The sequence below is a fragment of the Pogona vitticeps genome, chromosome 1 (genome assembly GCF_051106095.1).
Source record: "Pogona vitticeps strain Pit_001003342236 chromosome 1, PviZW2.1, whole genome shotgun sequence".
NCBI classification, from domain to species: Eukaryota; Metazoa; Chordata; class Lepidosauria; order Squamata; family Agamidae; genus Pogona; species Pogona vitticeps.
Window position 1 is genome coordinate 88,694,964 of NC_135783.1, and position 124,290 is coordinate 88,819,253.

The 124,290-nt window shown below is 40.7% G+C and overlaps 3 protein-coding genes across 4 annotated transcripts; 1 reads left to right on the top strand and 2 right to left on the bottom strand.

Moving 5' to 3' along the window:
- Positions 1–3,291: 3,291 nt before the first annotated feature.
- FABP7 (fatty acid binding protein 7) lies at positions 3,292–13,586 on the bottom strand. Its single transcript, XM_020794081.3, has 4 exons — positions 7,249–13,586; positions 6,072–6,244; positions 4,659–4,760; positions 3,292–3,517 (listed from the first exon to the last, which is right to left on the bottom strand). Exons 1-4 carry the CDS (start codon positions 7,319–7,321, stop codon positions 3,467–3,469), a joined length of 399 nt encoding a protein of 132 aa, XP_020649740.1. The 5' UTR covers positions 7,322–13,586; the 3' UTR covers positions 3,292–3,466.
- A 6,950-nt stretch (positions 13,587–20,536) lies between these two features.
- Positions 20,537–99,830, bottom strand: PKIB (cAMP-dependent protein kinase inhibitor beta). 2 transcript variants are annotated; one of them, XM_020794104.3, is made up of 3 exons: positions 95,795–99,830; positions 24,079–24,256; positions 20,537–22,567 (listed from the first exon to the last, which is right to left on the bottom strand). In XM_020794104.3, exons 2-3 carry the CDS (start codon positions 24,224–24,226, stop codon positions 22,482–22,484), a joined length of 234 nt encoding a protein of 77 aa, XP_020649763.1. In that variant the 5' UTR covers positions 24,227–24,256; positions 95,795–99,830; the 3' UTR covers positions 20,537–22,481. The 2 variants fall into 2 exon arrangements, with proteins under 2 accessions (XP_020649763.1, XP_020649762.1); XM_020794103.3 differs by lacking the exon at positions 95,795–99,830 and adding an exon at positions 81,691–82,107.
- Positions 99,831–101,273: 1,443 nt separating this feature from the next.
- SERINC1 (serine incorporator 1) lies at positions 101,274–119,876 on the top strand. The gene is made up of 10 exons (XM_020794082.3): positions 101,274–101,479; positions 104,632–104,793; positions 105,769–105,929; positions 108,067–108,146; positions 113,911–114,048; positions 114,605–114,774; positions 114,872–114,962; positions 115,981–116,122; positions 116,206–116,436; positions 116,736–119,876. The coding sequence occupies exons 1-10, from the start codon at positions 101,441–101,443 to the stop codon at positions 116,872–116,874; spliced, it is 1,353 nt and encodes a 450-aa protein (XP_020649741.3). The 5' UTR covers positions 101,274–101,440; the 3' UTR covers positions 116,875–119,876.
- The last annotated feature ends 4,414 nt before the right edge of the window (positions 119,877–124,290 follow it).

Sequence of the window (124,290 nt, forward strand, 5' to 3'; positions counted from 1 at the left end):
AAACGGAACCTTTTATTCAGGAGAATTCTTGGGTACATTCCAACAGTAGGCAGGTCAAAATGCAAAATACCCCAAAATACAGCCACTTCATAGTTTAAGGCAATTGCTGCCTATAACTACAACTTTAGAATTTTGATGGAAGGCACAAGGCTGTATAAAATCTAATAAATAATCTGAAGTTGATGTCATGGGGAATGTAGCAGGATTATCTGGGGAGGAAATAGAGGGCAGTACAAGGTTAGTTTCTGATAATTGTCCTGAGATGTTCAGATTTGTTTAAATCTATTTAAATGCAGGTTTATTTAGGTAGTGACAAGGGTTTTATTGTACTTATTGCATATTGTAATCATGTAGTGTTTAATTGTAATTATATATTGTTTACTTGTAAGAATGACTTGATGTGTTGTAAGCTACCCAGAGAGTGTTTACACTAATGAGGTAGTTTAGAAGTTGAATGAATGAATCAATGAAAAGAGGGGCTAGAATACATAACAAGGGAAATTTCCCCCTGCTTTCTTGCATCTTCTGCTTCCTGTAGAGTCATGCATTGCAATCACATGAAATTTATCTCGTTATAGTGGTTCATACTTTTTTTTTAATCCATTCCACATTTTTAGGTAAATTATATGTGGAACGTTTGTCTACACCCCTGCAGCAGGACAAACCCATTCCTCTTTTTGTGTGCTTCTCTGCCCATTCTCCCCTCCCTTTAAAAAAATGTGTAAGTACATCAATGTGTCAGCAAAATGCCCTTGCGGCCACGTACTGATCTGGGCCATTATCTCCTGTTTCCACAGTGTGTTACCATCAATGGTGGGGAGTGTGGGGAGCACATGCAGTGGGTGACATGCTAGGAACCCCCTACCTTGAGTACTAAACCAGTCTTTGACTGACATTCCAATACACTGACACTACAATTTGAAAAAATAAAATAAAATAATAAAGGGACTTTAATGACAGTGAGGGGGGATGTTGACCGCACACCAGTTTTAATGAGAAACAATCAGTTTAGTAGTTCAGTATTGGATACTAGGAGTATAGGAATTGTCCTTCGTCCTCTTTAACTGGTGCAAATGAAAATCTATTACATAAAAAATTAATCTCATTAATACTAGTAGTAGCTAGAATGGATATTGTGCAATAAGCTGAAATACAAACACTGCCAATATGTTACTGTAGTAATCAATGAAGTGAAACAAGAGTGAAGCAGGTCTATGCTGGCAACTTGTAATTTGTTCTTCCTTCCCCACAAGTCTTTAATCTCATTGTAATTTATTGTAGCTCCTTAATTGCTGCATTGATACTTATGATTTTTTTTAAAGAATCTGATTTAGGAGTAGCAATATGTCTGATATCTGGCATATTCATACAAACATGTTATACAAAATGGGAGAAGAGAGACAACTTGTTTCTGATCCCCGCCACACACACACTTTAAAGGTTTTCCTGGCACTTCTGAATTTCAATTAAATCTTCCAAGACATTTCTTTTTAAACTGCAGATATTACCTTTTTTAAAAAAGAAAGCCTTCAAATTTAAAGGCACTTAGCACAGCATCAATAGAATTTATTTGTCCGAATTTTATAGTCTATTTTTCCAAGATAATCAGTGAGGAGATAAAATAGAGCTTTGGATTTTCCCAAAGTGAGGTTTTGCTTTGGAATAAAGGTGGTATCTGTTGTTGTTGAAGTTATCTGAACTGAACTGATCCTTGCCTGGAACATTAAAACTGACTAATATGAAATTACTTTCAGGTGTCACAAGTTTTGAGATCCTGTCAGTTTCCAGAATACTTAACATTTCTTACAGCTTATAATAGCCAACACAGCTATTATTCGTTTTGCAGTTGTGTATGTGGTGGAATACCGCATGATGGAAAAGCTAATCTGAACCAGGCTGCAGACAAACAGGTATCTTTATTATCAGAGTTGCACTCATTAGTGGGCACAATCACAGAGACCAGCAGTTCACTCTAGCCTTTGTACAAGTTGGGTAGATGTATACAACTCCATATGGAATAATTTTGCAATAGTAACTTCTGGGAAATCACTGTTTGTTTGTCATGGATAATTTTAACCTTGTGTCTCTATATATGAGAGATCCATCATGTTTATTAGAGACATAATTTATAAATAAAAATGAGCATCATCCAAAAAAGTTCAATACGGATTGAACAAAAATAATTTAAAGTGTTAGGTGGTCTGAGGGTTTTGCCACCTTTTCAGGGGGGGGCATATTTTCTGATGAAGGAATTAGACAAACTTGAAAGCTTCCACACATTTTGGGCCTTTTTAGTTTGCCTCATGAAGTTAGCACCACAATAAAGAATTAATTTCTCTCTCTCTCTCTCTCTCTCTCTAGCATCATGGCTACAACTGCCATTGATGCTAAGAGTAGAGACTACATACCATTACAAAAATCAGCAAGGGATCAAAATAATCCCTCGAGTTCTACTCAGATCACTGTGCATGAGAGCTGTGCTTATAATTTTTGGTCATGCAACCTTAGCCACAAGACACATTAGTTATGGGCCTTACAAAATGAGACATTGTCTTAAAGAATGTGAAACTTTGGGCCAAGAACTTTTTTGCTAAGTCTTGAGTGACTGGGCAAATAGTGTCCATTTACCAAAGATACCCTGGGGATGGCTTACTCATGTCCTCCTATTACTATCAAGCTAGAAGATTAATCTCCTTGTCATAAGAAGTCAAGCAGTGTGACACAGTCTTCACAGGTCTTCCCACCCAGTAGCTCACTGGAGACATCATGTAGGAAGACTTTGAGGATGCCGTAGACATCATCACCATGGCTGCCGCCAACAACTAAAAAGAGGAACAATGCTGCAGAAGACAAATGGAAACACATAGAGGAATAATAATCTATGAAGAAGTATGGGGAACTAGGCTAGAAGCACTAATTTATGCACACATGTAAGAGAAAGAATGTTGGTGGGTAACAAAAATGTGTGAGAGAGATGGAGCGGAATCTTTTATGTGCATGAAACATAATTTATAGTATTGTTTTCCAGCATTGAAAATGTCAGTAGAACTAACCTACTGAAATTATTTTCATTGAATCACTACACCATTGGTATAGTGCAGTGGTTCCCAACCTTGGGTCCTCAGATGTTCTTGGACTAAAATTTTCCAAATCCTTCACCACCAGCTGTGCTGGCCAGGCTTTTTTGGCCCAAGAACATCTGAGGACCTAAGGTTGGGAATCACTGGTATAGTGTGAACAAGAAAATAACTTGATTTGTATGTAATAAAATATCCAATATTAATGCACACAGGAGTTTCAAAGTTTTATTGAAAAGTTTTACTTGCAGCAATTCACAGTTTACTAAATTGGAGACATACAGTTAAAAAACAAACTAGCACTTAGTTTTCCTTCCATGTCATGTTCAATTATCAGTTTAGCGACAAAACAGTTCTTCATTTCATCCAGAAGTATTCATCAACATAGATTATGCCTTTTCGTACTGGCGAACAGAAACAATATCACCAAAGGTGAGGGTCTGTAAAGGCAGTTAGAAGTGGAACAATTAGAATATGTACTTATTGGACACAATGCAAAGGGCCTATGAAGTCTGAGATTCTTCAAGAAGTCACTATTACAGAATTTTATATTTGTAGAAAATTTTCACAATGTCTAGAAAATGTCTTCAGTATCATGTCAGTAGGTAACAACTAGCTATAGAAGAAACATTGCCAGCTGACACTTGCCCATCATCTACTGTGTTATGTTCTCCTCTGCAATATTGAGCATCTGTTGCACACAACAAAATGGCATTTTCACATCCTGCATGATAACTTTATAAAGCAGTAACTGGAGGAGAATCTGCCAAAGCAGATTTTAAAGAAATTCTTGCAAAATGCTCTGAGAACTGGGAGAGGTGTGTTCTTAGTGTTACTGGTGCTTGCTCTCCATATGTAGTTTTGGCTCTATTTAAGCAATACTGAAAAACAGCACATTTTTTCCTCATTTTGTCCCAGGTCAAAATAGTAAGTGTTTCTACTAAATGCATTGTGCTGGTATGTCATTATTCATCACCCTTACAGAGATGTGGCACTTAGATTCTTCAGGAATATGCTAAAAAAACACATTCATTTGATTTCCAGGGAAGAAAGAAGAGTAATTTCATTCTCTGAGCATGATTTTTTTTTTTTGCCCATATGAGATTACTTGAATTGGAATTGCATTTGAGTATTAAGATGGCTATATATCAGAGACTGTATTTTAACAAAATTTAAACACACAATCACCAAAATCCTGTTGCTCAACTCTGCCTGCACAACAGGAATTATGTTATCAGCAGTGGGAGAATTCTGCTGATTAAAACTTCCATTTTCCATTGCAGGGTGCCCATGGTTCACACACAAAACTACCCAATAAATCATAGTAATAAATATTTAATTGGTGGTAATTTGCCACTGATACTGCTATCATTCCAATTGTGCAGGTAAACATGCCCAACAGGCTTTTGGCTGAAATCATTACCACAGTGTGTTATCATTATGAATCAACCACAGACGACTGTGTTGCTAAACATGCTTCAAAAATTGTAATTGCTCAATACAAAATAAAAAGCCTACCAAAATGTTTGAGATGTAATAAACTGAAGATATGGGATCTCAAGAAACTTTTTTTTTACTTACCATTATCATTTTACCGTCTTTAATTTCTCTAACAAAGCTTGTTTCTTTGCCGTCCCATTTCTGTACATGAACTAATTTATCTCCATCCATGGTCACCACAGACTATAGGCATAAAAACACACCAGAGTTTTTACATAAAATTGCAATATACATTACAAGTAATTACACAAATAATTTCTAGCACAATGTAGACATAGTGGTTGAAATCATGTTCCTTAGTCTAGTAAGTTGCACTAGAATAGGCCCATTGAATCAGTGTGGATTTGGTGAGTCAACTTTTGAATAAGAATTCTGCCCTATTCTAGTTGCAATTAGAGTAGACCCATTTCAATCAACTGAACTTACAGAGGAGTTGACTCACCAAATCCTTATTGATTCAATGGGCCTGCTCTAGTGCAACTTACTACATTAAGGAACAGGATTTCAACCAGTGAAGCAATTTCAAAATACCTTGGTTATTAATAGGACAGTTAGAAGCATATTTAAATCTCTGAAACAGATGCTAGTTGATCATTAATTTGAAAATAATGAACTTTTAATATCACCTTTCAAAATAGGGTCCCTTCCAGCTCTGCAGTTCTAATGTTGTTGCTGTTGTTGTTATACCATATTTTAAACAACTAAAGTAAATAAATTTGTTCTTGTTCGTGTTCCTAGATAAAACAGCATGCATTTTATATCATGCATACTCGGACAAGAATGTCTACCTGATCTGGTTAAGGTTCCACATTTCCAGTGAATTGGATTCCATGTTTATTATGGAATCTTAGATAATACAGTGCACGAATTAAACATTCTTCAGGGTGAAATTCTTCATGCCAAAGTGTGTTGCAAAACGTTATGGCAGAGTTCTCCACCTAACAAGGAGATAAGCCAGAAGCATGGCTGATGGTCAGGGAACAAGGAATATCTCTGGAACAGAACCAAGGCCCACTCTTATCAAGAAAATTCCTGGATAGCAATTTGATTGTGGTCCAGAAATAGCAATGGAGTATGGCATAATAAGGCCAATGATTTTTTTAAAGAATCACCACACCCTCCTCTTCTTCCCAGAAGCATCTGATATATAGAGAAGATGATGTTGGGGCCTCTCCTAGAAGCCAGTCTTAACTGCCTTGAATAAATATTCAGAGTATAAGTATGTTCAGCATCCTAACTTAAACAGCAAAACAATTCTGTTTAAAAATCTATTTTCCTTCTCAGAACATGCTGATTAATAAGATGAATTTCAAACGTCACTTCTTTCTTGAAGAAGTTCTTATGATTCCCATAAAAATATACAGACCTCCCCTGCAACTCCCCCAAAAACAAAAAACAAAAACCCTCATATTTTCATCTGGACAATGATGAGAAAAGCAACCTAACATAATATTTAAAAGTTTGCTGTAGCAGCATGACATGCTTCTTGCTTACTTTGCAGTTCCTGTCATCTGCTGTAGTTTCATCAAATTCTTCTCCCAGCTTGAAGCTGATTTCAGTGTTCTTGAAGGTACTCTGGGTCTTGATCATCACCTTCTCTCCCTCCTGGCTGATGATCACAGTTGGTTTGGTAACATTCCCCACTTGGCGAGTTGCATAGCCAACTCCTAAGATTTTTTAAAAAAATAAAATTAATAAATGAAAAAGATGTGTGACTGAACTATTTTGTATGTTGTATTCAGACATTTAGAGATAGCGAAAAGAATTCAGTCACATATTTTACTCAAAAAAAACCCTCATATTTCTTCTGCTTCTTTTTTTTATCAGCATCCTACCATTTTTTAATTTACAGATTACTTTTTTTTAGTCTGGATTTGTATCTGCCTTTGTTAATGCAATGTATATCAGAAACACACATAGTTATTTACAGATCTGAGCAATGCATTTTGTCTCAGACACTCTTAAAACTCTCACACAAAACAGTCCCCATGCATGCAAACAATACCTATTATATTAGAAAAGACTTTGCTTTCCACTTCAGTTAGGATGTTTAAACAAAGTGGCATTTCAGACATTCTTTTATTTTATTTTTAAAGGACAGTTTAAACACAACTTTAAAGTAAGTGAGTTTAGGATCATACTGTACTGTGAATTGTTCTGCTAAAGGAAAATGTAATTTTTGCTTCAACCAGTGGAGACCCATTGAAATGAATGGGGCTTGTGTCAGTGTTCACTAATCTGCCATTAACTTCAATATGCCACCCCTAAGTGGGACAAAATTGAATTTAGCCCTCTGAGTCCTGAGAACATTGATTTGTAAGGATGATCTATTCAATTAATACTACAAATGTGGCCCTATGTCTATATCCTGATTCAAAATATTCTTACTCTGAAGCAAGTGCACATGGGTTTAATGAAACTCACAAGTATGCATGCATTAGATTTTACACTTAATTCTAAGTCAATCATGTAAGGTTTAATGAAACCAACTTTTGGGTGTAACTGGATTGTGAATTATTTCAGACAGATCTAGATTTTGTGTTAGAGACATGTACCAATGTCTCTGCAAGAATGCAGGTTCTAAACTTTCTGGTGGTTATAATTATGCTAAAAATAAAGGTTCAGAATCTGACCACAGAGATGATGATTTTAGGCATCTCCTTGTACTTACCCAGTGCCTTCATATACTCATCAAAGTTCTGGCTGTCAATCAGCTTCCAAGTAGCACAAAATGCCTCGACCATCTTCAGCAGTTGGATATGTTGAGTAACTGGACTGAAATTGCTCTGTGAGTAGCTGTGTTGATTCCTGGTACTATGTTAAATCCCTGTGCCTTCGCTCCTGCTCAACCCCTTCTTTACTGGGAGAAGAAGCATGCAAACCTGAAAGTACCAAAGACTGCAGACTCCTCCCAAGCTTTCCCCCTGCTCTTTTGAGGAAGGAGGGGGAGAGCTGGGAGGGGGGAGACTTTCAGTCTGATTGGATCAGGCCACCATGTCAACAGTGCTGGTTGGACTAGACCCCCCAGTTCAACCCCGCAAATTTAGGGAGGGGAGAAGAACAGGCTTTTCTCTGAGGAGAGGGATGTGAAAATGTGTGAGGGTCTTTTCAAGTTGTGTTTGAAAACTTGGCAAAGGGACATTGCAGCCTCAAAAGGGTAGCCGCACAATATGACATTCAGTTTTGTTTCCGCTGAAACTCTGTGCTGGTGACACTGGACCCTTATCCGCCTAAGTAAGGAACGTCTTAACCCTTTAGCCCTGAAAAATGTGTGACTATAAAAGGGGGGGAAGCATTCACAAATATCCCTCCATCACCATCCTGCAAAACAAAGTAGGAGGTATCAATGGGGGGCTGTACAAATTCAGCCTTTGTATTGAGACGCTGTTTCTCCAGGGAAAACAGGAGCTGATTGAGAAGAAAATGAGATATTTTATTAAATAAAAAGCTGTACTAAAATGTAGGTACAAGATTACTGATTAATGCACCTTGCACAGTATAGTTCTTCTCGATGCTGTGAAAAGAAACTGCCCCTTCATTTTGGGCTTTCTTAATCCTGACTGTCTTTTGATCTTAAATACAAAGGAACAAGTGAGATAACAATATAGCAGAATATATTTGATGGTTCTCTCTGCATCCCAGATACATAGATAGACAGACAGACAGACAGACAGACAGACAGATAGATAGGTGCTGCATCTGCTGTAGTATTCAGTGATAGTAACTCTATTAGCTGCTTTCTTTAATAGTTAAAGGGAAACAGAGGAGTATTCTCACCATCTACTAGCACTTGCCCCACTGTTGTGGTAGTACTGAAATGAACCCATGGTGTGATATAAATGTGTTCTAGTACCCTGTGGCAGTGCTTTCTGTAAGGGTAGTAGAAAAAAATTTTCCCCTCACATTTACATGCTCTATCTTCGTTTGATGTTTGCCTGATTCTTAAATCAGAATATTGACGTCTCCCCCACCTCTTAATTCTGTATCAGCTTTTTCCCAGCTACTTCAAGCCAGTTATATGGAAGAGCCACCACTAGACTATGAAGGTCACTCCACTTCTGTGGCATTAGCTGTCACATGTCACCATCTGGTCACTGTAACACAGTACAATTGTCTACTCATGTAAGGAGGGCATCCATCAAATTGTCCAATGGTAAGGGCATGACGACATCAGAACCCAAGATACATTTCTTCCCGTATACAATTACTTTGAACAGTGCCAAGAGTAACCCACCACAGTCTTCTCAGAGTCATCTCTTTTTTAAACTACAACTCCCATAATGGGAAGTTTAAAAGAAAGTTCTGCAACTGTGATAATGTTGATTGTTGAGCTATTTCACTTGGTGAAATTGCATTGACTCTAAAGTCTAGGCAGAAACTTCATCTCGGTTATTATTTTGTCTGTAAAATAATGGAGGGGGAAGTATATCCCTCCCCCATAAATCATCATGTTGTTCACAAAGAGAAAGAAGCCAAATGCAAGAATGTTGTGATTGTTGTGATCTTGATCATGCAATTGGTATGTGTGAGTGTGCAGCCCCCCCCCCCACAGATTCCTCATATGCATTGTTTAAATTAAATGGGCAAAAGGCAGACCAGAAATGGCTTGGATACAGGGAACAGATGGCACATACAATATAAGCATATTTCAGTTTTGCTGTAGACCGAATTTCTGGGCTGCAAAATCTAAATGTGCCTTCCCAAGGCAGCAGGTCTGAATGAAACCCCTGAAGGCAGGTCAGGTTTCTTTTCTAGGAAGTTCTCTGTGCAACACAATGGTACTTGCTTTTTGCAGGTGCCCTATTCAACACAATGAGAATTAAATGCACTACTGAATAAAGTAGTGCATTTAATTAATAATGCACTACTTCTCTCTAGGCTCCAGAAATACTAGAGAGAAGAATTACATTTAAAAAACACACTTCTTCCAACAGTCTATAGGTGTGGAAAAACTGTGAGGACCACACTGAAGCACATCCTTGACCAAAATGACCTCCTGTTTCCTAAACAAAGAACAGATTCTGACCATAAAGATAAGCTGTCTGCTCATGGAAAACTCCAGTGAAATTTGGGTTATAGATAGGCTGCTGAGTGTCTTAGCTGTTAAAAAGAGCAAGACCATAATTTGAAGGGTGGGGGGAGAGTCTAAATTATGTTCTATTTTACTTCACAGGTAGTTGAAATACTCACTGGTAGAGCTGCTAGGCTTTCTGCAAATCATGAGTTGAACTAAAATAAATGGAAATTACAGTAGTCACATTTGAATGGGGTACCTCACAGGGAGATAGATAAATAATCCATTTAGCTGAGTGGTTTCCCAGGATCTCTGCCAGTGAGAGATCCTGGAAAACCTTTCCAAAGTTCCAGCTCTGCTTTCTGAGAAGACATGCCTGATCTGCCACCAGAGTTAGACCTCAGTGCATAATAAATTCTCAGACACTGAAAGGTCTATGGGTTGGAGCAGTGGTTCTTAACCTTTGTTACTCGGATGCTTTTGAACTGCAACTCCCAGAAACCCCAGTCAGGACAGCTGGTGGTGAAGGCTTCTGGGAGTTGCAGTCCAAAACTCCTGAGTAACCTAAGGTTAAGAACCAGTGGGTTAGAGGAGTGATAACTCACCTAACCGGGGGGGAGATCACAACTGAAGGAGAAGAGAGGAAAGAACCTACTCTATAGACATGGCCACACATAACAGGTTGCTCTACCAAGATCAGGCCTATAACAGCGATACCATCTAGTTGGTTAGTTATGTGCCATGCAGTTGGAATTGACTTATTGTGAATCTAATAGGACTGTCAAGCAATTGAGGTATTTAAGGAGCGGTTTTACTAGTTCCACTCCCACAGTGACTTCCCACAGTGACTTCCCATGGCCAAGTGGGGATTCAAATCTTGGTCTTCATAGCCGTAGTTTGTCACTCCAACCACACTACACCACACGTCTCACAAATACTAAAGAGAGGAACTCTGGTTATGACTGCAGTCCTGTGGTCGCTGGGAGAGAATCCTAGGCCATAGGGATGGAGCAGATCTGCCTGCTCACTGTTGGGACAGGTCTCTAGGCAGCAGGGAAGAACTGTCTGTAGAAGCTTTCTTCTTACCGGTGTGGAAATGTTGGCTGATCTTGAGGGGTCCTCTTGTTTGCCTGACTTACTGCTGAACCAACAGGGGAAATGAAAATAGTGCAGGCACTGGCATACTTGCTTTCACTCTAGCCACCCGCTCTACTTTTTTGCTATACCTGGCAGGATTTTGGATTTGGTGGTAACAGCAGCAGAATACTTCTCATTCTCTCACCATCCCTGGATAGGCAGAAACATGCAGCTAACTCCATACTAGCATAGTTACTCCCCCTCTAACCACATAACATAAACCACAGCTTGCCTAACACATGAACAAGTCCTATAGTTTTCAATAGATTATTTTCCAAGCTTAAAAAAAACCCTACCACATCTTATTCTTTCAGCATTTAAAGGAATATTTGTAGTTCTATATGGTTGACATATGGCACATCAGCCCCCATCCCCTTTGTCATATTGTGGCTCTACAGAATTTATAGTACTCTATTTGTAAGAAAAGATACCTTACTATAAAATTCTTATCTGCCAGTTCAGTGGCTTCAAGGATTTGTCTTTTCTTTTAGGAATGCAAGGAGTAAACATAGCTCAAAGGAGTCCAGCTGTGTTGAGCAATGTAATGATCTATCATAAGTACCCAAAGGGCTATAAACCTTCAGTGCTCTTTAGACAATGCTTTTTTGCCCCTGAAATCGACCTTCCCCCAGCCACCTCACAATTATGCCAGAAACTGGGCTTCTAATCTTGTGAGCTACCTGCTATTGTGTCAGAGGGTATGCCAAAGTCCAATGGAATTGTATCAAGGGTGTGCCTCAGAAATGCAGAATAAGTCACATGACTTTTGAATTATAAAAAAGAGACCATTAGAATCTCAAGGAGAAACCGCATATAGAAGAAACCAAGCACACAGTTACAAGATGGATGATACCTGGCTCAGCAATACTGTGAGTGAGAAGGATCTTGGAATCCTCATATATCACAGGCTGAATATGAGCCACCAGTGCAATGTGGCTACAAAAAAGGCAAAAGCTATTTTAGGCTGTTGTGAGGCTGGGATTACCTCCAGAGGCAATCCTCAGAGTGTACTGCCCATCTCCTCAATCAAGGACACAGAGGGACACATGTCCACCCTGGTAGAAGACTTACAGGGACTATGTTTGGAGGAGCAGGGGCCAAAGGGAAAAGAGGAGAAGGATTCACTAAAGCATGCTATTTCAGCAGGAAAGGAGGAAGATATAAAAGGAGAGGTGAAAGGGGAAGAAGGCGGTTGGGAATAGAAGAGGGTGCAGGAAGAGGAGAAAGATGACAGAAAGAAAGACTGGGTGGAAATAATACAGGAGGATCCCTGGACAGGGGAGTGGACCAAGTATATGATCCCCAGAGAATACACGCACAAAAAAGAATTTTAAAAAATGGTACAGACAGGTCTATAGAAAGCCACCCTATTGGAGTGAAACAGAGGAGAGGGAAACAAGAAAGAAGTTCAGAACATGGCAGCAGTGGGAGACCCAGAGATGAGAACACAAAACATATACAGACAATCCTGGGAAACCCCGTGGAATCGGTTATTCCACAGAAGTGGTATTGTGGAGATTTAAGTTCATCACCGCTACTGGTAAAAGAGGATTTGCTATGGTTCAAGAAGAAGAGATGTGATGGCCTCTCCCTAAAGCGAGAGACGGGATCAGTTGTTAACAGTGAATTTGACAAGTTGTTAAAAAATAAAGGTATTTTGTTAGAAGTTCCTGGTGTCCCTGAGTTATCCTTATACTGAGACATGTCAGATGGAGAAAAGGGACCTGCACAGAATCACAGCTGCATTACACAAAGTCTCCAAATCCTGTGAGATCCTAGTCCCCCTCTATTCAGCACTGGTTTGGTCTCATCTTGAGGAATGTGTTCAGTTCTGGGCACCAGACTTCAGGAAGGATACTGACAAGTTGGAACAAGTTCAGAGCAGGGCAACAAGGATAATCAGGGGGCTGGAAACCAAGCCCTATGAAGAAAGGCTGAAAGAACTGGCCATGTGTGGTCTTCAGAAAAGAAGACTGAGAGGAGATATGGAAGAACTTTTCAAAAAATTGAAAGGTAGTCATACAGAGGAGTGGCAGAATCTATTCTCGATCATTCCTAAGTGCAGGACATGCAATAATGGGGTCAAGTTACAGGAAACTGAATACAGTGGTGCCTCGCTAGACAGTTACCCTGCATGACAGTTTTTTTGTTAGACATTGACTTTTTGCGATCGCTATAGCGATTCGCAAAACAGTGAATCCTATGGTGGAATTTCATTGGACAATGTTTGGTCCCTGCTTCGCAAACTGATTTTCGCTATACGATGATTTGCTTTTCGCTAGACAATGATTTCGCTAAACAGCGATTTCAGTGGAATGGATTATCATCGTCTAGCGAGGCACCACTGTATCAGGAAAAACTTCCTAACTGTTAGAGCAGTACTACAGTGGAACCAATTATCTTGAGAGGTAATGAGTGCTCCAACATTGGAGGCATTTAAGATAAATTTAGAAAACCACCTGGCAAATAACCTTTGATCTGGATTCCTGCACTGAGCAGGGGGTTGGACTCAATGGCCTTATGCATCCCTTCCAACTTCATAATTCTATGATTTATGAGAGAGTATAAAACAAGAGAAGCTCATGTGTTGAGGGAATAAAAACTAGAAATACGTATTTTAACAACTGTGAAATTAAGAGTTGTTTCCTCACACACAGTAACTTTTATGCCATGTGACAAACCATCTTGCCTTGTCTTCAGTGAAAGCATCTTAACTGAATGTCAGAAACATTTCCTGATGCCCCAGCCTTTGTTTATATAGAAACATTGCTTTAATGCATTGACCTACTAAAAATAAAACACGTGGGCCAGGAGTACTATAATCCTGGGAAGCTAAAAGCCACTATGAACTGAAAAAGAAAGTTGAACATGTCCAATTATCAAAAAAGTTAATTAAATCTTTTAGTAAATTTCTTTTTTACGAATGTGAAATATTGCTTCTGTGGCTCATTATTCAAAATGCTACCATTCACTGTAGCAAAACAAAATGGAAAGTCGGAAGGGACATGGGCTGTTTTGTACCCAGTAGGAGATGTAGTCTGGCAGCTAACATCTCTAAAATAAAATAAAATAATCATACAACAATTTAAAATTCTTAAAAGCACATCAATAGAAGGAAGAAAATCACCAACCTAGTGAAGAGCCCTTTCTTAGCAACCCAACTCAATTTCAAAGAGCCTGCTTTATCTCATCATAAGAATGCAGGAAGCTGGCTTATAGTGAGTCAGATAATTGGTTCATCCAGCGCAGTGTTGTCAACACTGTGTGCTGTCAGGTTTATTCTGACTGATGGAGACCCTTTTAAGGATTTTCCAGGTAGAGAATAAACAGAAGTGGTTTACCATTCCCTTCTTCTGAGGGCATCCTGGGACTGTGCAGCTTGCCCAAGGCCACACAGGCTGGCTCTACTCCCAGGAGGCACAGTAGGGAATTGAACTCCCATCATCTGGTTCCGCAGCCAGATACTTAAAACACTGAGTTGTGTACTTGTTTTGAGTGTGTACTTGTTGGACAAATCATCATTTAATCTATTTTATAGTCTTCTCACTTGCATGTGAAAAATTTCATCGCCGTTACCACATTAACTAACCCATTCAGGAAGCAAAGAAGATATACATTTAAGGTTGGCCACTAGATAAAAGTGAGATTTGAGTCAAAAGAGTGACAATGAGATCTATAGACTGGTAGGACTGCAACCAAAAGAGGGAGGAGGAGGACATTCGTAAAGTAGGAAAGTCCAGCAAGAGCTCGGCTAAAATGGGTAAATTTCAAGGAAAGGAAGCAGAAATAATTTGTGTTGGTTGTTTTTAATGTGTATACTGCTCAGAGAATTTTTGCTATGGGGCAGCTAAAAAAAATGGAAGGAAAGAGTAAACAAATGGTTATAGTTCTTGGAAGTCTCCAGGAGGATTTTAGATACATTTCAGAGCCTGCCCACACTGGCATATAGTTATGATATATGGTTCCTGGATAGCACTGTTTGGAATGGAGGGGGGAAAGACCTCATTTGCTTGTGTTTATACATAAAATGATACATCTTTTCCCTTTAAGAGCTGGCCTGTATCTTTCTGGCAGTAAGGGACTGAGTCTTTGGGAGATGATTGTTTGAGATGCAAAACAGCTCTTCACGGAGGGGTGCTTGAGTTGAAATAGATTGCTTTGAAGAAAATGACACTTTAAGCACCAGCTGGATCACACCAAATTTCACAGTGTGGACAGGTCCTCACTCTCTACAGTTGTCTCATGAGCTTTTCAGAAGACAGAATATTCTCAAAGAGTCCCTAACAGTTGGCTCTCACTGATGTAGACCAAGAGTCTAGGTTATTTTAGGGAATGTCCACACTATGACATTTGGTGCGATTTGGCTGGTGCTTAAAGATCCTTATATTCAGGTTATTCTATTTTAACTTAAGTACCACGTGATTTCTTGGGAAGACCGAACAAAGAGCTATTTTGCATCTCAATTAATCATCCCCAAAAGGTTGCATGCCCTAGCCCTGTGCCAGAAAGAAATGGCCAGCTCTTAAAGGGGAATGGTGGATTGTTTTAAGTAGAAAAATAAGCAGACAAGCTCTCTTTTTGCTTCTGTGCCAAACAGTGCTATCAGGGAACCATACTGTATATCCTAAGCATATGCCAGTGTGGACAGGCCCTCAAATACAACAGCCCTGCAGCTTGGTGAAAGAGTCAGTAATTATGAATTAATTGATAAAAACATATAATTATGGGGTGAGAGAATGAACAAATGGATAATTAATGAATATATACAACATCAGCGGGCTGCTTAACCATCCTTTTTGCTTTCTCTTGTCCCTTCGCTGTTTTGGAACTCCCTCTTTCCGGATTGCCTCACTCTCTTTTGGGAAAAGAAGCCTTTGGCACCATGGGGTGCATGGAGGCTCATCGTTTCCCAAGGTTGACAAAATACGAGTCCTTCCTGTGACAAAACTTAATTTGTGAAGCATCGATCCTGCTGTTAAAAAAGCAACCCATGGAAATCTTTCCTTGTTACAGGAATGGCATCCAGCAGGTACATTCCATTGACAGAACATGTTTGCCAATGGAAGTGGAGTAAAGTTTGGATGTATGGATAGCAGCTGCAAGGGGGAAGGGAAAAGCATATCCTGCAAGGCTAATAGTGGTCTATTATTTTGATGAATTTAGGCCAAAACCATGATTATATCACATTACTGTCTACTGGTTTCTCAATGACATTCTTTTAATTTCTGGACATCTCAAAACAGATGCCATTAACCCCTCTTAATATTATTCTGATTAGCACATCAGCCTTACTGTACATTTTATTTCATTCTTGCTGTATGCAGGAAATTCCAATTCATCACTGATAAAACCAATAAAACAAATAACCAGAACTTATGGCCATCATTGGGCCAACTCAAAGGGCATAAAAATAGGTGCAGATTTTCTAGCTACCCAGCATAAAGGTTTTGTTCCTCAAGTTCCTCACCTGCTGTGAGTTCTGTTTGCTGGACCTGAAGTCTTAGGAAGAATCAGTCAGGAAAAGAGCAAACAATGACATATTTGTGCCAATGTGCATCAAATGGGGTCAGAGTGCCACCTTCTGCCCACAAGGGGTAATAACAAGTATACTATCTTTTTCATACAACAGCAATACAGTACATTATGGAAACAAGAAATAAGTAGAGTTGCCACATTCCAGTTCGCCAGATCTGGTCAACAAAATGTGCATATTATGCAAATTAGGTTGTCTAACTTTTATATTATACGAAGTTGAATACTAAGAAAATTAAGCACACTACTTGCTGTGGTGTTTTTCTTCCATTATGTTACAACCTAGGCTTCATTTTGATCAGGGGTATCCGACCTTTCACCTTCCCTGGGCCACGTTAGAAGATGAAAATTTGGTTTGGGCCACACATACATTTGGTTTGGGCCGCATGGGGGGGCAGCCCTAGCCGTCCTCCGCAGCCCCGCTCCAAGTGCGCTTACCGGCAGCTGCGATCTCAGAGAGCAGAGGCTGCCAGCTTCGACTCTGGCGGCTTTATGGGGCCGGGAGGGAGTCCACCTATTGACGGGGATGGCGCAATGCAGTCACGCAGCCCCCCTCTCCCCTCCCCTCCCACTCCTTCCTTCCTTCCCTCTCTCCCCCTCTACTGTTGTGACATGACCCGGCCACATTCCGGCCGTAAGCGCCAGCAGTGTAACTTGAATCTTTGGAATTTCTTTAAAAATAAAAAATTGCACTGGGCCGCATTACGAGCTGGCCTGGGCCACATGCAGCCCTGGGGCCGCGGGTTGGACAAGTAGTAACCAGTGATCTAGACAGTGGATAGTAACCAGTGATCTAGACAGCCAGTACAGTGTGAGGCTTAGAGTAGTTACTTGGGATTCATGTTTAGTCACAAAGGTTATGTGGTGCCCATGGTCTATTCAGTACCTCTGAGCTAAACCCGTCTAATGGGTTGTTGTTGTTTTTTTGTGGGGGGAGTGAATCAAGGAAAAGGGAATAATGCAAAGCAGCCATGTACATTGCTGGTGCATGCAAATACTGTATGTAGTGACATTTTTCTCACACACACATAGCGGCTTCTGGTGCTATGCTTATAAGAGAACAGTCATTTTTTTGTCATCCATTTTCACTGTTAGCAACACAAACACACACCACACAATCCTTAAGAATACCCTGAGGAATCCACCATGAGCGACATGCTGTCATCTGATTTGCAAGGAAAAGTGAAGGGGAAAATCAGGACAGAAAGGAGGGTTAAAAATAAGGTGTGGTTTCCTCCAGAGAGACAGATTGAGTATTTTATTACACCCAGAAAATGGAAAGCTTTTGCATATTTGACTTTTCATCACAACAGCCAGAATCCAACTGTAGTCGTATACAGTAATAGAAATTGGAAATTGTATAACCAGTGTGTGTGGTTGTTCTGACTGCTTGTTAGATGCTCACCTAGCTCATGCACTCAAGTTGTGTACTTGGCTGCATGGCTAGATGTGTGACAGATGGCCAGAAAACTGTGAAATCCACTTGAATGATTCCCATGTATACGTATATGTGTCTCTATCTATATCTATACTGTATATCCATATGCCTCAAAGTAAGTGCCAATAAATTATCTTGCTTTCTGGGATATATTATAGTAGGGAATGAGATCATATCACTGACCATGTTGACTAAAGGATTCTGGGACATATTGATAAGGAAACAACTTTTGTTAATATCAGCATCTTAATAAATAAAAATATATTAATCTCCTATGTATGTTTGCTAACATTTACCACCTATTTAACTTAGTAGGACATATATCTGAGGAAACAACTTGAATAGCCATCCTATCTCCCAAAACAAATGCACATACAATTTGTTCAGATAATCTGACCATCATTTATAACTCCTTTCCACACATTTAAGATAGCCATAAACTGAGGGCTCAATGACATGTCGTAATACAGTACTCCTTTTGTGTGTGTGCTAGGTTTACTATTGATTTTAAAATATCTAACTACACAATGTACAGCTAAGTGTGCATTGGGGGGGCAGAAGACAAGTTGGGTTGTCTATTTTAAATTGATTCTTACCATGCTTTTTTTAAAAAAAGATGTTTTGGCATGCACAAACACCTGTGTCAGAGCAAATAGTGGGATTCTGTGGAATTTGCCAAAACAACCCAAGATGAGTTTGGTGGGAGAGGTTAGTGGCAATTGTCATGGACTGTAGATGTATTGATTTCAGAGTGACAAAGGAGAGGAAGTCCCACCACTTAATGTGGTAGGATGGCCATCTGGATGGGTTGCCAGGGATTTGCAGGATGGTGGCTATTTCAGGTGGGAACAATGTGGAGGGGTGATGCATGAGGTGAAGGGTAGGAAGATCGTGATAGCAAAGGGAGCTCTGGGTCTGCATTAGGGGGTTGGGGATCTGGCAGAGATAGTGATGATGATGATTGTAGGTGATCACGGAACAAAAGGAAAACTAATGATATGGGCGATCACAGACAATAGAAAAGCAATTAGCCTTTAGAGAAGTTGCAAAGAAGTTGACAAGCAGATATCCCAACCAGCAGAGCCTAAAGGCAATGCCTTGAGAACTCTTTTATTAACTTAGCCTCTAAGGGAAAAGGCAGAAGGAGAGGTTACCCTACCTGTCAGGAGCCCTTGCTCTCTGCCAGGAGTTTGCTGTCACTGAAATAGGAATGTAGCTAAAGACCTTGAGCAGGGTTTTCCCACAGATGATGATGGGACAGATTGAGAAGGAGAGAAAACCAGAGTCGCATAGTCACCTTGCAGCTTGGTGATCACCCTGATAATCAGAGGAATGGGTGAGGAGGTGTAGAGGAGCAGACCTTGCCAGATGTAGAGAAATGTATTCCTCAGAAAGCCTTAAGGAGTAGTGGTGAGAGATTGAATGGGACTGAAGGTGCTGAAGAGATAGAGAGTCCTGAGACCTAAGCAGATGTGACTCATCTCAAGCCCAAAACATGATGAAGGATATTATAAGTTCCCTTTTGGAGTAGGAGCTGGGAATCTGGGCATTGGTAAGGTATTGGCATTGAGGGTCCTTGCGAGAGGAGGTGGTGGAGGCAAGGCAGAAGGTTGAGCTGGTATCTTGCCTAGTGCTGATTGCAGGACTATGGTGGATTGTAATGGAGACTTTGACGTTGCTTGCTTCTCCCTTTCCTGCTTTTTTGTGGATTAGCAAATGAGATTGGGGGTGCTTGTGCCCAGTGCAAGTAGATGGCATTGGTTCCGATATTGCCAGCAGGTATAAGACAATTGAGGTGGACAGCTGTGGTGCCAGGAAGTGGGTGCATATCTAAACCATTGACAGATGGGTGTTCGGAATCCGCAGGAGACTGTGGCATCTGGTGCTGTGCAGCCTGCTCTGAAGCTGGTAGGATTATTTCCCAAGAGGAACACCAGAAGCATAACTGCTGGTTTTGAAAGGTTCTGTCAGTGGCGGCATTTCTCCACAATGCAGCATTCACCTAGGCAGAATACACATTTGGAGCGCCTGTTGGTATGGGAGACCTTTCTTGAAGAAGGCCTTTGCTGCAGTGTCAAGACATGAAGAGGTGCAGTGTCAAGACATGAAGCTGAGGTTCTTAAGAGGCAAGAGAAATGTAGAATGAAGCACAGTACAGTCAAGGAACAATCCAAAAACAAAGTCTTGAAGGAGGCCAAAATCACAGAAGTAAAAGTTGGAAAGGAAAATTGCAGTACGGGAAGAACCATTCTGAAGATGCTCACCATGCAGTGGATGGAGAGGAGCTGAGGATGAAGTGGAAGCCCATGTATTTAACCTTCCAAGTGGGAGGACAAGGCATTTTTCCTTTAGTTCTGGAAGATTCTGAGATGTCTGTGCATGTGCAGGACTAACCCATGTGTAACGCACGGGGACCATGATGAAGAAAATACACTACCAATGTAACAAGGAATGTCTTCCAGCTGCTTTTGAAGATAACTTTAAAATTACTCTTATCCAAAGGCTTTTTTTCAAGAAAGTAATGAGAAAGCAACAAGAAGTTTAAAGAGCTGCAAACAAGAAGTTTTTTTTTCAACACTGCAACAGTAACAGCAATAAACTACTTTAAAAATACTAAAAAGAACAACAGGAACAAAATACTTCTAAAATGTAACTTTCCAAGCCTTGGTTCCACGTAATAAACAAACTTCCTTTAGGACATTTGACACAGAGTAATGGCTAACTTAATTCCCGTGGCCTTCAACAGGCTTTACTTCAGTCTGGATTCAGCTGACTGTGCTTTATGCAAGGGCTTCTACAGTAGGACCACAGAACTGTTGTAGAAATAGAGTCAGTATATTTTAAATAATACATTCTTTATTATAAAACATGGATCAGTCCTTTGGTACAGGCAAAATATGTCAGAAAGAAAATGCTTTAACAATAATGATTTAAACAAGATCAGTTATGAGGCAATAACCCCATACTCTAAGTCAAATGAAAACCATGTGTCCCTGGCCTTCTGAAAACACAAGTGAATACAGACAAAAAAAACCCCAAAGAGATTATAACTAACGCCATTTTTTCATGCTGAACTAAAGCATTTTAAATCATAAACAAACGCCAGGAGTTTACTTTGGAAACTTGTAGATACAAGACTGCTGAGATTAGTGAAAAAGTCAGATTTGAGAGAGGAGAGTACAGAATAAACTCAAAAGGGATCCTAAAACTGAGGCAATCTGAAATCATCATGATATTCTGAATGAGCAAGGAAAGTGCATTTTTTTTCATTTCCTTCTTCATACTAGTGCCTCTCTAGGTAGAGTCCAAGCTTCAGTCAGGGCATGATGACGTTATGGACAGATGACATTCCATTTCTTTTAATGGTCAAACATGATTCTGAGCTGTATTCACCACCAATTCTAGAGAATTTGAAATTTGATGTCCAAGGGATGGGGAGCAGAAAACAGAACTTTAAAATCAATAAAGGAAAGCCTCTCCAGATAATCACATAATACAACTGTGAATCCAGAGAACTCCGTTGTAGGATGCCACATATTCCCAACATTCAGTCTTCAATATTCCCTTGCTGGAAAAATGCATGACTCCCACCAGTCTGTTGTTGTTGTGATCACTGTGTGGAATGTGAGGTTAAAGGAAGATCATGGCAACCTACTCAACTGTGCCCATGATGTCCTAATATTCTCAAGCCTGAAACTTTTTATGAAGATATTGTAGGACTTGTTCATTAAAGACCCATAACTGAGCCCCCAAGACAATATCGGGTCAGATGGGCAAATATTTTGCTTTAGTTAAAGGCAGCTATCTATCTGTGATGCTGTTCAAACTGAGTGCCTCTGCTTACTGTCCTCCAGAAGTGGTGTATGGAGTTCTCACTGACTTCTTGACTGAGGGCCTTCTCAAGACCTTCTGCTGCCTGAGAAGAAAGATAACATGACACTCCCTGCATTACAAATAATGTAATTCAATTGGCCAGTGAATCTCACTTCAGCACTGAGGATGGGGCTGGTTTATCCTTCCCACCTGAGGGGAGCAGGCTAGTTTATGTAGACCACATATCAGTTCTCCGACAGAAGGGAATGTGAGGGATTGTCTGATGGTGCCCACTCCACACCAAGCATCTATCAGGCATCTGTTTTACTATGCCTGATGGTAGGGCTGATCGTAGTCTTAGCAAAAGAAGTGATGAATATGAGCAAGGCTGTCTTTTGATCTCTTCTGCATCAACGTCCTCCTATGTTGTAACCTATCCCCTGACAAATACATACGTCTTTTCAGGTCATTGTGCTCACACATCCTTTTTCTCCTGTATGTTTCCCTATAACCACAATGAAATTACCTGACTACAGCAAGCTGAATCCTGCATACCTTATGTAACTTTAATTGCACCACTGGTTCTGAATAAGAGCTAACAATGTTGTGGAAGAGGGGGAGAAAGCCCTCAGGGTTTTTTACAATTATAACCTCAAAAGGCCCCAAGAGGTAATCAAACAACTGGATTCTTATTGTATTTGATTATTTACATTGTCCAGAAAGATACAGTGAAGCTGATTTTTTTTTTACAAGATGGGGGGGACCCTTTACATGCATCCAACAAATGTTGGCTGCAACTTCAACATAGATAGCAGGTTGTTTGATAGACTAGGCAGCATCATTAAAACCCTTCAGTAGCCCCTTAGTCATGACACTCAGCGACAAGAATTCTGAGTTTTAGAATCTTGCAGACCAGACACTGGGAGTGAAATCTGTTGGTGATCACCACAAAGCAAAAAATTCACAGATATTAGGATTCCACACTCTTTCCGTCTGTTTCTTGATTTTCCATTGTGGCATCAGAAGTTGATGCTTCCCCACCTTCAGCTCCTTCACCTGTAGAAGAGTATACATGAGAAACATCTCATTACATTTGAACTTAATAACTGGATCACAAAATACATAGTTTTAGGGGTTTGATAAACATTTTGAATTATCTTTGGTTGTATTAATTTGGAGCTGCACAGACTTCACAGAATTTGAGAGGTTTTATAGTAGCCTCTTGGGAAGGAAGGGTGTGCATTAATTATACTACAGAAGGAAGGAAGGAAGGAAGGAAGGAAGGAAGGAAGGAAGGAATTTCAAACAGGCTCCAATGAAGTGGTTTCATTGACAGAATTGCTTCCAGCAGCTGAAGGAGGAGAGGGGAGTAATCAGGACTGGCTAATAATGCAACCCCAACCCCATGTTTGGTGAGTTAGAAGGCAGAACAGCTCATAGTGGCAGGAGCAACAAGTAGAGGCAGGGATGAAAGTGAGCATTCATAACACAGGCAAAGAAGTATTCTGTCTCACACATATACATACATAGACATGGGAGAGGGAGAGATGGCTAGGAAGGCATTTGCTTATTCAGACCCTGTCTCAGCCTCCCCAATCCTATTCATTCACACCGCAACACAGTAGAGTAAAATTACCCACTATAAGCACTTCCACATCCTATTGTTTTCATCCTATCGCTGGTCAACTGACATATTCATTTGCATTCATTCTTTCATTTCTCTCTCCCCCCCCCGCCCCCAAATAATTCCAATAATATACAGTTCAACAGGAAGAGAACATTTGGAGGGTGCCCTTGCCCTTTAGTATTGGGGCCAGCAGGAGTGGGCTAGCTGGGAAGGCATGAGCCTATGGCAGGATAGTGCCCCATTTGCCCTAAGGGGCAGCCACCTCTGGGTGCAAACATTCTTTTCTACCATGCAGTCTCAAAACATGCTGCACGAAGCTCTTTGGAACAGATTTCTGGGCAGCAAAGAGGGCTGCGTTGAGGAGGAGAAGAAAATGTAGGAGACAAGTGCTAACGTGCTGTTTGGTTTAAGCCTGTGCAGAAGTTACACAGACTGAAATTCAGCAGCATAACCTACAGTATAGCTGATGTGTTTTTAAAATTTTTAAAAATAAAAAATTTCTGACCCCCTCCTTCCCAAAATTTTCAAGTTCCCTTAGTATTCCCTTGTGAGGAAGTGTTGGGCAACAAGGGAAGTCTTTAATTTCTCAAAATTGTCATTGCTGGTAAAATCATTCCGTTTTTTGTAATTGGACTTTACCCTTCTGTCCTGCAGTCCCAACAACTGGGTCCCAACCACAGGCTAGTTGGGACCTTGCAAGGAGGGGGGAAATATATAAAATATAAATAATATTTTATATAAATATATATAAAATATATAAAATTAGCAAAAGATCATCATATATATCCATCATATATATGGATAATTAAGACGTGTGTGTGTGTGTGTGTGTGTGTGTGTGTGTGTGTGTAATAAAATTTCCCAGTATGGCCCAACAGGGAAAGTTTTTAGATGTCAACCAAGGATAACTTCTAGTTCTTAATCATTGGTGGTTATTAACCTTCTGACATGGAGAGCTCAGCTAACTTGTGTGGCAGATCCGACGTTCCAGCTCCAGCAGAAGAACCCAGAATGTCTGGTAAGGCATTTCGGCGGCCTGCCCTTCCCGATGCTGCAAAATCTGTGATTACGGGCTCCACATCAGTCATCTCTGACCTCTTTCCTCATAGCAACATCAACTATAAAACAAAGAGATTAAAAAGAAGATCCTCAGCTTCTACAATCCAGTGATGTCAGAACATGAAGCAATCCTGTTATTTAACACAAGGTAGCATTATTTCTTTTGAAAATCAAAATGTCAGCTGGCTGATCTAAGTATTGAGCCAGTTGTTCCTCAGTAAATGTCAGAGGTTTCAACACACCAATGCTGAAACTTCATCCCAACAATTTACTTTACTTTTTTTCATCTGCACTTATCAATACTGACTAGGCAGAAAAGAGAATCTTCAACATTCATGAATAGGACAAAAGCAGCACCCATAGTTTCTTGTGAACTGACATCTTTCAGTGAACTGTTTCCTTCTGTGTATTTTGTGAGTAGTTTTACCAGTCAATTGGAAGAACACTATCCTATCCTATTGTTCTGTTTCAGAAGAACCTTTTGTGCCCTGTTTTTAGGCAGAAACAAAACCCTCCCACAGTTTTAAAGAGCTACAGAAAGAAAGCTTTGTTTCAAATGTATGTCGAGAGATAAAGCCGCAGCTAGTCTAGGCACTTGAGGAAAGAAAACAGGCATAACATACAGTGAGATGAAGGGGTTGAGATCTGATGGAAAACATTAAAAAATATCAACCTCAAACTACATATTATATTTATAATCCAGGAAGCAGCTTTTTGACATTTCCGAGAAAGCGGGAAAAGAGGACTACCTTGAAGATGGTATTCCCAGTTGTTTGCTTGAATGGTCAAGGGACTGGGATAACCCCATAGAGAAAAGTTACAACAGGTAGGGCTGTTTCATTTAAGAAAAAGAAGGATAAGAGGAGACATGGTGGAGGGGTACAAACTGAGGCATGCTCTGAACCAAATGCATATAGACCATTCCTATCTCACAGCACATTAAGGTCAGAAAGGGAAACATACACTGGCTAGCCTATACTTGAAACAAATGCTCAGCCATGTTTAGGAAATGCAAATTTTAAAAGGGAGGGGTTAAAATGTTGTTTCAAATTCTGACTAACACAAGCTTTTATAGCGGAATCCTATGAGTGTTTTATTCACAGTCAAGTCCCACTCAGCTCAGTGAGGTTGCATGTGCGTGTGCACGCGCATGCGTTCGGTGTCATCCAGTTGGAACTGACTTAGAGTGACCCTAATAGGGTTTTTAAGGCAAGAAAGATATTTAAGGAGTGATTTTACCAGTTCCACTCCCCCAGTGAGTCTCCATGGACGAGTGGGGATTTAAACTCTATTCTCCAGAGTCCCAGTCTATCACTCTGTTCACTACACTACACTGGGAATCAATCGGTGTGGTTATTCCCACTTAAACGTGTGCAGCATTTTAGCTTAAGCTGTAACCCTATGTAATCCCTACAGGAGACAGTGGGAAAGACTTCCAAATAAATATGCACAGGATGGTGCTGCATGAACAGCAGTGGAGAAGTGTGGTGCAATAGATATAGGGTTGAATCCAGTTCCTGTGAAAAGGGACACCACCCACAAGATACTTCTGATGGAGAAAGAGGCAAGTTTCACTGATTCCTTCTTCCCCATGAAAATCTGCTTCATAGGATTGGGGGGGGGGGGCTGAAGACAACTGTGCCACATGGCCCAGAGGCTGGCAGAGAGAAGAGAATGGGAGAAAACTACCTTTTCCACTAGATTTCATTGTTTTCCATGAATGGAGAGGGATCTGTTTATGGGAGCGCTCAATGCTGGGTCTAGACTTATAAGAGCCCTTGCACAATGTACCTGCTATGGGACCCACTAGCCACGATTGCCATTGCTATAGCTTCTGCTACTTCTGCTCCTCCTCACAGCTATTTCTTTGATAGGCTGAGAGCATGGAAGAGAGCAGGAAACGGCATGTATTGACTCTTCTGACCACCACCGTGGCCTGAACTAGAATGAGAGGCAGTTGAAAAAGGAGTCTGTGGTGGTGAGGAGGAGACACAACACCAGGGAGCTCTTGACATTGGGCCTGAGGTGGTATGAGTCCTTGGAGCTGAACCACGCCTACCTTTGATACTCAGGAAGACAGACTTTGGATCCAACCCATGTTTTCAGATGAAAAACAACAGCAACCCACATTCTGTTAAAATACATTTCTCCCTTCAACAGTGCTGGGGTATTGTAGTTCAAAATCTCTGTACAAATCTTATGCCCCCCCCCAAAATGAAGCTACAAAGCATAAACAATTGATTAACACACAGGCAGCTAAAGGATAGAAAAAGCCTGTATCAGATGGTGGGGAAACAGAAGTGTGGTATCTCCTCCCTCCCCCTCCCCCCCTGCAATGGAGCAGCATGTCACTGTGACCTCCCCTGGCCTGTGTCAGCCTCCTGGCATGCCCCAGTACCCTGCCATGCCAAGGGTGGACTGGCCGGGATGATACCATCAGACCAGGGATCCGCCCCACTGCCAACAACTTGGCAAATCTGAAACCATCTTTCTCAACTTGGACATGAATAGCAGCAAAATACTTATTATGTATTTATTTTTAAAAAATCTGTGCACAATTAAAATTGTACTGCTCAGACCTGTGCAATTCAAGGGGGAAATGTACTAGCCAATCTTTGATGAGGGCTGGATTGTGTTGCTATAATGATCGGCCTCTTAGGTACAGATCAAGCAAAGGCAACATTGTCTTTGCTTCATTTTAAAGGTCAACAGGTTTACAGTATTGTAATGTAACATTTGCAGACTACAGCCCAGTTCAATAGATGCATGAAGTATGATGGTCAGTCAACAGATTTACATGTTCCTGAACAAAGTACTATAAAGCATGGGGCCAAAAAGGTACAGGAAAAAAAAAAATTTGTGGCATTTCTGTGAAAAGCAGAAAGTAGTCTGAAAACTGACATTTCACAAGTAGATGGAATTTATACCACAATAAAGTCCAATAAACACGATTTTGTCTTTTATGTGGTGATCACTAATGTGATGTTAAAACCACAGCATTTCTTTTGGAAGGATATTCAAGATTAAATGCCATTGACCATAACTGTCTATGTCCATCACTTGAACAATAGGTCTAATACATTGGACCCTCACACAACATGACAATGTAGCCTGCCTCCTAAAAAAGACTCTTCTTGTTTAGCATTTGGGCACCCATCCCCTCTAATCAGGGTATCCTTTCCCACACACTCTCACTGTGTTCTGCTGGTCTTTGTTCACTGGATTTTTATTTTTTTATTTTCGCCTCCTAAGTATTTGCTTTGCTTCCCCCTTATATGAATAAAGCAACCTCTTCTCATGGCCTTCTTCTCTCCTTATCAAAAGGTCAAAAAAGTTACTGGGGGTGGGGTTCAACTCCGAGAATCCCTGAACCACCGTGATTAGATGGGAGACTTGGAAAGTTGCGGTTCTTCAAAATGATTCTTCTACACTCATCTCTGCATCTAAGGCCCATCTACTGAATCACTCACTACTATATGGGAAAGATGTGTGTTAATGCACATGAATAGCATGAATATTTACCTGCTTGTTTCCTGATGTCTGTTGTGGTTTTACTGATTCCATGAGGGCTGGTATAACTTGGACATTAAGAGAAGTAAATGATTTTCCTTGTTAGAATTAGATTAATATTTAAAATGTGTTTCTGTTTATGTGTGCATGTCTGCATCATTATTGTACTAGGTAACGCTGACACTGTGTTTTGTATAAATGTCATTCTTGTTTATAATGCATATACATATATTTCCCCATTATGACAAAATATATTTAAAAAGAATAGGAAAGGCCATTCTATTGTGATAGTATTGCTGGTCAAATAAAAGAAAGATTTATTATAATTGTATATTTTTTGTTGTTAGCCGCTCAGAGTGGTATAAATATACCAGTTGGGCGGGATAGAAATCAAATCAAATCAAATCAAATCAAATCAAATCAAATCAAATCAAATAAATAAATAAATAAATAAATAAATAAATAAATAAATAAATAAACACACACACACACACACACACACACACACACACACACACACATACATACATACATACATACATACATACATACATACATACATACATACATACATACATACATACATACATACATACATACATACATACATACATACATAAACTCTTTGTGATTCCATCCAGGAACAAATACCAATGTATTTTATCCTTCAAATGTCATTCATCCCTTGGATCATCGTTTATTAAAGCAGCTTAACTCAGTTCTGTTCTCTAGTCACCTCTGAAAAAAGACAAACCCTTAACCCCGCCACCAGTTCTTTGTACTTCTGTTTCCAGCCCAGAGGTACTGAGTTCAACCAATTACTGCAGTTGCTTATAAGGATTTCTGAGGTCAAACTGAAAATGTTGGCCTTTCAAGTTTTTTGAGGCAAGTTATTCTTGGTTACTCTGATGCTTGTTCAGTTTGTGCAAAACATTCACACTGAAATTATCTATCAGGTTTTAGGTAACCATTCCTTTTGAAAAGCTGCAGTGATGTTAACTCTCTCTTTCTTTCTCCCTCTCTTTCGCTCACACACAAGTGCAGCTCTGTGTTCAGCATAAGTCTTATGTCATATAGGATTTCCTTGCCCTATACAACAAGGAAGCTAGCCTGATTCAGGGTATCATACAGCTCCAGTAGCACTGGCTTATATCCCTAAGAAAGCAGTTTACAATTCCTTTTCTTGTTTATTAGCATAAAGAAAACTCAAGGAAAGCAATATCACTCTAAATGTAACAAAGGCTCAACTTTTCTTGTTACATAAAATCAAGTCACATCCAATTTACGGTGATCCTATGAATGAGCAATCTCCAACATGTCCTATCCTCAATAACCCTGATCAGCTCTTGCAAACTCAAGCCCATGACTTCCTTTAGAGAGCCAGACCACTTGATATTTGGTCTTTCCCTTTTCCTGATGCCTTCAACTTTTCCCAGTATTACTGGCTTTTCAGAGAATCCTGCCTTCTCATGATATGTCCGAAGTAGGACATCCTCAGTTTCAGCATTTTTTGCTCCAAAGATGGTTCTGGCTTGGTTTCATCTAGGACCCATTTGTTCGTCTTTTGGGCAATCCAGGGCATCCACAAAGCTCTCCCCCAGTACCACATTTCAAACAAATCATTCTTTCCCTGTCAGCTTTCTTTCCTGTCCGGCTTTCACATCCATACACAGTGACTGAAAATATAAGAATGTGAATGACCTTGATAATCATTTCTAATTATTTCATTGCTGCCATTCCAAGTCTCAGTCTTCTTCTGATTTCTTGGCTGCAGTCTCCATTTGGATTGCTGGTTGAATCAAGATATACAAAATATTACACTATTTCAATTTTTTCACTGCTGACATTAAAGTTGTGTAGTTCTTCTGTAGTCACAATTTTTTTCTTAATATTAAGCTACAGTCCTCCTTTGGCACTTTCTTCTTCAGTTCTCAGTTCAGTTTTCAGTTCATGCCCAGTGGGGGAGGGGGGACCTGTTTGCTCATGTCACAATGCCATGGCTGTCATTGTGCCGCTGCACTGTGGCTTCCCTTCCAGGAGCCTGGGCATTGCTTCTGTGCATGCACCCAATCTCCAACTGATAACCTTGATCAGCTGGTCAGTGGGCACATGCACAGATGCAGCAGTCCAGGCTGCTGGAACGGAAGCTGGTTCTCTGCTCTGACTATGGTGACAGCAGCGGATGTAGCAGTGGAGGCAGGAGGACCAGGTAGGGAGGCAATGGGAGTAGTAGGAAGAGGTGCATGGGCATCTGTTTTACCAAAGCAAAATGAAGCACCAGGGGGAAAAAAGTTCAGTGTATTGCTTTGCTTTGGCAACAGAGGATCCCTGAACTGGGTCATGAACTGAATCATGAACCAGCATGATTCATCAGTTTTTTTTTGGTTCACAGTTCAGTTTGTGCCGATCTCTAATCAGGACAATCAAGTGCTGAGGCAGACCCTTTTATTTCAGAAGAACCTATAGTTTCTCATGATCCACACAGTCAGTCTTTGCTGTAGACCAGTGGTGTCGAACTGTGGCCCTCCAGATGTTCTTGGACTTCAACTCCCAGAAGCCTTCACCACCACCTCTGCTGGCCAGGATTTCTGGGAGTTGAAGGCCAAGAACATCTGGAGGGCCACAGTTCGACACCACTGCTGTAGACTATAAAACATAGACCGATCTTCTGAAATTATTTGGGGCACTGTAGTATGGTAACTAGTGGATGTTTGTAATACGATCTGAAGTGCCTTTCCTTTTTTGGAATCAGTCTTGAACATCAAGCATTTCTTGCTACATATGGTTGTGAAAACTGGACAGTTAAGAAGGCTGATAGGGAAAAAGATACTGGTTTTAAATGTGGCGCTGAAGGAAAGCTTTGTGGATATCCTGGACTGCCAAAAAATCAAACAAATAGGTCCTAGATCAAACCAAGCCAGAACCATTTCTGAAGGCAAAAATGTTGAAAACTACCTTTGGGCATATCACAAGAAGACAAGATTCTCTGGAAAAGACAATAATGTTGGGAAAGGTTGAAGGCAGCCTGAAAAGAGGAAGACCCAATGTGAGATGGATTGATTCCCTAAAAGAAGTTAGAAGCTTGAGTTTACAAGAGCAGAGCACAAGACATTTTGAAGACAAGACATTTTGGAGATCACTCATTCATAGAGTCACCACAAACTGTGGACAACTTAATCACTCATAACAACAACAAACCGGCTGATCAAGAGAAGATGGTTCCAGCCTCAGGGGGAAAAATCCATTGGACCATGGAAAAGTTGGAGATTCTGTGAATTTTAGTCAGAAAAGAAAACATTTTTGTGCTCTGGAAACTGTGTGTGTGCATAAGCCACTAAGGAACCTTTAAAGAGGAGTTGAAAAAATAATTTCTCTAGTTCTCCTAATCTCAAAAAACTTTATCCATATTGTGCCTTTTATAACTTTAAGCGCTAAAGTGATGTTTTCCAAATAGTTTAGTTTTGGTTTAAATTATGGAAAGGAGACAACAGATCCTTGCACACTGATCCTAAACATTTCCATGAAACTTCAGATTTTAGTGTTCTTGTGTAGCACATGTCCTAATTATGTCCTATAGCAGAACAATAAAACCTGAAGCATCATGTAAACTTACTGGTGATGAGCTAGCAGTTGTTCAGGTATACCAGATTTAGCCACTAGCTCATAGTGTGATACAGTGGTTTGAATGCTGAGCTAGAATCTAAGACATAGGGCTTGTAGTGTCCACTGAGCCATGAATCTTTGGGTGGTCTGTCTCTCTCTCAGCATGGCTTACATCACAAGACTGTTGCTAGGATAAAGTGGGGTAAAAGAACACCCTAACTGGTGAAAATGTGAGATATAAATGTAACAAAAATTGTGATAAACATTTATACAAGTGGGACAGTTTTAATATTCACAAGGACTTTCACACCTGGATTCTTATTAGGATTTTTCCATTCATTTCAATGTTAAGAAAAAAACTGAAACAAAGCTTTGCACTGAAAGAAATGGGAAATGATTGAATGTGATAGCCTGGTTTGAACTAACCAGCCTAGTTTCTGTGGGCTGTTTAGTTGTCTTTTATGAAATTGGCCTGCAAAGTACCAGTCTCAGTTTCTCTACCCTTTCCCATGTCAATCTAATGAATCTGCAAATAAGATGATGAATTTAACCATTGCAAAATGGTACAAATTTGCAAGGCTGCATCAGAAAGTACAAACATTTCTTCTGGGCTTCAGCCATCGTACACTTGCAAGGTAGTATTTATAAGAAATTCTACAAACTAACTAGGTCCTGCATTCTAATGTATGCTCCTGAAGCTCAAGGAATATGAACTGCAAAAAGGTGAGGGGCACAAAATTCAGGCAAGAAGGATATCAATTTGAAAAAGGATGCTGGAGTAAGACAAAAAGCATCAGAGGACAAAAAGCAGAGGAAGAGGGGCTGAGCAACAAGACTACACATCACTAAGGAATTGTGCTGCAGCTGAGTGTCCTATGTATGGAAGAGGGACTGATATATAGAGAGAACCACTGGAAGAAACAACTGATGGTCCACAGAGGCCACTCATGCAGTCCAGCTATCTAATCAGTGGTGAATCTGAATGCAGTTTAATGGTTGCTCTTCTTATTTGGTTCTGCTATCTATGTAATGCACAGAAACATTTTATGCATGTACATAAATGCTTGTTCATCCTTTGCATCCCTGTCCTTTAACCTTATCTCCTTCCTGATTTCCACCCACTACAGTACATAACCAGCCAATTGTCCTTGTGCAGACATAAGCTGCAACACCTGCAGTGTTTAGATATTCAGTTAATGGTTTTCCCAGTGACAGGCTTTCACATACTTCCTGTCCAATCCATTTTATAGGGTTACAAATTGATTTCTCATATTACTAATGGGTATATCTGTTGAGATGGACTGGATTTCAGTACATTACATTGTATTAAATAAATAAAATAAATACAAGAAGGACAAGTGAGGAGAGTGATTGCATATGCAGTAAATCCTTTTGTAATCCAGCACTTTTCTTCTCTTATGCAGACTGGATCTGTGCAATGGGCATCAAGTGAATTTATTTATTTATTTATTTATTTATTTATTTATTTATTTATTTATTTATTTATTATGCCACCTTGTTAGTGCTGGAGCTCTATTCTGGGCTATATAAAAGCAGTTAAAGCTAAAGTCAACAAATGATAACACTAAATTACAACACAGATAACAATAACAGCATAAAAACTAGCATAAAGGTTAACTTCATTTGCAAGACATCTGCTGAAAAAAAAATCAACTTTTTTTTGCTAAGAACATTTTCCTAAGAATGTTTTGCCTTATAGACACATCCTTCTGAAAGATACAGAAGAATAATTTTAAGTTTATATGTATACAGCAGAGTTTTTGGACTACAAGTTGTTGAACTCCCTAGCAAATGTGTTCAATGGCTGTGCTTAGCCGGTGGATGCCAACCTCCGGTTTAGAGATGCTCGTTTGTGATGGCTTAGGAAGAGCCACCTGGCTGCTCATAACTCTCTAGCCACGTGGCTAAGAAATTTTTTGCAAGTAAGAAGTGTTGCTCCTTCTCTAATACAGGTACGTATTGGCCAGCAAACTTGAAAAACATATACATTGGGCTAGTAACACATGTGAGCTACTTTCTAAGTTAAAGCATCATGCTGTTGGCCATTGGGGAACTTCAGATATAATAACAAGCAATGTTTTGTTGTGATTTCTGAATCAATGTTGTCCCCTAAACCAGTGGTCCCCAACCTTGGGCCTCCATATGTTCTTGGACTACACCTCCCAGAAGCCTTCACCACCACCTCTGCTGACCAGGATTTCTGGAAGTTGAAGTCCAAGAACATCTGGAGGCCCAAGGTTGGGGACCACTGCCCTAAACCACAATTGGGCTAAACAGAGTACTGTATAGTTCTGGCATTAGACCTGGACTTATAGGAAATGGTTTTCAATGTTGCCCTCACAAGGCACTCTTTGGAATAGCACTCAGAAATCCTTATGGAAGTCCAGAAAATAGCATTACATTTGAAATCTAACCTAGGGTTACTACATGCTTGTATCTAAACTAACCGGTAGATCTGGGCAGATCTGCAGGAGTCAGGTTTTAGTCATCTCTTTACCTTTAAAGAATCAGTAGTTCAGAAAGCCACGAGGAGGAAGTTGGGTGAATATTTGGGAACAGAAATCAAGAACAGTGATATGAATAACTTCTCTGAAATTCTGCTTTCAGTTGCCCCACAAAATTATATATAAACTAGGAAAGAGATGTGGGTTTTACAATCCCATTTCCTCCTGACTGTTTTCTTAAGAAGACCACATATTTGTTTTCTTTAATTGCTTACATTTCCATTCTTCTATAAACCCTACATTATTAAAATGAAGGACTAAACTTTTTTTAAAAATAGTTCTAGGGACACAGTTGGGCCCAACTAGGGTTAGAAACAGTGCCATCCCTACTTGCTGTTTTTGACCACTGATTGTTATCTACTACGAATTGCAGCCCACACATGGATTCTGATTTTGCACAAACGTGTGTTGCATGGATATTCCTTTCTCACCTTTAGGAGAGGGAAAAAAAGGAAAAACACAAAATAAAGGACAACACAAATAGGCTAGGTCTCTGCATCTAGATGTTGTAAAATTATACTTAAAACCAGCATTCTGATAGCATATCTTATAAACATGCTAGGGTGAAAATTCATTTTCTTGGTTAAATTTATTATGGACTAGTCACAGATAGAATTATAATAGTTTGGATCCAACATAGGTATTCTGTAACATGTAAGAGGCAGCAATTAGTCCAGTGGAACATTTCTGATGGTTAAAGAATAGAGGAAGCAATCTTCACAAATTTTGTGTGTGCTATAAACACTTCCTTTGCAAGTTTGGGGAATCTCCCGAACACTGAAGGATGTGGTACTAAAGGCTGCAGAGGGACGTGGGAGAGACTGGCAAACTCAGTCCCTTCCCACCCTTTCCTCCCGTTAGTGGGACTATTCAGAGCTACACTTTGCTTAGGAGTGTATCCAACGGTGGCATAAAGTTATCCAATGTTGGTAAAGAACAGAGCTTCCAAATCCTCAAATATATGGATAAAAAGGGAACATGACAGCAGCAACACTTTCTCTCCTCAACATGCCAAGCATGTTATGTCCCAAATCCAATTGCTACTACGAACTAGGGTAAAAATATTTTAAATAAATAAATAACAAACACATTGGATCAATGGGATTTATATAGCTGCTGACTTTTTTCAATTGGTGGAACCTGAGACTCCTGTGAAACATGAAGTAGATCCTGTCAGTCAGCACCTAGCGTCTACTCATCCTGGAAGAGCAAAGATTCATAAGACTAAAATTACCTAACTGCACTAGTATTGACTTTGCTCAAAGAAAATTTTGGCTCAGAGCTTTGCTTAATGACGAAATTTAAGCTAGAACCAGTAACTTACTTTTCATGTTATTAACAATAATTACAGTGGTGCCTCGCTTAACAAATGCCCCCGTTAACGACGAAATCGCATAGCGATTTGGTTTTTGCGATTGCAAAAGCGATCGCATTGCGATGTTTTAAATGGGAAAAAATTGCTTTGCAATGATCGGTAAGCTGTTTTGCTTACCGATTTTTGCATAGCGATGTTTTCCCAACAGCTGATCAGCGGTTCCAAAATGGCCACCAGGTAAAAAACATGGCTGCCCGCTGTGTTTCGGGACGGATTCCTCGCATACCGGGCAGCGAAAATGGCCACCATATGGAGGATTTTTGCTTAAAGGTAAGTTTTTTGCCCATAGGAACGCATTGAAGGGGTTTCAATGCATTCCTATGGGCTTTTAAAAATCACTTAGCGATGTTTTCGGTTAGCAGTGATTTTTGCTGCACCGATTAACATCGCTAAGTGAGGCACCACTGTACTGTAATACTGCAACGCGCTATATGTGTGGCAGCCTTTGAAGACAGTCCGGCAACTGCAACTGGCACAGAACCAGGCTGTGCGGCTGGTAAGTGGTGCCGTCTAACGGACTCATATCACACTGGTTCTGAAAAATTTATACTGGCTGCCGGTTGCTGCTTGGGCTCAATTCAAAGTGCTTACTTTGACATATAAAGCCCTTAAACGGCTTAGGACCTAGTTACCTAAAGCCTAGGTTCTTAACCTTTGTTACTCTGATGTTTTTGAACTGCAACTCCCAGAAACCCCAGCCAGCACAGTTGGTGGTGAAGGCTTCTGGGAGTTGCAGTCCAAAACTCCTAAGTAACCCAAGGTTAAGAACCAGTGACCTAAAGGACCGCCTTTTTCCATATGAGCCTGCCCATCCTCTAAGATCAGGCCAGGAGACCCTTCTGAATGTGCCATTCCTGAAAAGAGGTGAGGGGGATGGCATGCTGAAATAGGGCCTTCTCGGCTGTTGCCCTCCAACTTTGGAACCCTCTCTATAGAGATCTGCCTGGCTCCAACACTTTTGGCTTTTCGGCACCACGCAAAGACCTTTCTGTTTAGCCAGCATTTTAATTAAATAGTATTCTTTATCTGGCCATATGAGCAGCAGGATTTATTAATATTAATGTTTTAATGATTGTTTTTAATATAGGATATTATTATAATATTGCCTATTTTTAATGGTTTTAATGTCTTAATATTGTTGTACGCCACTCAGAGACCACTGGTAATGGTCTCTGTGAATAAATAAGAATAAATATTATCATCCTCATCCTCATTATTAAAGATATGTAGTTGTCCCATTGGACCCCAAATCAATAAATAACCACAAACAAAAAACCCTACCAAAAAACAACAAAAAACCAGGATAATATCTTTTAAAAAAGAGCTTTTCAAAAATTTACTCTAAAAAGTCAATGTCCCAACTCCCAACATTGAAGATCACATTGGTATCTTAAAGAGCACATGAAAAAATGAAATGACTGCCCATGGAAAGTTCATGAAGCATGGAGCAACAACCCTGACTTCCTCTGTACGTCCTGAATGAACTTAGCTCATAGCATGGTTTGTGAGGGGTAGGGGTAGGAAATGACACTCATAGCTATCAGCTGCTATCCCTGGAGAAATGCAGTTATTTATTTTGCATATATTGTATACTTGGTTCATATTGAGACAATCATAAGAACACTATAAAATAACAATTAAAAGTAGACCAAGTATTGAGTAGTCTAGTAAAATCCAGCAATCATTAAAAACGTAACCGTTCTAGTGGTTTTTGCAAGGCAAATACTCTCTGGTCATAAACATTCTTTGCTCACTTTATGAAGATATGAAACATATTAATAAATGCTAAAATAGCAGATATAAATGGATAGAATTACTTCCCCCCCCAACACTCAGCATCTACAAATTCATGAAGATGTTTGTCAAATGTTGTCTTACTGCCCATTTGAAAAGCAACTTCATTTCCTTTCATAAATCAGTATACTCTTGAACACATTTTGCTGCAGATGTTGCCTTTCTTAGATCCAATTAGGAGACTGTCTTCATTTATTTTTCATGCATACTTAAGAAGCTAAGTGGATAAAGAATTAAGAAAACCAACTTGTGCAGGAAGAGAAAGAGAAGGATTTCTGTAGCGATGGAAACCTTGGAATATTATATTCCATTACAGCAAAGTTAGAAGCCTTGAAGGCAATGAGTTGGTTGACTCATCTGAACAGTATTTGGAATTCCTCTCTCAACCCCATCATCTTTTAGTTGCTTGGCAGTCAGTCAATCCTAGTTATCAGGATCACAGTGACAACAGAAAGTGATAAAATATAGAAATTCTATTCCAGTGTTACTTATCTGGTTGCCTCTAGCACTCAAGAAGGGAAGTGTAAATCCCTCTCCTCTCGGGGGCTGCCTACACAGAGATGTTGTTACGGGTTGAATAACAGTTTTCTACAGCATGCCCTTGGCAACTTCTGCTGCTGAAATCATTGTTGTTCACATTGGGAAGGATGTTGCAAGAGACCACACCACACCTGAAATTGCTGTAATTTTCAGGAGCACACCCTCCCCTTCATCCATTCTTCTTCCCTTTTTTACTTTTTGACAGGTGATATAGTGCTGACTGTGTCAAGCTTGCACAGAGTAGAGAGACCAGAAGGCAGACTGCTAGAGACAGGGCTGAGCGAGGAGGATGGCAAAAGCAAGCCTTGCAAGTCAATGGACAAAAGGCAAGTGCTCTGTTAAGAAAATAACATTGAGAAGGTACGGGGAGTGAGGTGGTGGTGGTCATTTTTCAACACCAAAAGCTTGGCAAAGTCCTTTTCCAGCTCAATCATGTTTCAGGGAAAAGAGACAAAAAACAGGAGGAGGAAGAGTGGTGGTGGGGAGAACAAACTCAACAACCCATGCTCCAAACTCTTTGGTACTCCAACTTTGGTATCCCATAAGAGCAAAGAGGAAGAGTGATGGCAACTAAAGGACTGTTGACTGAAAAAAAAAAAAGAGAGAGAGAGAGAATGAGAATGGAATGGAAAAAGAAGAGAGGGAAGGAGGAGGAAAAGAAATCCAAAGCAGTTGGGGAAAGATCATTTGTCACTAATGGGTGGTGTGATGAGTGGCTTCCTTCAATCTATTTAATGCTGAATGGACTGTAAATAGAGGCAGTAGGATGCAAGGGGTTGAGATCACTGGAGTGAGATAGGCAATTATACATTATACAGCAGAAGCAAAGCAATGCGGGCACAAAATACTAACAGCCTTATCGACTAATCAGAATACATCACATTTCCATAGAAAACACTTTGATTTTAACCATGATATTAAGTACTATATGTTGTTTTTATAGTGTAGTTGAGCCCTTAGTTGTTGCTTCCTCCACGTCAAAAGCACATTGTTTGCAGCTTGTATGGTGGCTCCCCAAATGAGGAGCAACAACCTTGAAAGGCAGGTTATTGCTCATGTGAGGAGTTGACAAGTAAGCAGGAACCTTTATCCTGCAGTCCTGGAACTCCTCCTTAGTGCAGTTCTGAATGCAGTCCTGTTAGTCTAGATCACTGGTTGTTAACCTTGGGTTACTCAGGAGTTTTGGACTGCAACTCCCAGAAGCTTTCACCACCTGCTGTGCTGACTGGGGTTTCTGGGAGTTGCAGTTCAAAAGCATCTGAGTAACAAAGGTTAAGAACCAATGGTCTAGATTATAGGTGGACAAACAACAGCCCTCCAGATATTGCTGGATTGCAATTTCAAGCATGTCTCATTATTAGTTGTTCTGGAAAAGGTGATGAGAACTGCTGCCAAAGTACATCTGGAGCATCACATTCTGCTGACCCCTAGTAAAGATGGCATGAACTATGGTCCAGCAGTTCAGCCCGCTTCAACGTAGCACTTGCACAGATGTTTTACAGGCACCATGTCCTTTGCTCCCACTCACTGACAAGAGTCACTTCCCTCCTTTGTCTCCTTAGGCTATCCTCCACACACGAGCAGCAGTGTGGGTTTCCCTGCCCCACTTCCTCATCTGAGTGGGTGACCAGCCAAAGAGGCAGAGTGGGTGATCTCTGTGTAGGCACCGTGCTGAGCCAGGCCAAACTGCCAGTCCAGTCGTGCCCATCTTGAACTCCTAGTCTAGGCTTAGATTTTTCAAAACCCTTTAGCTGTTTCATTCTCACAGTCCCTAGCCTTCCTTTGCATGGCCACTTCCTTCAAGGTTGCTCAAGAACCTCCTCTTGTTCTAACCAGCCATTCAATTATGAGGCTGTGCCCGAATTGTGATTTCTTCTTGACTCCTTCTCAAAGCTTGGAAAAGGATCGTGCTTGTACCACATCTGGATCCCAGCCGAACCTTGTTTTTGCAACCAGACTCCCTTGAACTTCTGTTTCCCTTCACCCTTCTATTGTTCAGCTGTTTCCAACCTTGATAGTATTTCTTGCCAAATCTTCTTGATTCAGTTTCCTCTTTCCATTTTTTGCTGGGCAGTTTGGAAAGCTTCAGCTAAATCCACCTGTTAGTCCCAGCCAGAGTAGACCAACTGAATCAATGGGGCTTCAATTTCTGTGGACTGAATAAGCCTTTCTTCATGCACTGGGTCTACTGGAGGTCACAATTGGATTTCAAACTCTGCATTTTGTGTTGTTCACATCAGCCAAGCAAGTGTCAAAGGTTATACTTATCACAAGCATAATACAAAAGACAGATTGCTATTTCAGGATGAAAGACTTAAATCAAATTGAGTTAGGAAAGGCTGCATTATGAAAAAGCTGCTCTGATGTTTTAGGTCAAATGAGGAATTTGCTTGCTCTCAAAAATGTATTATGCACGAACTTTATACCAGTGTGGTTTCCATTAAAATTTAGCTGAAGGAAAGATTTCCTCACCTCTTAGTGCAGCTTCCAAAAAATGTGACTCACTCAGGGCATCTCTACAATTTAACCATTTATTTTGTGTGCCTGTGCCAGTCAGATGAACTGGTGTAATAGTTTCCTCACAATGTAGTAATCTTATAAAAAAAATCCCCATTACAGACCAAATCCCCAAAAATAAATTCCTAAATATAATCCTGATTTTATTAACTTTGAGAATTATCTTTGCTGATGTCAATCTGACAGATTAATCTTCCTCCCTCCCCCCCACACCTCTAAAAAACAGTGTTTCTGATGCTTATATTTGCTTATATTTCTTACTGCAGGACTAAATGATTCTAGATGCTAACACTGGGAGAGTTAAGCAGCCATCTGCTGAATGCTTCTTCCCTTTCCTCCTTCAAGCCAGGGCCAGATTACAACTCGCTGAATCCCCATGCCAGGTCTGGCCAGGGCTGATTTGATACATTTGGGAGATAGGGCAATAGGATTTACTCTGGTTATCATGGGGAACCTATTGCCCTCAACAGGTTTATGCAGTCCAGATTCACCAGCACTACTAGCTAGTCTGACCCATAGTGTGGCACTCTGGAAACTGTAAATGAGCAGAGCTCCAGTTTTCCAACCTTGAACTACATCACACCAATCCCAGACAAACATCTGGAATCAACAACTAAAAGCACAATATCTATACTTTAAATGTGAACAAATTGCTAGATGATTTAAGCAAGTAACGAAAGAAATATTATCCCTAGCAGTAACCACACTGCAGACATGAAAAACTATTTGAGCCTCCATGTAACACCTATATGGCAGAAATCATTAACTCCCCCCGCCCCGCAACTCTTTGCTTTGTTAGTTTATAATTGACTTTTGTACTTGTCACAAGGAATGATGAGTGAGGTGATGTACTGCAGTTATAAAAGGTCCCAGGTATAGAGATATATTATACTGTAAACCTGGCTATAAAATCCGTGGACTTGTTATTCAGAACAAGTTATATTCTTCCCAGTTTCTTCCCTAATTACAACAGATGCAGCAAATCTGCTCTAAAATCTGCCTTTTATTCTTTTTTCTTTTTACTTACTTTCTGGGTCTCAGTATTTGTTATTCACTTGGCAGTCTTACAAAGCAACCATTTATCTTCTGTCTGACTAATTTGCCTTTTACAGTTCAAGTGACACTCCTGAAACACTCTTAACAACATTCCATGCAATTTTAATCTCTTCCTCGCAGGTACTTTCTAGCTGGGTCTTTAACTAGGTCTTAAACAAACTCGAAATCAACAAACTGGCTTTTACTGAGAAGCTTGCCCTGAAGAAGATCACAGAAATATGTTGCCAGTTGATTAGCTGGCATGGTTTAATTTTGGGGGCAACAAAAAGAAAGGATGAATATCCAGATTCTTATACCTTCTGTTCCTGTTACCTTCTGAATTCTCCTAGAGCTACTGCTGGCCACCTCTGGTTACTAAAAATGACCCTTTCTGATCTGAAATAGATTCAGGGCTCCCTGGATTACATTTAAATGCCATACTGTCTACCCCAAGGATTCTGTAGGTTTTCTATGCCATTTAGAAGTTTGAATTTTTACGGCAAGGCAAAGGGTATCCTTGGGGGCAATAGTGGCCCTTCAGGGATGCATGCAGCCCAGTTTGTTCTTGGAGCTGATGTGGCCCCTTCTCTTCATCTATTAGATTAAAAAAAGAAGAAGTGGTGATTACTTATTTGATCACTCCCTCGATTCTAGGTGTTGCAGAATCAGAAATCCACAATTAGACACAGAAGCTCTTAAGTTGTTCCCCATGTACAGACTGGCACGAAGCTGGTTCAGTGCAATTTGTTTCCCAGCCGAACAGCTGATCTCTGCTTTGGCACCCTGGCTCCTCCAGCGGGTGCCCATTCAGCAGCAACAGCCCATTCTGCCTCCTCTGAGACCTGCTGTGAAATGGGCATCTGCTGGAGGGGGCAGGGCACCAAACCACAGACCAGCTGCTCAGCCAAAAAAACAAACTGTGCCGAACTGCCAAATCAGCAGTTTTTGCCCATCCCTATTTCATGTAAGAGGTGAGTTTGATTTCTTCTAATCACAGGCTCCCTGCATTACATTACATTACATACCATTTTCAATCCTCAAAATTGTTTTAGAGAACTGCAAAGGGAAAGTGGAAGTAGACAAGCTCTGTTCTGTGAACACAAACAGGGAAGGCAACAAACATTCCCAGTCACCCATTAGTTCTTTGAGGCTGCAGGGAGTCTGTTTTAGGTGAAACTCATCCACCCGCAATAATCACAAACCACCCGTGGTCCATTTTATAAGGCATCTCCTTCCACCCACCCTTAGGGTCAGGCCTAGTTGCTTACAGTTATGCTGAATTAACACCCGACACACCAGATAATCCAGTGTCAAGCAACAGTACGGCACAAAGCCATCATAAAAACCGCCCAGGAGAACCTGCTCCCCCACCAATCTCCTTTGGGTAACTGGAGTTAGAAACATAATTTAAGCCTTCAAAAAAACAAAAACAAAAAAACAAAAACAAAGCATAATTACTTCTAAAATGGAAGGCTGGGGAATATAAAGTACTTGTTTACGTGCAGGTTATTATCCTGGATTTGGATGCTTTTCCAGTACAAAGATGCTTCTGTCATCCTGTTCAAGAGAGAAGTTGCCATAGCAACTCTTAAATTACCTTGCTTTTAACACCTGATACCAACCAGATTTCAAAAAATAAAATAAAATAAAACAAAGATTTAGAGACAAAGAAGGGGAATGAAAGCACACACATTTATCCTTAGGAGATACAGTGAGTTCTTTCATAACCTGCTGTAGTTCTGAAGTGAGAATTCTACATTTTCTTCTTTTGTGTGGTAAAAAGGATATAGCAAGCAGTGCCTAGATGCAAACAACCTGTTTCATTATTTACTTTCTCTTTCTAAACAGTTTTTGTCTATTTCCTTTCTCTTTTTCTTTTCTCCTTTTCTTCCTCTCCACCTTTCCCCCTTTTTCTTTGGAGGCCCTCAAATGACAGACCTCTGAAAAACAGATCTGGAATGGATACAACAGATTACTTCTAAATCAATACAATGGATGGGAATTTCAGTTATAAATTAACAAGAGCCATGCTTGAGAACTCTTTAATTCACACATAGGAGATGTGAAAAGGAAGAATCAGATGAAAACGCAATGTTCCCACAGAGTTTAGCTCTTCTCACTGATTTTCTCTGCCTTCTTCAAAGGAACAAAATGACCGAAAGAGCCATCATTCTGTTGGATGTATTGCACCCTCATATAAAGCCTTAAGAGGTTTCAGATGAAAAGGACTTTTCTGGACTGGGGTTGCTATCAGGCAAGTCAGTAGTGGCAAATTGTTTCCCTCTATACCTCAGAGGTCTTTTTTTCCTAATTTTTTTCCAGTCAGGTTTCTGTTCAGTTGGAGTCTGTCAGAAGCGAACAGTGACAAGAAATGTTTTGTCAGCAATGTAACCAATCAGTTAGTTAATAATGAAGTAAATTAAGCAGTTAAACCCAGTCATATAACAACATTTACACAAAATATGTTCTTTGTTTTATATTAAGAAGAACTGTGAGTGAGCAAACGTTTTATTCTTATTCATATCACAGTTTATGAGTAAATGTATTGAAACATAAGTGCTAGTTGAGATAAACTAACAAATAAGGTATGGTCTACTAAGGAAGAATGTAGTTTGAATGCTCAAACCAAATATCCGAGCACATTTCTCAACTGTAAAAAAAAAATAAAAAATGAAACTCATGTGGAGACTAATTTCTTGGTGACAGCCTCCAGAATTCTGACTGGGATAATTCCTGAATAATTTTGCGGTCTAAAGTCCAAGAAATACAAAAGTCCTATTGCTATCTGTAGATAAAGCAATGCAAGGTGTAATGCCTGTAGTGCCTAATCTTTCATTAAAACATACATTTGATTTCCTATCTCCCATTGTTTAGCCAGAGAGGATGATCACAGCTTTTTACATCAGGATTATTCTTCCCAATTGATCTAATTCATTTTAGTTATTTTAAATTGGCCTGTAACCTACAGTAGTATCTTCAGACACTAGGAGACAGACCTCCCGAATCACCAAAGAGGAAATATCATTTGCCCTAGCTAGGTACATCTGCAGTTTTGGCCCATAACTTCCACAATTCCTTATGGCCATGTTGTCTGGGGCATTTTGATAACTGTAATCCAAAACCACAAAAATGCACAGCTCTAATATTTACTTCAAAGGGCCTCCAGGCAGATCTACATGGGCAGGTATACTGTAGAGCAGTGGTCCCCAACCTTGGGTCTCCAGATGTTCTTGGACTACAATTCCCAGAAACCTTCACCACCACCTCTGCTGACCAGGATTTCTGGGACTTGAAGTCCAAGAACATCTGGAGGCCGAAGGTTGGCTACCATTGCTGTAGAGCACTGGTTGGGCTCTACACTGGGCACTTGGGCAACACCCATATGTTCTTGTACTGCAGTCCCACAAACCCTGCCCAGGACAGCTGGTAATGAAGACTTCTGGGAATTTCAGTCCAAGAACACCTGCATTAAAGAAGGTTGGGAACCACTGCTTTAGAACAAATAGCATGCTGGCTGAAATTTCTGCTTCCTTCTGCAGGGTCCTGAGAAAGGTTAGAGGGTTGTAAATGAGGGAGAACAATCCTGTTCACTGGTAAATGGGGTGAACAATCATTAAAAGGAAATACTGAATGAGCAGAGGCGTGAAGGGACAAAATGATCATCAAGAAAGGAGAGGAGTGGAGAGCAAGAGCAAAGAGGAACAGCAAAAGAAAGAGGAAGAGTGCTTGGCTCTGTAGGGCAGAAAAGGCACTGGGTTGGTAGTTGGGTCAGGGGACAGAAAAACTTGTCTAGGTTGGTGGTGGCAGAGCAATAGTACCTGGTGTTGTGCAGAGTGAGGGGTTTCTAAGTCATGTGAAGGTGGATAATGCCTACTAGTTAATAATAATGAGAAAAACGGGGATTACAAAACTAAGACTTAATGAAGCCAGCATGTCTCCTTCTGGCAAGTGCCAATGTGTCCCAGTTTCATTGAGGGATCTGAGGTGTCCCTCTCTGACACACACATCCCCAAAGCATCTTTATCGGTTTCAATGAGCATTAATACACCAATCCAAGCTTTTCTCACTCTCTTTCTTTAGAACCACTTTAGGGATATGATTCACTATGTCTACCGCTCAGCACATGCTGGCAGAACCAAATAATATGTCAGCAATTTTGCTAGCAATTGGGGATGCTCTCACCGTTAGAAGCTCATACCCCACAAATAGGCTTTCCTTTGAAGGAGTCCCTTGTCTTTGAAATTAATACTTCTGCAAATAACTGCACCTGCACAGCTAATTTGCTCAGCATTCCACGATGTTTCTGAACTGCCTTGTTTAGCACTTCTAGCCCCCTGTGAATTTATGGATAATAAATCATTTCCCATCCTAACACCTAGCCTGTTGTGTCATTATAGTGAGGGTGAAATTAAATTTGGGCATATCTGGTATGAAGTCCATCTTGGAGACAAACACCAACACCTGCTTCCATATTAATGTTACCAATTTATTATACTACAGAAAACTGCAAGGTCAATCCTACTGAAACTACACAGCCAAGTATCACTATAGACCAAAGAGATGGAAGCCTATCTTCTAGGTCCATCAGGTTTCTAACAATGAGTAACTTCTATAAATGAGAATTTGGCAATTATATCATTTATCCTCTCCTTCAAAAAAAAAAAAAAAAGAATAAAAGCTCCATTCACTATACACCATGCATATTTTCATCAGAAGCTGAGCAGAGGTATTTATATCCTCATTCTCCAAGAAGCTTAAAGCAGCATACATGACTTAGTTTATCCTCACATATATCCCTGTGTCACAGATTAGCTTGCAACCTAGTAAATGGCCCAGGGTCACACAGTTCTTAGCCAAGAGTCCCTCATTAAAATCCAATAGTAGTTCCTGCACTGTGCTGGGTCTAATAGCAAGATGGAACAGGCTCCTTTTAACTAGATACTGACAAGCATATTAGCCTATCACTTAATCCAGTTTCTCCAAAATCTATTCAACCCTAAACCTATGTTAAAAATGGCAGAATGTGAATAGACATGGATGTAGACTATGCATTAGCACATATGCACTCCTGTGAAGAATGCAGATCTTTCATTGTTTCCCTCATTTTACGATCTATTGGAACAATATTCCCTTTCACTAACAAATACCCCAACGGCACAAATCTCTTGCCAGAATCAATACTTTCTAAACCATAACTTCCTATCAAAATAACAGGCAACGTGTCATTGACTGTAATTGACAATGTGCCAACTCTCATTATCTACTAAATAATGCTTGAACCTGAAGAAATAAGCTAAAGTCCATAATAGCTTATACCAAACAAAACTTCTTAGTCTTGTAAATAATTGTGATATATTGTCAAGTCAGTTCTGACTTACTATTACCCTTTTCAGGGTTTTCTTTTTATAAGTTGTTTACCATTCCTTTCTTCTGGAGGTAGTTCTAGGACTGTGCAGCTTGCCTTAGACCACACAGGCTGGTTTTATTCACAGGAGACACAACGAGGAATCAAATTCCCAACATCTGGCTCTGTAGCCAGATATGTCTTATGGTACCACAAAAGACACACACACTCTCTCTTTAAGAAACCAAATTGAGACCAATGGTCAAAATGAGTAAATCACTGCAACATGGATCAACAAGGGCATATCTGGCTACTTGTTTTAACTGTCAATACGCCACAAGAATAAATATCTGGAAGTTCTTTCACCATTTATTTGCAGTGGCAGACAACTAGAGGCTTGCAAACTTTTCATGCAAGGTAATGAAAGAGGGAAAGGTATGTATTTTAAAATAGGTATACCCCACATCTCCATTTGAAAGACATCCCCCATGGCTAACAATAATAATTTCAAAGTGGGGACAACATGAAGATATTTAAAAAAAACAATAAAAAGAAAACTAGCAGCAGCAATACATATAAGATAGCACCACATAAAGGTGAGCTTGAACTTCTGTTTTACTTCTTTTAATTATTCAGTGTATTTTAGTCAGTTTTATAGTTTAATTGTTTTTAATGTCTATCATACTGCATTTTCAATTCTATCCTTTTTAATACTGTGAGCCAGAGTCCCCTAATTGGGAGAAAGGCAGCCTATAAATAAGACAAATAAAAAAAAAAAACTATACAATACCAATAACTCATTCTTGCCCCTTGAAACAATTATGTTCTTATTCAAAAGGCAGGCACTGTTTATTGTAACCACTTTACTGATGAAGTCATTAGCAATGAAATGAAAAAGGTGACTTTTTTCCAAACAGTTTAGCCACTTCACTGTAGCCCTTCATCTGCTCCAAGTGACTGCGGGAACTATTTAATCTTGCTTTAGAAAAGAAGTTGGCATCAAGTATAACTGGAAGGTTTGGCAGAGTCACTTGAGCTATTTTGGCTCCTTGTGATCTTGATTCTATAGAAACAATTAATCTTTATTACCCCAACTAACAATTTCCCCCTCCTGCTTGTTGTCACAAGGTTTTGCTGACTTTCTTTCCTAGCTCTCAAGATGTTCCCATTTTATTTTAAGAAGAGGAAATGTTTATTTTTGTCCAAAAGATCCTTGTAAGGTTGAGGAGAGTTATTTATGTACATGTAGCCTTTAGAGAGCTGGCCCCAAATGTTTTGCAGCCGCCTGACTCTGCCTAATGAGAGGGCCAATCCTGAATCCTTGTGACAAGATATTCTGAATAAATTTATTTATTTATTTTATTTTATTTTATTTATTTATATCCCGCCTATCTGGTCAAGCGAGGACCACTCTAGGCGGCTAACAACCTTAAAAATAATATAGTAAACAATGTAAATAGTTCTAAATCATAAAAACAATACATTACGATGCCAAAACACAAAACAAGAACAGTAAAGAAGGAAAGAAAGAGGTCATGAGTTATGTGATAGAAAGGCCTGCCGAAACATCCAAGTTTTTAATTGCTTCTTAAAAGTACCCAGCGAGGGAGCCCCGCGAATCTCAGGAGGTAAGTTGTTCCAGAGGCGAGGAGCCACCGCCAAGAAGGCCCGGTTTCTTGTCTTTTCCTTCCGGGCCTCCCTCGGCGTTAGGCTCCTCAGCCTCACCTCCTGGCTCGCACGAGTGACACGGGTAGATCTTGGTGGGAGTAGGCGTTCCGCCAGGTATCGAGGCCCTAAACCGTTTAGGGCTTTATAGGTAAGCATCAACACTTTGAAGTTGATGCGGAATCGGATGGGCAGCCAGTGCAATGCGGCCAGAGTGGGTGAAATATGTTGGTGTTTTTTCACACCACTAAGTAATCTGGCCACCGCATTCTGCACCACCTGTAATTTCCGCAGCAGCCTCAAAGGTAGCCCCACGTAGAGCGCATTGCAGTGGTCTAATCTCGAGATTACGAGCGCATGCACCAAGGTAGTGAGCGCCCCCACATCAAGGTAGGACCACAGCTGGGCTATCCGCCTGAGGTGGAAAAAGGTGGTGCGGACCACCGACGCCACCTGGGATTCCATGGTGAGCGCCGGGTCCAGATGGATCCCCAAGCTGCGGACCCCATCCCTGGCGGGAAGAGTCACCCCCCCCAAGTGAGGGAGTTTCCCAAACCCCCAACTGTGGGGGCGCCCACCCTCAGCACCTCCGTCTTGTCCGGGTTCAGCCTCAGCCCGTTCTCCTGCATCCATTGCAGTACAGTCCCCAGGCAGCGCTGAAGGGACAGGATGGCATCTCCTGCGGTAGGTGGAAAAGAGATGTAGAGCTGAGTGTCATCAGCATACTGGTGACACCGGGCTCCACACCTCCTGATGACCCCACCCAGCGGCCTCATGTAGATGTTAAACAGCATTGGGGAGATAATCAACCCCTGTGGAACCCCACAATTGAGACTCCACGGGGCCGAGACACTCTCCCCAAGCTGCACTCTCTGGGGGCGGTCCTCCAAGAAGGAATAGAGCCAGGCCAATGCCAAGCTACCTATTCCCAACTCGGAGAGCCTCCCCAGGAGGATACCGTAGTCAATGGTATCGAAGGCCGCTGAGATATCGAGCAGGACCAGCAGAGACACTTTGCCCCTGTCGGCCTCCCTCAGTAGGTCATCACACAGGGCGACAAATGCCGTCTCTGTCCTGTCGCGCGCCTATTGCAGTAAACCCAGTAGAAAGAAATACTTTCTCTCAAAAGGTCCTTATGGATGACAGGCTACAAAATGTCCAGACTTTCAAAAGCATAGTGGAAGCACAGTTCACTTGTTCACTTTGATGAGTAAGCAACTGACACAGATTGAACACTTGCTATAGGTTAAGTGCAATAACTCATCTAATTATGGTATGGATGTACAGTATGCCCATTGACATGTGGGAGTCATTTGAAAAACAAAGAAATTATTTTTATCTATTGAGAGCACCAAGGATACCACAGAAAATGCATTATTTAGTGATGATTTAAACAGATTGTGGTTGATAAGCGATTCAGTAAAATTAATTTCAGCTGCAACTCTGCACATACTTTCCAGTAACAAGTACTCTGAAATCAACTGGGCTTCCCACTACATAGAAATATGTGTGGTTGCATTTTCAATAGAAAGTATGATTCTCATTGCACATAATATTTGGTGCATGTACATGTACAATATATAATATTTTATATACTATTTCTCCTAAGTATAATTGTAGTGAAATTGAGAGTAATGGTAACAGATTATAAATGAAATTACAGGCAAGCACATATTATCATTGATAACTGCAATATGGTAAGAGTCAACCATTACTGCAACTGATTATGCAAGTTTGGAAAAAATATAGGATACATTAGGCATCCTTCAGTCTCAAAAGACTATGGCAACGTGCTCTGTATGGAGGACTTGGAACAGCGTCTAGTGTGGCTGAGGAGGCCAATTCGAGAGTGACAATCCCTTCCACACTGAAGACAAATCCAATCTGTCCCCTGTCCAGCTCCCTGATTTTGCTGCTTTTGTGACTTCCTCTTTGCCTCGGCCTGCTGGACAAGGGTCTCTTCAAATTGGGAGAGGCCGTGATGCAACGCCTGCCTCCAGGCTGAATGCTCAGATGTCAAGGTTTCCCATCTGTTGAGGTCCATTCCTAAGACCTTCAGATCCTGCTTGCAGATGTCCTTGTATCGCAGCTGTGGTCTCCCTCTGGGGCGATTTCCCTGCACTAATTCTCCATACAGGAGATCCTTTGGAATCCAACCGTCAGCCAAGCCAGCATAGACGTCACTGTTTCAGTAATGTATATATGCTAAAAATTCCAGCTCGTTCTGGGACTACTCTATTTGGAACTTTGTCCTGCCAGGTGATACCAAAAATCCGTTGGAGGCAACGCATATGGAACGTGTTCAGCTTCCTCTCCTGCTGTGCACAAAGGGTCCAGGACTCACTGCAGTACAGGAGTGTGCTGAGGACGCAGGCTCTATAGACCTGGATCTTGGTATATGTCGTCAGCTTCTTATTGAGCCATACTCTCTTTGTGAGTCTAGAGAACATGGTAGCTGAAAACCAGTCAATGCGTTCCAATGGGGGAAATACCTCATCGTCCAGCGAAGATTGCCCATACAGAATTGCCAATCAGCTGTTCAAAATCACTGTAATGTGAAGATTCCCTCCGGAAAGCAGCCATTTTGAGAAGGGAGGGAAGCCATTTTGCGGAGAGAAGCCATTTTGCGGAACTGGAAAAATCATTGTATAGCGAACAAACGGTTCGAGAAGCAGGCTCCTAATCAACGTAATGCGGATTTCCTCCATAGGAACCATCATTTTGCGATCGCAATAGTGATTGCAAAAATGTCATCGTAAAGCGATTTCGACGTCATGTGGGGTAAGCGTATAGCGGGGCACCACTGTATTTTAAAAAGTCCACCCCTGCTAACCAAATCAAAGGCCTTTGTGAGATTTATGAAGGCCACAAAGAATGGCTGTTGTTGTTCCCTGCATTTCTGCTGCAACTGACGGAGAATACCATGTCAGTGGTGGATCTATTAGCTCGAAATCCACACTGATTCTGGATAGACTATCTGCAAGCACCTGGAGCCTCTTCAGCACAACACGGGCAAGCAGCTTCCCTACAACGCTAAGAAGAGAGATGCCACGGTAGTTATTGCAGTCACCCCTGCATACCTTCTGATACATACTTTCTGACATATAGAATAACTCTTTAGATGGTGGACTGCAATTCTGGCATTCTCACACAGGCTATGCTAGCAAGGATTGAGAGGATTTGCAGTCAGACACTATCCAGAAGGCCACACTTTGCCCACTCCTGGTGTAGAAATAAGGTATCATCCATATTTGGGGTAAGGAAAAGAAATAGTGATCCATATAATGCTCCTATCTGTTACATACAGCACTGATGTTACCTGTCTGTCATGGGTTTGGAGGGAAAGTTCCATCCTATGGGGAGTGGAAGGCGGGACATCAGGAGGAGGGGCTGTACTGTATATATATGTGATGCGTGTGTGGAGAAGAGGAGATGCTGGGAAGCAGACGAAGCAGCAGCTGGGAAGAAGAAGCTGGTGTGGGAGTCTGTGTGTCAGACAGGGTACTACTGTGTGTCAGAGTACCAACCTGATAGGTTCAGGTGTCTGTTGGTTAGCCAGAACTGATAGGTTCAGGGTCTGTGCTTCAAGTTAAGGGTTCTGTGTGAACCAAACTGTATGCATGTATGAATGAGACTAAGCCACGTTACTATATCTTATTCACCTGATCGTTTTATTTTCCCTGTGTGTGATTTAAATAAACCTTGTTCTTTTATTTGTTTAAAAATCCATCCCTGGTCTGTGTGACTTCTTATAGGGAATGGTTGGTGGCAGCTTAGTTAACGTGTGGCAGATCCCAGTAGGTCTGGGTTTGTCACATTGATTGGTGTCCAGCGTGTGGGATACGACTGGTCCAGTTGTCCAGTGGTACAGCAAAGCCTTGGCAAGTGTGCCCAGAGCAAGGGGGGTCTAGTCAGGGACAATCTGAGAGTGCGTAGGTAATCTTCTAGGTGTGCCTCACGGGGGGGTGCACTAGTAGAAGAACGTGTAACCTCAGATTGGGGGCTAGATTAGGGAGCTCTGAGGCAGCCTGTTTTTGGCGGGAAAAAAGCTGAGGCAAAACTGTGAAATAGCAGTGAGCTAGCTTGTCTGCTGAGAGGCCCAGCAGAGGGGGGTAGACTCTAGCTCGCAACTGTTGCAAGTAGTGCTGAAGGACAGCAGCAATCTATAGAGAAAGCTGGTTCTGAGGCAAAAGAAAAAAAAAGTGGTCGTTTTATTTTGAGGCTTGACTTTTGAAAGCAGCCTGTTCTGAGGGGGGATTATGCCCTTGACTCGAAGCCAGATGGCAGAAATGGGTGAAGTGAAAGACCCCCAGGTAGACCAAGGTTCTGAGGATGAATTTGGCTCAGTGCAAGGTGACAGCACGGGAGAACAGAACCCAGAACTCAGAAAATTGCTCATAGCCCAACAGCATGAACTGAGGATGAGGCAATTTGAAATGGAGGAAAGATTAGAGAGAGAAAAAATGGAGGAAAGGGAAAGAGAGAAACAACGGCAATTTGAATTAGAGAGAGAGAGAGAGAGAATGGAGAGGGAAGAAAGAATGGAGAGAGAGAAAATTGCTCTGGAAAAAGAAAGGATGGCGTTTGAATTAAGGAAATTGGAAATGATGAACCAGAACAATAATAACAATAGGGATTCTGAGGGAGGCCAATTGTCTAAAGCTGACCTGAAGAAATTCCCTGTGTACCACAAGGGAGATTGTCCTGAGGTGTTCTTTTCCTTAGTGGAAAGAGCGTTTGTGGACTTCTCAGTGAGGGAAACTGAGAAGATGACCATCATGCGATCTTTAATCAGTGGTAGCCTGGCCGAAGTCTATTCAGAGATGCCAGAGGGACTGATGAAAGATTTTGCAGAGTTTAAAAAACTGGTGTTTGCAAGACATGGGATAAATGCGGAACAGCTGAGGCAAAGATTCAGGTCCCTCACAAAGAAACCAGAGCAGACTTTTACCCAAGTGGGGGCTCAATTGGTGAGGCTGCTAGAGAAATGGCTATCTCAGGAGGGGACAGAGACCTTTCAGCAGCTCAAAGACTTGATAGCGCTGGAACAGTTCTATTCAGTCCTGCATGGGGAACTGAAATTCCAGGTGAGGAAAAGGAAACCAAAATCTGTGGCAGAAGCAGCCGAGATTGCAGATTTTATTTACCAGATAAGAAAGCCCTTAGGTGAGGAGAAATCTGTAGGAAAACCCAAAGAAACCTACAGCAAGTACTCTCAGGGACCAGGGAAAAGCCAGCAAGGGGGAGGGGCCCATGGTGAAGGGAAGCCCTCAGACATGAAACCAAGACCTCAGATTTTGGAGGGAAAACCAAAACAAGATGAGAGAGAATCAAAATACACCAGAAAATGTTATTTCTGTCAGGGAAAGGGTCATCTAATCTCAGAGTGTGAGAAATTAAAGCAGCTAAAAGGAATTGTGCCTCAGGATTCGAGTGGAACCAAGCCAAAAGCTGTGTTCTGTGTCCAGAAAGAGCAAGGCTCATTGTCACTGAGGGAGCCTGTTGCCATGGCTACTCAATCTGGAACAGCTACATCTGCTGATCAGGCTGAGGAAAATGGTCCTCTTGAAGAGGTCAGGCGCTGCCTGCTGGTGAGAACAGATTCTCAGTTGTTTGAGACAGCAGGGGTGGACGTAGGAATACTTGACCGTCAGTATCGGGGGCTGCGGGACACTTGTTCCCAGGTGACCCTGTGCCATCCAGATATTATTCCTAGGGAATATGTAATCCCAAATGGGAGCATGAAGGTGGCAGGGATTGAGGGGCAGGTGATCTCTCTGCCAGTCGCGGAGGTACCTGTCAACTTTCAAGGCTGGAGGGGAGTTTGGCGGCTAGCAATTTCATCGACTCTGCCAGCAGCCGTGCTCGTGGGAAATGACCTGGCTGAACATGTGAAACGGGTGCTAGTGATTACACGCTCACAAGCCACCACGGGGACAGTTCAGGGGGGTAATGATGAGCCAGAGACGGAAGCAGAGGGGAGTTCAGAAGCTGTGGTGGAAACCTTAGCCACAGACAGCAGGTTTGGACAAGAGCAAAAGGCAGACGCCACTCTCCAAAAGTGTTTTGAACAGGTGACTGACGCCCAGCTAACACCTGAAACCCCAGTGAGATTTCTAGAGGAAAAGGGGATTTTGTATAGAGAGACCCTGAGGAATATCTCAAAAGGGGGAGATGGGATCAGAAGTCAGCTAGTGGTGCCTGAAAAGTATCGCCCCATGATCTTACAAAGGGGGCACTCTGACATGTTTGCTGCGCACTTAGGGGTGAACAAAACACAGCAGAGAATCACACAGAATTTTTACTGGCCTGACATAGGGAAGCAGATCAGGGAGTTCTGTAAACAATGTGATGTGTGTCAAAGGCAGGGGAATAGCCGCGACAGGACCAAAGCAAAGTTGTGCCCTTTGCCTGTGATTGACACTCCGTTCAAATGCATAGGGGTGGATATTGTGGGACCTTTGCCCAAGGCCACAAAGAGGGGGAACAGGTTCATTCTCACCATTGTGGACCATGCCACAAGGTACCCTGAAGCCATACCCTTGACTAACATTGAAACTAACACAGTGGCAGATGCCTTGGTGGGGTATATGTCCAGGATGGGATTTGCCTCAGAAATAATCACAGATTTGGGCGCATCGTTCACATCAAAGCTCATGAAACGCTTATGGCAAATCTGTGGAATTAAGCACAAGGAAACCACTGCCTATCATCCTGAAAGTAATGGGTTAACTGAGAAGTTCAATGGGACTCTAATGCGCATGATTAGGGCTTACTTGGCAGAGAATCCAAACAATTGGGACCAGAAGCTGCAATCCCTTTTGTTTGCTTATCGATCAGTGCCACAAGCCAGTACCGGGTTCAGTCCATTTGAACTTTTATTTGGGAGAAGGGTGAAAGGGCCCCTTGATTTGATCAAACAAAATTGGGAGCAGATCACCCGGGATGACCCACAAGACGTTGTGACATATATAGACTCTTTAAGGAAGGACCTAAAGAGAAACCTAGAGCTAGCAGCAGAGACCCTGCAAGCTCAAAAGGTCAGAAAGAAAGCTTGGGATGACCAGAACGCCAGGGAGAGGCACTTTGACCCAGGGGAGGGAGTGCTTTGGCCCAGGCCCTGCAAAGAGAACAAACTGCAGCTGGGTAGCCCAGAAATAAAAGACTTGGGTCACATGGTAGGGGGAGGAGTGATAAAACCCCTGGAGGCCAAAATAGAAGCTGTTCGTGATTGGCCTAGACCCAACACCAAGAAAAAAGTCAAATCATTTCTTGGGTTGGTGGGCTACTACAGAAAGTTCATCCCGAGGTTTAGCGAGATTGCGGCTCCGCTGACCGATCTGACGAGGAAGAAGGCTGATGACCGCATCCCGTGGACCAGCGACTGTGAGGAGGCGTTCCAGAGGTTGAAGCAGGCGCTCATCAACTATCCAGTGCTGCGGGCTCCAGACTTCGACCGGGAGTTCATCATCTACACCGATGCGTCTAACAGCGGGGTAGGAGCGGTTCTTTGCCAGGAGGATGAGAATGGTGACCAGCATCCAGTGTCCTACCTGAGTAGGAAACTTCAAAAAGGTGAGAGACATTTGGCAACCGTGGAGAAGGAGTGTCTGGCAATAGTCTACGCGATCCAGAAGGCCAAGCCTTACATCTGGGGAAGACATTTTGTTCTGTGCACTGACCATTCACCACTGCAATGGTTAAAGACAATGAAAACCCACAATAGTAAACTTATGAGGTGGGCTTTAAACCTACAGGACTATGACTTTGAAGTGAAGGTGGTCAGAGGGTCAGTGAACTGTGTTGCTGACGCCTTGTCAAGAAGACCTGAAGAATGAAGACGGCGAAAGAAACATGGACTATGTATATATGTTGGTGACCAAAGGTTAAATGTACCTGGTTTTTTTGAATTTGGTTTGTATGAATAAAGGTAACTTGATGTAATGTATATGGTAAATGTTTAAATGCCTAATTGAAATGTTTGACATAGAGTGTAAATATAAGTAAGTATGATATTGTATATATAACTGGTTTTGTGTGTTTTATCCAGGTTGTTTTTTGGTGAAAAGCACCTTAGCTTTCCCCCTACAAAACAACTTATAAAGAGGGGAGGTGTTACATACAGCACTGATGTTACCTGTCTGTCATGGGTTTGGAGGGAAAGTTCCATCCTATGGGGAGTGGAAGGCGGGACATCAGGAGGAGGGGCTGTACTGTATATATATGTGATGCGTGTGTGGAGAAGAGGAGACGCTGGGAAGCAGACGAAGCAGCAGCTGGGAAGAAGAAGCTGGTGTGGGAGTCTGTGTGTCAGACAGGGTACTACTGTGTGTCAGAGTACCAACCTGATAGGTTCAGGTGTCTGTTGGTTAGCCAGAACTGATAGGTTCAGGGTCTGTGCTTCAAGTTAAGGGTTCTGTGTGAACCAAACTGTATGCATGTATGAATGAGACTAAGCCACGTTACTATATCTTATTCACCTGATCGTTTTATTTTCCCTGTGTGTGATTTAAATAAACCTTGTTCTTTTATTTGTTTAAAAATCCATCCCTGGTCTGTGTGACTTCTTATAGGGAATGGTTGGTGGCAGCTTAGTTAACGTGTGGCAGATCCCAGTAGGTCTGGGTTTGTCACACTATCTAATTTGCATTTCATTCTATAGAGGATATTACAAATATATAGAGCATACACCTGTATCGCTTTAACCAGGTAAAACATAACTTGCACCAGCCAGAGTACTTTGTGTTTATAGCAAATACATCAAATGCCTAATAAAGAGAGAAGCTGAAAAAGGCTAAGTAGGCAGCAAACAAGAAGTTATTGATTTCCCAGAGTTTCAGACAATTTGATGGAATGCTTGCTCTAGGAGAAACATATTTATAAGGCTGTAACGTTGGCAAGCTCATTAGGAAAGATAAGAAATATATCAAGAGAAATGACTATACTTTGCCTTATATCAAATAAGTGGGGGGAAGGCACAGTGTGACAGTATGTTTCTTTTCTAGATAATATATTATTAATACAGTCCCAAAGCTTTCATGTATTTGTGATATGTTTAGCAACACAAATCTGGAGCAACTGAATTTAGGCCACTTCATTCCTTCAGGTACACCTGCATCTCAGAACTTTTTTTTTTTTTTAAAAAAAGAACCTTCCTCCATTTGCAACAAAGAATTGTAGGCATGATGGAGGTGCATGTTAACTAGGCAGCATGGACTGACCCATAGTTCTTTGGTAGTTTTACCACCACCACCTTCTTTAGAGTTGCTGACCAAAGACTCCTTCTCCAAAACGGAGCTAAAACATGGGAAGAGTTGGAAAAATTTTTTGCCCTAATTCACAATTCTCTTCTGTTCTGCACCTCATCTCCACATGTTTGAAATGTTTCTCTGTATTTAGAGCAGATATATTAAAACTGTAGAGTTCAAACACTATTTAGAGTGAATACATATGAGCTATGAGAACAAAGCTATTACTTTAATGAAGCATAACTGTTCATAACAAATACGGCACACACAGGCCATAACAACCATAGTTCTAAACAACTTTGCAAATAGCTACACGAATAATCTATGTCTGACTAAAACATAGGCTACCTAATTGACAGCTAAGGCACTAACTCTCCTAAATTAAGGTATTATTCAATAAGGAAATACATTGTGAAAGGATTGCTATTATTATTATTATTATTATTATTATTATTATTATTATTATTATTATTATTATTATTATTATTATTATTATTATTATTATTATTATTATTATTATTATTATTATTATTATTATTATTATTATTGGTGAAGCACAATCAGAGAGACAAACAAACAACTAGGTTTGAATTAGAGGTGTGTCAAAGACATGGTTTTTTTCCCATCCTCATCTGGGGATGATTCTGGGTTTCTTCATGTGTTCCAGCATTAGCAAAGAAAACATAAGATGCTAGTTTATAATATTTAAAACAATGTCTATGTACGTCTGGGAGCTAAAATTATCACAGGTTCCTCCTCCAGGGTTGAGGAAACTGCATTTGCCATTAAGAAGGGGTAGGCTGCCCATGACTACATATGGTACCATTTATTTGGCATAAGTTATTATGGATACTCAAGAGATAATTTCAAAGCAAAAGTGACATGATTCAAGGTGTTGTATTTGGGATATATCCTAAGAAGACAGCTCACTAGAAAGGACAATACGGTATTTTTCCCTCCATAAGACACACCTCTCCATGAGAGACACCTCAATTTTAGGGGAGGAAAACAGGAAAAAAATATTCTGGCAATTTCGGCCTGCTGGGCCCACAGGGGTGCAGGTGGGGGGAGCCTCAATTTTATTTTATTTTTTAAAATTTATATATATATATATATATATGGCAACTCAAGTCCTATGCAAGAAACAGTCCGATATATATTGGAAAGCCTCAGAAGGATCCTGAAAGCTGGCAATTTCACCCCTACTGGACCCGCGGGGGGTGGGGGGAGCCTCCAAAGGGTCCTGGAAGGCACTCTCCGACCCTTCTGAGGCTCTCCCCACCATCCCCCCGCTGGGCCCCGGTGGAGCACTTTTACAGTATTCACTCCATAAGACGCACAGACTTTCCCTCCCACTTTTTGGGGTCAAAAAGGTGCATATTATAGAGCAAAAAAATACGGTAATACTGAGTAAAGAGGAAAGCAACAGAAAAAGAGGGAGCCCAAATAAGAGATGGATTAACTCAGTAAACAAAACCATGGTTTCAACTTTGCAAGAGCTGAACAGGGCTGTTAATTATAAGACCTCTTAGATGTCACTAAGCCTGAAGATGGAAGCAAGTTGATGTTACATAATAACCATCTATAAACCTGATTTATAAACAAGATCAGGGCCGTATACAGAACTGTATCAAACCAGCTCAGAAGTCCCTAAATTATGCAAACTTTCAAGATCTCCAAATCTCTCGATCAGGCAATATGTCAAAAAAAAGTGTGGTAAGAGGAAGAAAAGGATAGGAAGACCAAGTGTACTACATTGCTTCTTTTTAATGGTGTATACCACATTATAGAAATAAATGGGCCAGATCCAAGGATATGTCCTATGCTCTTCATAAAATGACTGCAGAAGAGTAGCAATTCTTCAGAATCATAAGAGCGTAGCAGGTTGCAAGTTAAGATGTAGTTTTTAACAAGAAAGCACCTTTTCATTGCAAAGAAAAAGAACTGAGGAGAGACTGTAAAAAGGAACTAAGACAGTATAAAGAGGATACTTCAAAGAGGTGATGAGGTGAAAATGAAAGTGACCTGATGGCTGCTATGTTATCTTTGATTCCATTTTACAAAACTATTGAAACCAGACTTTTTACTGAGTTTCTTTTAAAAACCTTGCTAAAATAACTCCACTGACCACAGGTTCTTCTGCAGACATTTCAATTAGGTGTACAGTTAGGCCAAACCAGTCTGGTGCACACACATTGCTTATTTTTAATATTTTCAACAAGAGCACAAACAACATAATTTGTAGCCTGACATTATCACAGGAGCCCTCTGCTTAAAGTCTGGAAGCTGCATTGTACAATTTTTCCATGACAACATGTGCAGCATGGTGCTGACAAATCTAATCTATAGCACATGCATCAAGGAAATGCTTTCAACATCCCTTTTAGCATGACCTTTTGTTTCAGGTTTCCTCCATTATATAAGCAGCCCACTGTCAAATCTTTCTCCTTACAGATAGAGACAACATGAACATGCGCATATAAAAGTTGTCTTCATATCCTTCACAAACCTTATTGAGATTTCACTATACACTGCCATCACATGGTACAATAAACGACATTTTTGGCTTTTCATGAATGAGCTGGCATGTTACCCTAGTGCACACTGCTTGATTACAGACAACTGGCTCCTCCTGCAAGTGGCAGGAACTCAATAAACATCAGACATTCCATCTGTGGTTTGTTTATTTTAATTCTAGCATACCTGGTAAGGAGACAAACCAGTATTCCTAGCTTGCACATCTAAATGAACAAGCTATGATGGAAAGCATGTGGTTTGTTTTGTCACTTCCACCAACAAAGAGAGTGACTGGGTACTGTACGACAGCTGGAATGAATGTGGCACTATGCCAACACAGTTCACCGTACGCTTTGTAAACATAATGTACATACCCTGCAAAAGCACAGAAACAAAACCTAACCTACAGGAAAGCAGCATGCAACAATAAGGTGTCAATTATTTCTTTACCTGTGACTTTACAGACATATGCACATACCTTCTCATGCGTGTGGTCCTCAATAAAATATGAATTGACCTCCCATCCCTATTCTTCTCCAGAAGTAAATTAAAGTGTTAATTATTTGACACTAATCTTTTATTTTGAAAACCTTATCAGGTCAATCACTTCAAAGGAATGGTCTATCTCTGTTACTCCCAAGTTAGTTTTCATAGTTGAGCAGTGATTTGAACCCAGATCCCCTAAGAGTCAGTCAAACACTATCTACTAGATCACACTGGCTCTCAAAAAGAGGATACAAATAATCTAAAGAAGCAACAAGAACAAAAGTAATAAAGAAGAGTCTTGGTTATCTCTTACTGTATGGCTTTGGCTCACTACAATTAAAATATATTTTCCCTCTGTCAGCTAATGCACTGTAATGTCTTACACTTTAAAACTTCTACCTTTTCAAGGGCCCTTGAAAAGTGATGTTATCTGCTACGTGACGGCCCTTCCCTTGACATATAATTAACAATGCTGATCTCTGTCACGGTGCTGCTTACATATTCCATCTGTAAATGCTGAGTGTAATTCATGGGATGTGGCTAATCCAGAAGAAACCATAAAACTCCACATGAGATCAGTTGGTTGTAATGTTCAGGATTGTGAGAACATTTATCCCTGTATTTTTTTCTCCAATCGTCCTCTGAATTTGTTTTATTTTTATATATATATATGAGATTAGCACTAGATCACCTAATCACTAGTACTAGTTCTGGATTAGCCACATCCCAAACTAGTACCATACTAGTTTAGTGCTAGATTACCTTCAGATGACATTGCAAACAAGAAACAACTGAGCAGACTCAATCCTCATGAAATTGTTTCCCCGCACCAAGGGTGAGGATGTCCCTTTACTCCTTTTTTTTTTTTTAAGGCAGAAGCGTTTCATACTTCTGTAAACCTCACAGTCTGCTATGCCAGGCTGATAAACACAACAATGCCACACGTTTAGTTTTTCTGTAAATACTTTTTGAGTCCATAGATGGTTATTTTTCCTCACAAAGACTGTGGGACACCAAAACATTTCAGACCAATAAGAATTAGGCTGCAGATAAAATAGGAGCTATACATAGCAGAAAGGCTATAGAGGAGTGGGACGTGGTGGCGCTGCGGGCTAAACTGCAGAAGCCTCTGTGCTGCAGTGTCAGAAAACCAGCAGTTGTAATATCAAATCCACGTGATGGAGTGAGCTCCCGTCGCTTGTCCCAGTTCCTGCCAACCTAGCAGTTTGAAAGCATGTAAATGCAAATAGATAAATAGGTACCACCTCAGTGGGAAGGTAACAGTGTTCCGTGTCTAGTCGCGCTGGCTACGTGACCATGGAAACTGTCTTCGGACAAACGCTAGCTCTGTGGCTTGGAAACAGGGATGAGTACCGCACCCTAGAGTCGGACATGACTGGACTAAATGTCAAGGGGAACCTTTACCTTTACCTTACTCATCAGTCACTATGCTCAGGGAACATGTCTTAACATTTATCTAGGTAACCACATATCTCACTCAAAACAGAGAATGAAGGTGGTGAAGAATGAAATGTTGACAAAAACCAGTTAGGGACTGAAGGGGTCATTTGCTATAAATGGAAGAGATAGTCCAGTCTAATGAGCTATTGAGCTGAAGACTTAACAAGATCATGAGGGTTGTGATCAGCTGGATTTTTAAATGTTTGCTAGCAGTTTTGGGAAGTGGCACTAAGCCTTTTCCTACATTATTTCCCCTATTAATTCTGTCTACTTCCTATAGGTATTAGACCCATTGGTCAAAACACAAAAATACCATAACTACCTACCTTTATAACATACCCTGCAGTGAAAATAAGTGTAAAAGTGTGTCTATGTGTGACAGAGGGAGAGGGAGAGAGGTTTTCTTTGAAGAGGAAAATGAAATAGTGGTTAGTGTCATATTTCAACTCTCTAGTTGACACCTCTAGTGTCATATTTCAACCCTGATTTGGAAGATCTCAATAAACACTTTTAAGACAGCATGCATGGATTAAACAGTCAAACAAATCACACATTTCTCAATGTCACTTACAGTTGTGTCCACATATGGAAGCAGAACTGATGGCCAACATGTAATGTTTGAGTTAGGAATGTTTATGAAACCAGTATTTGATCCAACCCAGAAGCCACAGTGAACAGCAGAATGCCCATCAAGAATACTGAACAATGCTGTCACATAGTTTCACAGAGTGAGTACACCACCAATCAGTAATGAAACTTCTTGCTTATTATATGATGATCCTTCTTTATTTTGTTATGCTAAATCTGTCCTACAGTTTTCTTAAAACTTGTACAATGTTTTATTCTGCACCATAAGTGTTTTTGCCCGTAGGTTTTAGATGTGGCAAGGTAAAGATAAATTGAAAAAAGCATCTTGGTCAAAGGTTCAGCTCAACGACCAAGGAAGTTGCTCCACCCTAACAGTACTCACAGCCCGTGTTTACACATCACAGTAAGAGACAAATCTGTGCAAACTCTGGCTTTTCGAGGGCAGGCAGCATGTTGAGACATACAAACCTTGCAGACTGATTAGCCAGCATGTAGTAGCATGCAAACTTGGCCTTGGTTAGCAGGCATTCTCTTGGCATTGGAACACAGTGTGAGGCAACTTCTGAAGCCAGACGATGTTTTCTAACAGTGTGATTTGACCTGTTACTTCAGCTTTACCCAGTTTGTGCTTCAGTTAGGATAGGGATATTAGGATATTCCCATACCCCTTTGCAATCTACAACAGCATATAATTCTGCTCTGTTGACTTTTAGGGAGGAAAAAGTGAATGACAGCGATGAGAATTTTTTCTCTTGTTTTCTAACAGGTAAGCTAGAGCTTGGAGAAGTTAGCCTTCATCCTACTAAAGTCAAACGCATAAGTAGGCAATCCCTTTATTAGGATCAACTTTAAATTAGCAAAACATGCAAGCTTTCAATTTCTCCACAACTTTTTCTCAGGCTAAAAAAATTAAACAAGTTTTTGGTTTAAAATTTTCTCTCTTTTTTTAAATGACAACTTCTAGAAACTTCTAGCCAGCAGGTCACTGGCCTTTGACTTCTCTTGACCAGTCCTTTAATCAACCATAAATTCAGTGAATGATGCCTTCCTCATAGAACTACTTTGGCAGAATAGGTTTAAACTATATTTTCTTGACACATCTACTTCAGTTAACTGAGTTTAAAATGTATACGCAGAGATCAGAAAGATTGCTTTTATAACTGCACACCCATAGCCATGCAGGCTGGGTGATAAGGCAGCGGTCATAAAAAAAAAACCCTGACCTTTCCAAACACTGTTTAAAATACAAACTTGTGCCAATTGTTTACAATCCTGACAAGAAATATTGTGGGTGGGGGAGGGGAGATGAAGACTATGAAGTTTTTTTCTCCATTCTTACTATTGTTGACATTTTCTTCTTATCTCAATCACTTTTGAAAACCTGAAGATCCCTCCTCTTCATGGGAATGTTTCTTTCCTCTCAAGTGTTTATTATGTCTAATTTAAAGTGAGCTCAATGATTTTGCTACCTAATTTGTAAGGATGCTTGACATTTATAGATATGGTTAAAGAAAAATGACTTACACAAGGAGAAGAGTCACTAAAGGCTGCCACTGAGAGGTAATTTTGCCAGTCTCACGACAGTGTAAATTCTTCATTACATATTCTTCTTTCACCATTTACTATTAAAGCTGTTAAGGTTATAAAAGCTTCACAATCATTTATTCATCAGCTACCATCAAGATACATGATGGACAAAATAATCAACTGACTCAGCCATTGCATTGCAATTTCAAGTGTTCTGAGAATATCAAATGCTTTTTTTTTCTTGATTCCTAAATGTAGAACAGCTACATATGAAACGGTGGTTAAACTTCAGTACTGCACTCAAGACTCAAGATGGGCACGAACTTGAAAAATGTTTCGTGACTAGCCCTGAACTGTGACCCACCACAAACCAACCAGAAAACCAACTGATTAACAGTTTAGTTTTTGGTTTGTGCCCAGGGCCAGGTGACATGCTCCTGTTCTGCTACCGCCAGGAGCCAGCTGCTGCCTCTGCACATGCACTGCCTATCAGCTGGACAGTGGGTGCATGCACAGAGCCAACAGGCCTGGCTTCCCTGCCAGGAGCTGGCTGCTATCTCTGAGCATGGTGGCAGCTAAGCAGGAGGCAGCAGCAGGCAGAGAGGTCACAGGGACAGTGGCAGGCAGGCATCCTATTTTGCTGAAGCCAAATGAAGTTCATTCAGAGGGGGGAAAACTTCAGCAAACCAAATTACAAACCAGCCAGGTTCATCCATTTTTTCTGGTTCAGTTCTGTTTATGCCCATCTCTAGTCAAGACTCTGCTCACAGCCTGAGTTTGAAGGTTTCAGACAAAGTAGAGCTCACCATATTTTCAAGTAACCAATTCCACTGCCAAGCAGCTTTTTCTGCAAAGAGGAGAAGAAACACGTCTGCTTCCACGCGAAAGCTCTTCAGAGAGCTGAAGATGGCTATCACATCCTTTCACAGTCTTCTTCTCTTCAAACCAAACCAAACTCCCACAACAGTTCCTTATAGGATTCCAAAAGGCTTTCAGATCTTTTATCATTTTTGTCACCTTCCTCTGGATACTTTACAGCTTGTTGATACCCATCTTAAACTGTCCTACAGGTGAAGTCTGTCCAGAGCAGACCTCACTGGATCTCAACACTGAACCTATGTCAAAGAGAAAAGAAAGTTCGCAGTAGTCTACACACAACATATGGTTGGGGGTGGGGTGGGTGGGATACCTCACCCCATCATTTTTTGCCAACTCCCATCTGACCCAAACTACAGTCCAGCCCTGTACTTCTTGGTGAGGGGGGGGGCTTTTCCTTTTGGAACTGGTGCAACTTCTTTAGCAGACACTTACAAGAAACTAATGTCTTGGCCCAATTGTGTATGCCCATGCTCTGATGCTTTGAGCACATTAGGGGCTGTCCCATTTGGTATGGCATGAAGGAAGTGACAGTGGCATCATCACCTGATACAGAAGAAAAAGCCAATGAAAACCAATGAATCGAACAAGAACCTCTCACGTATTAGGAACAAGCAATATACTATTAATTGTGTGTGTGATGTACTGTCAAGTCTCTTCCAACAAATGGTAATCCTAATTAGGGACGCAACTATTTCAATCCCAGTGATTTTTGACATTTTGCCTAGGCAGGGAATCCCTCCAGAACCCACGCAGAGATTTTCAGCAACAGCAGTTATGAGAAATGCTGACTGCTTTCTTTTTACTTTTCTTTTTTAAAACCCCAATTTTCTGCACAACATTAAGTTTGACAGTCTTGTGGTGCCTATGCCTTAAGTATTATCGTCATCAGGACTTTTGTATCTCTTTGTTCTTGTCAATTTCTGGATAGTATGCCAGTCATTTTCAGATGTTTGGGTTAGTCAGACCCCCATGGCATGTACTGACAAGAGCAATAAAGAGATAACAAAAATCCTGCAGAGGATAATACTTCAGTGCAGGATTCTCAAACCTAATCTTGCACTGGATCCCAAAGTGGAAGGTAAAAATACTTCAGTTTTGAAGCCAGGAGAGCAGGGCAGAAAGTGACATAATTATACATTCAAAATTTGATGTGATATACTCTAACAGAATGACCCCCATCTCATCTTTTTACTGGAAACCACTAATCTGATCACAGATCAGTAAATCGGGTAAAGCTCCTGGTCCTAATAACATCCTGCCTGAGATGATCAAATTTAATTTAGACCAGTAGGTGCCTGTGTTGGCAGCACTTTTTTATGCATATTGACCAATCAAGTTGCATTCCTGGAAACTGAGGACGTGTGATATACAATACACAAAGGACAATAAACTCGTGATATGCAGTATATAGTATACAAAATAGATCAGCTCCAGAAAATTATAGATCTATTACTGTACTTTCCTAAACATTATCATATATTACTTTCCATACATATTACTTTCCTAATACAGACATTAAAAAATACAGACTTTCACATCTCTGTTCCGATTATTACAGCCCAACTCTCTCCTGCTCCTCTTATAATTTTCTACCTCTTAAATGTATTGTATTCCTTGTGTTTTCTTCTGTCTTTTTTGCAAGGATCTTGAAAGTCATTAATGTGTATTGAAAATAGAGTTTGCATCAATCTTTTATTGCAAGATGAGATGCAAATGTAATTTTAAAGATGGAAAAAAGTGGGGGAAGACCATCTGTTTCTCATTAAAGATAAACTATTCAAAACCATGGTAGATTCTGTTGCAAATACTCCTTAGTGCTTTGTATCAATGCCTTGTTTAGATAAGAGTAATAACCCCAAGCTAACATGCAGAATAAAGTGAATAGATCAGAAGGTCTTGAGGGTTCTTTAAAAATAAATAATTCACTTATGTTTTACCAAGACAAAGCAAAGAAAATCATTATTTGTTCAAAATGCATATACACATACAAAGCTTACCTTCAACTCCTTTTAACCTTTAAAACTCCAAAGAAAATAGCTAAGAGCAAAAGGTTTCCAGCCAATGAGAGGGAAATATACCCACTTCTTTAAAATGTTGACTTTCTACATACGTCTTAAAGAACAACACATGTTCATCTGAACAACACAAAAGCTCTTAGCTACAACTTTTTTTATTACACCACAGAGAAGAGCATTCCATCTTTTTACATAAGGGTGGCTAGATCATTAACAGACACAATCCATGGCAGCCTTAAATAAATCCTAATAGCAGATTAGTGGAGAGCTTCTATCTTCTCTGGAGACTTCATTAGCATGAGCTTTTCTTGCACTCTCTCACTCCTGAAAAGCCATTTAAAGTTAAGAGCAAAGAACAAAAATGCTGCTGCTGAATTTTTTATATTTGCTCTTCTAAAAACACACACAAAACAGCTGGCTGGTGTTTTTAAAGAATACTTAATCTCATAACAGAAAGCTCTTTTCAAAATATAAAGACAAGACATAATGACACTGCCTGCTTATACTATTAAAGTCAAAATGATTTGTTTTGTGTGCCTCCACATGAAAGGGTCAATATATGGCTTTCTCCACAGAAGTAAATAAAATACAGGTGGGGGAGGACGGGAGGAATCTCTTCACATTATTTCTTTCACTTATGAGGAATCCTTAACACCAACATCAATAAGATCATGAAAACTAGAGAATGGTAGTTACAGTGAAACTATAAATAATGTTAGTTCACTTTAATACAGAAACAGAAGTTAAATAAGAACTTTGAGACCTGCTGCTTCTGTCTTGCTTTATTTTTAATAAAAATAAGGTTGTGACCCCCTTTTTTTTTTAAAGTAACATTGTTTGTGTCCAGAGGACAAAAATTATAAGAGCAGGGCTTGGAAAGGTTGCCTTTTTGAAGAACAATTTCCAGATTTCCCTAACCAGCAAACTTTTAAAAAAAACCTCATTATATCTAAACCACTTCATGATCCAAGAAGCAGATTTACTAATTTTAAACTGCTTGCACCATTAGAACTATTTTGGGAACAGACTCAAACTGGCAGGAATGTATTTGCCACACTCTGTGACATTCGGGCAACTGCTTCCTGGGATACACTGTTTGAACTAGAAAGACAAACAGTGATGTGCAAACCTCAAAGGAAATTACAGGATGGAACAAATGCAAAATGAATCTCTTTTAGGCAGTGCACACATTTTTTACATTGTGTATGCATGTTATGAAAATTTATTTATTGATGAAAGACTGCAACATGGCAATCTAGCTGAACAATAATAGTCTCTAATATATGCTGTGACCAGTTTTTTTCCATTCGAACCATTGTTACTCAGGAATATATGTTTTACTTCTAATTACATACATTTGGATAATTATATACATACATTTTGGATAATCGCTTTATGTCAAAATGGCATAACTGTAAAATGTGAAAGAAAAAAAAAGACTTCTCTCAGGACCCAGCTGCACCTTGCAATCAATGCACCTCTGTGTGTATGTGCATGCATGCACACATATAGAGAGATTTTTGTCTGCTGCATGCATCTTCTGTGCTACAGAGAGAAGAGACAGAGAGAGCAACACTTTTTCTCAGAACAACTTGAGTCATAACATAATGATTGCCAGGGTTCATCATACTTGAAAAACATGCAAAAGAAACTGCTCGCATTAAAAAAGATTTGAGAAAAGAAAGCCACTTTTCTATGTAATGCTGTATATGGCACACCACAGGACTTCTACCTGGTAATCTTGCCTATGTACGTTATCTCTGAGTAACAGAACTGCAAGACTTGCTGTGCAATTCTATGTAACATCATCCAGTGATAAGTTCTACAGTGTTCAGTGGGGCTTATTCCCAGACACATTATGCATAAGACTTCAAGCAACCATGCTTGCCCACTTACCTGGGAGTGAGCCCCACTGAGCACAGTGGGAGATAGCTCTGAATAAATGTTTTGTGCACTTAGGCACATTGGAACACAGTGGCCAAAATCCTGTTGCTTAGTGTAGTAAATCACACTAGAGTGGCCCCACTGAATCATTGTGGTAGGTCAACTCCTCCATAAGTATAATTGATTCAAATGGGCTACTCTAGATGTGAGTTAGTAGGTTAAATTAGTCACAACTAGAGTAGGCCTGTTTGAATCTATGGAATTTACAGAAGACTCACCAAATCCCCACTGATTTAATTGTTCCGTGAGATTTATCTAAGCAATAAGAGTTTGTCTATCAAGACTAAATTTCCAGTAGGCATAGGAAGCTGCCTGACACATTGTCAAATTATCAACCCATCTCAGTGGGCATTGTCATCCAGATTGCCAGCAGCGGTTCAGATTCCTGGCAGGACTCCTTCCCAATCCTGGTATCAATGTGTTCATCATGATGTGGTGCAAGTACAGATGCTGTCCATTCCAAGTACAATCAGCAAAAAAAAAAAAGTGACTTTTTTTCCCAAACAGCAACCACTGCCACCATCTTCACTATCAGTTACTTCCGTCCTACAATCAGAATGTCAAAATCTAGGTTGTACCTTTCCAGGTTACATGTATTAAAGAAAATAAAAGAGTCAAAAGAATTCCACAGTAGTGGTGATGGTAGTAACAACAGTATGTTGTCAAGTCAGTTCTACTTATGGGGACCCTTACCAGGGTTTTCTAAATATAACATACAACTGTTACATGCTCTGTGTGGGGCTGCCTAGGGAAAGTGTCAGGAAACTTAACTTTTGGGTCCAGAACCCAGCAGCCAGATTTCTGACTGAGGCTGGTTACAGGGATCACATAACCTCCATTACAGCAGCTCCACTGGACACCAGTTACAATTCAAAGTGCTGGTTCTAACTTATGAAGCCGTAAATGGCTTGGGCCCAAGCAATCTCAAGGGCTACATCTCCCTTTATGAGCCCGCTTGAGTGTTAAGATCACCAGGAGGGGCCTTTCTCTTGGTCCTGCTACCTTCACTGATGCATTTGGTGGATACTCAGCAGAGGGCCTTCTCTGTTGTTGCTCCCAGGCTTCGGAATTCCCTCCCACAGGAGGCTAGGCTGCCCCATCTTTACTGTCCTTCTGCAAGCAGACAATGGCAATGCTCAAAGCACTTTCTGGGTGGTTTACATTTTATTTATGCAGGCTACACACTGCCCCACTCCCAGCGGGAGGATGGGAGGTCAAAGTAACACCACTGAAAGTTCACTGTGAATTTTTCTCAGTTTTTCATGTCCCATGAAGAAAACACAGCTCTTACAAGCTGAGGTTGAATAGCATATGGTGCTAACAACTTAGCAGTTCATATAAAGCTCTGAACCTTCTCAGAATTTCACAACATATAAACTTAAAGTCGGCATACTTTTAATTTTGTAGGTATGAACATTGGAAAGCACTTTAGTGAACAGGCAGAAATAAGAGCCTTAAAAATATTGTTCTTTAGTTATTTCTTAATGACTCAGTTAGCTAGCCACTTAAAAGTATTAGTTTCTTGTCCAGGTTAAACCATGCAGAAGAATGGAAACTTGGCTTGCTTTGTGCCATCCTCTCCAACATTAGAACAGGTTATCATCAGTTCAATAACCAGGAAATCTCTCACTTCTAGTCTGAGGGCTCACAGGAAACAGGTTCCAAGTCCAAAGTCAAAGGTTTAAATTTTATTCTTTTACAGTGGTGCCTCAGCTTGCAACCTTAATCTGTTCCAGAATAATGGTAATAACTTTAAAAGGGTCATAAGTCGAAGCACTATTTCCCACTGGAATGCAATTGATCCGTTCCAGCTGGGGGAAAAAATTATCAAAAAAACCCAATAAAAAACACTGCAAGCTCCATCAGAATGTGCCAGGGATGGGAAAAAATATCACCAAAACCCCCAAAAAAACAAACAAAAAAACCCAGGCCCCATCGGAACGCGCTGGGGCTGGGGAAAAAAATCACAAAAAACAACACAGCAAACCCCATCGGAAGGCACTGGGCCCAAAAAACAAACAAACCACCAAACACACCAAAAAACATCATAGCACTGAAACATAAACCCCCCAGCCCAAACCCACTCTGCAAAACCCTGCAAAGGTACTTACTCATAATCAGAAAGCAGCACCAGGCAGTCCCAAGCCTCCTCCAACGCACACACTCTAACTGTTGGAGCGAAAGAGCTACAAAGAAGCAGAAGCAGCCTCTTCACCAACCAACAGTACATTTGAATTATCCGCCTTTTCCCCACCTTTTCTCCTGTCGTAACTCGTAATTCCGGTCACAAGTCGAAGCAAAATTTTGCGGCCGGAGCTGGTCGTAACTCAAAATGGCTGTAAGTTGGGATGGTTGTAAGTAGAGGCACCACAATATTTTGGAATTTTATGTGCTTTCCCACTTCCATTAATTAGTCCATCTTGCTCCCAACAGTGTGCCAGTGCAAAGCTCAGTACCGCACAAAACTATAAATTCAAAAACAGAATATGATTCATCAAGCAATTTCCTTTACTCACATTCAGCGCCTCTCAGTTTTTACAGTGTTTACAGGTAATTATTGCTGCTTAATGGTCGGAGCCATAAACCAGCACTGGTAGCTTAACAACTCTATAAATGTAATGGACAACTGGAATCTATCCAGCAGCCTTCTTCTTATTACTATTATTATTTATTGTATTTATACCCCGCCTATCTAGTCATTTCGACCACTCTTCATTAATGCAAAGCAATGGACTGACAAGGGTAGACAGCAAGGGATTCTTGCTCTGCTCAGTTTCATCCTGCCTGGTGGTGAAAGAAGTACATGTTTTTGAAAGGCAGGACATTACATTCCAAGAGGAAAAACAACTTTGTGCTTTCCCTCAGGCTAGTATATTGAGTGTAACTCAATTTGGAGTCAAATATGGAATGGGCTGAGCAACTATGGATCTCCAGACATTGTTGAAATGCCCAAATTTTATCAACCTCAGATAGCACTACTAATGTCAGAGGTGATAAGAATTGTAATCCCATGACTTCAGTAAAGTTATTTTCCTTACACCCTCATCTTATGTCAGTAAGTCAGTATCCATTAACTGCTGGATAGCTCAGTGGCTTAAGTCTTTGGCTGCAGAGCCAGAGGTTGGGAGATTCCTTGCTGTGCCTCCTTGATAGGAGCTGGACTTGATGAACCATTGGGTTCTCTTTCCAGCTCTGCAGTTCTGAGATGATGGTGATGATGATGATTATAACCCAAAAGAATTTATGTTTGAATAATACAAAGATGAAAAATAGGAAGCTGCCAGAAATATGACAAAAGCTTCTCTGGCACAGGTTTTTACCACAGAAATCAATTTCCCAAAATGGATTTCACTTTTAAGTGAGGGAATTGATGCCTGGTATCAGAGCCTGATGAGGAAAAAAGTGTTTGTGGAAGAGTTGGAAGGGCTGCTTAGGGGAAATTTAAAAAAAAAAAAAAACAACACTCCAGCCTATCTGAATATTCTCTTGTGTTCTGAAATGTCAGTCCGATCCATTACATCTATACACAATACGCTTTCATGCTTTCGGATTGCCACTCTCTACGAACCATAGCATTTTTGGAGGTGTACTATAGAACCTAATGAACACTAAGATGGCAAGCAACTTCCTTTTTTTCAACAACTTAACAGGAAACAAAGGTCCAAGAAGCCAATGATGCTGAAGTAGTTAACTCAAAACCCTTTGGGGGGTTTAAACCTACAGGTGTTCAGATTTGAGTTTGTGGCCAGAAATTTCCAGAATTCATAGAGAATTCTGGAAATTGCAGTTCAGTCCAAAAACATGAGAGAGCATACCCCTATACCTAGTGGATGGCTGAAAATACTTAACATGCATTTGATATAAGTAGCCTGTGTTTGAGGACTATTTAGCAAAATGGTATGTACTTCTATTGCACCATTCAGCTTGCCATAGTGAAAATATTCAGCTTTTACTTGCTGGGGAAAACCAGAAGCAGGACTAACATCAAAATGGTGTCAAAAAGTGGAGAGTGATTGCGCCGGGGGAGGGGTGAAGAGATTAGAGAAAAGTTTTTAAAAGGCACATGAATCTAACAACAACAATAAAAAACACAATAGGACAGTTTTAACAAATGTAACATGCCATGAACATGCCACAGTCTTGTCTTAAACCCCGAGAACCAGCAAATAGCTGAGAGATTTTAAAATCTTCTAGATAAGCAAACTCTTCAGAAGACAGATTTGACTACACACATTTGACACATTCCTCTCAGACATTAGTGTGAAATAGGGAAATGGCAGACATATACAGTATGTTATTTTATTTTACTTCAGCTAAGCTTTGGATTCAGTGCCTTATAAAAATCATTCTGTAAATCCAATTCTAATCAGCTTGGCGACAGTTATTGTCATGTGGATTGTGACCCAGCTCACAGACCATAAACAAAGGGTTGTGATCAAAAGGCAAAGTTTCAACAGTGAGGAGACATAAATCTCTCTTAAGGTTGAGCCTTGTTTCTCTTCCTTCTTCGTTCACCAAAATTAGTCAGGAAAGGAAACTGGCAAAATGGCACTGAACTATGACAAGGCAGGATGGTGCTCTAAGTGGTCAGAATTAAACATTCTGAAGAGTTTTGCTGTTGAGAACAATGCACATCCTGACGTAACCCCCCACCCACCCACACACATACAAAAGCAGACACTGAAAAGGAAATGGAGTGTACTTTAGACTCATTGGCCATGTTAAGAAGTTATCACTTACCTAATCGACTGAGTTATAACATTCCATATCAAAGTCACTGAGGTGTATAGAGACATAGAGCAGGAAATATGGCTAGTACTAATTTTCTTTTATTTATCAGTAGCTTCAGCAAACTTTTTCTCAGTCAGACATTTCCAGTATTTGAAAGATACACAGTGAATGAATATTCCCTCTTAGTTCTGGTCAGAGGATGGAATGAATTGCTACAGCAAAGGAGCAGAAGTGAGAACTCTGGATCTTTATCTTAGATCTTTGTAAACTGGTGAATTATTACTCCTGAGGCAAGAAATGAAACGCTCCTGACAAAAGAGATGCAGTATTATAAAGATATTATAAAGTTACAGTTTTCTGTATAGCTCCCTTTGTGTTTTTTTTCCTCCCATGTATCTTATATTTTCTAAACCACAAATAATTAAATAAAAACAAAGTTAACATATCTCTTCTACAGGTAGGAATCAAAATTTTAAGCAAGTGTAACTTTAATGCCATATAAAGGAAAACTCAGATAGAAATACTGAAATAAAAGCAATTGTTCATTTGCCATGCTTCATAGTTTTGGAAGGATATAAATGTCACCAGCACTATGTAATTAATAATCATGTTCTCATTAGCTGCAATTAATCATATTTTGAGGTTTGGGGAGTATTTTTATTTTCCTGCCCAGAGAGGCAGTAGTTATTAAAATAATGTCTGATAATTATGGAGAATATTGACAATGAATATGTATATTTATATTCTACACCAAAAGATTTGTGACTACAAGCATAGTATCAAAAGTGTAAATGCCAGGTCTTTCTATTAAAAACAATCCTCTCTGATAGCTAAATGGTGACAATTTTGATTTATTATATGCTGCTGAAAATTCAAGCCTTAGACTTCCATGAACTTCCTTTCCCTATGCAAAATCTGAAAAACATGATGAGACACATCTAATATGCATCTGTACAAGCAAGGTTATTCATATTTTGCACAATCGATTCCGCTCCATTTTTCATGATGTTCCCACAAATCATTTCAATGTGTTCCAGATCTCTTCCCATCTTTCTGAATCTCCTGGGGTCCAAACTGAGCAAAATGTGTGAAATCTAACTTGTTAGGTAGTTGTGATGATACAATAAGGAACAAGATAAGGGACAATATATGCTACCATTGCTAACTGATGGAAAAGCAGGCAAGTTATAAATGTGAAAAGCATATAAATAAAAACAACTGCCTCAAATGACCAGTATCAACAGCACAAATTTCATTTTATGCCTGCTCCCGGCAAAAAATTGCACAAGAAATTGTAGAGAACTAGGATACGACTAGGACATTTGAAAGCCCAACTCCTGCACATAAAATTCTCCCTATAATTTGATTTGTCCAGTGGAAGCTGTGCTTTCTATCTTTCCATGCCAAAAAGGCTAGAAAAGTGGGAACACATGGCTGGGCTTTTTCTATAGCAGTACCTTCATTATAAAACACAGGCCTGAAGAAAATGAGACTGTCAGCCAGCCAAAACTGAATCATTACAGAAGGACCTTGGCTTTTAAAATGTTTTTAAACTCCATTTTTAAAAGAATATTGGCTTGAATGCTATGATATATTTACAGTATTGCCATTACTCCATAGGGTGTAAATTTTGAGGGACCAACTGCAACAAAGTAAGAAACCAGTGTAGGAAACCAGTAAGAAACCAGCTCATCCACACTGAATCATGCCTATTGGTGTGTGAAAAGTTCACATTGATATTTTAATTTGTCGTAATTTGGTGCTGAAATTTACAGCAACAGAGTTATTTTTGCAGACATAACTAACAGGCATCTGACCATCTTGTTTCTGTTCTGATTTTATATATTGTTACTTAATGGTATATTACTCTGGGAGCTTCAGTGGATAGCTCAGTGATTTAGGTATCTGCTAGAGGTTGGAAGTTCTATTCCCCTCTGTGCGTCTTAGGAAAACCAGCCTGTGTAAGCCATGAGCAAGCTTCACAGTTCCAAAGCACCCCCCAGAAGAAAGGAATAGTAAACAACTTCTGAGTATCCTCTAGCTAGAAAATCCTGGAAAGGACTGCCATAAATCAGAATTGACTTGAAGGAATGTGGCTATTATTATAATAAAATAAATACAGGGAAGAATGTCATCCTCCCCAGAGGAGTGCTACAGAATAATAGATTCAATGCCGCACTACTTCAAAACAGTGTCTTTGATCCAGAAGTGAGAAAGCAGAAATGTCTGTGGATCTCCACTCCTGCTTCCCTCCAAATACTCGTGATCAGCACAGTACACTCTAAAAAAGAAATCAGGAAATCTCGTGGAGGAAAGGTGTATGAAGACTCAGCTCTATAAGTCTTCTAGGTTCAGCAATACAATGCCCTACCACTGAATAGCACATTGTGTCATTTTTATTGATATTTATTTCTGAAATGGCATCTATTCTGATACTGTTTTATCTGGTGCTCTTCTAAGCCTTCATTCTGTTTTGAGTTGGGATATTCTAATTTTGTGACACTATTGTTGTCTTTTTAAGTTAGTAGCCATCTTAGACTTGTTACAGAGTACTTTAAATCTGGAGTGGACAACTATCACCCTCCTGTTGTTTTTAGACTGCATTGTTCACACTAGTTACCACTAGTTATACTGGCAAGAATTGTTGGGAGTTGGAGGACAGAAGCATTGACAGGACCACAGTAGTGTGTCCTTTTTTATAAACAAATAAATAAATGAGCATTGGATATCTACTGTGAGAGCAATGATAGGTGAGACCTACTGATGTAATGCCCTGCTTAAGGTGTTCAGCTTCAGTTTTGTCCACTGTTATGAAACAGGATACTGCACTAAACTGACTTCATCACATGCCGGACAGATTAGGTTCACACAAGGCAACAGTGGGAAAAAGGCAGCTCCTCAAGCAGCCAACCTACAACGCACTTGTGGCAAGAGATAGAACATCAGTACAAAGTGCAGGGGGTACTTCAATGTCCTCACTGGACCATGCATGATTATTTTCTCCTATTCTGTACATTCAGCTACATGCATCATAAAACAGGATTCCTTAAAGCTCCTTCATCTTTATACTACTGTATAAATACATACATACAGTATATTTTGCATAGCTTGTAGGTTTGCAGCCTCTTGAACAAGATTAAACTAGCGTGCCATATTAAAATGAACAAACCTTAAAACCTAGTACTTGTTTTTTGTTACTTTAAAAGCCACTTGTTTCTACACTACATTAAGAAATATATTTGATTGGGTGATGGAGTTCTTTACGTAAGTCTGTATCTATTTGTCTCTGTTACAATTTGTCAAAACAGAGAGAGACTCAAGTGACTCATACAGCCATCTCGAAAGAAATATTAGCAGAACTTAGTCAGGGGACCTAGACATCTCTGTTGAATAGGGCACACATCCTGTACACAATCCTAGCTTGTAACAAACTCTCAGGACACTGCACAAACTGTAACATCTACTGGATATGAGATTAATCAATTATTATACATAATTATGGAATCTTCATACTAAGACAGCTCATTATTGTTTTAAATTTGCTCTATAAATCGTCAGGGGCAATGATTACGTATGAAAAGAAAACCTAGTATGCTTTACTAAAGCTACAGTATGAAACAACCATACTGTATAGCACACCTAAAAGGAAATTATAACTTTTTGATTCATATGAGCATCTTGACCAAATTATTCTTTACATTTTTTTGTGTAGTTCAGAATGAGACAAACTTTTCCTGAGTAACTTGCACCTAAATTGCAAAGGGAAAAAAAAGATATTTACACTTCTTTCCGCTGCACAGGTAATCAAAAAGATACACCATTTCCTCCAGGCCAAAAGAAAAAAAAAGGCCCCTCCTGAATTTGTACTTGTTCATTCAGCAATTATAATTAGAACATCAAACATAATAATCATATGAATCTATTTATTAAACTGGAAGGGAAAGATAATTTTCAGATCTACAAGGAGTGCAGATGGGCAGATTGTTTTGTTTCAGGAGACGAGAGTTCTGAGTTGCAACAAAAAAAAAGGAGAAATACATTGGGTTGGTCCCAATCCCAGCTGGTACCAGATCTTTACAGTAAATGATCCTTGATGTCTCCCTTATTTATCAGTGTGCATGCAGTCACTGGGACAGTCCTTCACAGAAGAAACCTTGTGTACACCTCCCTTGCTGCTTCTCTTTCTCCTGCTCAGTTATGGAACATGAAATCTAAACCTCCTACTCAATGTAAATTTTTGCATCTCAGCTGGGGGAAGAAAGAGAATTCTGTTATGCCCTACAGCAGCTTTCCCTATCCTGATATTTCTCCAAATGTTAGACTACAATTTCACAGACCACCTAGCAGCCAACAGCTGTGCTTGTTTGGGGCTGATGAGAGTTATTAGTCTACAACAGTTGAAGAGCTCCAAGTTGGAAAAGGCAATCCTATATGGATTCACAAAAGGTATACATCAATGCTTCAACCCACTGACAAACCCATTGTATTACTTTACTGCTGTATTTCAAACAAAGCACAGGAAAATATGTACTTCCTCTGCCTTTTACTTGATCACAGAACAGCACAATACAGTATGACTTGCAGGTAAATAAGAGATCACGTTATGATTTCATCAGCATTTTTACAAGGGAAGAAACTGATTGTGAACTGATTGCTGATTAAACAACTTCCTTTCCTCCCAAGTTTGGAAGATATCTGAACATGCATGTAATATGCATTTTACCCACTAGGCAAGGAAGCCTTGCTTGCAGAATCAGGCTTATTTCCTTGTGCATGCATATCAGGATGGTTCGGCTCTGAAGCTTTAAATCAGGCTTGTCCAACCTGCGGCCCAGTGCGATTTTTTATTTTTAAAGAAATTCCAAAGTTTCAAGTTACACTGCTGGCACTTGCGGCCGGAATGTGGCCGGGGCACGTCACAACAGTAGAGGGGGAGAGAGGGAAGGAACGAAGAAGTGGGAGGGGACGGGACGGGGGGGCTGCATGACTGTATTGCGCCGTCCCCATCAATAGGTGGACCCCCTCCCGCCGGAGTCGAAGCTGGCAGCCTCTGCTGTCTGAGATCGCAGCTGCTAGTAAGCGCGCTTGGAGCGGGGCTGCAGAGGACGGCTAGGGCTGCCCCCCCCATGCGGCCCAAACCAAATGTATGTGCGGCCCAAACCAAATTTTCATCTTCTAATGTGGCCCAGGGAAGGTGAAAGGTTGGACACCCCTGCTTTAAATAATGCAAGATTTAAAATTACAGAGAAAGACAGGACCAAATAACTGCTTAAAATAAAGTCTCCTATTTTGTAAAGTCATGTATTAGCTAACAAATGATGTGTACCAATAAGTTGGAGAGGGAGCGGATGCAAACTGGACCTGCAACAAGATGCTAGAGCATAAAATGCTCCTGTTTAAGGCCAAGGTTTTGACCAGGACACTTCATTCTATTCTTCCCTCAAGAATTCCACCCCCCAAGAACACTTATTCAGTATTTCATATCTACTGCTTTGCTTTGTGCTGTTTTTTCAGGTCACTGCCCTCACTTAATTTTAACTCCAAAAAAGATTTTTGTGTGCATTTTATCTTTATTCCAATGGATAGTGTGAATCTGATCTTTTTTTCCTATGTGTAGTGCTATTTTAACTACCAAATAACAGGAATTTAAGAAATTGTCCTATATTGGGTAAAACCTTAATCCCATCCAGCCCACTATTGCAGGCAGCAACTGGTGCCAAGTCTCCCAGGTTTCAGGCAGGAATTTTACCAGACCCACCTTGAGCTACTGGTGATTGAACTTGCTAACTTCTGCAGGCAAAGCAAGTGCTCTGCCCATGGGCAGATCTACTGTGAAATTAATGAAGCTTAAACTTCAGGGGCCCTAATCTGGGAGGTGCCCCAGAACCAACATTAGTCCAAATGTTTAAAATACTTTTGGTGAATGTGTCATGGAACAACCCCACTGAAGAAGGTAACAGTGGTTACCCAGACCTCACAGATTACCCTATAACAGTTCAAGCTTCTGGGCCCCAAAAGTGTAGGTCCACCACCGACTCTACCACTGAACCATGATCACTCTTGTTTTCTGACATCAGCAATTTAACCTGACTGTTAATGAAACCCAGTTTGCTAGCATAATTACTTTAGTCCATTTTAGTGCCAGATCCTGGAAATCAACACTGACATCAGAAAATGTTAGAAGTGCCTTAAATAACAAATAACTCTCTTTCTCTCTGTGTGTAAGGGACCTCCAACAATAACAGAGCAACTCCTAACAAATGGATGGGATTACTGATGCTGTTCAAATGCAGTTCTCCTCTTTGCTTTCCATGGTCCACACTGCTCAAGACTGACAGGAGGTGTAGTGCAACATCATCTGGACAGCCACATGTTCCTCAGTCTAAGAACCATGTCAACAATAAGAAGCCTTGTCTCCTAAGCCTCACAGCCAGAGGATCAGCTGAAACATTCACACCATGTAATCCACAGAAGCTCACAATGAAATAAGCTGTCATAACATTTTCAATTTCAGTTTTTTTTGTTTTTACTTCTATTTTTATTTTTGTTATACATTCCATTCCTGTTTACAGCAGCGCTTCTTCCTCCCAGCTGAGCTGTTCCTAGTATGTCAAAATAATTATCGACTCCATTCTTTCCATCAGCTCTCTGCTTCTGCACTAACAGAGGACACGTCAGTACCCTCAGTGTTTTTGTTGTACTTATTCCTTCAGCCACAAATAACATCACCGTTAAAAGCTGTTTCATTTGAAAACACATTATTTTCTCTGACACCACAGAGTAACGTCATCCAAAAATAACCCTCATCAGCACAGACATGACTGAAATTTACAGAGAACCTGATTTTTTTTTAAAGCCACGAGGAGGCTAGGAAAAGACAGAGGTTTGGTCTCAGCCTTAGACAGAGTGATAACAGTATCTCCGCATAATGATCAGTTCTATACTTAGTCTGAAAAGTCTCAAAGGCAAACCAGCATCGGTTTTGCCATTGCTAATAACATACCTTGATAATCAGTTCTATAATTCTTACAACAATCCTGCAAAGTAGAACTCTTATCATCTCCACACAGCTTATAGATGAAGGGAAGAGTAGAAGGGGTCAGGAAAATAGTTTGCCTAATGAGCTCACAACTCAGAAGAGATTTCAGCTTACACAACAGCCCTATGAACTGGTGCTCAACAGAACTGAAACACTGTCTGTTTTCAGAATACACATAAAATAATGGCCAACAATGCCTTTGATCATGCGCAGAGGATTTTTTTTCACCTTCTTACTTTAATAGTCACAGGTGTGAATTGAAAATTCAACTAAAAGTCTCATCCGGTGATCTTGGGAAAATGGGGTATGTCTCTGTTTAATCTACTTCATGGGGTATTTATGAAAATGTATTATAAGGCAATGGGTTCCCAGAAGGGTCTACTACTCTGCAGGAATGAACAATCAGCTCCCTCAACTGTGAATGGTGCAATCCTGTGCACATCTACTTACAAAGCAGTCCCCCCCCACAGGGTTCCGCGCAACTAACTCCCAGGTAAAGCGCGTAAAAGGAGTGCCGTCTGAATGGGTTAGCTGTGATTTCGAGATAGCCAGGAGTTTCTTGCTGCCATTTACACCTCCAAGCGCCTGAAGTGGAGACATTTCCACGGACTGCCCAGTCGATTTTAAAAAGCTGTCTCTCTGCCGCTTCCTAGCCGCGATTCACAACATTCACACGTGCTTGGCACAAGTCGACAGGAGACCAAGGCACCGTCCGCAACTTAACACACGCACATGCACCCAAATATAAGCAGGGACACACGTCCCCCTGAAGCGCTTTGCTCCCGCGCCAAGTTCCCATACTTTCTGAGAAGATCAACTTATTTTTGTCCTCAATTGAGTTCCAGTCGGGGGAGGGGAGGGGAGGGGAAAGCCGAACAGAAGCATTACTAATAGGTTTGCTTAACACGGCGTAAATCCGCAGCTGGTAAATTCCCGAGAGCCGGGCCAGGACTTCCTCCTCAGACGAGGCAAGCCCTGCCGGGAACCACAAAACAGGCAACGGAGTGTTTACTCTGCATCCCACACAGAGGAGGTCGCCTAGATTGCATAAAAGCAACGGGAGAGGAACGGGGGTTTTGAAGGCACCGTCTGTCGACGCGAAGGGAAACTTTGGCTCGCCCCACCCCACACTCCCTCGCCCTGTACTTACCCCTTTTAAAAATTAAAAAAAAGAAAAGAACAAAGAAAAACGGGATTAAAGGAGGAGAGGAACCGCCGCGCTAGGAGCGAGCGGGGCTGGCAGCCGCTGAGAGGGAGACTTTCCCGCGCTTTGTCGCCCTCGGGCTTGGGCTCAGGTATTCTCCAGCTTCCCGGGCTCCTCGTCCAGCTCAGCGGTCTTGCGGCTCCCGACAAGGAAGGAGCCGCTCATAATAATATACAGTACCAGCTGCTGGCGAGGGAAATGAATGAGGAAGGCAAGGAGGCGGGAACTCGGTCTCCGTGGCTTCTTTCGGAGATCCTATGAAATCCTTCCTGCTAGTCCCCGGAGGGGAAAGGATTATAGACCGCCCTTGCCTTCCTGCTTTACGCACGGCCGCTGGAAAAAGGAGGGAGAGAATTAAAGAGAGAGAGAGAGAGAGAAGGAAATGCCTATGTTAGAGAAGCGTGACCCAACAGGGGAATGGGGAGAGATCTCGTTTTGTTTTTGCTTTGTTGTTTTGCTTTCTATATAAATATATTGTTTTAATCCTAATTACGTCTTTTCCCTCCTCTTCCACCGTCGATAAGTGAATCGCAGTTTAATGTATTCTCGAATCGCAGTTTGTTCGGTGGTTATGGAAGGGATGAACCCGAGACGCGCTACTTGGGATATTCAAAATACTGTACACGGCAATACCTATGGTGTGAGGATGTGTCAAAGGGGGGGGGATAGAAGGCAATGAAATGTGCACGTATTGGAGGGTGCTCAGAATTTCCTGGATCAAGAGGGTGTCCGACAGAGAAGTACTAAAGTTCATGAATCAAGAAAAATGTCCAAAACTTAGAGACTACTTCGGCCACTGGACAAGAAAGAAGTACAGATTGTTACAGCCGATCAACCAAAATGAAACAAATAAAATAAAGGAGGCGCAGTTAAGACAAAAGCGTCTTGGCTGGAAAATCCCAGGTGACCCGGTTTCGGTGTAAAACAACATCATGGTATAGATCTCCTCTATCCAGAGTCACAATAGCAATGGTGAATGGGTTGTAGCTGAAGCGCTTGGATGGTGGGGGACAAACAGCAACCCCAAAAGAGGGAGTGGGGAAGAGGGGGTTCTTTATCAACGTCTGGGCATGAGTCGGATCTAGAGGGCAGGGCAGGCTGCAAAAAAAAAAAAAAAAAAAAAAGGACGGCCAATTTTTCATTTGACGTAGAGTCCCAATGCAAAGATGCGCAAAACTTTGGCATACACTTCAACTCCCAGTAGAAATGCCTTTCGACACATCGGAAGAGCCTGCCTCTTCGGCATGCCGGCTGATTTCAGAGATCAGCGGAGTGAACAATCTGCTGGTGGAAATGCCTTCCGGCTCCTTGAAGCTTCTTCTGCCGGCTGATTCGAGATATCAAGCGAGCGAGCGACCTGCTGGTAGAACAGCTGTGCTGGTTAAAATAGCCTGGCAGAAGAGTCAAAAAAAGGGAGGAAGGCGCCAAGCAACTCTTCTACCCCGGGAGTGGGAGCGGGGCCGGGGGCACAGCCCCAGTGCTGGCACAAACTTAGACCAGACGAGGGCAGTGCTAAATCATTTAGGTTTGGAATTTCACACCGCTTAAACTGGCCTCATGTTGTCTCAGCTGTTCTTGGGCGGGCCTGAATGGCACTCTTACATTGCTGGCATTTTATTTTTACTGCCAGGACTGGAGAGAAAGGTTGAGGAAACTCTAAGCCTCACATGTCAAAATGAACTGACTGTGTGTGGATAGTGTGGATCTTCCTGATGGGAAGAAGGGAAACAGCCACAGTCCCACACTTGAACGCAACCCAGCTAATAAATGCTTCCTCTCCTTTTTTTTGTCCAACCCAAGCAGGAAGCTAGACATTGCAGGATGTCCCTCTAGGCTTTACAGATGGTTGGGCAATATGCACCCCCAAAGCATTTTTGTAGCACCCCAGAATCTATACCTACCTCCCCAACACACACACAAATCAGAAAATGTTGTTCAGAGGTCTCTTGTGCCCTCTAGGGGAAATAGGGCAATTTTCTTTCATGTTTTAGGGCTGCCCATACCTCCAAATTATTTCTGGTCAGTAATGAGGCTTTTTCAGTTTTTTTAAAAAAATTAAAATTAAACTCTTTTCAGTTAACAGAAATGCTTTCTAGCCTTCCTTACACTATATAACTTCTGCATTAAAAATAATTTAAAAATATGCCAATAAGCCTCTTTTGCCAGGCTCTTGAACCTTTAACCTTCCTCTAGTAGGCATGGATCTCAGATTACCACCAAATCTGAGAAATAGCCATTGGCTCTGCTGACATAACTCACCACTCTCTGGCAACAAAGGTCCTAGAGACCCAGGCCAGAAACTAGTTTTAAGAAAGCAAGAGGAAGGTGTTGGAGTCAGTACTCAGTACAAAATAAGCACACAGAAATTTACTGTACATTGGGATGGATATAATTAAGGGGAAGAGTGCAGAAAAGCATGTAAAAAAGTACAACACAGGGACCAAAAGCCTGTTGCTTAACATAGTAAGTCACAGTTAAAGTAGGCCTATTTGAATCAGTGAAACTTACAGAGGAGTTGACTCATTAAAATTGCTATTGAATCAATGGTGCTATTTTAGTGCAATTTACTACACCATGCAACAGAATTTTCCAATTTGGAAAGTTGTAATTAGACATAAAGTAAGAAAGCTAGTTGCTGCATGCATGCATGCATGCATGCATGCATGCATGCATGCATGCATGCATGCATGCATACATACATACATACATACATACATACATACATACATACATACATACATACATACATACATACATACATACATACATACATATTGGCATTTTAAAAAATGTCAGAAATGAAAGTTGGAGACCCAGATACACGGACAACAAGCCTACATCATGGAGCAGATAGCTACAATAATAAATTATATAATGGTCCAGGTTACAAACATGGATTAGCTCAAGAGATATGTTTTGGGGAGCCATACAACAAGCATGAAGCAAGTTGGAGAAGTAGTACTGCGACACAGGGCAATTTAGTGGTTAACATGAGAAGAAAGGTGCAATGCTAAGCGTAGTTTAAATCCAGAAATCTTTTAACTGCTCTGGAAGATTCTATCAGCTGATTTCTGGTGAAAAAAGTGATACTTCTTTGGATGTTTTCGACATCTGGCATAGAGGTTGGCTAGTAGTAAGCCGTCAGCTGCTTATTAATTGGAGAAGATTCCACTGTTGACCAAGAAAATCCGAAGTGATATATAACAGATGTGATCCAGCCACAAGTAATTTTTACTCAATTCTAAAGAAATATAGCTAGCAATAACCAGAATGAGAACTATATGAAGTTGACAGAGTCAGTCAGGGATTTAAGGCACTGAGTAAATCATCTCAACCCTTAGTCAAAGTCATCCAAAATCCCTTCATGACTTTCTGTTATGAAGGGATTTAGGTAAGAAAATGTAATTTCAGTGTACATGGGTTTATGTATTTTAAACTAGGTATGTAATATCAAAACATCAAGGTACAATTTGAGCTAGCCATGGTTGCCATCAAGTAATCATAAAATATTATGAAGAGTTTCATTCTATTAGCAAATCATAAGTACCCAGGGAAGGCTGCAGTGATATGAACATATACATATATGTTTGCATTATTGATTGCAAGAAAAACATTTGATAAGGTTCTATGGCAACCTGAAGGAGTTGTTCATAAACAAGGTTCCTCATTCAATAAATATTGTTGTGATTGTCATCTTATACTAGCAAGAACAAGCTGCAGTGGAATGTGAACATCAGATGACAAGGATAGGAAGAATGGCATGGGAAGGATGTATACTCTTGCCCAAGGTTCCCTCAAAGGTGCACAGATGTGCAAGCATCTCTGCCTCCCTTTGTGCTGTTTTCCTCCACCTCTGTGCAACCACAGTGAGCATTTCCAGCCCCTTTGGTTCTGTTGCGATGGAACTCCATGGGGGGGGGGGAAGAGTTGTGCAAGGAAACAGCAGAGCCCCACCCAGCGGGGCTGAAAATTAGAGGCACCATTTAGCCTTGCCATTGCTTTAAATCAATATTTACCCCATCAATTACACAACATTAACACTAACCGCAAGTAGAACCAGTCTTTTGGCATTTGTACACACAATGTTTTTTGATCTGAAAGGCTTCTGATTATTGTTGTTGTTTTGCAGTGTTTCCACTCACAATATTACATTATTTTGTCTTGCTTTTGGCTTGTGTGATCACCTAAATCAGCCCTTTAGGGCTATTATTTGGTGTGTTCAGGTGACATCACCTATGATATAAAGGGGGCATGATAGGAGAATAAACCCCACTATTTTTGCCTTCCTTCTGTTCACACCGGTAAAGGACTAAAATTGCAACAAACTTCATAAATTATGTTTTTTAAATATTTTCTCCTACTTTAGTGCTATAACACTAAAGTGATGCAGCACTAGTTCAAATGCTTGCCATGTCTTATTGTCTCAGCACCTTTTCACTTGCTAAAGATTTTAAAAAGAAGAAGAAGGGATGGCTAGCAATGTGGTGATAATGGCAGAGAAGGATGAGGGAGAACAGGCAGAATGTGATGGGTGGACATTTGTAGTGAACCCTGGTAGAGAACTTCACATCAGCCCAGGCCAAATTTCTGTGTGTTCTCACCCTGAGCCCCCAACACCATTGGCTCCCTAGCCAGCAGCTTGGGCAGAGATTCAGCTTCATTCTTCATTTCTTCAAATGAGGAAGCCCCACATGGAAAAAAGTTAATTTCTCAACCCAGGCACCAACTGGAAAAGCGGCCACTGTGGTCCCTCTAGCTTTGCATATTCTGTGTTTTCCTGCCATGACAGGTGAAGCACTGAGTGGGTGTATCCTTACAGAGTGCTGCTTGAGGCTGTGTGGCCCAGTCACTGTCACCTTCATGCCCCCCCCCATGTCATCTTTCCCTGATGAATCTCACTAGTGGGCACACCTACAGCAATGGTAGCATTGTTAAAGCTTGCTTTGCTGGCACCCTCACTAACCGGGGATTACATCCTGTGAGCTGGATTTTACTTGTCCAGCTTTGATTCCTTGAAATTTGATTCCCAGTTAGTAAAGGCTACTTGAGGGTAGGGTTGGAGTGAGCTGTATGGCCTCAGGAAACTGTACAGTTCTGTCATAAAACTGCTCAGCCCACACATATACTTTTCTCCTCCTCCTTGTGAATTAACTGATGTTGAGACTGATTGTAAGGGGCATGCGCTGTGGAAGTGGGCATTCCCAGAAGACATCACAGGCCAGATTGGGGGGGTTTTGTAGGCTGGATTTAGGCCAGTAAGGGGAAGGTTTCACATCCACTCATTAGTCATGATATCTAATGTCTCAAATTACCTTGCTGTATTCTCTCCCCCCCCCCCCGTGACTGATCATGTTACCTTCACCTCCCAAGCAAACAGGACTAGGAAGCAGAGAGTTCATGATCAGAAGGTGTGATTTGAAAGCAGCTCTGACCACTCCTTTTGTTTCAGACACTAAAACTTTGCCATGGAAGGAAGACAGCTTCCCCAGCAAGGAAGAAAAGTCACTACTGTGCAACAAATCCTTGTTTTAGGGATCCTATGTCCCGGAGTGCTACTCTTACCTGCAACAAAGCCCGTCCCCTGGAAAGTAGCAGTGCAATCCTAATAGGTCAAAAGGCCCAAGGGCTAGCTCAGGTGACAGGAGACCAGGTGAAGCTGTGCTGAACGCAATCCCCCTCAGCCTAGGCATGTCAGAAATTGTTTAAACCTACTTGCACCTTGACTTAGTTTTGTTTGTGCTGGCACAGTGGTTGTGCTCCGGGGCTGAAGGAGGTTTTGACTGGCCATCATTCAGCTCCTTCCTTACTTCAACTTTCTCAGCCACCTTTTTGGACTCTTCTGCCTGCAGATCTTAGCCAGCAGTGCAGTTCTGCTGGCAGATCTGCTCTGTTGGCAGATCTTCGAAATCAGCCAGCAGAAAAGATGGGCGTCTACTCTTTAACCCACCGCATCCAGAACTTCTTTGAATCAGGATTGCCCTGTTAAACTCCACTAAATTTAACAGGACTTATTTTCAGATAAAGATGCATAAGAAAAGCCTTAATTTGCACAGAAAACAGGCTGAAAGGAGTTCTGCTTTGATCTGGCAGCTCTGAGTGTCAGGCTTATAGTACTGTATAAGAGAGTGGAACATACCCAATTAAACAAAGTTGACAGTTGCAAGAGGAAGAGATTACCTTTCTTTTATTCAACCATCTGCTCAAAGTATAGTCTTCCAAAATTAGCTCGTTGCTTTTTTCATGCTTCTTTATGTGCTTCTCAACAGATCAGAGTTAAAATGGACCAGCACTATAAAGCTGAGGAGCAACAAGAATGCTTCTAAAATGCAGCAGTAAAAAGGATTGCTCTCCCCTTCTAAGATAATTTTTTTAGTCTGGTGAGTAATTGCAAGCTTTCTCAGCAGCTATTTGGGAAATCACGGATGCTTTCTCAGAGCTATTTTCTTGTACTGTATTAATGTTGATACATGCAAACTAATGGAGCCCTGGGCATGGACCTTATTGTATCACCCTTTGGGGAACAATAATTCTCAGCATCCGGTCTGCCAGAGAAATTAAAATAGACACCAGTGGGAACAAGAGAGGATTTTAGATCTGAATAGGAAGCAAAAATCACATATGCAAGAAACAAGAGCAGTGAAGACATGAATGGAAAAGATAGAGCTTCAGTCAAAGTCAGCCTGGCTGTGTGATCTAGTCATCCTGTAGTTCATACGAATCACTAAGAATCTGAAAAAGAACTAGTGGATGAACATGGAGATGGGGGAATTTCTTTATGTTTAATATATACATTACTTTATAGCATCCAAAGACTCTCATGGTGACTTACAAGGGATTTTTGAAATAAAATATCACCAAAAAACTAGTACAGGATCATAAACTACCTGGTGTGCCCATGGTTTCTGGAACTGCTAATGGTGGCTCAGTTTTCCTTCTCTACATCTTTCTCACTTTATTGAAATGGCTGGTGAGTGACAGCTGGGGACAGGCAAAGCCTGATGGAGCTGGCCTCTTAGGACACCCTGATTTGTTGCGCTCCCTCTTCCACATCCTGGATGAATGGCTAGTGGATGCACACTGCCCATTCAGTTGGCTTTGAATATTCATTCAGGAGGCTCTGAAACCTTTTTTTAAAAACGGTCTGAAGTTTTTTTAAAAAAATTGAGCAGTAGGGAGAAGTGAAGTTTGATTCAGAGTACTATTGACAAGGCTCATCAACACTGTGGTGTCATCTCTGATAATTCTGGGTTTGCTTTGGGTTGTTCTTCTGTTTGTTTGTTTGTTTGTTTTTGATAATTGATTACTGGTGCTCATAAAACCATTACTCATGGAGAAGGTGTTTATTGCTGGACATACTGGGATGCCCTGCTGTCATCCTGGTACCACCTGTCCATCTACATCCAGAATTGCTTTCTGGGGGGTCTCACTCCCAACACAAATTGTCCTCCCCTCTTGCTTATCTTCTCTACCTTCTCCTGAGGCACGTTGCGTTTCACAATGCTTTTCAATTTTTTTCCTGGTGTTTAGTTACAGTGTTGGACAAGATTTCAGGAAACATAAATTCAAATCTCCAGCCAGCCACGAAACTCACTGTGTGACCATAGGACAGTGACACACTCAGCCTGAGCTACCTCACAAAGCTTTTAATGAAAATATAGTAGGGAGAAGGAAAGCCCTGTAGATGGCCTTGAATTCTTGACAGGAAAGACAAGTGTAAATATAACCAACCAAAACTCTTGCCCAATTTAGGTAAAGGTTCCCCCTTGACATTTAGTCCAGTCGTGTCAGACTCTAGGCCGCGGTGCTCATCCCCGTTTCCAAGCCATAGAGCCAGCATTTGTCCAAAGACTGTTTCCATGGTCACTTGGCCAGCATGACTAGATATGGAATGCTGTTACCTTCCCACCAAGGTGGTACCTATTTATCTACTCGCATTTTTAGATGCTTTTGAACTGCTGGGTTGGCAGGAGCTGGACAAGCGATGGGAGCTCACTCCGACACGTGGATTCGATCCTACAACTGCAGGTCTTCTGACCTTGCAGCACAGAGGCTTCTACGGTTTAACCCGCTGCACCACCACGTCCCTTCTTGCCCAATTTACTTCTAATTCATTTGCAAAATAATTTTTAAAAGCTGACTTTCCCCCTTCCTGGTGTTTTTTTCCCTCCTCAGATTTATCAGTGTTATTGTCAGCAGTCTCCTTCACTAGCTTTCCTGCAATAAAGTTCACTTATGACAGCTTGTGCTTGGTGTGCAGGCTCTCTCTCTTTAAAAAGAAGAAGAAGAAGAAATATAGGAGCAGTCAGTAATCAGGATTACAAGGAGAAGGATTTCCAGAAAGGAGCCAGTTGCTTATGAGAAACAGAAAATGTATCAGCAGGCACAGAGGAAAGGAAAGTGTTCATAATCCAGTTATGACAAGACAGAAACAACAAGTTATCAGAACAGGCTTGTCATATCTCTTACTCTCTGTTTACAGTGCGATTGCATTTATCTCTCTTAGCGTTGTTTCTACCTCATCTAACACTTTTCTCAGTGTACTCTATAGGAGGTATATTTATTGCATAATGATAAGTACAGGGCTGGTTTGAGCAATTCCTTAATAAAATACGTAGCTGGTGGTGCCCTTTCAAAAGCAGCACATACCCCTTTCCTGCTTATCTGACAGTGGTTGGCAACTGCCAGGCTTCAACAGAGCTCCAGTTTTAATCTCTAACATGCTCTAGAACAGTGGTTCTCAGGTTTCGGGTTCTAGATGTTCTGTTACTAGAAATCTCTGAAGCCCTAGGTAGCACCGCCTATGGTCTGAGCTTCTGGGAATTCTGGTCTAAGAACATCTGAAGCCTGGAGTCTAGGAACATCTGCCCTTGAACTATCCTATGTTAGAGGCACTCTAGCAAATTAAAATGGCAGCACCCCAAGTTGCTTAAGAGACCTTATATCAGAGCATTTTAAAGGCAAAATCACAGTGGCAGGCTTATCCTGGGCCACTGCATGCCCTTCCTGGTTTCTTGCTGTTACACTTGAATAGGGCTTATGTCTCTGTGCCATGCCTCACACAATTATTTAAACAAGAATAAGCACTCATGAGCACTTGTATTCAGAGTTCCTTGAATTCACAGCTTGAAAGTTATCTGATGCAAGTAACTAGTTACTTATAATTATTTCCCCTCAAACAAAGATTTGACATTACATCATTATATCACAGCTGCAAATTAATGAGGAATAATTTCACTCATTTTGCAATGTAACTATAATTCTTTAGCAACATTTATAGCTACAGGATGTGGTCTCACTAAATGGTAAAAAGAAATACCATATGTTCCAGTGCCTCATGTTGTGCCTTGTGCTGGAGTCTGGTGCTATCTGTGGATGTTGAGGCCATGACAATGTGGACAAGAGAAAAGAATATTTTGTATCATTGGCTAATAGCTTGTAATAGTCATGGCCAAAAATAATGGCAACCTTGCAATTCTGTCAGAAAATACAACCCTTCTCTCAGAATTGTTGTAGTTGCAAATGTTTTGGAACTCACATCTTCATTTCTTTGATTTGCATTGGAACAACACAAAAACACAGAGAAGAAAAGTCAAATCTGATACAATCCCACACAGAAACCCAAAAAATGCACTGGCCAGAATTATTGGCACCCTTAACTTAATATTTGGTAGCACTCCCTTTGGGAAAAATAACTGAAATCAACCGCTTCCTGTAACGATGAATGAGTTTCTATTGGAATTTTGGACCACTCTTCTTTTGCAAACTGCTCCAGGGCCTTCAGATTTGATGGATGCCTTCTCTCAACTGCTGTTTTGAGATCTCCCACAGGTGTTCTATGGGATTGAGATCTGGACTCATTGCTGGCCATTTCAGAACTCTCCAGCACTTTGTTTGTAACCATTTCTGAGCGCTTTTTGAAGTGTGTTTTGGGTTGTCTCGCTGGAATACCCATGACCTCTGGTGGAGATGCAGCTTTCTGACACTGGGCATTACATTGCACCCCAAAATTCTTTGGTAACCATCAGATTTCATGTTACTGTTCACACAGTCAAGGCATCCAGTGTCAGAAGCAGCAAAGCAACCCCAAAACATCTTTGAACCTCCACCATGCTTGACTGTAGGGACTGCGTTCTTTTCTTTGAATGCCTCATTTCTTTTTCTGTAAACAGTGCCATGATGTCCTTTACCAAAAAGCTCAACTTTTGTCTCATCTGTCCACAGTATGTTCTCTCAGAAGGATTGTGGTTTTGTCACATAAATGTTGGCATACTCCAGTTTGGCTTTTTTATGCCTTTTTGTCAGCAGTGGTGTCCTCCTGGGTCTCCTACCATAGTGTCTCTTTTCACTCAGATGGCGACGGATAGTGCAAGCTGACACTGTTGTACCCTGTGTCTGCAGATCAGCTTGAATTTGTTGGGAAGTTAATCTGGGTTCTTTATCCACCATTCGAACAACCGTTGTAATTTTTCAGTAATTTTGCTCTTCTATCCACGTCCAGGGAGGTTAGCTACAGTGCCATTGGTTGTAAATCTCTTGATGATATTGCACACAGTGGACACAGGAACATTAAGATTTCTGGAGATGGACTTGTAGCCTTGAGATTGTTGAGGTTTTCCCACAATTTTTTCAAAAATCCACAGAGAACTCTTTACACTTCATTCTTTTCTCCATGCTCAGTGTCACACACAACACAAAGGTTGAGTCAACTTTTCTCCATCTTAACTGGATGCAACTGTTATTACTATATTGGCCACACCTCTTACTTGCCACAGGTGTGTCTAAATACAAATTAAAGGAGCATCACATGGTTGAAAATGAATTACTTCTTACAATTTAGACATGGTGCAAATAATTTTGTCTAGTGCATTTTTGGGTTTCTGTGTAGGATTGTATCAGATTGACTTTTCTTCTCTGTGTTTTTGTGTTGTTCCAACACAAACCAATGAAATGAACATGTGAGTACCAAAACATTTGCAACTGCAAATGTTTTCTGAGAGAAATTTCTAAGAGAAATTCTGAGAAATTTTCTGAAAGAAGGGTTGCATTTTCTGACAGAATTGCAAGGGTGCCAATATTTTTGGCCATGACTGTACATGGGTTTGTAAAAAGCAACTTAGAAGGGCTTTTTAGTTACCTTTGTAATGGAAGATGGATTTGCATAGTGTTAATTGGCTGGGCCTCGGGTCAATTACAAAACCACCTCTTTGCTAAACCTAAATTCTCCTGGTGATGTGGTGGTTAGAGTGGTGGGCAACGGCTCGCTTCAAATCTCCACAGCCATGAAGCTCATTAGATGACTTTGTGCCAGTCATAGTCTACCTCACTGGGTTCCTGGAAAAATGAAGGGAGTAGAGTCATGTATGCTGTCTTGAATTTATTAGAGAAAAGACAAAGGATAAATGCAACTGATAAATAAAAGAAGCTGACTGTATTGTAGATGATGGGTAGGGGCAATGTGTCAATGCTAGCCGCCATTCATCTAATCCGGAAGATGCCCATTTTATGCACACTTACCTGGGAGTAAGGAACACCGTGAGTCTTGATTCTTGAGAAACATGTGTAGGTGGGCACTCAATCTCCCATTAAAAGATTTCAATTACTTTTAATGGGATTAGGTAGTGACTATTTTTAGCTGGATCAGGGCATCAATGTCAATTATTATTTGCAGCATGAATCTGGTCTTGAGTTAGATGATCAGGGGCCATGTGTTGGTAGTCATTTCCTTAGCATCCTTGCATGTGCAAATGTGCTTCCAACAGGGAGCAGACAATTATACTGTAATTTGGAAGCAGAATTAGAGATAAAGACATGCATTTCAATTGATTGCTAGGATGAACAGCCAAACAGATCAAACAGATCTCTTGATAATTAATGCAATCACCACCTCAGTTCTGTTATTCTGCTAAAGTAAGGGTCTCATGAGGTTTTTTGTTTCACCCTCCATCCCCCCTTATTATTTCTATCCAATTGAATTCTAATAAACATAAAAACAACTGGGATTAATTAGCTACAAGTGTGTCTCTGCAAGCTGAGCACACTGTTAAAAATGGCTGCATGTTGCTTGGTTGTTCTTTATAAAAAAGTGTCAGATGATTTGAAATAAATGTATTAAGATGTATTCACAAACCTCATATCAAATCTATTGGGTAAAAAAAAGTATATGCGAAGTCAGAGTCAATTCAACAAATGTGCATGATTGCCAGCTGTGCATTGGCTCAGATATGTGAGTCATCAGGCAATATGATGGGCTGAATTGCTACCCTTGCTCTGTTTACTATTTACATGGAAGATCTGCTATAAAATGCCAATCAGTGGAAAAGCAAAAGAGCTTCTCTCCTCTTCAAAAGTGTGCTGATACAATATGCACAGCTGTAACAAGTTCTGGCACTTGCTAGAAGTTAGAAAGTATGAATTGTACAGTTCAACATTTCATCAAAATCTAATAGGAACATAATTTAAATGTATACATTCTGAACATAATTCAGAATGTAATTTTACTGTGAAATGATCAGAAACTGTATACCTTCTGCTTTATCTTTCTCAAAAATGTGAAAAGCTGAGTAATCTTCATTTCAGCACTGGTTGTAAATTGTTATGTCCACATTGCAGTGAAAATATTAATTATAAATATAAGGAGAACTTGGAAATATATTGTTAAAAGTAACACAATAACATTCGCCTGAGTTGATTTGTAGACACTGTTTTAGATAACATTTATTACACCAATCAAAACTAATGCATTTAGAGAAATATGAAATATTGGGTCAAAACTCTGTTGCTTAATGTAGTGAATTGCACTAAAGTAGACCCATTGCATCAGTAGGGATTTAATGAGTCACCTTTTTCTGTAAGTTCCATTGATTCAAATGTGGCTACTCTAACTGCAATTTATTTAGCATAGTAAAGGAGTTTTTTCTGCACACATCTCAAGCTCTAAATATTAGATCAGAAGATGCTAGGCTAAATCTATGGAGAGCAAAATCAAACACACCTCCTGAACGGACGAATGTGGAAGAGTGTATCCCACCAGGACAAGACTTTAGTCTAGCTGGACCATCTGGAAGGAACTGAATAAATGTCACACAGTCTCTCTTCTCTGCCGTTATCACCACTTCCTACCTGCCCCTTCCACCAGCCATTATCATCACTTCCCATCGGCTCCATGTTTTTTTTTTAATTTTAGCAAGTGAAAGAGTGCTGAATTGACAAACTTGAATCAATATTGTATGCATTTAGAGGTGTGCCATATACACTGAGTATCACACATCATGGAAGAAAAGGGGGAAACATATTTTCAAAATACAGTTAACAAATTGCACTTTACTTGTGGTCCTTGCCAGTGTGTTCAGAAGGCAGGTAAAAGAAGAAGGACTTGCTCCCATACCACACACCATTCTGTGCATCATTAAAGATGTCATCTGGACACACTCAAAAACTGTCTCAAAAGAACTGATAGAAGCCAAGGACAAGACAAAATGATGCAAATGGAAACACTACCAAGAAAAACTGCAAGCCTCACCAGCCAAACAAAGTTACTACATTCTCATGCAGAAAGATCAGATCTACCAGGAATTAGGACTAACATTGTATATAGACAACAGAAAAAAATACAGTGGGGTCTTGACTTGAGAACTTAATCCATATTGGAAGGCGGTTCTCAAGTCAAAAAGTCTGTAAGTCAAGTCTCCATTGACCTACAGTGCATTGAAAACCAATTAATCCCGTAAGAGGCCGTTTTTGTTCCATTTTGGTTTTTTTCTGGTCTGTAAGTCAAATCTCAGTCTGCAAGTCAAACCTAAATTTTGCGGCCAGAGAAGTCTGTAACTCAAAAAGTCTGTAAGTCAAGCCGTCTGTAAGTCAAGGGTCCACTGTACAGTATTGAAAGGGACAGTGAGGAACACTTCACAAACAGTGGGACAAATACCTAGTCACTTGCTCCCTTGAACATAGGGTATGATCACACAAGCCAAATATTCCCCACTTATGACCCAGTTAAATCACTGGATAAATTTGCAGTCACATGACACACATCCAGTACCGAATCGTTTACCTGGCCAGTAGTGTAACTGCGGTTAATTTCCCACTCCCCGGGAGGCTTCTCTTTTTGTTGTTCTGAGGGCCTTTTGAGATATTCCATAGTGGTACGGCATTTGTGTATGATCCTATCAATACTTTTTCAAAGCAAAGTCACTGGGGAAGGTGGTTGTCATTACTTCCGCATAGCTGGCCTTCTATAATTCTTTTTTTTTAAAAAATCTGCAGCTGGAGTGTTGATACGTTGATAAACCTATGTTAATGCCAGGTATGCCAGAGCGTTGCTAGGTGTCACATCACTCCACCTACTGTCTGGCAAGCGGCACAGCCCTGGTTGGAGATGCTGGGTTCATTGAATGCAATGCATAGCTTCCAGAAGCGCCGGTGCAACAGAAGAAATTCTACCCATCAGGAAACACTACTCGACATATTGATGTATTGTTTTAAAAATATGTATTGTTTTTAAGCAATTTAAAGTTATGGAGCTGCAGTGCCCCATAAAACAAGAGAGAAAATAAACTGGTACCATGGTATAGCCAGCCATAATGATTGAAATACAAGAAAATGAATTGGTAACATTAAAACACATTGGGACGTTCATCCAGGTAGATATACCATGTGACTGTGACGCATTACAACAAAGGAATGGAAAGCATCATTACAAGTGGGGAACATCCCCCTGGTGTGTCTGCGGCCATACTTAAAGTAGAAATCACAGTTAACAGTAACACCCATTTCATAAAACCTTTCATGACTTCTCCCTCTTTTCCAACTGCTACTCAGAGATAACTCCTCCTCCTTCCTGCTAACTTGTCCCCTGGTGGCTTTGTGAGGTGGAATCCTCAAGGCCTTTTGCATTTTATTTTTTATCAATAAATACATTAATCAATCATTTACAGTATTAAATTAATTAATGCTTATTTAACATTAATATTTGAATATTAATAATTACTTAATTAATTAACATTATTTTTACACAAACCTTTTTTTACATTAATTATTTAAATATTGTTTCGGTCAACGTACAGACTGATGAGACGAGCACTGTTAGGAGGAGCCGGCTGGACGGCAGTTTAGAGTGGTGAGTGGAGGAGGTACCAAATGGAAAGAGACAGGCACAAACTGCCAGAACTAACTTGGGAGAAGCCACAAGCTGAACCAAGGGAGATGAAAACGGAATTGAGCAAGGTGCAAGCTGTGGCTGTGTTTCTTCTGTGTAGCTGTTCTGAAGAAGCAGCTGTGTTGATCTGTCTCATTATGCTGGCAAGAGGAAAGAAAAAAAATGGGGAGCCAAATATTCTAGCAATTTTATTTCAGTGTGAGCATTCGTGAATTAAAGTGGAGTTTGATCCACAAAAGCTCACACTGAAATGAAACTATTAATCTGTATAGTGCTGTAATATTTTGGAGGTTTCTCTTTCCCCCCCTTTCCCTTTTGTCAACAAATGGTCATGTGGTTACCTGCACATGTATGAGTGACACATTTCATTTTATAGAAATGAATGTTTCCGTGTCTGTTATCACATCACGTGAAAATGGCTGGATGGATTTTCATGAGTTTGGCAGATAGGTTTGAGATAATGTGACCATCCAGTGGTTCTTAACCTTGGGTTACTCAGGTGTTTTTGGACTGCAACTCCCAGAAGCCTTCACCACCAGCTGTGCTGGCTGGGGTTTCTGGGAGTTGCAGTTCAAAAACATATGAGTAAACCAAGGTTAAGAACCACTGATTACATGTTGTGCACAAAAATGACTTTGGATGCTCCTGGAACAACCCAATGATTTTGTCTTAAATGGCTGGTTGGAATCTTGTAAATTTTTAAGATTTTTTCGGAGTACATGATTTGAAATATAGACAATATGACACACATGAAAATTGTTTGGGGGCCATTGAGGCCACCCCAATTATTTTTTGTTACAGGGTCATGTGGCATTTTAAAGATTCTGATGCTTTGAGTTAAAAATGTACATATTTGAATTAGACTGTATTTTTGCGGATAGGGTCTCCAAAGGCTCATTTCTGACATGAAAGCATGCTCTTATGCATGTCTACTCAGAAGTAAATCCTACTGATTAAAATGGGACTTTACAGATAAGGATGTATAAGCCTACAACCTAAATACTAAGCTACAAGTATTTAGGAAAACTATAGTTAGCTATTCACAGAAATTACTGCAGTATTGACAAATACTGGCAGTAATCTTCACTGATGTGATAAATAAACATTTTTCTCTTTTATATAAGTAAATAACATCTAGGGAAATATGCAGTATGCAAATACATTTAAGTTTCTTAGGTACCAAGAGTAGCATTCATATTAGATGCCACCTTTCAAATCTGTAATCTGAAGCGAAAATAAATAATGCTTCAGGCTGTGAGCATATTGAAATGAATACATTTCCTGGATTATACTGATTTTTTTAAAAAATAGGGTGAAGCTACATATTATGAGGAAGATACGAGGGTTTTTTAATTTTTGTAATATTCTTTTCCTTTGAGTTTTTTATTTTTTCTTGACCCTAACTTGTATCATCTACCTCTTTTGTTGCCACACAGCTTTATTGTTGCTGTCGTTTATTATTTTGTTGTATTTAAATCTAATTTTACTGTTTGTTGTTGGCTGAATATTTAACTTTTTAAACGTTGTTGAAAACTGCTCAGGGCAATGGCTTTTAACTGGATGGGTAAACACTGAATAACTAAGGTAACTAACTAAACTTTGTGGCTCCTTTACACTGTATTTTTTTCTTGTAAAGCAAAAGTAAAAACAGAAGAACTGTGGCACCTTGATGACTAAGTGATATAATGACCAACCAGTCCAAGAGAGTTTATATGGATCCCAATCTATTTCCTCAGATGCATGGGCTGAAATTGTGCAGCACAATTTTATACTGTGCAAAGAGGAGGATGTCATCAGACACAGCTGTGCTAGGGCTGTTTGGGGGCAATAAAAAGCTTCCTAGAGACCTCCCCCTACTGCCCCAGTTTTACGAATCCCCTTCATCCTGGGGCAACTTCAGGAGCTCTGGAGTGGAAGAGAGAACAATTTAAAGCCATAGAGTATTATAGTCAGGCCTATGGTTATGCCTAACCATTATACTCCATCAATATGCAGAGCATTCAAGTTTGTCAGTTCAGCACTCTTTCACTTGCTGAAATATGAATAATAGCAAAGGACAATTATTGCTAGTGATGTAGCTTGATTAAAATGGAAAGGGCATCTAGTGGTTGATGTGCACAGAAATGAAAGAAAAATCTGATGCTGTACAACACATACAACTGGAACATGGAACATGAGAGATATGAATCAAAGTAAACATGAAACTGTAAAGCAAGAAATGGAATGTACAAACATTGTAGTGCTTGATGTCAGTGAACTAAAATGGACTGGAATGGGATATTTTCAGTTAGACAGGTACAAAGTTTTCTAATATGGAAATGAAAAACTCAGAAGAAATAGAATGACTTTTAACACTGAAGCAAGATGTAACATCCAAGAAGAAATTAGTCATACACCAAAACAGATTTGATTTTGATCCTAGATGTCTGGAACTCAAAAGTAGGGAACTCATTGAGCACTGCAGAGCCAACAATCTGTTTATTGCAAATGCATGCTTCAAGCAACCAAGGAGATGACTGTATACATGGACGTCACCAGATTATCAATATAAAAATCAAATAGATTACATAATTGGAAGCAGGAGATGGAGCAGTTGTATTCTCTCTGCCAGAACAAGACCAGGAGCAGATTGTGATACTGATTGTTAATATCCAATGTAAAAGAACACTAAAAGAATTGTAATGGCAAAATATAATTTAAACAACATTCCTGGTTATTTAAAAGTCCACATAAGGAACAGGTTTTCATTACTAAACGCAACTGACTGTGAACCAGAAGAACCATGGACAAGATATTATTAGCGAAGAATACAAAACAATAATTCCTTTAATAAAATGAAAAGAAAAAACTAGATGGATGATGGGAGAAGCACATAAATTGTAAAGGACAGGTGAGAAGTAAAAGGTGACAGAAGTAGGCTCAAAATCTGAATGCGGTTTTTTATTTATTTACAATATTTTTTTTAGCCGCACCATTGCCAGTGGCTTCTAGTGACTGTCTAGTGACTGTCACATAGAAACAAAGAGAACTATTATAACAATGCAAAGAAATAGGGAACAACAGAAGGGGGAAAAACAAGAGATCTCTTCCAGAAGATCCAAGAAATCAAAGTAAATTTCAGTCTAGAACAACCAACTTTAAGATCATCCACATTACTGTATTTCAGATCACTGTGTAATTTTTTTCCTGTCAGCTTTCCTTACTGTCCAGTTTACTGAGTGAAACCTGGAGAGTAAAGAAAAGTGAAAAGAACAAAAAAAAAATTTGCAGTACGGTGCTGGAGGAGAGCTTTGCAGATACTCTGTACTACCAGAAAGAGAAAGTGGGTCCTAGAGCAAATCAAGCCTGGACTATATTTGGAGGCAAAAAATGTTGAGGCTGAGACTGTCCTACTTTGGGCTCCTTGTGAGAAGGCAAAATTCTCTGGAAAAAATAATAAGGATGGGTAAGGTTGAAAGCAGCAGGAAAAGAGGAAGACCACATACAGGATGGATTAAATCCATAAAAGAACCCACAAGCTAGAGTTTGCAAGAGTTGAGCAGGGCTGCAGAGGACAGATTTTGGAGATTCTTCTTCATAGGGTTGCCATAAAGCAGTGGTGACTTGATGGCACATAAGAAAAACGACACATGCCAAGACAAACTCAGTTACTTATGTTCTTAGGCATCGCCAGAGCAGACCACCAGGCAGAAAAAATTAGAAACAATGAAATTTGCATAATTCTTAGCTGAATTGTTCTTTAGTCTGACTTTTAATTTTTATTATTATTGTTGTTGTTGTTGTTGTTGTGGGAAGGAAGCAGAAAAAAAGGTTGCACTCTAGCCAACGCCAGTACTGGCTTGGAAAAGGCCTTGTGAACTGCTTGCTAGATAGCTCAGCGGTTTAGGCATGGAAGTTGGGAGTTCGATTTTCCACCGAGCCTCCTTGACAGGGGCTGAACGTGATAATCCTTGGGATTCGTTTCAACGCTGCAGTTCTAAAATCATTATTATGAAAGGCCTTGCCATAATCTCATCGTGCACTTCAACACGGCAGTTAAAGAAGAGGGATTACTTTGAATTTGTGCCCGCAAAACTCTCTTTCCCATACTGCTTTCTACCCAAATCTAGAGTTCCGTTTCATACAAAGCACCGAGCCGCATTGATTTGCATTCAGTGGCGTGACAGTTTTTTTAAAAGGGTGAGTGTGTAACGAGAAGATGCTTCTGCCTCATCGTTTTGGGGGAAATCAAACTTTGTTTAATCCTGGATTTCTCTTTTATTTTCTACGGGCCACTAACAAAGTAAGGGTAGAAGAACCCCGAAAGGTGGAGGCGTGTACAACTCTATCAAATGAATCTATGTGTCAAACGGGGCGGCCGCCGTGACGCTACTCCTTCGTCGCCGCCCGCGAAGCCGGAAGTGACGCAGGGCCCTTGTCAACTGACGGTCGCGAGCAAGAGGCGCTGCTAGAGAGAGAGAGTAAACAAGGCTTGGCTACCCGGCCTCGCCGTCTCCATCTTTAAAGGGCCGCCGGGCAAGTCGCCGTCTTTGGAGGACAGACATGGGGGCAGTTTTGGGCCTCTGCTCCATGGCGAGCTGGGTAAATGTGCCGAGTCTCTTCTCGGGAGGGGGGGGGGTCTCGCGGGTTCGTGGGCAGAAAGGAGTGACGGGGTGGCGAAGGTAGAGATGGTCGCTTGTGCAGGAGCGAGAGCATCTTTGTTGGCGCAGGCGCCCTGAGGGGGGGGGCTGTCTGGCAAAACCCCTCACCGGAGCCCGTCCCGCCCTTTTCTCTCTTTTTTTCGTGCGGCAAAGCCGGCTCCGTTCCCCCCCCCCCCCCGGCCATCTTTTCTGCCTTGCCTTTGTTCGAACGGTCCCCCATTTGCTTTTACTTTCTCCAGGCGTCGCCTCCGGTTCTAGTCCGGGGGTTTCCTCCTTCGTGTGAATGCCATCCATATTCTTCTTCCCCCCCCCCTTTCCCACGCCCGTCCATCCTAAGCGGGGCTCCTTTCGTTGCAAAGGACATGAGGCACTTAACAAGCCATCGTTATTAAAATTGTGTTAAGCGAGGGCGTGTGACAGAAATGGCCCCATTTTACCACCGACTTTGCATCTGTCGATCTTCTTTTGCTTTTACAGCGAAGAGATACACACTAGGTCTTTGTGTAGTTGCTTATCTAGATAGTTTTAGACCGTAGTACAGTATATTTTATTTTACCTTCCTAGTTATGCGTACAGCTTTCTATAAAGTCTAGTTCCATTTTATTGTTGCAGCATTGTAACTAAAGCGCCTCTGATGTTCTAACTTAAACATTGTAGCATTAGAGTGCATAACCTCTGAGATTTTAACATTTGCTTCTCCTTAGGAGGTACGATACCTAACAACATTTTGTACTGTTGGTTGTTGTAGGTCTTTCGGGCTGTTTGGCCGTCTTCCGAAGGTTTTTCTTCCTAACGTTTTGCCAGTCTCTGTGGCCGGCATCTTCAGAGGACAGGAGTTAGAACTCTCTCTGTGTTCAAGAATACATTTTGTACTGTCTTATCCTGCAGGAGAACCAGGAATACTATCCCCCCCCCTCAGTTTTTCTGAATAGTGAGCTATTTTAGTAATGCAGCAATTGTCTGGCTTCAGTTTTGTTTCTAGAAAGTGGTTGCAGAAAGGAAGACCTCTCATAACATGGGAATGTTTAAATAGGTTGAGCTTAAGTGGAGCTCAGTTGGAAAATTGGGGTGGGAGTGCTCTGCAGCCCATGGGACTGCTCCATTCACCAGGGGTTGTATCCTCCACTGGCAGAATGCCCAGAACTGGCTTTCAAAACAGGGTGAAATGCATGCACTTTTTAAAAAGCAGACTCTTCTTACGTAAGGTTTTTGGAAACACATTTCTTTTTAAAAACAATGTCCCCCCCCCCCAACATGCTTTGTTTTTTATATCTAGGTGATTTGTTTTTGTGCTATCACTTCATGGTGCAGTAGCAAATTTGGTGGCAGTGGAGACTGAGAGTCACAAAAATGGGAGAGAATATATTGTCCACCTCTTTATTAAGCAATCAGAGAAGTCATCCAAAGCTCTTTTTTTCACATGACACTTGCAGGAGAGGAACTAGTGTTTTCAGGATGTTCTTGGGTTTTTGCCTCAAATCTCAGACTTTAGAGCCTTTTCTCACTTTTACTCAGAACCACCAGTCAATCAGTTTTTCATGTGCAGATACAGCTTGATTACTTCATCAAGACAGTGGGAAGGTAGAGCAAAGATCCACCTCCTTCACAGAATGGCTCTCCCATTCTAGAACAGAAACTGGCAATTTTTCAAGTGATTGTGGTAATAGTAATCAATTAATCTTTTAAACAGAAGAATATTTCTCAGTAGCGGGGGGGGGGGAACCCTCCCCAACACAGGGCATAGCCTTCCCAACATAGGTTTGGCCAAAATGTATTTTGCTTTTCAAGCAGTCCTTATGCAGTCACAACTTGGAAGGTGCTCCAGGAAGTTTTCTTCCCATATCATTAATTGGTGTGTAAAGAATCACTGTGTTCTGAGCATCTTGTTTTCTGTTGTAATGTCATGCTGTAGGGTAGTAAATATGAAGTGGGAACATGAAAAGGGAGGACTGGGACATTCAATACAATATTGCTTAGGTTTTGGCTGACTTCAACTTTAGATGTTCTTGCGGAAATCTGAGAAGCTACTCAGGTCAGGTTGAGAGCTTGCCTTGGAGCTTAAAATCCTTTCAAGTGTGATTGCCAGGTGTAGCTGTATACACTGTATTTTTGTTTGTATTGCGCAATGAAAGAAAAGTTTAATATGTGTTTATATGTTGTGTTCAGGATTACTGTAAGTGAAGTTGGGCTTACCTTTGACTAATGATATTTTAAATTTTTAACTGTACTGTTGTACATCATCCTCAACACTATATTCAGTAGGACAGAAGGTTAACAGCATTTTAGAAATAGCCTAATAATTCACATTCTTTACTACACATGCGGATATAACAACTATTCGAGCAGCATTCTTGCAACAGAGATCTCTGGTTTTAAGATTTGTTGTGTGCTTCTGGGTTGGTGTTTATAGTGCTGATTCAAGAGGCCAATAGTCTCATGTTCAGTTGTGTGTAGATTTTAGCTCAGGAACTCAGTCACTTGAACTAATGACTGACAAGATGAAACAGTACAGGAATAGTGTTTCCAGGTCAATACTATCCTGTTTAGCTTCAGAACTAAAGCCTGAGACAGTGAGTGGGCTGTTGTGATACCACAGAGGAAGAGAAAGCAATTTCTGGGAGGGAGGCCAAATCTATTTCTGCATTTGCTGATTTTGTAACTTGGGGCCCATAATGGTCAGAAACCTGGCTAGCCATGCAATATGGCAGTCCAAAACAGAGAAAATAGATTGCTTTTGCTGAGGTGGTTCAGGCATCAAAATGTGCCTTGATGCCATTTCGGGAGTGGTGTGAATCTTGGATACTTAACACCACACACACAAAAATCAAGCTTTCTATTTCTCCAGTGCTGCTTACTTTAAGCTTTATCTCCCTGTTGGGAGCCCTAGGGAAACATACCAATTCCTTGAGATTTCAGTTAGCAACGTAAGACTAGGTGATCCTATATAGAATAATTCCAAAATATATTTCTGGGATGAAGATGTGATTCTCAAATATTGTGACATCAGAATCATTGATTAACAAAGTAAGTGAATTAACAGATTGTTTTTTCTTGAGCTTTTCTTTATATCCCATCTTCTGCCTCATTTATCAGATACCATGCTTGTGTGGAAGTGCCCCATGTCTACTGTGTCGATGCTGCCCTAGTGGAAATAACTCCACTATAACAAGGGTGGTATATGCACTCTTTTTACTTCTTGGAGTCAGTGTGGCATGTGTGATGCTTATACCAGGAATGGAAGAACAGCTGAAGAAGGTCAGTTTACTCTTCAGACAACTATGGTAGATATTATGTGACATAAGTAGTGCCATTTGGAATTTACTTGGACTATTTATTCTTTTCCGGAGAATCACCTGCTTCAAAACGTCATCTTACACCTTTCATATATAACTAACTTTATCCTGCATTTAGGAAAATTCTAGAATTTTGTATGTATTTTGAGACTTACTAATAAATCTGTTACTTCATTATGACTGTCTTTTAATATAGTCTTTTAATGATTAGCTTAATCCAATGATTCCCAAACTCTTTCTATGCCTTCAATTTCCTGCTGCAGTGCTTCTAGGGAGGAAGTTTCCATAGTGCTTCCTGGAGGTGATAGTCTTGTTGCCCTTTATGTTCTATAGAGCAGGGATCTCCAATCCCCAGCCGTGGCCTTGGCAGGACTGGGCCGCGGAGACAAATCTCACGCCCCCCCCGCCTCCGCATGTACGGATGCATACACACATATATATCATCAACAACAGTGATGATATATATATTTCCAATATATATTTGGAAATTAAACATTTCCTAATTTTGTAGTTAGCCTCCCACAGCTCACATGTAATCCCTTTCATTGTCAGGAAGTCATGGTATGGGAGGTGGAAGTCTTTAAGTTCCAAAAACTACTGCTGCCAGGATAACTTTTGGTAATTAAAAACTTCTTCCTCACAGCTCCCATGGCTTCCTAATGATGAAAGGAATTGCATAGGAACCTCAGGGCAGAAGTAGGAAATGTTTAAATTAAAATTAAAAAATCACAGCTGCTGCTGACCTTATCAGCCTTATACAGCAGTTGCTTGAACAGTATTTCAGCCATTATTTTAAAACTTGCAGAATAAGAGGACCCAGATTTGTACAGATTTCAAGTTGCAAACAGATGTTGAAATAATCGTGTCATATCTATGACAAGGTAATAGTCTGTATTCTTCATTGATAAGCATTAATACATCATGCTGTTTGTTACAGATTCCAGGGTTTTGTGATAGCCATGTGGATTGTGATATTCTAGTAGGATACAAAGCAGTGTACCGGGTGTGCTTTGGAATGGCCATGTTCTTCCTCTTGTTCTCATTATTGATGATCAAGGTGAAGAGCAGCAGTGATCCACGTGCAGCAGTACACAATGGGTAAGTAGAATATAACTAGTATGTTGCTGTGTAGTAGTACCTTTATGAGTCAATCTGATGAAAAGGAAGTACTTTACAACTACAAGTTTACAACATAATCAGAACTCATGTAAATTTGAACAGTTACGAACAATCCAGGTACGTAAATATCTTGCTAAATACTGCAAGGTGGAAGATCTTCACATGTCAATTTAACATTCTGACCACTAAATATTGGGGCCAGATAAAATTATTTGAAACCTCTTCGGGAAGACAGCCAGGCATTTGGAACATAGTTACCATCAGAAATATCAGAGTCGGGTATCTCTTAAGGACCAGGGTTGACTAAAGAGCCTGCTAGCTTTTAAATTCCTGAACTGCCTTTTTCTAGTGTCTGTTTAATATTCAGAATACTAGACCTGGGGATGGATTAAATTAAAGCAAGTGTTTTATTTCTGGTAGGAGGCTGCTGCCTGCACACAATGCTTCCTAATATAGGTCTGTGACAGCATGCCAGCTACATTGCTTCTGTTTTAACCAAATCACAGATTAGGGCATTTAGGAGAACACTAGAGGTTGCACCATGTAGGCCACAAATACCAAGGGCAGAGACTGTCTAAGAAAAGAAAATGTCAGTATGCCATTTTTGGAATAGTTCCAAGAATGCCTCTCAATATGTCTTTGCAAGTATGTATAGTGCTGAAGAGGACACTATTGACAGGGCCATGGAGAGGATACTATTGCAAAAAGTTGAATGGAGAAATACATGAATGAAATCGTCCCATGGATTTCTAGTTGAAAGGGTTAAGGACCTCACAGTCAGATTGTTTTCCTTGGAACCTGATCTTGTTGCCGAAGTACATCTCCCATGGCCTTCTTATCAATTCCATAAGAGATTACTTGAGAGGCATTCATTTCCCACTTAATCCTACTTGAATAGTTCAGTATAAATAGAGATCTTTACCCTGTTTTTGTAAGTGTAATTATCTCTATTTATTGGTGAGGCCTAATTTGTCTATGAAAGTGAGTGGTCTTCATGTCATTGAAAAAATGTTTAATGAAATAGCTCAAGTATGTTGCTGTAGGAAAGGAATTGAAAATACGGCAGTACTTATTGTATTTCTATTGTGCAAAGTTGTGTTTATTCTACGTACAGAGCATCATCTGGTAGTCCTGTCATTGAAATTATGCCACCGAGCTGCAAAAGACAAGCTGCAATCCTTGGGCACCTGATTATTTTAAACAGAGGCTTAAGCAGTTCAGAATAGATACTGATGTGTGAACATGCTAGAAATTTCCTACATTATGGCTAATCTGGAATAAAACAGAATTTTTTTTCCTGCTTCAAAACACTAGAACCCATAGAATTATGAGAATTTCAGGATTCATGAACACAAAAGAGAGTATTTCTTCTCACAAGACACAATTCATTACAGTATGATGTTGTGGTGGCCCTGCAAGGGTGCCCAAGTTTTGTCAAGTTTACAAACAAATCCTGAAGACATAGCTCTTAGTCATGAAAAGTAAAACTTCAGTGCATAGCAGTGTTCTGTTAATTTTAATTTTTAGAGTGTAAATTTGTTTAAGTCCTTTGTTGCCTTGGGGCCCTCGTGTTATCTTGAGAGGAAATTTAGAAATCATTAAAAAAAGTCTATACACTCACAGTCCATTTTTCTCTCTAAGAATGTGTATTTTGTTCTATCCATCCAACAACCCTGCTGGAATAGGTTCCTATTTTATTGGCTAAGGGTTACAGCACCTTGTAGACTTAATAAGGAGAGGATATCATGCTGTTTGGTCCATTAACCATTTGTGGCTGAGTGTAACACCCAAAATTACCATTCTGTGGCATTTACGGCTGAACTAAGGTATTTGAAATTCAGTGTCTCTTCATTTTTGGAGTTCAACATTAAAACCCAGAAACCAACATGGGAACATATATGAAAGGGTGTTTCTGTCTAGATCTGTTGGTATCTGTTGAATACATATTATGTTCTTGCTTTTTCTGTGCATGTGAAATGAATTATAGTATGTTAATACTGTTGCTGTAGTTAATGAAAATTGTATACAGTATTATTTTGAATTTTTGAAAATACACAATTTTAAAATATTGTCATTATCCTGACTTTGGAATTGTGATTATTCCTTTCCTCTTCAGATTCTGGTTCTTCAAATTTGTCATAGCAGTTGCAATTACAGTTGGAGCATTTTTCATACCAGAGGGACCCTTTACAACAGGTAAGATTGCAACAAACAGAAAGTATCTAATAGCTTTCTGCAATAGTGTTGAAATCTTACTGTCACTGTTTTTGTTTTGACTTCTCACATCGGAGGAAGTGACTACATCTTTGGTTGAATGCGTTCAATACTTGTTTCCAACTAACATATAACTTTATTTACCTATGCTTATCCTTTGTATCCATATCTTTGTGCTTCACCGTTGTCAGTTTTAAGTTTATAACTCTTTTGAGAGCACACATTACCCCTTCCTAGGTCTTCAGATTAAAAGATATACCGTATTTTTCGCACCATAAGACGCACTTTTTCCCCACAAAACGGGGGTGCAAAGTCTTTGCGTCTTATGGAGTGAAGGAAACATTATATTTTCCTGTTTTCTTCTCCTAAAAAAATTGGTGCGTCTTATGGAAAGGTGTTGTTACATACAGCACTGATGTTACCTGTCTGTCATGGGTTTGGAGGGAAAGTTCCATCCTATGGGGAGTGGAAGGCGGGACATCAGGAGGAGGGGCTGTACTGTATATATATGTGGAGCGTGTGGGAAGAAGAGGAGAAGCTGGGAAGAAGAAGCTTGAGTGGGAGTCTGTGTGTCAGACAGGGTACTACTGTGTGTCAGACAGTACCAACCTGATAGGTTCAGGTGTCTGTATGGTTAGCCAGGACTGATAGGTTCAGGGTCTGTGCTTCAAGTTAAGGGTTCTGTGTGAACCAAACTGTGTGTATGTATGATTGAGACTAAGCCACGTTACTGTATCTTATTCACCTGATCATTTTATTTTCCCTGTGTGTTGTTTAAATAAACCTTATTCCTTTATTTGTTAAAAATCCATCCCTGGTCTGTGTGACTTCTTATAGGGAATGGTTGGTGGCAGCTTAGTGAAACTGTGGCATATCCCAGTAGGTCTGGGTTTGTCACATTGATTGGTGTCCAGCGTGTGGGATACGACTGGTCCAGTTGTCCAGTGGTACAGCAAAGCCTTGGCAAGTGTGCCCAGAGCAAGGGGGGTCTAGTCAGGGACAATCTGAGAGCACGTAGGTAATCTTCTAGGTGTACCTCACGGGGAGGTGCGCTAGTAGAAGAACGTGTAACTTCAGATTGGGGACTAGATTAGGGAGCTCTGAGGCAGCCTGTTTTGGCGGGAAAAAAGCTGAGGCAAAACTGTGTAGTAGCAGTGATCTAGCCTGTCTGCTGAGAGGCCTAGCAGAGGGGGGTAGACTCTGGCTCGCAACTGTTGCAAGTTAGTGCTGAAGAACAGCAGTAATCTATAGAAAGCTGGTTCTGAGGCAAAAGAAAAAAAAAGTGGTCGCTTTATTTTGAGGCTTGACTTTTGAAAGCAGCCTGTTCTGAGGGGGGATTATGCCCTTGACTCGAAGCCAAATGGCAGAAATGGGTGAAGTGAAAGACCCCCAGGTTGACCAAGGTTCTGAGGATGAATTTGGCTCAGTGCAGGGTGACAGCACGGGAGAACAGAACCCAGAACTCAGAAAATTACTCCTAGCCCAACAGTATGAACTGAGGGTGAGGGAAATGGAGGAAAGGGAAAGAGAGAAACAGAGGCAATTTGAGTTAGAGAGAGAGAGAATGGAAAGAGCAGAAAGATTGGAGAGAGAGAAAATGGCATTTGAGTTAAGAAAATTGGAACTGATGAATCAGAACAATAATAACAATAGAGATTCTGAGGGGGGCCAATTGTCTAAGACTGACCTGAAGAAATTCCCTGTGTACCACAAGGGAGATTGTCCTGAAGTGTTCTTTTCCCTAGTGGAAAGAGCGTTTGTGGACTTCTCAGTAAGGGAAACTGAGAAGATGACCATTATGCGATCTTTAATCAGTGGCAGCCTGGCCGAAGTCTATTCAGAGATGCCAGAGGAACTGATGAAAGATTTTGCAGAGTTTAAAAAACTGGTGTTTGCCAGACATGGGATAAATGCGGAACAGCTGAGGCAAAGATTCAGGTCAATCACCAAGAAACCAGAGCAGACTTTTACCCAAGTGGGGGCCCAATTGGTGAGGCTGCTAGAGAAATGGCTATCTCAGGAGGGGACAGAGACCTTTCAGCAGCTCAAAGACTTGATAGCGCTGGAACAGTTTTATTCAGTCCTCCATGGGGAACTGAAGTTCCAGGTGAGGGAAAGGAAACCTAGATCTGTGGCCGAAGCGGCCGAGATCGCAGATTTTATTTACCAGATAAGAAAGCCCTTAGGTGAGGAGAAATCTGTAGGAAAACCCAAAGAAACCTACAGCAAGTACTCTCAGGGACCAGGGAAAAGCCAGCAAGGGGGAGGGGCCCATGGTGAAGGGAAGCCCTCAGACATGAAACCAAGACCTCAGATTTTGGAGGGAAAACCAAAACAAGATGAGAAAGACTCAAAATATAGCAGAAAATGTTATTTCTGTCAGGGAAAGGGCCATCTAATCTCAGAGTGTGAGAAATTAAAGCAGCTAAAAGGAATTGTGCCTCAGGATTCAAGTGGAACCAAGCCAAAAGCTGTGTTCTATGTCCAGAAAGAGCAAAGCTCCTTGTCACTGAGGGAGCCTGTTGCCATGGCTACTCAATCTGGAACAGTTACATCTGCTGATCAGGCTGAGGAAAATGGTCCTCTGGTGGAGGTCAAGCGCTGCTTGCTCGTGAGAACAGATTCTCAGTTGTTTGAAACGGCAGGGGTGGACGTAGGAATACTTGACCATCAGTATCGGGGGTTGAGGGACACTTGTTCCCAGGTGACCCTGTGCCATCCAGATATTATTCCTAGGGAATATATAATCCCAAATGAGAGCATGAAGGTGGCAGGGATTGAGGGGCAGGTGATCTCACTGCCAGTAGCGGAGGTACCTGTGAACTTTCAAGGCTGGAGGGGAGTTTGGCGGCTAGCGATTTCATCGACTCTGCCAGCAGCCGTGCTCGTGGGAAATGACCTGGCTGAACATGTGAAACGGGTGCTAGTGATTACACGTTCACAAGCCACCACGGGGACAGTTCAGGGGGGTAATGATGAGCCAGAGACGGAAGCAAAGGGGAGTTCAGAAGCTGTGGTGGAAACCTTAACCACAGACAGACGATTTGGCCAAGAGCAAAAGGCAGACGCCACTCTCCAAAAGTGTTTTGAACAGGTGACTGACGCCCAGCTAACACCTGAAACCCCAGTGAGATTTCTAGAGAAAAAGGGGATTTTATATAGAGAGACCCTGAGGAATATCTCAAAAGGGGGAGGTGGGATCAGAAGTCAGCTAGTGGTACCTGAAAAGTATCGCCCCACGATCTTACAAAGGGGGCACTCTGACATGTTTGCTGCGCACTTAGGGGTGAACAAAACACAGCAGAGAATCACACAGAATTTTTACTGGCCTGACATAGGGAAGCAGATTAGGGAGTTCTGTAAACAATGTGATGTGTGTCAAAGGCAGGGGAATAGCCGCGACAGGACCAAAGCAAAGTTGTGCCCTTTGCCTGTGATTGACACTCCGTTCAAATGCATAGGGGTGGATATTGTGGGACCTTTGCCCAAGGCCACAAAGAGGGGGAACAGGTTCATTCTCACCATTGTGGACCATGCCACAAGGTACCCTGAAGCCATTCCCTTGACTAACATTGAAACTAACACAGTGGCAGATGCCTTGGTGGGGTATATGTCCAGGATGGGATTTGCCTCAGAAATAATCACAGATTTGGGCGCATCGTTCACATCGAAGCTCATGAAACGGTTATGGCAAATCTGTGGAATTAAGCACAAGGAAACCACTGCCTATCACCCTGAAAGTAATGGGTTAACCGAGAAGTTCAATGGGACTCTAATGCGCATGATTAGGGCTTACTTGGCAGAGAATCCAAACAATTGGGACCAGAAGCTGCAATCCCTTTTGTTTGCTTATCGATCAGTGCCACAAGCCAGTACCGGGTTCAGTCCGTTTGAACTTTTATTTGGGAGAAGGGTGAAAGGGCTCCTTGATTTGATCAAACAAAATTGGGAGCAGATCACCCAGGATGACCCACAAGATGTGGTGACATATATAGACACCTTGATGAATGACCTAAAGAGAAACCTAGAGCTAGCAGCAGAGAACCGGCAAGCTCAAAAGGTCAGAAAGAAAGCTTGGGATGACCAGGAAGGCAGGGAGAGGCACTTTAACCCAGGGGAGGGAGTGCTTTGGCCTAGGCCCTGCAAAGAGGACAAACTGCAGCTGGGTAGCCCAGAAATAAAATACTTGGGTCACATAGTAGGGGGAGGAGTGATAAAACCCCTAGAGGCCAAGATAGAAGCTGTTCGTGATTGGCCCAGACCCAACACCAAGAAAAAGGTCAAATCATTTCTTGGGTTGGTGGGCTACTACAGAAAGTTCATCCCGAGGTTTAGCGAGATAGCGACTCCGCTGACCGATCTGACGAGGAAGAAGACTGATGACCGCATCCCGTGGACCAGCGACTGTGAGGAGGCGTTCCAGAGGTTGAGGGAGGCCCTCATCAATTATCCAGTGCTGCGTGCTCCAGACTTCGACCGGGAGTTCATCATCTACACCGATGCGTCTAACAGCAGGGTAGGAGCAGTTCTTTGCCAGGAGGATGAGAATGGTGACCAGCATCCAGTGTCCTACCTGAGTAGGAAACTCCAGAAAGGTGAGAGACATTTGGCAACCGTGGAAAAGGAGTGCCTGGCCATAGTCTACGCGATCCAGAAGGCCAAGCCTTACATCTGGGGAAGACATTTTATTCTGTGCACTGACCATTCACCACTGCAATGGTTAAAGACAATGAAAACCCACAATAGTAAACTTATGAGGTGGGCTTTAAATCTGCAAGACTATGACTTTGAAGTGAAGGTGGTCAGAGGGTCAGTGAACTGTGTTGCTGACGCCTTGTCAAGAAGACCTGAAGAATGAAGACGGCGAAAGAAACATGGACTATGTATATATTTTGATGACAAAAAGTCAAATGTGTCTGTTTATTAAACATGTTGGTTTGTATGAATAAAGGTAACTTGATGTATTGGTAATGGTAAATGTTTAAATGCCTAATAAGTGTAAGTATAAGTAAGTATGGTATTGTATGTTATTATATGACTGTTTTTGTTTGTTTTGGGTCCAGGTTGTTTTTTGGTGAAAAGCACCTTAGCTTTCCCCCTACAAAACAACTTATAAAGAGGGGAGGTGTTACATACAGCACTGATGTTACCTGTCTGTCATGGGTTTGGAGGGAAAGTTCCATCCTATGGGGAGTGGAAGGCGGGACATCAGGAGGAGGGGCTGTACTGTATATATATGTGGAGCGTGTGGGAAGAAGAGGAGAAGCTGGGAAGAAGAAGCTTGAGTGGGAGTCTGTGTGTCAGACAGGGTACTACTGTGTGTCAGTCAGTACCAACCTGATAGGTTCAGGTGTCTGTATGGTTAGCCAGGACTGATAGGTTCAGGGTCTGTGCTTCAAGTTAAGTGTTCTGTATGAACCAAACTGTGTGTATGTATGATTGAGACTAAGCCACGTTACTGTATCTTATTCACCTGATCATTTTATTTTCCCTGTGTGTTGTTTAAATAAACCTTATTCCTTTATTTGTTAAAAATCCATCCCTGGTCTGTGTGACTTCTTATAGGGAATGGTTGGTGGCAGCTTAGTGAAACTGTGGCATATCCCAGTAGGTCTGGGTTTGTCACAGGTGTGTCTTATGGAGCGAAAAATACCGTAGTGATAGTTATGTCGGTCAATAATAAGAATTTGAATCTGAGAAGCCAATTTCTTTATGCAAAATTAATTTGTTGACTTTTCCCCCTTAGTATGGTTTTATGTAGGCATGGCTGGGGCTTTCTGCTTCATTCTTATCCAGCTGGTTTTACTTATTGATTTTGCCCATTCATGGAATGAATCCTGGGTTGAAAAAATGGAAGAAGGAAACTCGAGATGCTGGTATGCAGGTATGCTGTGGTGGTGATTTAGCTTTGAAAGGTTTGTTAAAACCAAGATATGTGAGAGCTCATTTCTGAGCTCTAAAAGTTAGGGACCACAGTTTCTTTTCACTCTTTTATTTTGTGGACATGGGGGCGGAGCATAGTAGGATTGTCATGGCTGCTGCTCGCATGCAGCCTTCCCCCTTGGCATCCCAGGTTAGAGTTGGTTCAGCCCTCAGATAGAAAATTTGGGTTTTGCATTCCCCACCCTTATCCTAACAGTATGAAAACATCATTCACTTAATGGGGATCTTGGTTCTTTGTATGTTTATTTGGTAATGTAATAAGTGCATGCTATCTTTTGTGAACCGTCACTTCACCAAATCTTCTATAGACAATACTAATCTTTACCATAGTCTCTCGAGACTGAAGGATGCCTATGAATACTAATCTAGCTATCCTATTAGGTTTATTCATTGGCAACTGGTGTTGTTTAGGATTTTTTATAAAGTTAGATACTAGTAAAACCTGTTTCAAGTGTAATAATAAAACCCTGAATCACCTTGTGTTTGCTTCCTCTCAGCTCTGCTGTCTGCCACTGCTCTGAACTACCTTCTCTCTTTGGTGGCAGTTGTCCTGTTTTATATTTATTATACTCACCCAGAAGGCTGCTCTAATAATAAGGCCTTCATCAGTGTCAATATGCTGCTATGTATTGGAGCATCTGTAATGTCCATTTTGCCTAAAATTCAGGTAATGAGATGATATTTTGTGAATAATTTGCCTGAGAGTCAAGTCTCTGCTTCTGTTGAATTGTTGCTTTATTGTTTTTCTTCATCTCTGTATGTAGGAATCACAACCAAGATCTGGATTGTTGCAGTCATCTGTGATTACAGTTTATACAATGTATCTAACTTGGGCAGCAATGACGAATGAGCCAGGTAAGAAGATTAAATGATCTTGTAAAAGTTTTCTTTATGGAATATTATGATCCAAAAACAGCTATAGAAAAAGCCTTTCATCTTATTGTTCTTACCTTGCTTTGTTGCAGAAAATCAAACTAACCAGATTTCTCTGTAGAAGAGAGTTAGCTGGGAAATTCTCTGAAAGTAGCTTTCAGCTTACCCTTTATTCTTCTTTGTGTTACACCAAATGCAGAACAAAATTCTGTTACATAACATTGCACCTGGTGCAAAGTGGATTGAGCACCAGAAGCATTTAACTTATGCTAACTAAAAGCTTCATATCCTCCCATTTTAGGTTCTGAGGCTCTCTCAGACTCCTTTTTGCCCCAGAGAAGCCTTTGGGAGTCAAAAATCACCACCAGATTGGTGGTTGTGGTTCCACCCAGGCAGTGATGATCCTGCAGTAGTTTTTGACTCTAGCCTCACTGTTGGAATTTGCTCTCTTGATCTGGCAGTGAGCACCAAACTTTTAGTCCCTATTCTGTGACCTGATGTCATTTTAAGTGTCATGCCATTACACACTTAGTCTTCTATGTACTCTTTCTTCATTTTGGAGTGTGTGCACTCATCCTCTCTAATACTTTAGTGATGCTCCTTCATAATTGTATAGTAGTGAGGATATGTTCATTCTTCCATTAAACTGATTTGAGGATATTACTTGATTATGTGATTAATATTGCTGCAGTACTAAGAAAAAAGCCCTGTGCCTTGCAACAAAGGACATTTGTATGGAAAGGCACTAGACGTGTCTAATTGAAATACTGTAGCTCTGTAATAAGTAAGGGGAGAAAGGCAACTGATAAGTGTGTAGAAGATGACCACTTCTATGAACATTTAATGTTACACGGGCATTATTTATGCTGAATCTTGTTACTTGTATCATAAGGAATGATTTTGTTTCTAAATACAAATTGATCTTCAGAGAGAAATACTTGTTCCTTTATTAGTTCAGAACATTCTGACTTTCAGTTTCTTGTGTTTTTAACTACTCTAGACAGACAATGCAATCCAAGCTTGCTGAACATAATTGGATATAATTCCACAAGCATACCAAGCAAAGGGCAGTTTGTCCATTGGTGGGATGCCCAAGGGATAGTGGGACTCATCCTCTTCTTACTGTGTGTTCTCTACTCAAGGTGAGAAAAATTTTGGAATTCATTTTACAGTTTTACTTGTCCAAATTGTACAGATAATGACATTGCTCATTTTTTGACGGCAGCATTCGGACATCCAATAACAGTCAGGTGAACAAATTGACGCTCACCAGTGATGAATCAACCCTGATAGAAGATGGCCTTCCTAGAAGTGAAGGCTCGCTTGATGATGGTGATGAATTCCATCGTGCTGTTGATAACGAGAGAGATGGAGTCACTTATAGTTACTCATTCTTCCACTTCATGCTCTTTCTTGCCTCACTTTACATCATGATGACCTTAACCAATTGGTACAGGTATGTAGAATTTACAGAACATTATGGAACAATTTTACTTTATCTTTCGACTACATTAGCAGATTATCACTATATTGGTTCTGATGGTGCTGATCACCTGTAGGGGTGGGAGAGAGAAAGAGAAGACTTCTGAGGATAAGGTTATCCTACTGATTCACATGGGATGAGGGGTGGAACATGATAATCAGGCAAAGGCAGCTTCCACAAGCAAGCTTTAAATTGTGATCTCTAGGTAAAATATAGTTACTTGTTCTCACAAATGATAAACTATTCTTGTCTTCTTCTCCCCTCTTTCTTAGTCCCAATCCCACTTCTGAATATATGACCAGTACGTGGCCATCTGTGTGGGTTAAGATATCTTCCAGCTGGATTGGTATTGTCCTCTACGTATGGACTCTCGTGGCTCCACTTGTTCTTACAAACCGTGAATTTGACTAATCTGTGCATTTCATCTGAAAGCTTTTATTTTGTTCTGTTGCTTATTTAGAGCTAACAGTATTCCCTACTAAGATGTAATTGTAAATATATGTGTGTTCTATCTGTATACTTTATTCTGTCCTTGTTCTGCATGGTTACTTTAAGATCATGTTATCTTGCCATTTCAATGACTGTTTTCTAGTTGAGGATAAAGATAAGGATAAAGATAACAATAAGGATTGCTAGATTCAGGACCAAGCCAAACATGATAGCAACAGTTTTATGGGTTGCATTTGACATAATGCTAGTGGAAAAGGTTTGAGAGATGAGTTTGGTCCACTAGTGTTTTCGTGTTCTGCCAATGGTTGTGCAAATGCTAATGGGTCAGTGTAATGAAGTCATGAAAGCACTTGTTTGATGGCATGTGCAAGTGCTTACAGAGTCAAAAAACTGGATTTGGCACTTGTGCAAGGAAGAAAATGAAGCTTCTACAAGCAGTAAAAGGTTTTTGCTTGCTGATCAGTGCCATTAGATGTCACCCAGTGTGTTTTAAGCACACATTCGTTTTCAGGGAGAGAATCTGATTCTTAAAAGCAGAAGGGGATACACAGGTGATAAGTTCAGAACTTTCTTGCCTACTGTTCATCTCTATTCAGCACACTTTTTCTCTCTTTCAATATTTTTCTTCTGTCTGGAGCTTTGCTACTGGAAATAGGGCACAGTAGGGAAATGGATTAACATATGTTAAAACACAGGATAGAGAATTTGATTTTTGTCAGTGCTGTGTCTTTATATATATATATTTAAGATAATGTTCTTCACTGTTGCTTTGTACATGATGAACACATTTTTGTTAAAACACAGACAGCTGGCAGTCTTATCTGCAGTGGCTTGTATTGCTAGATACTAGAACTAAAATAGGGCTCCCCTCTTTAAATAGATAACAGAAAAGGCAGTCTCAATTTTTGTGATCTTTCAAAGAGAGAACTGAAAATCCGAAGAAGGCAACTGCTATTTCAAAGATCACATTATCACTATTAATTTTCTTGTTTAATATAGCTGAAGCAGATAATATATCAGCACCAATCTATTGGACATTTCTCTCCACTTTTTTTTCCAAGGAAACTTTACTGGGAACAGTGGAAGGTGATTTTCTTTTTATCTCAGCCCTCTCCCAAGGGAACCCTGATCTTTCCGAGAAATTTACTTGTCATGAAAGAATACCATACATTACTAAATAAATAAACCCCACATATGAACAGCTTACCCCCTATTACGTACTGCTAGATCACATTTGAATTTGTAATAAGTGAAAAAAAGATAGATTAAAAGTTTTATTAATATATGTAAACAGGCCAAGATCTGAGAGTCAAATATTTGCAGTTGTAATCAGATGGAAGGGAGGGCTGCAAGGAGTGTTAGAAGTTAGCTAGGGATATCTTTGACAGTCTTCTTGTCTTGATCGCAGAGGACAACTTTTAATAGTTGTTACAGTGTTACCTGTATATTGGTACAAGATTAAGGTCAGTTTAGCAAGACAAAAGAAAGCTGAGGGAATTGGGACTAAACAGAGCCCAAGAAAGACAGTTAGTAGCTCTTAGCATTAAAGACGATCTGGCGATGATTGAGAATCAAGTACCAGGAGTGTGTTATGGTTTGGCTAACTTTATAGTTGAATTATAAGAGCTGTGAATTTCAGTTTGCTGAATGGCTACTCGTAAAGTGGCCAGGAACATTGGAGTGTTAGATGTAATAATGAGTCTTAGCTAGTGAAACAACAGAGCAAGAACTGGGACAAGTAAGCAGATAAAATCTAGAACTGTGATGCTATATGAAAATTTGGTGTGTATATGTTTTTAAGCCAGTAAGGCAACATTTCTGTTGAGAGCCTTGTGCAGGTGTCACTTAAGATTGGTAGGAACTAGTGTTTTGTAGAATAAGAAAACAAAAACAGCCTCTTGTATCCTGTGGAATGATCTGGTTTCTGAACTTGTAGACTTGTCTAAGTTACATAGGCAGTATTAAAAGAATGTGAACAGCAGTATACAGTATGTTTTAAAATTGGACTTGAAATTGTTAGAAACTCACATTAACTTGAGAAATGAATTATGACACCATTCAGACCATAATTGCTTTTTTAAAAAGTTGAGTGTAATTTTACTCTTAATAATACATGGTTTTAGATATGTTTCATTTTCATATCCATCAAGATTTTTTTTAAAAAAACTTAACACATGAAAGTGTATTGTGCTCGTACTAATTACAAGAAACTGGAACTGAGGCTTGGAGTGAGTTATTTACTGCTGTTAACCATAGTGTAGTGCGCTATATCCCATGCCAACAAAATAGGCCTCAAACACCAGTGTTTTTGGGTGGGGAATGGGATAAAGAGTAGTTACTATTTTATGCCCCATTCTAGATAATGCCCGTTCCTTGAGTGATGAATTTCTAGCTTAGGTTGCAAATCAGGAAAAGTTCTGCTCGTCCTCTCATTAATGATCTTTCAGGATAAGTTTCCTATTGATATTTTCTGCTAAAAAAATCCTTTCATTTTATAGCTGATGAAGTGAACTACCAAGATGTAACAGATTTTTTTTGTCCCCAGTTTTAGAAAACATTACCTATTTTATGCTTTCAGCCTTATATAGTGCTGCTGCTAGTGCTTTGTATCTGTTGCTGGCAGAAGACTTACATGCAGAAAATCCTACTCTGGATACTATGATATCTGTTTGTAATTTTGTGTGTTCTGAATGTCTGTGTTTTGCAGCTTTAAATTGAAATATTTTGCACCAGCTGGAGGATTGTCCAGCTGGGAGACAACCAGCTATTTCTGCTTCAGCCTCTTTAAGCTGCTGTGCACTTTTGTTATTAATATTCATTTTATTTTAAAATCTGTTTGGAACAGGCATTGTATGTATTGAAAGACTAGCTGAATTCAGCATGAATGCAGTTTGAAGGTAATTTAAATGTTTAGTCACCTGAAATGTGTATGCTGTTATCAATAAACATTCACATGAGAAAGATTTTTAATTCTGATGTCTCCTAATCTGTACCTATAGGATTAACATAGTATGTGTTCAAAGATGAGCAAGATTAGTAGATGAAGACTTCAACCTGATTCTTACTAGTACAATTTTTGAAACTTTGTGTAATCTGTTTAGCTGGCTGTATATACCGTAGCGTTACTACTGTTTTAACAGCATTAGAGAGATATTTATATTGTACCACAGATAAATACAGTCCAGTATTCTCACTAACCTGGACTTTAGTCCCAAGATTTAAAATTTGGCATATTTGCACTTACAATAAAATGTCCATTTTATGTAGTGATAGGAGGACATTCTAGGATGAGTTGCTGCTCCTTCCTTGTCCTAATAAGCAGGAAGATTAATCAATTGGCATGTGCACCAAGTACACCCTAGCAAGGGAAGGCAAGCCAGCTACCCAGTCTTCTTCTGTATTCAGACATGGAGAGGGCCTTCAGTGCATTACACAAAAACGGAGGCACAAATGGATAGCAAACAAACCACAAGCAGTCATTTGAACAAGAGAAGGGAGATGAACAACTTACACAGAAGACTGTATGGCCTCCTGAAGTCCCAGCAGGTATGGAGATGCTGGATGGGATGATGTTGTCTTATCTGTGTATAAATACAGTTCTTTCAGTAAGGAACAGTGCTTCACTTTCTTGTAGGAGATGAGGACATCCTAGAGTAGGACACATCCCATTTGGGTGTGAAGTCTCCTGATTGGGTCATTGCAAGCTTATAGAAATGCTCAAGAATAGGGCTAGATCTGCACTATTTGCTAAAGAACTCACTTCCCCAAAGAGGCCCTTGCTGAAGCAAGATTACTGAATTTTCAATGGAGAGATGGTGGTTCTGATACAGTAGCTGCCCTACCAAAGTCAAATAGTGAAGCTCTGGTCCCAAAAGCTGCTGAAGTGATTTCATTTCTAAGAGGGTCAGTAGTCATCTCAGGCAGCACAATTCAGAAGAGTGATAGCACAGGGTAATGCATACTGTACTTTGATCTACCATGCAATTGTATCAACTGAAAGGACACAAAGTCACATGCTTAGGGTGAATCAGTGGGGATTTGGTGAGTAAACTCCTGTAGGTTCTATTAATGAGTCTATTCTGGTTGCAACTTGCTACACTAAGCAACAGGATTTGAGTTTCATTGTGTTTGGGAGAAATATTAATGGCTTTATTAAGGTCCAAGTTAAACCAGCCCATTGCCAATGGTGTAAATGGCCATGGAAGAACCACTTCAAGTGTGCTATGAAATAAGAATTCAGTTTTAAAATAAAACTGGTATGCAGGGCAGATATGACATTTTGCTGCACCGTACACAAAGGCCCAGAATGTTTAAAAACAAAACCTATATTGGTGATGAAGGCAATGAGAAAGATGCTTACTTTGTCCACTTGGACCTTGCTGATCAGGGTTGTAGGCAGGAAGGTGTACAGAAGACCTAGTGGTTCTGTCTGCTCTGCACTCTATTCCTAGTATCTGGAGAAGAACCTGCTTATTTTCCTGTTCACATGAAGGGCGAATGGATAACTGCTGGAAGCTCAAAGCATTGGACTGTTTCTGGAACAAGACTCCATTCAGTCTAGTATATTCCATCCTTCTGAGCTAGTTGGCTTTAGAATTCAGGATTCCACTCATGTGTTTGACCTCTGGGTAATGATATCCTTCTGCCTGTTTTGGGTAGCTGACTTTGCCATGACTGACCAAGATCTCATCTCATGCTCTTTTGCTGACTTATGTGCACTTTAATATATTGGCTGTTCTGATAAGCAGTGCCTCTCCCTGCAAGAAATCAACTGTGTGAAAGCAAGAAAGGCTAGTTATATTCCTGTTCAGCCTGAGCTGATTGATATTTTAGTAGCTTTAGATCAAGGATACCCAACCTGTGGGCTGCATGCCACTCAGATGGCTAGGAATGTGGCCCAGCACAAAATCGTGAACTTAAAAGATTATGAGATGCGCAGTTCTTGAGTGTGAACTTTGTAGATGACAATGTAGTATCATGGTGTCATGTAAAATAAAAAATATATAAGTTTTATTATAAAAGTAAAAGAGGGCAACATAAAACCAGTGGGATATTTGACATTGTATATATATAAAAACAACCCAATGAAGTTTTAGTACTTAGATATGTTCATTTTCTATATTAGTGATCGCAAACTTGGGACCTGCTCGATGATTTTAAGACTCCAAATGGAGATTTTTATGTGAGGACTTTTTTGCTTATCTGTGGTGGTGGATGTCATGAAAATTATGCACATACCTTTATTTATTCATTCATTCATTCATCAGCTTCTGTTAGTGTTGTGTATTGTGTGGCCCAAGACAATTCTTCCAACATGGCCCAGATAAGCCAAAAGGTTGGACACCTCCGTTGGTAGATTACAATCTACCCCCAAGGTAGATTGTAACTACCTTTTCTGAGCAAACAGACCTGCAATGAGTGCACTAGCTGGCATCTGTGGTGACCTATATGAACCTCTACAAAGAGTCTGGTATTCAGTAGTAGTGCACTGAAAGATTTTCTTTTGAAAAGGTAGTAATTATCACAGAAGGTGTATGGAAGCAATGGATTGAACAGTTAAGTAAAAAATATGAGATCTCGAGGTAAAATGTGAAGGACCTGTTTGAATGTCTCCTTACTGTCTGGAAGAAAACCCACCCCCTGTGTGTCATATATATGGATGTCAATGTGCTGCATTGGGAATCTTACCTGATTAAGTCTGTTAAAATAAATATGCATTTGCTGCTTATACAAATGTGCCACAGAATATTGGTGAATATCAGAGGAGAGAAGCTTTGTACTGAGAGTACAGCTAGTCTCACCAGTCCACAAAATGAGGAAACTATGATGGATGTATAGGGATATATAGATACGTCTCATTCACGCCCACAGATCCCATGCAGTCCCCTGCCCATTGTGGCTCTTAAGATGGTGCAAACAAGTCTCCATTCCAATTTCTTTTCCATTTTGAAATGAATCACTTGGGCCTTTTGAAGACTCACCAACCATTCATCTTGGACACAATGAAGAATATCTACTAGGAGCCACAAAATTTGCTAGGCTCAACGGTGCAGATAGCCAGCTATTGTTGAATAGCTTATAGGATTAAGGCATGTTTCTCTGGATGTTGGGATCTCAGTAAAGGAATGGAGAACCATTTTGGAATCTGGACAAAATCCATTAAGTAACTTTGCACTATTGTGATGGCAAGCCATAAATAGGTAAAGTGTTACATTTGTTTCCTGCCTATAGAGGTAGCATGAGAACATTGCTGTTACTTATGCTGAGTTTTAAGAAGGGTGTTGGCAACTGAGCTTCCAGTTATGATTTGACTGCTGCTTGTGGGTCTATGGGTTCACTCCTCTAGGAGCATGGATTTCTATAGGCCTATAGGAAGAACAAACTGATGTATGGGGGGGAGAACTGGATCTAAATGACACTTTTGTCCCCTTATTTATATTATAACTCCCAAGACACTCTTTTCATCCTTATTCTCTAGGGATTTGCCATGTTGCTTAGTGTCTCAGGAGGTGTTTGGCCTTGAAATCCACATGTTAAGTTAAATCTGCCCGTGTCCTGGACTGAGGCTGCCTGCAGCCCTGCACAGAATTGGATAGCATTCTGCAACAGCTTTTAACTATCACTTGATACAGTTTACTGTTGCCATATCCTGTCATGCTATTATGAAGATAGCTAAGGAAGCTTTTAAAGCTGGTGAGAGTATCTTATTTGTACTCAGTGCAGACTGAGGTAGGTACCCATATAGAAATAGTAGCATTGAATGAAGATGCTGGTTGGCTGCATGACTGGATACAGTTCCATTCTAGACTGTCTGTAAAATGTCTGAGGAAAGGCGTATCATGACACCCTATGGACACTTTCTTAAACACATGATCTAAAACATGTGGAAGATCAGGGGCAGCTGGCTTCCCAGTCACCCCAGGGCCAGTCTTGTTGACCATGCTGTTCTTCCGCAAGCCAGCAAAGATCTTTCTCTTCAGGCAAGCTTTCCTCGAGTGACTGGCTGCCTGAGTGGGGTTTTTTAATGAATAATTGTAACTTACTGCTTTGAATGTGTTATATGTTGCTTATGCTTGTAATATATTATTCATTTGTTCCTCTTTAGTATTTGTACAGTCACTGTCACTAGCTTTAAATACTATTGTTTAATGATGTAAGCCACCTTGGATGTTTTTTAAAGAGAAAGGTAGGGTAAAAATATTTTAAATAATAACAACATCTGATGGATTCTTCATCTCTTCAATAAACAAAAGAACCTGGACCCAATGGCAGTTTCCTCAAATGGGTATTAGCATTATGGAAAAGATTCAGGTAAAGACTGCCTTGTTCCTGCTTAGCCAGTGAGAAACCGTTTGTGTCTCTAGGAGATGTTTGCTG

Bases quoted from the DNA above. Each gene is read 5' to 3' on its own strand.
- SERINC1 (XM_020794082.3), top strand. From the start codon at position 101,441: ATGGGGGCAGTTTTGGGCCTCTGCTCCATGGCGAGCTGG. The intron at 105,930-108,066 runs GTAAGTAGAATA...TTTCCTCTTCAG, and splicing joins CGTGCAGCAGTACACAATGG to ATTCTGGTTCTTCAAATTTG. The intron at 114,049-114,604 runs GTATGCTGTGGT...GCTTCCTCTCAG, and splicing joins CTCGAGATGCTGGTATGCAG to CTCTGCTGTCTGCCACTGCT.
- PKIB (XM_020794104.3), bottom strand. From the start codon at position 24,226: ATGACTGATGTGGAGCCCGTAATCACAGATTTTGCAGCATCGGGAAGG. The intron at 22,568-24,078 runs GTTAATAACCAC...ACTCTTCTACAG, and splicing joins TGAGCTCTCCATGTCAGAAG to GTGAAGGAGCTGAAGGTGGG.
- FABP7 (XM_020794081.3), bottom strand. From the start codon at position 7,321: ATGGTCGAGGCATTTTGTGCTACTTGGAAGCTGATTGACAGCCAGAAC. The intron at 6,245-7,248 runs GTAAGTACAAGG...AAAAAATCTTAG, and splicing joins TGAGTATATGAAGGCACTGG to GAGTTGGCTATGCAACTCGC. The intron at 3,518-4,658 runs GTAAGTAAAAAA...CTGCCTTTACAG, and splicing joins AAGACGGTAAAATGATAATG to ACCCTCACCTTTGGTGATAT.